This window comes from Xenopus laevis, chromosome 3L, assembly GCF_017654675.1.
Source record: "Xenopus laevis strain J_2021 chromosome 3L, Xenopus_laevis_v10.1, whole genome shotgun sequence".
Lineage (NCBI taxonomy): Eukaryota > Metazoa > Chordata > Amphibia > Anura > Pipidae > Xenopus > Xenopus laevis.
This window is the reverse complement of record NC_054375.1, coordinates 110,515,990-110,660,168: the sequence shown is the minus strand read 5'-3', so window position 1 is coordinate 110,660,168 and position 144,179 is coordinate 110,515,990. Positions and strand designations below refer to the sequence as shown.

The window sequence follows — 144,179 nt, the reverse complement described above, 5'->3', positions numbered from 1 at the left end:
GTACTAAATATTGTTATTCAGGCCTCAATAGATTGAATCATTATACAATGCACAGGGGATCAAAAATGCACAGTTTTGCTGATGTGAAATGTGGGAGTGTCCATGCTATTTTTAAGTGAAAATATGCAAACATTAAACCATGAAAACCTTCCCAAATTTAATTTTCACTCTTTAAGACAAAGATACATTTCACTTCTACGTTTTGCATATTATGACTAATTTCTTGAAGCTTAACATGCTCAAGCTCAAAAGGTGAATATTTAGCTGACTGTAGCATTTAATCTTAGACATTGCACTCCGCAACCGTCATGAATATTTAGACATAAACTGCAAACTGCAGCTCATTATGCACCAGATACAAACTTAGTACTATACATAAAGCTCATCGTACAACTTGAGGGGTAATTAACAAAGCATAATGCATTGTGCAAAATTTAAAAAAAAAGACTGCAATTTGATTTTTTTTTTGTGCACACAGAGTTATGCTGTTGCAGAATGGCCTCAGGCTTCAGAGTTTTGCTTCAGTTTCCCTTGAAAACAGAATTACCATAAAGAATAGATTTGTCCCTGAAAACAGTCTGCATATGGCTATTTCAGTTTGGTTTTGTTTGCCTTCTTTATCTGTAACCGCAAAAGAGCAAATATAGTTGAGAATGATGAGGTAACACCAAATAAACATTTCATATACTGACAATGTTTTTAACTATATTTGTAAAGGAATCTCATTCAGAGAATCATGAACAGTCCAAAGCAATGACCCCATATGCAATTACTAAAGCACTAAGGGTTGTAAACTACTGTACACCCAAGGGCCACTGAACTCCCTTCCTCAGCTCTGTATATCTGCACTGAAAAGTATAGCTTCCGCTTGGTTGCATGAAACATGGAGCCGAGTGGGGCTGGGCCTGATAAATGCATAAAGCAGGCATTTCCAGGACCATCTCTGCTCCTCTCTGTGTACCTGCACTCAAGTGGAAGATAAACAGAGCTGCAGAAGGGAGCAAATTTCGCTTATCTGAACCCAAAGAACAAAATGCATATTGAGAGCAGCAGAGCCAATGCTCCGGTACCCTTGCCCTTAGTGCTTATACATGAAGCATGATGAGAATCAAGCACCAGTTGCAGAGCTCAGCACTGACAGGCACAAGGCAACTCTGTCCTTAGGCAGATTATGAGGATTATTTATCAAATGTTGAATTTTAGAACTTTTTGAGGTGTTTTATACCTCGAATGAACTCATTATTCGAATGGTTTCTAATTTATTAAAAAACTTAAATGGACAAAAACTCAAAAATTAATTTGGGGTGAAAAACCTGAAAACACAAATTAATCAAGTTTTCCATGAAAAAAAACTCAAATCGCTCAAATTCAATCGATCGATCGAACCCCACCGAAAAAAACTCAAACATCATGAAGGTTGCAAGCATCTTCAAATGATTCAAGGGTTCCCTACCATTGACTACTACATTACGTTAACAGGTTTTAGATGGTGTATTTCCAGATTCAAGCTATTTCCAGCTTCGGGTTATAATAAATCTAAAAATTAGAGGTTTTCTTTTACCCTAAAATTTGAGTTTTAACTAAAAAATACCCTTGAAAACTTAAAATAAAATACAACTCGACCTTTGGTGATGGTGTTCCAACCAGTGGAGTTATTTGCTAATGTCACTTGCACACTCGTGTGTGACGTCAGGTGTTGTTAGGAATTTTGAAGGGTGGTGTTGACACATATGGAAAGGTTTGTTTGAGTTTTAACACTGATGAAGAGGGCATGAGGCCCTTAAATGGGTTTTTTTTCTGCACTCTGCAATTACAATTCTTGTCTACACCAACTGAGTTGTTAGTGTGAATCCTTTCACTGTATTCCCTAACTTTTCTTTCTGAATGGGCTGTATTCATGGGGGAAGCAGAGGCATTGAGAGCAGGGCAGGATGCAAATTGCAGAAAAAAGTCCACTTGTGGATGTAAATGAGCCTTATGGTATTAAGTCATACACCCAGAGTTGAGCGGTTTTGCCCAGACTGTGAATAATTACCCTTTTTGGAGCTGGTTACACACGTGGTTATACTTAAGACAATAACTTGTGAACTTGATGTGCTAGAGGTGCCTAAAGGAGACTGCAAGATGGACATGTTGGGGCACTATTAGAAGGTCTATCATTTCTACATCAGCTATGGACATGCTAATTGCATTGCAAGAACACTGTGTTGTAAACTTCAGGGCCATTGGACATTCTGCCAACCACTACAGTTGTTACACTAATCTTACTGCAGAAACATTTGGTAGAATTTACTAGTCAACTGTTAGGAAACAAGTCACCTAATTGGTTGCTTTGGGTTACTAGACCTTGGGTTACTAGGACTAACTTATTATCAGTTGTTTACTTGATCCAAGTGACCTGGATCACAGGGATCAGGGTCTATGGCATTTACATGGCTTGCTAAGATACAGCAAAGTAGGTCTGATCTGCACATCTTTTCCTACTTGTTGGATGATAATAATGGTTTTGAAAAGTATTTGCCTGTTAATAGCGGTGCCTAAACTAATCATTTGTTTGGGGCAACAAATACAGACCATTGCACAATTGTACAAAACTTTAGAGGGCAGGTGTAATATTTTCTGAATCAATGAACATTGTAAGTTGGTTTGTCCCGTGCTTATTTTTGTTAATAGTTGATCCTAAAGTAAATAGGAAAGTCTCAAATTAGGAGGTCAGATTTAAAGCCTGAAGCGAAACAAATCTTTGTATTCTTCTAAAGAATAGGAACTGTTTGAACAAAGGGGTGATCTCTGAAGCAGTGATCATTTACTAACCAATAAAAATTGCATTTATCTAGAAGAAGGCTGTTCAGCTGGAGGCATGTGGATTGCCTGCAACCCTCCAAAGAAGTTTTATTGCCCCAGCCCTGTCAAGGACTCTGCAGACTCTGTAGCTGTACATGTATGATATCATAGGGTTAATACAACCCAGCCTTTAAACACATGCCAGGTTTTGTAACTACACTGAAAAAGAGATCGCTGATCTAGACCATCTATTTTACTATAGCATAAAACATACATGTGGCAAGGTTTTTGCCATACTATAATACCCAAAAACACTGTATCCAAAGGGTTTGGATACAGTGTTTTTGGTTTTTGCACCTTGGGACTGAGGTGAACTGTGAGTGTTTTCTCCTTATTATTTCTTCTATTATATATTTTCGTATCTTTACTCATATAATATTTATTTGTTGAGTGGTACCATAGATACTTTTTGTTATGTGGCAGTAGCACAAACCAAAGTATTTTCATACTATAATACCCTCCAATTAAGCCCCTTTATTCCACTTTCTGATTCAAAGGGTTGTGCCAATATTTTTGCTGATCTATATGAGGGCTCTTCCATTTCCCGCAAAATAGGAAATGGAAGAGCCCTCATATATGAAGCAGAAACTAGAACAATATATGAAGCAGAAACTAGAACTTTTGTTGGAGCTCAAGAGGTATTAGTGGCACAGTGGGGTACTAATTGATTCACTATGTGTCTTATGCCTAAAATAATTTGGGCCTAGTAACTCCTAGTTGCACCACTGTACATAGAGTGGTGCAACTCAAAGTTACTGGACCCCAAAGCAAACAGAAAATCCATCTGTTGCTTGGAGGCCCAGGGGTGCCCAATCGGAGGTTTTGATCAATATATTGAAATATATATGATATAATTCAATGTTTTGTAGATGATATTGCTGCATGGCAAAAACTACTAATGTCACATTGTTCCCTAATTAAAGCTGTCTACAAGACTCTTCCTTCACTGTAATGTACTGCCATGGAAAAACCTACCCATCTCTGACACTTGCCATTAAGGAGATTGCCTTTGCCCTTACAGAATAGGTGGAGAATAATGAAGATGCAGCCATATATGAGCAACCATTCATATGCATTACCATATGGCAAATTTAAACTGTACTTTCTGGCCGTGTATCATGCACTTGTCGACATGTCGCACTAAAAGATGCAATTTATATACTTGACCTTCTGTGATCCAAAAAGATTAAGAGCGGCCTGTTAAAACTAAATCCTGACATGGCATACATGCTTAGATGATCTGGCAGCATGATCAAAACTAGCCAATGAAAAAATATGACCCTTTTACCCAGCTAAGTAGGACTTTGCTTCCCCTTCTTGTTTGCATAAAAGATTAGTTTTATTACTCTTTAGTAAATAAACTGGATTCTGTCTTTTCCTAATACAAAAGTTAGTGCTTTTTAACCCCACCCAACATTGAGTTACATATCAGGTAACAAGGAACAAAAAAGCTGTGACTGACCCAACTCACCACTGGTCAATACAAAATTGGGTCTGTGCACTTGTTTTCCACTCTAAAGCCCATGTCCCAAAACAACCACGTTTCTTAGTCCCACCCATGTCTTCTCCTATTTCAGACTGATGGGAAGGGATTTTTATTGTGCACATAGGGCTTTATCAGACACTAAATCCATACATCACTCTCTGCCTCTGTGCACCTAGGGTTGCCACATGGCTGGAATTAAAATGGCACCCGATCTCAATGTTATTAATTGGAAAAACAGATAAACATATATGGCTGGTATTTATTTATTTTGCAGAAATGGCAGCAACCCTATACTTATGCAGTAGTGCCTAACCACTTGTCCAGTTGTGTATGTCTGGTCCCAGCTATGGGTATAACTATAAGACTAAAGAAGACCCTGCAGTGGCTGGTGGCCCAAAAAGTAATAGGGTGTCTAAAGGGACACTAACTAACAGTTTCAATATATGTTTATGCAAAATTACTTATTTCTCTCATCATACACATGTAAATTCCTTTCTTCCATTTTAAACAAAAGATGTGTCACACATTCCTACTGTGTTTGTACGCCCCCTAGTGCCTATGAAGCAATGAGGAAAGGTGCTTCTTGTAACCCGATGTATATGTTCATTTATATAGTGCTACTGTGTGTATTCAGTCATGTACATTTTTACAATACAGGTAAAGTACAAACAGTGACATTACAACAAATAACAACAAATATGTAGTGAGGGCAGAGACACACCCTGCGATTCAGGGAGATTAGTCGTCCGGCTAGAATGTAAATCGCCGGCGGGATGGCTTCGTTTTCCGAAGTCATCCAAAGTTCCTTGTGAGGCAACTCTAGAACTAGAATGAAAATCGCCGGTGGGAAGGCAGGGGAGGCAGATTGGGGAGATAAGTCGCCCCCAGGATGAGGAGATTTGTCGCCGGGCGACCAATCTCCCCGAATCTCAGCATGTGTCTCTGCTCTGAACATGTTGCAGGGCAGGTATTGTGTATAACAGTCATGACTATGACTAAGGGAGTTTATTCCCGAAACGCGTAAGGCCATGTATCTCTGCAGAACCTTGCAATAAAAACCTGCTTTTACCCAGAGTGCCGTCCTCCTGTTAGTTTAGCATATGTTGGCAGTGGGGACGCTGTGGACTAAGCACCCGGGATACCCAGAGGAGCAGCCAAAGGGTGGTGAGTTCGGAGCGGTCCTAATTGGTTTTGATGATTAATTGTCAGTACTATTTGCGGGACTTGCCCAATAATGTTTCTACAGAAGGATGACTTCTTGGTCATAACGAAGAAGGAATTTTTGATGGGGATGAACAACTGGCAACTTGCACCCCATTTTCAAACTCAATTGTATCTGTTTCAATGCATCTGGTGTAATTGTGGAATATTCAATGCTGCACATGGTTGCAATGACATTTGAATTGTAGGTAAAAAAAAACTTGTGGTTAAAAAAACTGCCGACTTGCTGCTGTGCTGTGTATATAAGTAGTGCTATATAAATAAAACAATCATAAGTACATTCAAGCTTACTTATGGTCAGGGGCTATAATTTACTTGCATTCCTTATTGTAGTAAATGGGAAATCATAGGGCCTCATTTACAAAGTGCAGAATATAGCACAGAGAACAAGCAATGGGCACAAACCACAATTTTTTAACATTTGCACTAACCCACACCACGTTCACAAACTTTTGCAACCTGTGCTCCCACCATGAGTACAGCACTGCCTGCATTCGGCACTGTATCTATAAAGGGGGAGCTGGGGAGGCACATAACATTACAAATTTCAGAGACACATGTAGCACTGGAAGGCAGCGCCGTTTCTGACGCTCCTGCAATGCCGCCCCCCTCGCCGGCTTACCTGTCGGGAGGGGAAGCAGAAACACTATTGCGGAGAGCTCAATTGTGCTCTCTCGCAATAGTACAGCCGAATTTCCGGTTTAAAAAAAGGAAATTCGGCTCTTAAAGCTGCAGGAGCGGCTTTTTGCCGCCCCTGGAATCCTCTCTGGCACTGCCGCCTGAGGCGAGCAGCTCAGCTCGCCTAGTTGGCGGAGCGCACCTGCTGGAAGGGGCAGAATGCAGCAAGACCCTGGATGCAAACAGGGCTGGATTTACATAATGGGCACCCCTAGGTCCACTGCCATTCGTCCCCCCTGTTCCCTCCCCTTTATTTGTGCAAATTTTCATCATCTGGACCTGAACGATGGGGATTGGCGCATGAGAAATTTAAAAAATTATTGTATCTCCAGCATATCCCACTGTTTTTGAACCAATGTGGGTGTGGCTGGGCAGCATGCTGCCCCCCTAAAATCCTGCCGTCCTAGTCCCGGGCCTAGGTGGCCTTTCCACAAATCCGGGCCTGGATGCAAGTAAATATTGTGCCCCAAATATAGGGTATTTGCAAACGATAATAATTAATATAATAATAGTAAAAGTGGTAGAAAACTACATTAAAAGGAATGGGTTGTTGGTGAATGCTGAGAGTTGTATAGCCAGCCATGGGCTACTTTAAGTTCATCAATCACCATTCAGCTGTTTGTGACAAAGCTAAAAATAAGTTGTCTGGTTTTCTGGGGACTGTAGATTTATTTTAGCCTGGTACAAGTCATTCATGTATATTAGCCCATGTATTAATTATGTGTTATGACATTAGCTCTACGCTAGTTCTCAGCATCCAATCTATGGCTATCAGAGGAATTCTGGGGGTTTTAGTTCACCATCTGGAGGGCTGAAGGTTGCAAATCCTTCCGAAAACGAAGTCCAAAACCAACCCAGCCACAATAATAAACATTTGGCAACAGGTAAGTTTACTGATATTCCAACTAGGAGCATACCAGAATTTACCGTAACCAAAAAATATAAATTGATTACTAAAAAATTAATTGCTCAGAAGAATACAAGAATATAGAATATGTTTATACATGTTTAGCAGCACATACTCTGTAAACAAGACTGCTACAATTATTATGACCAGATAAGGGTATAGGTAATGAAGGAATACTGAGTTCTCCAGAAAAGTCATTGGTCTGGTCATCACCTAAGCCCTGACAGGAAGAAAAGATAGTTTAATCAAAAAAATAATAGTAAAGGTATGGAAACTAATATCCAAAATGCTTGGGACCTTGGGTTTTCTGGATAAGGGATCTTTTCGCAATTTGGATCTCCATACCTTAAAGGGATCCTGTCATCGGAAAACATGTTTTTTTGAAAACGCATCAGTTAATAGTGCTACTCCAGCAGAATTCTGCACTGAAATCCATTTCTCAAAAGAGCAAACAGATTTTTTTATATTCAATTTTGAAATCTGACATGGGGCTAGACATTTTGTCAATTTCCCAGCTGCACCTGGTCATGTGACTTGTGCCTGCACTTTAGGTGAGAAATGCTTTCTGGCAGGCTGCTGTTTTTCCTTCTCAATGTAACTGAATGTGTCTCAGTGGGACATGGGTTTTTACTATTGAGTGTTGTTCTTAGATCTACCAGGCAGCTGTTATCTTGTGTTAGGGAGCTGCTATCTGGTTAACTTCCCATTGTTCTTTTGTTTGGCTGCTGGGGGGGGAAAGGGAGGGGGTGATATCACTCCAACTTGCAGTACAGCAGTAAAGAGTGAGTGAAGTTTATCAGAGCACAAGTCACATGACTTGGGGCAGCTGGGAAATTGACAATATGTCTAGCCCCATGTCAGATTTCAAAATTGAATATAAAAAATCTGTTTGCTCTTTTGAGAAATGGATTTCAGTGCAGAATTCTGCTGGAGCAGCACTATTAACTGATTCCTTTTGAAAAAAATGTTTTTTCCCATGACAGTATCCCTTTAACTCAACTTAAAGCTAATGGAAATATTAAAAAGACCCAATAAGTTTGCCTCCAATAAAGATAAATTGTATTTTAGTTGGGATCAAGTGCAATGTTCTTTTTTATTAGATTGGCATCTATGGGAGATGGCATTCCTGTTAATTTGGATCCCATTTCTGTAGTATCAAAATAAAAGGTAACCTCATTTGGAGTTATTTTAGAGCTAGAGGCAGGTTCTGTGAGGCTTTTTGACTTGGGCTGGGACCATTCCCATAAATTCCTTATGTACCCTTAAGCAGTACACACAGCATGACCTAAATGTGTAATTTTTGTGCATATTCATTTAGTTAAGGAATATTTATGGATTTTGTTAATTCTTGCACTAAACTAGAAAAGGAAACAAATTTCACTTTCAATCTTACATGTATTGCACATATTATTCTTAGGGGCACATTTACTAAATTTACTAAGGGTTGAAGTGAATTTTCGAATTAAAAAACTTCGAATTTCAAAGTAATTTTTGGGTAATTCAACCATCGAATGGGCCAAATTTAAATAAAAAAAAACGTTTAAAAACGTTGACTTCGACACTTCACCATCTTAAACCTGCCGAATTGCTGTTTAGCCTATGGGGGAACCTCCTATAACCTATATGAGCCGTTGGCTAAGTTTTGAGAAGTCTAAGGTTTTTTGTAAAAACGATTAAATGGAACGATTCGAAGGATTTCATCGTGCGATCGAACGATTTTAATTTTAAGGAAAAAACCTTTGACTTCGACTATCATACTACACCTATTTGATAGTTGAATTTCGAAGTTTTTTCACTTCGAAATTTCAACCCTTGATAAATCTGCCCCTTATTGCTATTTTCCTCATAAGTGATATTTCCATAATTTGGTTCACAAAAGGATTGTTTTGCCACCAAAACAGGTCAAAGATATCTTAGTTGGCATCAAAAAGTACTGTTTTATTAGGAAATCATTTTAAAAAATGAGAATTATTTGCTTAAAATAATTAACATTTTTTAAAATGTTAATTATTTGCTTAAAATGGAGTCTATGGGAGATGGCCTTCCTGAAGCTTTCTGGATAACTGTACAGAGCTGATTATTTCCCTGTGAACAAATGGTCCTCTTTATGGGAGAGAGGGGAGTGCGTTTAGTTAAAAACAAAAATGAATTCAGTGCTTTATAATGGCAAAAAAATAAGGATAACTTCTGCACAAAAAGCAAAATAATTCAAAAATCACAAAGGATAAACAACGAAGAGCTGTCTCAGAATATCAGTCTCCATCATATTAAAAGTTAATTTTAAGGTGGCACCCCTGTGTGATCTTGTTATTCAGACAGAAAACACCAGAAGGGTCATTCATGACCCCAAGGGGGCACAATGGGCCCTCAGATCTGAGCCTCTGTTAGTCAATTCAGCCCTCCATGTGTATTAATAAATTGAACAAAATGTATATCACTAGACTAATACATAAACATAAATAAATAAAGTAACAAACACATTTAATATGTTATGGCCTAGAAGCCCAGGCTGATTATAAATTAGGGGGCATTTGGGGTAAACGCTTATTTGCTGCCCTTGATATTTTCGGCTATTATAGCAGTGTTTTCATATGTCTTTAAGCTTGCTATGATTTACTTTGAACAAATCATGGACCCTAAAGGTGAACTTAAACTGTACAACTGCTGCTTTTGTCAAATTGCACCCTTGAAACAGAATTCATTATTTGTTTTGAATATTGCTGTTCCACATGCCTTGTGGCTTGATTGCTTTCTCACTTTCTCATATCTCGTCAGGCAAGCAATCTGTGTGTGCTATCCAGTTACCCTTGGGGCTCTATGCCAGTGTTTCTAAGAATTTTTTATCTAAGGTTTGGCTACCCTTCTACATTGATGTTAAGGTGCCAGCCTTTTAAGTATATTGAACTGTTGCTCCCATGTTAACCCCAAGGATTGGCAGTAGTATTGCAAAGATTAGCAGAGGGACAAAGTTAGACATTAGGAATGACTACTGTAAGGAAAGTGATACTGTGGGAATAAAACAGACATCTGTATAATCCAGTCTGCCTCATGGTTCCTTACAAACAAGGCCCGGAGCCTGTTACACTCTTGCCTTAAACTGGCTTTTTCAGCAAGATTCTAACAGCAATAATTCATGCTTTCATCTAAGTATATCCAAAAGATTATCCATCTCAGCTATGAATAAAACATTTATTTATTCAATGTGCATAAACATAAAGAGAGAAACAAACACTGCAGAGAACTCTATGTAAATTGAAAGGATAATATATCAAAACCGAAAAATATACTGTTTCAAGAAGGCTAAACCAAAGGTTGTTTTGGCTGTATTTATCTAGGGCCTGGGATTTGTGTTTTTTAAATGACAAGACAAGACCCTAAAAACTTGGGGTTTGCATCTTAGGGTTTGCATCTTCTCCCTGTAGACAAACTCATGAATTGGCTTGGAGCATGGTGCACCTCCTATTCATATACACTTTTGGTGGTCAAATGATTACTCCTCGGTTTATGGTTACAGATTTGATATGTGACATTACTAAGGCTTATCATATAACCTAGGAATTGAATGGGCAATTTGAAGCATCCAAAGGAATCAGGGCTGCATTGGGAGGAGGGTACAAATTCTTCCCCTTTGCAGAGTTCAATACAAGTAGATGGCTATTAATAGTGCTGATGCTTGATGCTGAGTCCTTTAAAATGTTGCAGTTAAGGAGAACTAGCGAATGCCACTGCAAACCAACAGGAGGAACAATGTCTGTCTTTACGTTATGAAAAAAACAAATTTTTTTAGGGCACCCAGAGTCTACACAATGGACGCTCAGGTGCTGGGCTTCTTACAATGGTTGGAACATATTGTAGACATTGAAAACAAAAACACTAAACCATCATATAGGCATTTCTATTTAGCTTTGCAGTTATGTTTTCGCTTAATAAATGACCATAAATTCCAGTTGCTGCTGGGCAAGACAAGGGGACAATACATTTGTAAGTTTTTAACCACTTTAAACACGTTTTTACTAAAAATGTATTCCCATTGCGCCTTAAGCTATTTATTAAGAGAACCTAAAACCCATAGGATAAAACTATCAAGTGAGAGTTTGCTGAAATTTAACACATAGCACACTTGTTGACCTGATGGATAAAATTCACTTTAAAGGGGTTGTCCTCCTTTATTCTAACTTTAAGTATTGGCTAATTTTTAGCAATTTTTCAATTGGCCTTCACTATATCTTTTTGGGTGACTTTTGAGAAATGTTTTTTGTCCCTCTTTTTATTTCCAAAATGTTGGGAGGTATGATTTCATGGTTGTCTGGTGTGTAGTTTTGATGTGTAAATGCTGATGAGTGTGTATGCTGCTCATTCAGGCAATGGTATTTGAGACCATACAGTTGCACATTTCCTAGAAAACCTACACTGGGATATGATACTTATGCAGCTGCACTGTGAACTTTAAAAGAAGGTTAAGACATTGTCCATTAGGTGGCACTCCTGATTAACAGAATTTTTCCACTATTGCCTTCATTGAAAATGTTTATTTACAAAGAAGTTAAGTTTTGTGTACCGTGTTAGCCAGTTGAAATAGTTATTAGGTAAAATGTATGATATGATACATAACAAAAGTGGTGTAAAGGTGATAAGATGATAATCACAGCATGATTTCAGAACATTTCAGTTCCTTTTTCAAAGCTGATTACAAAGAAGCTTTGTGGACACACATATCTATATCTACATATATATATATATATCTATATATATATATATATATATCTATATATATATATATATATATATATATATATATATATAATTATACAGAAATTGTACATAAAAAAACAGTAAAACAAAAAGGAAAAACACATAAGCATAATTTGAATTGCAAGCAGTGAAATACAAATGGGGGGTGGGGGTTATGCAAAAGGGAATCCAGGCATCAAGATGTACAATACATTATATTTACTGTGGCACGTGGATATGTTCCATTGCTGCTGCATCCTGAAAGGGAACTTTTAATTTTAGGTCTAGAGGTTGTCTAACTGCCAGAAGAGATGGATCTGGAAATATGTTTCTCATCTTTTTGCAGTGTGCCCTGCAACTCCCTGGGAGTGAGGGCCTTTTGCTGTGGATTATAGGCTGTGACACGTGGTACCTAATTTGTCTCCCTTTTTTATTTTACTATAGAGATCAGTATCCTCTATAGATACTTTACTTTTGGAAAATTTGCATGTCTGCTCTTGCATTGTGCACTGGGCCCCCTAAAGATTTTTTGTTACACTGCTGCTGGTGACCTTGGTGATATGTTGTGGTGCATAATACTTGGGTTGTAGCCTCTGTTAAAGACTTTTATGCGGGTTCTGAGTTGCAGATCACTTTCTGAGATGTTAGAACAGATCCAGTTGTAGTGTAGGGCCTGGATATAGATGATGTAGTGATTAGTGTGGTACAGGTGGAAGCTGTTGTATATCAGGTATGGCAATTTGTCTATGGGTTTTTGATAATTTTTTATCTTTGATGTATTAGTTGTGTCTAGGAAGTGAATGTGGGTTGGTCTGAGTAATCTTATTTAAAGTTGATGGTGGGGTGAAGATTATTCAATAATTTGTGGAGTTCTTATAGAGTTAAATCAACAATCCTGTACAAGCAAAGAAATCCTAAGCATAACTTGAGCATCCAGGAAAGGAAGGCCATACAGTCCCTCAAGAACAACAAGGATATAAAAAACCAGCAGACAAAGGCGGCACAGTTGTTATAATTGATAACCCCAACCATTAAAGCCAATTAGACAGTAACCCCATAAGGACCTGTACCAAAGAACAAAGGATTCATAGCATCACAGACAAACCTAATAGACATTTGTGCCAGATACCAGTAAAATATGAACCTTATATATGTGTCCCAAGATTCATTTGTCTCCCTAGATTCATTCTATTATCTCTGGTATTGAAATTATAGAAAACATCAGGCTGAGTAGAACATATTCGATATCCTTAGGTAAGAAATACTGTAAGCTATTTATAGGACAACACTGATCTCCCAAACAAAGTACCAGACATAGGACCAGACATAGGGCACCATTTTGGCAATAATGGATGTGGAATCCCTGTTTAGTAACATACTCCACAAAAATGGGACAAAAGCTTCCAATCTATGTAGGTGGTAATGTACTGACCCAAACAAGAGGGGGGAAAGTATGTAACGTGAACCAGCAGCACACTATGTGAGTTATAGTTGTGCAAAAAATCTATTTATTTAGCCCAAAAACATACAAAAAGGGCAATGTTTCAGGTCGTCACAACCCTTTATCAAGCCTAATAATACCATATGCCAGACTCCCTTTAAAGTATTAGGGGGAGGTATGTACTCACACCCAACCGGGTGTACCTGTTGAAAAGCCATGTTGGGATGACATGATTGATCTGTGGTTTTTCTGAACAAATCTGTCTTTACCTTGGAGCCTGCGCTAGTCAGTTTAACATCAAGAAAACTTAGAGACATTTTGTCAAATGTACGTGTAAATTTCAATGTGTCTTCTATGTTGTTCAGGAAGTGATGGAATTTGGTCAAACTTTCTGACGTACCATTCCATAGGATCAACAGGTCGTCTATGTAGCGTATGTACAGAATACAGTGTTCTTGATATAATGAATTTTTATATACCAATGTCTCCTCACAAAATGCCATGTACAGATTGGTGTAAGTGGAAGCGACAGTTTCTCGCTGTTGAATATAATAATCATTGCCAAATAAAAAATAATTTTGATGTAGGACAATTTCTAATAAATCCAACATGAAGGTTTTTTGTAACATAAGACTTTTAAACCGGAATCGTGTGAGATGGGTGTGTAGAGGCTGGACACATCGAAGCTTACCAACAATATATTGTGTTCAGGAAGATGGAATGTGTTAAGGATATTCAATAAATGTCTAGTGTCCTTAACAAATGATTTCGTATTCTGTACAAGGGGTTGTAAAAGACGATCCAGAAAGATGGCCAAAGGACTTAATACTGAGTCAGTTCCCACAACTATTGGTCGCCCCAGGGGTCTTGCAAGATTTTTATGAATCTTGGGGAGTGTATATAATACTGGTGTGATAGTATCATCCTTAATTTTCAAGATCCTCATTCATTATGCCCTCATCTAAGCCACCATACACCTTATCCATGATGCACTGTTGTATTGAGAAATTAAAACGTAAGGCATTTTTTGGGCATGAATCCAATTTAAATCACAAAGAGAGATAATGCATGACAGAAAGAATTGCTGGATAATTAAAATATTGTAATTAAACCAGCAGATAAGGGTGGTGCATTGGTAGTCATGAATAAGGGATTCTATATTGATGAGATTCACTCGCAGGTGCAACAAACAGCTGTATACAAGAAAATGAATGCAAACCTCCTTATATCAATACAACAGTGTATCATGGATAAGGTGTATGGTGCCTTTGATGAAACTGGGTGGAATGATACAGCTCTTCGTAGCCAATCCTGGATGGGGCTTTCTGACTCTGTCAAAGACAGCCTGGTTAATTACCCTCCTTCATCCACTTTGGGTGACCTCATGAAGTTAGCCATTCAAATTGATAGGAGGCAAAGGGAAAGACCGGCTGAAGGCGGTACATATTTCCCTACTCAATGTAATACTGATGAATCACCAACTCCCACATTTCCTATTCCTCAGGTGGAATCCATGCAATTGTAGGCCACTCGTTTGTCCCCAGGAGGAGAGGGCCCAAAGGTGATCCCAGAGTCTGTGTGTATATTGTGGAGAGAAATATAATTTTTAGGGATGCACCGAATCCACTATTTGGAATTCAGCCGAATCCCCGAATCCTTCGTGAAAGATTCGGCCAATTACCGAACTGAATCCGAACCCTAATTTGCATATGTAAATTAGGGCTAGGAAAGGAAAAAGTGGAGAAAATTCTTCTTTTGTGACAAAAAATCATGTGATTTTCCTACCCGCCCCTAATTTACATATGCAAATTAGGATTCTGTTCGGCCAGGCACAAGGATTCGACCGAATCTGTATCCTGCTGAAAAAGGCCGAATCCTGGCCGAATCCCGAACCGAATCCTGGATTTGGTGCATCCCTAGTAATGTCCTTAAATATTGTCCTAAGAGGCCAGGAAGACTAAATGGAGAGGGGGAGCCCGGAGCTCCATTTGGGTCGAGAGATTTCCTCTCCCCAATTTGCCTCTAAAAACTTGGTACCTGTAGTTTTATCCTGGCCTGGTGTGATAAAAATACCTGTGCGGCAGGGTCGCCCGCCGCGCCATCGGCGAGGACGCCCGCCACATGCTCCAGCGCCGGCGCCATCTTTGATCCTTAGGGTGCGCGCCTCTTAAAGGTACAGGCACGCTGGCGCAAAATTTGAATGTATTTTAGGCCCATTCTGACTCCCAGCCAGTGTCCGTGATAGAATCTTGATTCTGGTGGTTCCTGAAGCCTTGTGCTGTCTGTTCCTGTGAAACTTATATCTGTTATTCTGGTTTTGATCCCTGCCTGTTCCTGACAATTCTGATAATCCGAATCCTGACTTTTGCCTGCATCTCGACTACTCTTTCTGCCTGACCCCATTTGTTTGATTACCCGGTTTTGACCCTTGCCTGCCTGACAATTCTTGATATCTGCCTGCCTCGACCCAGCCTGTTTGACGATTCCCTTGCCTGCTCCATTTGTACTGTGACCTTCGGCCCAAAAGACTCTGCTAACAGCCTTGTCCCTTTGCCAGCCAGAACATCTCGCCTTGTTCCCCTCGTTAAGTCCAGGTGGCACCCAAGTAAACTGAGGGATAATCCCGAAGCCCAACGGTGGTCACACTACTGGTGAAGCTGAGCCGAGACCAGGGTACTTGGCACCTGTTCTGGTATTGGGTACCGGTCGTGACACCTGGAGGTTTAGTTAAAATCTCAGCCTTGGTGGATTCTGGGGCTGGGGGAATTTCTTAGATGCTGCCTTCACAGAAAGGTACAATATTCCCCTTATTCCCCTTGCACCTCCTATGAGAGTTTCACCAATTGATATGAGCCCACTCTGGTCAGGTCTGGTAACCCAAAAATCCAGGGCATTGTCAATGTGTATTAACAATATGCATTGTGAGAAATTATCGTTTCACATTCTTGATGGTTCTTCATCTTCATTAATTCTGGGGTTACCCTGGTTACAGGAATACAATCCCCACATTGATTGGGTAACTGGGGAGGTTATTCAGTGGGGTTCCAAGTGTAAAGATTCTTGTCTAGTTTCTACTCAAATGGTGGCAGTTACTTCCCTAGAGGAACTCCCTTCTGTAACGCATCATTCAAAGACTCGTTCTGGGGTACATGGTCCCCTTTTGGCAGCTACGTCCACTCAAAAAAGAGCAGCCGATAGTCCTGTAGGAAGGAATCCAAATACCTGGGGCCCAGGTTTATTGGTCCATATCCTATTGTGGAGATTGTTAACCCTACCTCTGTCTGTCTCAAGCTGCCTGATATGTTTAAGTTAACTAACCTGTTTCATGTTTCCATGTTAAGACCTGCCGTACAGGTTCACCAGCAATCATGTCTCCACGGTTGGTAAAGGGTCATCCCGAATTTTTAGCCCAGAGACTCATTGAACTCTCGGCTTTTGAGGTTTCCTAACAGGTTTCCTAACAAGCCTGGGGGTTTAGTGGACTTAAGTGTATAGTAATGAGGATGATTATCAGAAACAATTCTGTGAAATGACAGCACGGTTTATGGAGAGAGGTTATCCACATAAGGTGCTTGAGAGGAATCAAGATAAGGTGCAGAGTAAAACTAGAGAGGAGCTATTATCTCCTGTTAAGAAGGATGTCTTTTGCAAGTAAATATTCCACAGCCAGTAGACATGAGGGAAATACTATTCATTGACACTGACATTATTTTGCAATCATGTCATCCCAACAGAATGGCTTTTCAACAGGTAACCCCTGTTAGCATATAAAAGCGGTAAAAATCTGAGGGATCAACTGGTGAAAGCTGACATTGGAGGTAAAACATTATCAAAACAGCACTTTCTACAAAACCCTAAATTTGGCACATTCCCAAGCTTACACTTTTTGAATTTTTCTGCAACTTTTGCATTACTTCATGTACTTTTTTTTATACTTATTTGCAGCATGGACTTTTGACCTTCAATGGACTTTTTCATGAATTTCCACATTTTGCGGACTGCAAATAAATTTGTGAAATTGCGTGGAATTTTTTTTGGCGAATTGTCGGTGGCGTCAAAATCGGCTTTTCGCTAATTTTTCGACCGTTTCGAGAATTTCACACGAAATTCGTGGCGAAACATGACAAATTCGCCCATCACTAGTTGTGAGGATATGAAATGTTACCCTTTTTGTATGTTTTTGGCCTAAATAAATAGATTTTTTGCAAAACTACAACTCACACGGTGTGCTGCTGGTCATTTCTTTTGATACAAAATTATGGCCCCGCGGCAGGCATGGGCTTTCCAGTACAGCACATGACACCACAATTTGGGCATTTTCTTGGGAGTTTGAGCTTTCCATACTTGTTTACAGTGATGCAAGATCGTGTCACTAAGAATTTCTTTCAGGGATCAGGGCGGCCTCATGCTGTTGCTATACTTTAGTTCCTAGCATCCATTAACCTTTCAACCTACTGTCTGGGAGTTGTAGTTAAACAACAGCTGGAGAGCCGCAGCCAGGTTTTATTATATATAATTGTGTTCCACACAGGCTCCTCCACTGTTAACTATTGCCCTGTCACTTTGTCACTGTTTTCAGAAGGTCTTGGCCACATGTTTGTGTTTTTTTGGTGCAGGTATGGGTTTAATCAGTTTAAGAGTGAACAATCTCTAAGCACAAGAAATGTAGTTAATCCATTACTAGATACTGGCGGTGTTTATTAAACTCAGCACTGTTAACACTGACTTCTGAAACAATATAGACTATCGACTATTTGTCTAACTTAATTTTTATACGATTACGGTCTGTATTATGGCCCGAGCATGGTGTGATTTGTTCTCTTTCCTACTTTATATTAATCTGAATGGTTGGTTGCAGGTAGGAAGATTGGCACAAACGATCATTTGTCCGACATAGGCTATAATCTGCACGTCTATGGCCATCTTAAGTAAGGTTTTGGGAGTTGTTCACAATGACATGGTTGGATGTAAAATACCTGTTGGAGAGGTGAGGGAGGGGTGAAAGCCCTGCTGTACCAGGGGAAAGAGGGAGGCCCCGCCCCTGCTAGAGGTGCTTTATTTCCAGGAGCAGCAGACAGAGAGCAGGTGCAGAGTGCTCCAGAGTGCAGCTCACACATGATCACCTTAATCTTCACCGCCCTACCTGGGCTGCTGCTACTCCCGATACTTATCAGCTTCATCTTCCCCTACATCTTCCAGGACATTGCCTGGTTCATCACAGCCGTGCGCTTTGGAATAAGGATCAGGCGCTCTGTTAGTAAAACCCCTGCACACACGGTGGTTGATATGTTCTTGGAGAAGGTGGAGAGGCACCCAGACAAGCCGTTTGTGCTGTTTGAGGAGGAGGTTTACACCTATTCACACATGGACAAGCTGAGTAACCAGGCAGCCAGGGCACTGCGCAAACATGCTGCAATCAAGTCAGGGGACTGCGTGGCAATCTTCATGGCCAATGCCCCGGCATACATCTGGATCTGGCTCGGGGTAGCCAAACTGGGCTGCTCCATAGCTTGTCTCAATAATAACATCAGGTCCCAGTCCTTCTTGCACTGCTTCAGATGCTCCAGGGCTAAAGTCATTTTAGCTGAACCAGGTGGGTGCTGCTTAGTCTGACAGTTGTTTATATTGTATCTGTACGTGAGACATGGACTTGTTACTGATACCTGTCAGACCCAGTGATACTGGCATACCTTCAGCTAGTATTGTGCCCTGGCATGGCATCATTGTCACTTCCATGACAGTAACTCACGTGTGTATTTCTTTTTTATTATCTTATCCTTTATTTGGCACCCTAGATTATCTGAATTTGGGTAACCTCATTTCTGCCAGCAGATAGTTTGCAGATCTTTCCATAATAATTGCAATTTGGAGGTTGTAATGCATTTGCTGATGACCTGCACAGAGTTACCTGTCCCTAATTAGTAATTTGTAAAAGGATCAGTAAGTGACATAGATAGATTTTTTTTTTTTGTATCAATAATTTTTAGCGGTTTTGTCACAATGTCCCGGGTTATACACAACTTTTCTCGATATAGAAGACAGAAATATATATATATTCATTACACGAGGTTGAGTCTATGCTGTGTGATCTTGTGATAATTTTGTGAAAAGTAACTGAGCTACATAAACATAGTTTTTTTGGGTTTTTTTTGCGGCAGTGTCCTTCTTCCAGGCAACCCCTGTCTACATGTCATTGTGTAGTTGGCTAACTTATTATTATATGTGATTGTGTACAATAAATTGCATACAGCTGGCCTTTATTTCTTCTCCGTTGAAGATCTGGGAGCCCTTATGTTGCTCAGACAAATTAATATGTACCATACACTAAATTTAAGGGTAAAGGGCAGCTAGAAAAAAAACACTAACTGATGTGCATAGAGGGGTGACAGATATCCTCCTAACAAAACATTCTCACAAGTGTTTTTGCACGGACATTAGCCTGAAAAGTTGCTTCATATAGCTACAGCTATTACACACTAAAACAGGGGTGCCCAAAAGTTAGATCGGGATCTACCAGTAGACCTTTAGCTGGTGATCAGTAGATCTCAAGAAACTTCCAACAAACAGCTTGTCTAAATCACGCTCCTGTTTCAAGCTTTTCATTAAGATATTTATTAGAGTTTATTTATTAAAGTTACATAAGTAATAGTTGTTAGTTAAACATAGCAATATACAGTTGCTCATGAATCAATATAATATTAAGTAATGTTTTGAATGGAACAGAATGCTAACAACGCCTTTATCGATATGGATAATAATGGGGCAACATCACTAATAGTAGACCCCACATTAGTAAAGTATGGCCACTCCTGCACTAAAAGTTTAGATCACAGGACCCTTTAATTCCACTGTTTCATTCTGCATATAATAGAAGTTGCAGACATCTGATTGGATGCGGGTTGCACAACTTTGTAGAAAATGGGACATTTATTACAAGATCTATAAAATATGTCTAGATTAGAAAGCTCAAAAAGAACAATAACAAATAGCACTGTCTTTGAAATTCATTCTGTTTGTATGATTACAACCCTTCCAGCAAAACATTACGAGGTAGCAAGCACCTGTCACTGTGGTGGTGGGAGCACCCCCTACCACATCCATTCAGGAGTACTAGCATGTGTTTCTAAGGCATACCTCTAGAGGGAACAATAGTGTGACAAGGATCAGAGCAAGCTAGAAGCAGGATTGGCATGTTCCTGCCACCCTTAATATTGCACCTGTCAATATGATGCGTATGTCCGCATTGGGAATTCTTTCATGATGTAACTGATTTCCCTTTTAACCATTCATATTGCTGTATAATGCTTGAATGTATGTATATTTTTATTTTATGGTGCTGCTTATGCACTCAGCACTGTACAGCAGAAAAATTCATTAATAAGAACAAACGGGTCAATACAATACAAGTAAACAAAATGTACAAGTAACATTAAATATTAAGTGCTAAGTGTTAATAAAGAGACAAAAGGATAGAGGGCCCTGTCCCATAGAGCTTAAAATCTAAGAAGGTGGCCAACTTATAGACACAAATAGGAGGATATAAAGTGCTGCAGTTTAGAGTGGTTGTCTCTGCATTATAAGTGCAGGAACTCTGATTTGTAAACATGAGAGTTTTATTAATAAAATAGCAGAATCAGACCAAGAGCCCAAAGCCATCTTATGCCAATTTCCCCCCCTCATCAACACCATTTGCCCACTTGTTTACCACCACTAACCCACCTGCTTGCAGCCTGCCCCCTCCCTTCATTTGCCTCCACTTGCCAGTTCACTACCAGCCCCCATCCCATTGCTACATACAGAGGGAGCAGGTGTGGAGGGAGCAGGTGGCAAGTGTGACTATTTTTTTTCTGAATAGTAGCCCCCACCAGTTCTACAGCAGATGCCTACCCCTATTTCCAGCCTTGTACAATATAATCACCGAATAACTGACAAGCCATATCAAGGCATATCTCTTTTTGGAAACTATTTACTACATGCTGATATGCAATCATATACCACATATTTTAAAATCTGCGTGGCACAAAAATAGCTTTATGTGGCAGTGAAAAAGAATCGCGCCAGGTAAATAATTTACATTGTGTACAGGCAATTTTAAGTAAATAGGTATTAAAATATTTTTTAACCTTGAGTCAAGCGTAAGATGAAAACACCCACTGCACAAAAGTGTAAAAACAAAATGAAGGAAGAGCCAGCTGGTTGGAAAAAATCTTGACACCCTTTGGACCTCTCTTTGCCAGAAGGCTTAGAGAGACCCCTTGTATCTTCACACTTTCTGCTTTACAAGGATTGGAGCGTCACTTTCTCCCAATCCCTATAGTCAATATATATAAATATAAACATTTCTTAGCATTAACTATAAGCTCGGGGTGCTGCACTGAAGTGAGGATATGCTGTGCTATAATAACAACCTGTTCCACTAGAAAACACATGCAGTCTAGCAAGGCCTGGGGCGAGCACCTGAGCTTTAAATGCAGATTAGGATCATAAACACCAATAGGTAGATGTAATAGAGTCTTCTCAGGTCTCAAAGTGAAAAACACTCACAAGTATAAGGAAGGGGTCCAGGTGCACCCCCCTGAACCTTCAGTTTAGGGAGTGGATAACCGTTTGTAGAAATTAAGCAGGCACTTCTAGGAACCAGTCTTCCAGACAGACTTTTCAATTAAAAGTATATTTTTATTGGAGAACACTAGGACACAGCCTAATGCATTTCGTATCAACAGGATAATTAATCATAAATGCAGTCTAGCTTTTGGCCAGAGGACCAAGGTAATTCTATCTTTTGACCAGAGGATCCCTCAAACTACTCTGAAGAGCAGATCCAAGCTGTCATCAGAAATCACAGGGCCCCGTACAACATTATCAGGATCCCCCATATTATCAGCCACCAGCAGTCTAGTGGGTTAAACTCAAAACAGGGTCCCTAACTTAACTGGATTAGCTGGGCCCCCTGCTGTCAGTGAGCTGCAGACTTGAAGGCAGGGCATGAGGTTGGGTGCCTGCATGTTATTCCCCTACTAACACACAACATTATTAAACTGAAAGTTATAAAGATGCCTTTACTGATTTATGACTCCAATATAAACAGTGTTCCTAAATATTAAAAAACAAATTGTGCAGGTTTTACATCCCGACTGATACAAGGGCATAGAGCATTTCAATTAATTTAACAAATATACACTGTACTGCAAAGGGAACATTGTGCACTGTAATCATTTGCAAAGAACTGCACAATAACTTGACACCTGCCTTGTCTTGCACAGCATGGAGTACCAAGTAATGCCCTGCAACCAATATATATGTTTAAGCACAAATACATTGAATATTGCTAATACTCAGCTCACTCCCTGAACAACATATGAATCTACATGCTAAATAAATGTTTAAGCATGTAAAGTGTAGAAATATCCATAGTACAAGCTGTCAGTTAGCTGCGCTATTCAAAAAAAAGGACTGGTACTCAAATGCCTGCTCTTTTTTTCCTGTAAAAAGTGTCTGTGAAATCACTGGCCATTGAAGTTTAAAGGGGAACTATCGCAAAAATGAAAATTTCATATAAGCTTATCATACTGAAATAAGAAACTTTCTAAATACAATTACATATTCTGCATAATTTCTGAAATAATCAAGTTTATCTTCACTATGCCTCTCTCAGCATCATATTCTCTTCAGGAGCTGAGTGTCAGATATTCATTGACAGTTAGATCCAATATACATTATAGGGGGCTTCCTTTACTAGTAGATGAATTAGAGCTCACTCAAATAATTGATTCCAGTACAAACAAAATCTAACAAAATAACTGCCCTCTGCACAAATCCTGCATGTAGAGAGACATGATGTCATTTTAATAGAGTGAGCTCTAATACATCTTCTAGGCAAAGAAGCCCCCCCCCATAACATATATTGGATCTAACTGTCAATGAATATCTGACACCCAACTCCTGCAAGAAAAGAAAATGAAGAGAAACAGATGCTGAGAGAGGGCACCACCCTAAGACCCAAAAACCCACGGGCCTGGGATGATTGTATTCCCTGTCCCCCCTGATGGCGGCCCTGGAGCAGATACACTTGATCTTAGCCAGAAGGCTGAAAAGTGATTTAAACGTTGTACCTGTGGATATTCCCATTAACTACTATGGAAAGGTATGTTCAGGAGCTTTGATACTCGCATGGAGCATGATGACCACATGTGCCATCACTCTTAAAGGGACACTAAAGCTTTACTGTACTGCTCAACCATGCTTTACTCAGTTGTTGTTGTACTACAAATATTATTTACACATATACACGTATTATTATAAACATATTTTAACATATAATAAAGGTTAAAGCATGCTGGGAGCTCTACGTTGTATTCTTAAAGCAATATTGCTCAATAAAACATGTCCCCAACTCTTCAGGGTCTATGCAAAGTATTTGTCCAATGAGAATTCCAGCTATCTGCATAAATCTGGCTCCATGGTCTTTGTTCCTGCAAATGGAAGCATTAAGCACAGTTTCCTAGCACTGAACAAGAGTATTCTTTATCTTTGCTTCCAGTGTCATATAATGAAGCCAATATGGCACAAAAATCACCATAAGATGACAACAAGATGCTTGACGTAGTGCTGGTAATCAGCATCCTCATTGGTTAATTGGCAGTTGTTTTCCATGTGTAAGTAAATCTTTTGTCAACTTCTATATAGAAATGGGGTACACAGTGGTTAGTACAAAGTAGTAGTAGCTCACGCACACCTGTTCTGTGTAGATAATTCCAATTTCCTTGGTGCACAGTGATAGAGGTAACCGGCAACCTCAAATCTGATACTAAGAAAAGGCACACTGGCACACAAGCTGTGAATGCAGGTGAACACCTTGCAAAGATTTATTACCGGAAGTGCAACGTTTCGGGGCAAGCCCCTTTGTCAAGCTTGTGTGCCAGTACACAGTGGTTAGGTTTAGTGTCCCTTTAAGCTGCATCTATAAATACTATTAGATTTAAATGAAAAGCAATTGCTTTAATGCCTTTTAAGATAACTGACTGCATCTGCAAGTTCATGAACACATGCACCTAGTTAATTCTAAACCAATGAAATATGCGCAAATGGATCAGAGTGTGCTTTATTTCTCTTAATCATTGCCACAACGACCTCACATATTCAGCTACATTTGTTTGTGCTATTTGAGACCTTTTGGATGGTGCAGCCCCATCTGTTCTAGAACAACATTTGAACATTTGAGTTAATAATCTGTATACACACTGCATTGCCAAAACTGCTAGACATTGGGACGGTGTCGGACTGGGACACCAGGGTCCACCCAAAAACCTTAGGCCAGGGGCCCACAAAAAAACCTTAGACCAGGGGCTCACTGTCAGTACTATTATTCTTACTCTCCTCACTCAGTTTCTTTTCTTTACAGGGGCATAACTACAGTAACTACATAGCTGCAGGGGGGGCCATGGGGTATAGGGAGCCCCATGAGACCCAAATAAAGAGCAATTTCAACATATACTGGTAAAGCAGGACAACCTCTGTATATGTTGGGGGCCCCAAAGTTAACTTTTCGTAGGGCCACGTAACATCTAGTTAAACCACTGTTTCTTTACATACTATAAACTATTATTCCATCTATTTAACCTCTTTGCTCTCATAGAAATAGGGAATGGCCATGAAATAGGCCAAATGTTTAGCAGCATGAGGGCCCACTTACACCTGGGCCCACTGGGAGTTTTCCTGGTATCCCAGTCCGACACTGGGGACACTCCTATCTCAGCAAACCAATTGGAGCTCACATTGTGCAAGGGGGCATTAACATGCTGAAATATAAAAGGCCTTTTCTAAACTGGGTAATCCAAGTCACACATCAAGCCTTTCCCATATTCACCACTATTTAAACTCTGAGTATAGTTTGCTTATAGTTTTCTGAACAAAAAACATGTTTTATGTGTGACATGGACTGCCCTGTTATATGGGATAGATTGTTTTCCTAATGTGCTGAGTGCAGCAGCATGCAAATACTCTGGTGCCACTGTGACGTATATGCCTTGGTCATTGTGGAGTATATTGCTGGGGCCATTGTGCCATGAAATACTGGGGTCACCGTGATATATATATTGCCGGATTTGCATTGGCATGAAATGCTGAGGTCATTGTAGTTTAAAATGCAGGGTAATGCTGCCATAAAACTGTGAGGGTCATTGTCTTAAATACCGGAGTTACTGTGCAATACATTGTTGTGGCCTTTGAGTTATGAAATGCTGCACATTTTTCAAAAGTAATGTTTTAGTGCACATTAGTTTAAAGGTTTGAAATCTTACAAGTGGATACACTGAAAATGCTGGTGCTGACACGCTGATTTATTTTACTTAAAGGAAAAGATCATTGGGGGTTCCAGAATGTAAGACATCCCCAGTGATTACAGGGACATCAACCAATCAAGAGAAAAGACAAAACCAAAAATTTTTCACTACTAACTAGAATTGATGTCACTGTGCACTCTCACTTTCTCCTAAAGCTGCTACCTGAGTGCCCTGAATCTAAGAAGAACCTTTAAAAAAAAACTTGGGATTGTGGTATGGCAACAGGAGACCGGGATAGGGGGCCAAAAATGGGTAACTCCAGACAAAATACAAGGAGTTGACAGCTACATGATGTTATAATTGCTTACAGGGCTGGAACTAAGGGTGGTCAGGGTAGACAGCTGCCTTTTGCGCAGCTGTTGGGGCAAAAAAAAAAACCTTTATTAAACTCCTCTCATGCCAGTTCTGGCTTGTTCTAAGTCATGGAAAGGGAGCACTAGCAGTCTACAGCAATGAGTAGGGAGAGGTGGTGGAAGGTTGCGGCTGGTGGGCAAAGGGCTAGTGAGAGCCGAGACAAGAGTACATGCCTTGGGTACAAATACCTCTTAGCCCGGCACATCTTTCCTGAGACCCCAGGCTGGTGCATCTGTAGGTACTACATAGGAACTCCACACCAGCATCTTTTTCTTACTGGGCCAGCACATGTGCATTAGTGAGTGCCATCCTTAGATGCAAAAAATCCATTATTAGATGCAAAAAAGCCAAACTTAGATGCATAAAGCCAACTTTTTACTCTGTTGTGAAGGAGTGGAAGTACTTTGGGCCAGTGCAGTTTTTAGGCCTGGGCTCTGGCTTTCAGGTAAGTGATTATAATTGCTGGGGGTCACCTAACATTTGGAACCCCCCCCCAGTGATGATACCTTTCCTTCTCCTTTATGCTGAACTATAACACTTTGAACTGCTTATTAGCACTGTAAATATGATTTGTTAGGCCAAATACACCAGAACTTTTTTGCATTAAATATATATATATATATATATATATATATATATATATATATATATATATATATATATATATATATATATATATATATATATATATATATATATATATATATATATATATATATGTATATATATATATATATATGTATATATATATATATATATATGTATATATATATATATATATATATATATATATATATATATATATATTTATTTGCAGTATTCGCTGTGTTAATATGAGAGGCAACAACCTCAGGATTTGGGACTAAGATCCTGTGTGATGCACAACACGGCCATTATACATTGTCAGCTGAGAGTGATGATTGCATGTTTTTTGCGGGGGGCACTACTAAAACAATGCATTAAAATACATTACACATTCCTCCTGGCAGTTCAGGTGCAATTTTTGCTCTCTCCTGAAAGGAGCACACTTATAGAATTACATAGAGAAGAGGCAGTAAGTGGAAAGATAGGCATCCCCTTGTAAGGTCTTTCATGATGCAAAATGAAAAGAGCACCAGGAGATGCCAAATGCTCTAAATCTCTGTACTTAATACCTGCATAGTGATGCACCTTTATCAGATGTGCAGCAAGCACAAGGGTGCAAATTGCAGATTCTCTACTCCAGGTCCTGGTGTAAGTGCTCAGTAAATTGCACTCTAGATGCAGTTTTTGCACCCATTAGTACAAATAGTGCTTGTGTCTGCTTTGGCATTGTGTTTGTACCTGTCTTTAGTTTAACCATTTCTTTCCTGTTCTGCAGAGCTAAAGGATGTGATAGAAGAGGTGATGCCAGAACTCAGGAAAGATAATGTCAAAGTGTTCTTTTTGACCAAGACAGTCATCAGTGAGGGAACAGAATCTTTCCTTGACAAAGTAAAAGCAGCATCAGACGAATCTGTGCCAAAATCGTTGCGGTCATTTGTGAGTGGGAAGTCCCTTGCCATGTATATTTATACTTCTGGAACTACAGGTAATTAAGTGCACATAGCTGGCAGCTAACACTACGTAAATCACAAAAGGTGATTATTTAAAGGAGTTGTTCACCTCTCAACACTTTTTTTCAGTTAATTTGTTTTCAGACAGTTCACCAGAAATAAAGACTTTTTTCAGTTATTTTCCATTTATGAATCGTTTTCTAATATTAAAGTTTAAAGTTTGATTTTTCACCATATCTCTTTCTAAAGCAGCTGTGGGGGGGGGGGGGTCGCTGACTCTGTAACTGTTCTAAATTGATACATTATTTGATGCATTAGCTGATACATTTGACCCTGCTGAGTCCCTGAGTCACATTAAAGTCAGTTTTATATTCAGCAGCTCTCCAGTTTCGGCGGGGGGTTCTTGTTAGCTATATAGGAAGCAGACCCTGCAGTCTAGGCCTCTCTGTTCCTCGGGCCCCCCTGCGACTGCTGGGTCTGCTTTCTCTATAGTTATGTCACTGGTTGCTAGAGTCCCCATTAAAGGGGTGGTTCACCTTTGAATTAACTTTTAGTATGGTATACTATAAGCAACTTTTCAACTGGTCTTCATTATTTATTTTATATAGTTTTTTAATTATTTGCCTTGTTCTTATGACTATTGCCAGCTTTCAAATGAGGGTCACTGACCCCATCTAAAAAACAAATCTCTGTAAAGGCTACACATTTATTGTTATTGCTACTGTCTATTACTCATCTTTCTAGTCAGGCCTCTCCTATTCATATACCAGTCTCTTATTGAAGTCAGTGCACGGTTGCTAGGGTAATTTGGATCCTAGCAAACAGATTGCTGAAACTACAAACTGGAGAGCTGCTGAACAAAAAGCTAAATAACTCAAAAACCACAAATAATAAAAAATGATACCCAATTGTAAATTGTATCACAATATCACTTTCTACATCATACTAAAAGTTAACTCAAAGGTGGACAGCCCCTTTCAATCCATGTATTGATATGATTAAGAATATAAATCATTTTTCCCTCTGGTGCCTGGGTTGCCAAATACTTTCATAACTACACAATACAGGCAAAGAAAAAAATGAAATGTTTCCCCCAAAAATAAGTGTTTTCTATGACTTTTTGTTCTATTCCAGAATTAATATCTAAATCAGTTTCACAAGTCATATTATTGCATACACAGGCCCTGACTGACATAACCATTACAATTCGTTTTTGCTTTTTTCATGCAAATGAACTGCAGTAAATAACCTTATGCTGAATTCCTCCCATCTTACTTTTATATTAACAGGACTTCCTAAGGCAGCTTTGATAAATCACTACCGTTTGTTGACTGCATGTGGCATGTTTGAAATCTGCAAAGTGAGGGCAAGGGATGTTGTGTATTCTCCCCTTCCGCTGTATCACAGCTCTGCCATGATGATTGGGGTTCATGGATGTATCTCTAAAGGTACATTTGTTTCCGTTCTATTAAGCTATTTCTTCTGTATCATAGTATATTTTTGGGCAAAATTCTGAGTTCATGGATGTTGCATTTAAATGTTGGAAGTGCAAGAGATCAGAGATTCTACAAGTGGCATTGAATTCCTATTATCCAAAGATTGTAGATTCTGTGGATAAAATGCCTTATCTCCTGGTCTATAAAGTGGCAGCATTCAGCCAAATTATATACAAGTAAGTTTAAATAAAGCATAGCGGTATATAGAAGCATGGTATTAGGGGTCATTTTACAAAGTGGAAGACAAATTGCAATTTGCAGCCTGCCTTACATGCTAGCTGAGTTAGTGTGAGCTCTGTTTCTGGACCACAGAGACCTGCTATCACCCCCCATGAATAGGGTACTGTATTTATGTGGAGTGAGCAAGGTGTAGCACATAGATATCTTCCCACTTGCTGCCTACCTGTCCTAAAAATTGAGTGTTGTTCTGACCCTATATATATTACCTGCCCTATCAGGCAGTAAGGATGCGAGTGTGCCCGCCAACTTCACTCTCTGCACTCAGGGGTGCTTCACCAATGAGGCAAGTTGAGGCTGTCGCCTCAGGCGGCAGCGCCCCACTAGGTACCAGGGGCAGCAAAAATGCTGCTCCTGGTACTTTAAGAGTGAATTTCCGGGGGAGGGGGGGCAGCAGCAACTGCTTCTGCCTCAGGCAGCGGAGGGGCCAGGATCGCCCCTGTCTGCACTTTGCTTTGGGGTTTTATCCAATGCAATGTGGAGAACACAGCCAGACCCTGGAGAGAAGTGGTCTCTGCATGAACACTAAGGGACATTCTCTTGCACTGTAGAACTAAAAAAAAAAATCAATGTCTGTACAAGAAGTCTCAGGTTCCAAACCTGAATTTCAAGGTTTACAGGACACTCTATGCTGTTACCCTGGATATAATCAGTACTGCTATACAATCAAAATAAACGTAATAAGACCTATGTATGAGATGTCTTTTAATCCAATTGATGCAGATTTCTAAGCAACAAGTATATTGTTTTGTAGCAGCTATTCATCATCATTTTCTAAAACCCCCCCCACACACACACACACACTGAACTTCCACCATTACAGGTGTGGGATTAGGCAGTTTTTCAGGTCCAGATAAATACATATAAGAGGAAAAAAAAAAAAAAAAAAATCACACGCCCACTAGCATTGCAGACCAAACAGGCAAGGATAATAAACCCAAACTCAGCCCCCTCTACATTCTTTAAACTGTTCAAAAATATACTTCTCTCCCTCCCTAGTGAAATCCCTGAAACATGGGGTTTGGTTTTTTTTTTCTATTACTTCATTTTAATCAGCTTGGGCTGCTGTAGAATTAATGTAATGATCTTGTTTGCAGCATTGATTCAGTACAGGTACTGATCTGTTATCTAGAGACCCGCTAAAAAAAGGCCCTTGTGTAAGGGCCGTTAAGAACAGCGCAAGCACGAACACTGGGCAGATTATACGGTGATAGTTTATGAAGCAATAACTTTTTCTCTTATCTGAGATTATAATTTTAAGCACTAGCCTAAGAACTTGGTGGCTGCTTATTGCAGTTGCCCAGAGAGACATGTGAGACAGATTCCAACAGCTTTTTTTTTTTTTCAATGCTCTTGGGGAGCAATAACTGCTGTAAGCTCCAGCAAGGTCTTAGTTTGTAGGTGATACAGACTATATGCAGTGGCACAGGAAGTGGGACGGACTGTGTAGAAGTGCAAGGAGTGTGTTTGGACATAAGTACTTTTAATGATTGCCATCAAATCATGCAACCACTGTGTCCATTTTTGCACAACCACAACTGCATTTGCAAAATAAGCCCTTTTATCATTTCATATTAAAAGATCATGAAGGTGAACCACCCCTTTCATGCAGTAGGTATAACCTTTAGGAAATTGCAGAGAAAAATGCATGTTAACACTTTTCACTTAATTCCTACGCTGCAGAGTGTTTGAGATATATTCTGTTGCTTGTGATGCAACACAATGTAGTGAACACTTTTGGGTTTTAAAAAACCTTGTATATGGCTTTGAATCCCTGGTAAAGGAGTATATTAGTAGTAGTGGTAAGTATATTTGAGTGTATTTTGAGTGTATTAGTAGAAGTATCCATTCTTAATGTCAGCTGCACCCACTTTGTGCAAAGTGACTCTCTGGGTTGTTCCAGGGCATACATTTGCAGTATACTCAGCCAACATATGTTTTACTGTATTTGTGTCAGGTGCAACATTGGTTTTGCGTCCAAAGTTTTCAGCCAGCCAGTTTTGGGATGACTGCAGAAAATACAATGTCACCGTTATACTGTACATCGGAGAAGTACTTCGCTATCTCTGCAATGTCCCCAAGGTATTGTGTCTTTGATTTGTTCTTATAATCAGTTCTCCAGTTCTCAGTAGCCTCCAACTTCCAAAACTAAAGAAAGAAAAGTACAATTTCAGTTCAATACAATGTGTAGCTCTGGTTAGGTTGAAATAGCATATTACAGAATAATATACAGTATGTATTAAGTGTGTCATGTGTTATCTGTTATTATTCCTTAATCAAAACCATACATTGGAAATTGAACTAGGTCATTCAAATTGATTCTTTTTTTTTCTTGGGTTAAGGAATTTATAAATAAAACTATAAATATGTAAGTAATTATAAGGGGAAAAAAATAACAATGTGTGAAACATCCAGTACAATTTAGTGAATATTTATAATAGTGACAGTTCCCACTGCTTAATTGATATATGAAGAGTTGACCGATTCACTGGTTTTTAAATTCAAATGTCAGGGCTGCATTCTATTGAAATGCTGACAACAAACTGACATACTGAAAGAACTGTGGCATCATTAGACAGAATATGTAGGGTTTCTAGTAGTCCCCAGTATTTCAGATGAACAGCTTTGCATTAATAGCAGCAAAGTAATTGCCTAATGGGTTAATTATTTAAACGGCTAAAACAACAGTCACACAGAAAAACATTTTCTACATGACCGTACTTATTATGCTTCTTATAAACATAGATTTCTCTATTACTAGTGTACTACTGTGGAAACCAAACTATAGATTTGCCAGATGTAGCATTGCAAAGTGATTATAATAAAAAAAAAAAAATTACCTGTTAAAACTGGTTAAGCTACATGTACAAAGAACAGCATATACAGTATAGCATTTTGTGTTCATACGGAAGAAGTGCTGGACCCAAAGTGATTCGTACCCTGGGAAACAAGTGACAAATGTCACTTTATCACTGCTGCAGAAAGTGTAGGTTTGTTTTAAACGGTGCGCTCAAAAACATAGTTTCTTTCTTACTCTCCAAGGGAATAAAATATTTTGTTGGGAAGTGCACAATGTTGGCTCTTCTGCAAACACAAGTCTACTTACTTATAAAACAAGATAGGAACAAAGGCACATTCTGCTCAATGCTTCTGTACCAAAATTCCAATTCCTTTTTATTAAAGGTGAAGGAAAGGTTATAACTAAGTAAACCTTATCAGAAAGGCCCACCTAAATATACCAGTAAACCCTCAATGTAGTGCTGCTCTGATTCCTCTGTCAAAAGAAACACAGCATTTCTTTCCTTCTATTGTGTACACATGGGCTTCTGTATCAGACTTCCTGCCTTCAGCTTAAACCTCCTTGCCCCGGGCGTGAGCATGCTCAGTTTGCTCCTCTTCCCCCCCCCCTTCTCTGCTGTAATCTGAGCCCAGAGCTATGAGTGAGCAGGGAGAGACTCAGGCCGGAAGTGATGTCACACCAAGCTAAAACTACAGCTGCTATTCTAAACAAACAGACAGCTTCTAGAGCTTTTTACTCAGGTATGATAAATCATTCTACAGAATAAATATAGCATTCTATCTTACAGCTAATCTATTGGCAATAAAATGCCTCTATAGCTTTCCTTCTCCTTTAAGGGATCTCACCTTAAAGGGATACTGTCATGGGAAAAAATTTTTTTTTCAAAATGAACCAGTTAATAGTGCTGCTCCAGCAGAATTCTGCACTGAAATCAATTTCTCAAAAGAGCAAACAGATTTTTTTATATTCAATTTTGAAATCTGACATGGGGCTAGACATATTGTCAATTTCCCAGCTGCCCCATGTGACTTGTGCTCTGATAAACTTCAATCACTCTTTACTGCTGTACTGAAAGTTAGAATAATATCACCCCCCTCCCTTTTCCCCCCCAGCAGCCAAACAAAAGAACAATGGGAAGGTAACCAGATAGCAGCCCCCTAACACAAGATAACAGCACCTGGTAGATCTAAGAACAACACTCAATAGTAAAAACCCATGTCCCACTGAGACACATTCAGTTACATTGAGAAGGAAAAACAGCAGCCTGCCAGAAAGCATTTCTCTCCTGAAGTGCAGGCACAAGTCACATGACCAGGGGCAGCTGGGAAATTGACAAAATGTCTAGCCCCATGTCAGATTTCAAAATTGAGTATAAAAAAATCTGTTTGCTCTTTTGAGAAATGGATTTCAGTGCAGAATTCTGCTGGAACAGCACTATTGACTGATTCATTTTGGAAAAAAATTTTTTCCCATGACAGTATCCCTTTAATAAAGAGGATTTCGAATTTTTGTGCAGAAGCATTGAGTAGAGTGTGCCTTTGTTCCTATCTTGTTTTAAAAGGGTTGTCTGTGTTTTTGTTCTTTTTTGTAGTTTTTTTGAATTATTTGTTTTCTTCTTTCTAGCTTTGAAATGGGGGTCACTGACCGTGGCAGTCAAAACCCTATTGCTCTGTGAGGCTACAATTTTATTTTTATTCTTAAACTGTATTACTTCTCTTTCTACTCAGGCATCTCATATTCTTATTCCGGTCTCTCATTCAAACCATTGCCTGGTTGCCAGGGTAAACGAGACCCTAGCAAACAGCTGCTGAAATACTGGAGAGCTGTTAAATGTTAACTTAACTTACAAAAACACATAAAATAAAAATGAAGATCAATTGCATATTTGTCTCGGAATATCAGTGTCTACATCATACTAAAAGTCCATTTAAAAGTTAACAACTCCTTCAGCAAGTGTCCCAACAATAGCACCCAACAATGTCGGTATGCAGTTTATTTTTATTTTTTATTTATGAGCCATTTGAACTAACAGGTTATATAATATAGGTTTGGTCTGCTTTTTCATATGAAATGTTTATGTCTGATACTTTTTTTTATTCTTCAGAGTGATGACGATGTTGCACATAATGTAAGGATGGCTATAGGAAATGGTCTCCGCACAGATGTATGGAGCGAGTTCCTTAGGAGATTTGGGGAAATCCACATCAATGAATTTTATGCATCCACGGAAGGAAATATAGCATTTATAAATTACAACAACACCGTTGGTTCAGTGGGAAGAGTCGGCAGATTTGATAAGGTACATTCAGTAACCAGGACTGTCATATAGTATACATCAATTGCTTACGAGCACTGTGTTGCCCCTAGTCATAATGTATAAACTATATTTTGTCTGCTTTTGAAAGTGGAATCTTGTTATTCAGTGTACAGTGCAAGTTACTCTTTTTCTCTCCCAAATAAAACATAGTTACCCCGTTTTTTTACCCAACCCTTTTTATAACTATTTGAACCAGTGCAATAACTGTTTGAACAAGTCAAAAACTGCCCACACTGGTCCCTACAACTGCCACATACAATTATAGGGTTCCTGATGCAGATAGTAAGTGTTAACCATTCTCAGCTTGTGCTTTGGTAATGAGAACATTTGTGGCTGGTTAGTTAAAGTTTCATTATATTACGGGACCTATTATTGTGATGTGCAAAACATTGGAGAAAAACATCATATGTGATGTCGCCCATAGCAACCAATCAGCAATTAGATTTCAACAGTCACGTACAAGTTGGAAAACAAAAGCAAAAATCTGATTGGTTGCTTTGGTGATGTTTTCTCCAATGTTTTACACTGCATGATAAATAGGCCCCTATGTGTACCACATTTTATGAAAAAGGCATCACTGATACAATGTGCTGTCAGCCAAAGTTTTATAATTATTGGTACACATAGGGGCCTATTTATCATGCTGTATAAAACATTGGAGGAAAACATCACCAATTATGTTGCCCATAGCAACCAATCGGATCTTTGCTTTTGTTTTCTAGCTTGTAAGTTGAAATCGAATTGCTTATTGGTGATTGTTAATTGTTGAGCTTGCACCCTCCTCTAATTGACTAGCTCATGAAATCACCTTAAGGACATGTGTTAGTATTTCAGTAGAAAATCAAATATGCTACTGCTTTTGTGGGTGCCACATATTTAAGAAAAGTTAGAAGGGGGACTTGGATATTAAAAACTGGAGTTACATGGGTATGGCAAAATGAATGTCAGAATACATATCTTAGATACATTACACTGACCTGGGGGTGGAGAATACTAAATTTTTCCGGTCACGTCTTACAATGCCTGCTCTGTGCCTCTTGAGCAAAGATTCAAAAACTGTAGTGGTTCTCCCTCCTTTCCAGTAATCGGTGAATTTTGAGGTTGCAAGCTGGCTAGTATTAAGGTGTATTAGATTTGTGTATGTAGATATAGTGCATGTGTTTCATTAACTGGCATATATTTATATTACATTATGTAACACTGCTTTATTTACAGATATTACACTCTTATGACTTTATTAAATATGATATAGAAAAGGATGAGCCTGTAAGGGATGCCATGGGCCGTTGCATGAAAGCACGCAAAGGTAGTGTGTCCGTTTTATCTTGCTTTATTTGTAATCGATAAATCCAGCAATGTATATGAAAAATTAGCCTTTAGTAATATATCACACAGGAAAATATGCAAAAACAAATCTAATTAAGGGGGTGACAAACAGCACCATTACTAAAATTAAGATTATTGGTGATTAAAAAGAATTAGTATGGGGTTCCAGGAACAGGAAGTATCACAATTCTTGTGTGTTGGAAGAGACCAAGACCAGTACAGCCAATTCGTGGGTTCAGACAAATGCCAGAGGGGCTGCTGTAAGATGCCATAGTCATTCTGTATATTCAATACATTATGAGATTGAAACACACATGGACTGTTGATAAATCCTTAGGATAGGATCAAAGAGTTTTGCAGGATAGGCAAAATGGATAAGAGAAGCCATTTTGTTTTTCAGGTATTTAAAGGGGTGGTACACCTTTAAGTAAAGTTTTAGTATGTTACAGAATAACCGATTATAAGCAACTTTTCAATTGGTCTTCATTATTTATTTTATCTTTTGCCTTCTTCTTCTGACTCTTTCCAGCTTTCAAATGGGGGTGACTGCCCCCATCTAAAAAAATAAATGCTCTGCAATTTATTGCTATTGAGACTTTTTTTTACTCATATTGCTATTCAGACCCTCCCCTAATTATATTCCAGTCTCTTTTTCAAATCAGTGCATGGTTGCTAGGGTAATTTGGAAATTGCAAACTGGGGAGCTCCTGAATAAATCACTCAAAAAACAAAAATAATAAAAAATTAAAACCAATTTCAAATTGTCTCAGAATATCACTCCCTACATCACACTAAAAGTTAACTCAAAAGTGTACAGCCCCTTTAAAGGAGAACTAAAGCTTAACTAAAGAAGTAGAAATGTTGTACATTATGTTTTGGGCTTCTGTACCAGCCCAAGGCAACCACAGCCCTTTAGCAGAGAAGATCAGTGTCTCCAAAGATGCCCCAGTAGCTCCCCTTCTTCTTTTCTGCTGATTCACTGCACATGATCTGTGCTGCACGACAGCACAGAAACCAGTGCAAATAGCATCAGAATTTAATAATCAGCCCTGTAACATCAGCTTATATGAGAGGCCAACCTCATTTCTGCTTGATAATTGGCTTCAACCCCTAAGCTTAGCTTCTCAACAGCTGCTCAGAGCCCACTGACGCAGACACTTTGCAAGATAGTGACTCCCTGTGACAACTTTGAATTCCTGGATCATTGCTGCTATTGAAAAGCTGAAACTTTAGGCTGGTGCAGTATATAAAATATGGTATTTTTAGCCATATTCACTTTTAGGGTTTACTTCTCCTTTAAGGGTACCATCCTGACCATTGCTTAGTATGTGACATAGGGCCAAGCTACATTTTATTTTTAGGCAGAGCTTTAAGTCTCTTATGTCAGAGGAATAGGAGGAAAGGGCTCTGCCAGGGATATGACTAAGGTAAATGGGACTTGCCCTGGGGACTCTAACTCAAGCATAGATAAAATACATACATTCCACATGTTGGGATATGCCCGTGGAATTCTGCATGGATGTATAATGGCCCATAAGCAATCAATTAGTCGGTAAATGTTTGAGGCTTCTGTTTAACAGATATTCTTATGTAATATTTACAGAGAAGAAATACAGTGTTGTCATATTATCATTTTCCAGGCCAACCGGGGCTTTTAATCTGTAAGATTAACTCAATGTCTCCATTTGATGGCTACGCTGGAGATGAACACAGCACAGAAAGGAAAATAATGAGAGATGTGTTCCGTAAAGGCGATGCCTATTTTAATTCTGGAGACCTATTAACAGTTGACCAGCAAAACTTTATCTATTTTCATGATCGAGTCGGAGACACTTTCAGGTGGGGCACCAAAGTATGCTAACCCTTTTTTTCTATTTTCCCATACAGAAATATAAGGAACAGAACACATACTGTAGCTCTATTCTTATTGAGTTTCTTTCTGTAAGTGTGTTTCTGGTTCTAATTGCAGTTTTCTCCATTGGTCAGTATGTCTCTCTGTCCCGTTGGTCTCCGTCTTTCTGATATTCTTTTAGTCATTTGGGCTGTCTCTACTCCACTGAACCTGTCTCCAATAAAAATCATACCTGTAAAGCAGTATATTAGCACTATTGGCAGCACTGATCTACCTCCTGATATTAGTTGCACATATATATCTTGAACAAATGGGCTAAGAGAACTTTACAGCTAATATGTACGTATTTATTTTTCAGGTGGAAAGGAGAAAATGTAGCAACAACAGAAGTTGCTGATATTCTGTGCATAGTGAATTTTATCCAAGAAGTTAATGTCTACGGTGTCTCTGTTCCAAGTATGGAATTACTTGCAAATGTCATACATTATAAATGTGGAATTCTCTTAGGGCAGTAGCACACCTAAAGTTTGACTTGCTGCCTTAAAAATAATATGGCTAGATATTCTGTATTTTATAGCCTTAAAAATAATATGGCTAGATAGTCTGTATTTTATAGCCTTAAAAATAATATGGCTAGATATTCTGTATTTTATAGACTTTAAAATAATATGGCTAGATATTCTGTATTTTATAGCCTTAAAAATAATATGGCTAGATATTCTTTATGTTATAGCATTAAAAATAATATGGCTAGATATTCTTTATTTTATAGCCTTTAAAATAATATGGCTAGATATTCTGTATTTTATAGCATTAAAAATAATATGGTTTGAGTATCAGTGGCACTGCACATGCTCAGTGTGCCGTCAAAACATTTACAGAAAGAGAAGTATCATCTGCAGGGATTCTAATGGGACCAGGACTCACAATAGGCCCTGACATTTCAAGAGGCCCAAACAGTCCAATAAATAGTGACTGTCTATGTCATGACATCTTACAGAAGCCCCTCTACAGAATCTACAGATTTTCAGTCCGATCCTGAACATCTGGCAGTTAAGCTAATGCTACAGGGCTGATTATCTATTCTGTAGCAGAATACACTGGTTTATGTGTCGTCATTTAATGAAAATCTGAACTATTGTATTTTGACTTTTTAGCAGAAAGGATGAGGGTGGGGGCTACTGATACCATTTTGGAGGCACTGCTCTTTACTTCTGTGGTGAAATTGGGGCTGGTACAGATCATTTTGTTGATCATAAAGGTTGCAGGACTACACATGGCACTCCATTGGCAGGAGACGCATATTTGTTTGATTAGGTGCAAGTAGTGGGGATCAAAATTTCTAGTGCGCTATAGCCCTTAGGCTAGGGCCATACCATATGGATCCGTATGGCTTGGCCCTAGCATTAGTTTCCTGAGACTATTTTGTGATCAGTGAATATTTTTAATCTTAGAAGATATGATAAAACTTTAATTAATAGGAATATGCAGTATCAGTAGTAAGGGAGGACGGCTATAATATAGTATAGGACCTAGAATGGCTGCTGTAGTAAAGATTATGGCATGTACTTTTTAAATACTTTTTTTGAATGAGTGTCTGATTTTTATATTTAGAGATGTTTGCACTGAGAGACAATGCAGTGTAGTAGATCTTTACCATCTGTTTCCTATGCTCAGCCTTGCTTTCCCCTGAGACTTAACTTTTCTTGCCATACATCTGACTGACAATCTCTTTTAATAGATCATGAAGGCCGAATTGGAATGGCGGCTCTGATATTGTTCGATGAGGAGGTATTTGATGGGAGAAAGTTATACGCACATGTCAGAGACTTCCTGCCAAACTATGCAAGGCCTCGCTTTATTAGGATCCAGGTATGACACATCCAACTCTTTCTGTCCAATTGTCCAATGTCCAATTCTAACTGGATTCCCTATTTTTATATATGTATTGTTGGAAGCAGCAACATATGGCCATTCAGCTAACTATGATTGCCAACATAAGCTCAGGTGCCTACAGCAGCATACTGACTGGTTCAAGTATACATTGAAAATGTATTCTGCCATATTTATATACAGTACAGGTATGGGGAAACATGTTATCTAAAAAGCTCCAAATTATAGAAAGGCCATCTTCCATAAAGTCAATTTTAAGCAAATAATTATAATTTTAAACATTATTTTCTTTTTCTCTGGAATAATAAAACAGTATCTTGATCCCAACTAAACTGTTCTTGATCCTAACTATGCTGCATTAATCCATATTGGTGGCAAAATAATCCTATTGGTTTTAATTAGTGTTTAAATGATTTTTGGCAGGGTTAAAGTATGATGATTCAAATTACAGAAAGATCCCTTATCCAGAAAACCCCAGGCATTGTGCATTAAAGATCCCATACCTGTACTGCACCTTAACTATGCATTCTTTAAACCTGGGTAAGATAATAATTAGCAATTTGCCAGCATGCATTTTGCCATTTAACTTTTGTTTATTCCTCCAAAGCATGCAAGTAAGGAATATAAAATAAGCACCTGCTGTGAAGCCACTGGGAGCAAGAGTAAAGGGGTGCTGAGCAACATGGTGCTTGCAGGCCACTGGTTGGGGATCACAGGATTGGAGAATGCATAGCAATAATGATTGTGTCTATGGGAAGAATGTAAAAACAGACATATCAGATGTCTGGCATTGCAAGTTTTTAAACCTGTTCTTGCTTGTAGTCTTTTGTTTAGTAAAAGTTGCACGCCTTTCTATTCCTGCATTTATGGCAGGGAAAACCTATACAGGTATGGGATTCATTATCCAGAAACCCATTATCCTGAAAGCAATGTGGAAAAAGTGTTTTATTGTGCTCAAAGACCAGGCAATGTTTTGGACCTTCTCTCGCCCTTTTCTTCTGGTGTCAGTATCTCTTGAAGTAGAAAATAGAGCTTAACTATGACTAGATAAATTAATATATATATATGTATATATATGTATATATATATATATATATATATATATAGATAGATAGATAGTTTAAACAAATGCTTTGGAGTAAGAATTACCAAAAGTCAAATATTTCTACTGTATCAATACATGTATACATTTACAGATACAATTTTGTCTTGAATGCAGAATTCCATGGATATCACAGGAACCTTTAAACAACGTAAGGTTGGGCTTGTAAAGGAAGGATTCGATCCAGCCATTATCTCTGACCCTCTCTATTTTCTGGATGAGCGAGAAAAAAAATATGTCCCCATGACTCAGACCATTTATGAAGATATAAAAATGAAAAGAATTAAACTGTAAGGTCCAATAATGTTGCTCTGGGCTAAATCACACACACACACAGCTTGTTTTTAGTTCAATTAAAAGATATTGTTAATATAAGTGTATGTTTGTCCTTTCTGAAGAGGGTTACTTAGTAACAACATCCATTCCTCAAGGGCACTATTTAAGGACCCATAGGGACCAATTTGTAAGGTCTGGTCCTCAACATGGGTAACTAAAATAAACAAGTTTAGCAGCATGTGTTGTAATATGGTTGCAATGCTCATTGCTGCTCATTTAGTGTAATTCTTGTAATACTTTACAAAATATGAGTATTGATGGAGAAAGAAGCATGTCTCTTGGGCTTAAATGTATTATGGGAACTTAGCTTGGGTTTATATTTATCATGGGAATGTATTCAAGCATGGGTGTAGCAATGGATGTATTTGTTATGGATACGAGCTATAAGACAGAAGGGGTCACAGCTCTTTATTGGGATAAGAACTACATGTAAAATTACTTCAACAACTTTGATTGGCTATGCTAAAAGGTGGCATAAATGCTCTACATTGGCACATTTTATACTGTATCCATAAATTAATTTGTGTACAAATACAGGTTTTTTACTTGAAGTGTAGGTTTTTGGGGTCAATGACCTTCACCTTCTACCTACTTGGTCTCCATCATGTCCTCTGTAACTCAATAGTGCAGGTGGACTGGGGTCTAAAGACGGTTTGTTCTAGCTTATAATGAAAGGGCACTGCTGCACCTTAACAGACAGCATTTTATTTGAAGGGAATGTTAACTTAAAAATAAAATTTTATATTAGAGCATATTACTATTGTTGAAAGCAATATATACCTCCCCCTTTCTATTCTCTGCCCTGGTGGTTCTGAACTGGTTCTGAAACAACATGGCAGAAGACATTCCTGCAAAGGAACATATGGTGCTGACTTCTGTTACATTGGTTCTAGAGACAGAACCAGCAGAGAAGTGAGGGAAAAACTGCTTTCAGCTACAATTTACATTTACCAATATCCATAAAACCACTGAAAAAGTTAATGAATATATACTGGTAAGTTGCTTAGAATTTAATTTTCTTTTATAAGGCAACAGTTCATTTTGGGTTTACAATCCCTGTAACTATTAAACCTTGCAAGACCCTTTTCCAGAATCCAGGAGTTTACTGAGTCATATCTACAACTGTGCTGTTTACAGGATGCCTATGTTGACCACTTGCACAGATTCATTTGCACTGCATGGAAATTTTTGCTAATAGCCACACAAGATCAGTGTCGTAATAATTATTAATAACGCGTCAAGCAGTCTGCAAAAAATCTTTTCTGGAGGGGCCTGGCGCACAAAGAAACTCCTACCAGGCCCTCCCTCCACCCACCTGCCTAATTATGTATAGTAGTCACTACATCAATCTTATGTTCTTCTGGCTCCCCTCTGGTTAAATGTCCAAAACACCTTTAAGTAGAAAGAAACTGCAAAATAGTGTAATAATGTCATGCCCCTGCTTTAAGGTAGAGCCGAAGGTGCAGTCATAAAGTGTTCACTATTATTTACACTACCTTGTGTGCTGGCCTCTATAGACTATAGACTATATAACTATAGAGTTATAAAGGTAATTTAAAAAAATATATCTATATTCAGCATTAGCTGTGAGTACTGCAGTATTTTTTCCCCCTGGAAAACGAAAGTTATCTTCAGACTTTTATATAGCAACAATTCCAATGTTGTTTCAAAATACTACATGATGGAAAAAGTTATGATCTACACATTTTTCCATTTAGAGCAGTGGTTGTCTGACTTTTCTGAATAAAACAGGAGTTCTTTTTAATGGATGCACCTAATCAAGGCAATGGTTTGGTATTTGACCTTTTTTTTTAGAATTTAAGGATTTGGCCAAATCAGAATCAAGTAGCCCGAAGTTGCAAACTTCGGGCGACTTCGGAAAACGCCTTCCCTCACTCTGCAACGGCTAAAATGAAAAAACGCTAACGTTATGAAAAAGTGCTAATCACGCAACATTCGGAAAACGAATAGCCGCGTGTGATTAGCGTTTGCGTTTTTTTCATTTTAGCCGGCGCAGAGTGAGGGAAGGCCTTTGGGGAGATTGGTCACCGCAAAAACGAGGCAATTAGTTGCCAGGTGAACAAATCTCCCCAAAACGCCCAGTGTGGCCTGACCCTAAAAGATATATTGGATCTAACTGTCAAACCCAATTCCTGCATGAAGAGAGAATAAAGAGAAACAAATGCTGAGAGAGGGATAGTAAAGATAAATTTGATTATTTATTTTCCCAATAGTTGTCCTTTAACAGCAGAATTTCCTGTTTTTTAACAGGAAATGCAGCTCTTTTAGTGTAGGAGAGATGGACACAATCATCCCCCATCTCACAAGCCAGAAACATAACAAGAGATAACAGATACATGAAAACACTGCTGCAGCAAGTGAAAGCCATAGAAGAACAGATGCAGTAAATGTAAAGTTTGGTGATACCTTTTTATTGGCTAACTGAATAAGTAACAACTGCAAGCTTTCGGAGCACACAGGCCCCTTTGTCAGATATTTTGCCTGTGTACTCAGTGAGTTAGCCAATAAAACTTATCACCAAACTTTACATTTTCTGAATTTTTTCAATGGCTAACACGCTACATCTTAAAACAATAGAAGAACAGAAGGAGATAAGTGAAACCAGTGAGCTGCTACCATATCTGTAAAGAATATATTCACCTCTCTTCGCCTATGTCTATGGAATAACTTTCTCCAATGTGCTACATTAGTATGTATTTTGGTAATGATTAAATGAGAAATTAGTTTGTGCTGAGTCTGAAGTCAATGTGAATTTATTTGGGTCACATTATAAATGCATAGAAAATGTACACATACGCATACCCCTATACACTTGTAGAATATTAAAAAACAAGGTTTATTCTCTAGTGAGCTCTCTAGATCCCACTGGAATTAATTTATTCTGAGCTTTTCTGAGCACATCGGGGACCCTTTCTTACTTATGCAAACATACACCTGTAAATGGTGCAATTATACACCCCAATTAAGGCACACCTATTATTAGCCCACTAAAGAAAATCACTGGGGAAATGATATGCTGAAGAAGCACTGGATTTAAAAATAAAAAATGCATCTGCAAGATTTGTTCTGTAATTACTAAACAGGTCTTACAAAACTCGGAGTTCAAGGTCAGTTTCATTGATTTCACGTTTTAGTCAATGCGGGTGTACCTATTGGTGTTACATATGTTGAATTTGGTGTGGAAAGAGTTAATAGGTGGGGGTCTAGGAAAGAGCTGTTAAGGTCAAACCTTCGAGTACAAAAGGGATGTCAGCTGCAGGAGGATTGCATGCAAGAGAACAGACTAAGTGTAGGGGCACTGGAACAAGGTAGAGCAAGCGCACACCCACGGCAACCTCCTGGAGATAACAGCCTGGTGCTCAGTAGTAGAGGATGCGGCAACCTCCAATTGAGTCAAGGAACAAAGATACCGGCACACAAGGCTTACTTGCAGGGAAACCCTTGCTTTAATTCAAAATGCGGATGTGCAACGTTTTCAGGGACACGCCCCTTTCTCAAGCGACTAATCGCCTCGTCTTTGCGGCGACCAATCTCCCCGAACGCCTTCCCTCTGTCTTGCACCGGCTGTAATGTAAAGTTGCCTGCGGCATGGGACACGTGGCGCTTAGTATTCCGAAGTCGCCAGAAGTTTCCTCGTGAAGCAAGACAGAGGGAAGTCGTTAGGGAAAATTGGTCGCCGCAAAGACGAGGCGATTAGTCGCCAGTCGACTAAATCTCCCCGAATCGCCCAGTGTGCCCCTACCCTATCATTAACTAATTCTGTAAGTTTTTAATCCATAATTAAAGGATCTGTTTATCTATATGGTAGAACAGAACAAAGAGAGACCCCTGTTTCTACGCCTGTTCTCTTGCAGTCCAAAAAATCATACAAATCTTCGATAGTTTCTTTGCTTAAGAGAACCATTGTATAGAGTGATGTAATTAAATGTTCTCTTTAATAATATAGCACTAATGTATTTTATAGAGCTTTACAATTGTGCTGGAATCAAATGCTATTCATATGATGCAAAGGTAGAAATGAAGTACTGAACAACAATTGGCTGAAACTTTGGACAGATTCCTTGGACTATCTAACATGAGAAGTACCAGATTTAGCCTTCTAAGCTAGCACTTTACACACACTGTTCAACAAGCACCAATAACCAGTGCTGTATCTGGGTGCAGTCAACTTGCTTAAAAGCATAAGATACCCACAGAGTAGCATCAGTCAGAACCTCAGATGGACCTGTCAGTATTAAATCTTACACAGCAATTTTAATAACATATGTAAACTGTACAGTGAAATATCATTCAATGCTTAACACTCTATGATCATATCATGAAATACAAAGCAAAACAAACCAACACCAACCAACGTATACTTGTTCCTGCAGCTGAGGTCAGTGGTCTGGAGCTTGTGATCTTCAAGAGCACTCATGTGACATTTTAACACTAGCAAGAGGACTATCCATGGTAAGCAAACAAGGGGCTCACCTGCCGGCTTTGGAAGTTCCATTGCTAGGGTCACAGTCGCTTGTGGTGGTCTCTTGGATCACATCCAGTCAGAAATCTAGTGCTGCCACCTGTTAAGGTCATACCTTTGAGTACAAGGGGATGTCAGCTGCAGGAGGATTGCATGCAAGAGAACAGATTAGACACAGGGGTCTCTCTTTGTTCTGTTCTACCATATAGATGAGCAGCTGACATGTCACCAATACATTGTGTAACCTGGAATATGTTTGTTTTTTCTTTGTTTTTGTTGGGTGAAAACCTAAAACTTCAATAAAAAAAGAATTAAAAAAAAAAGTAACATATAGTATGGCGAAGACAACATAGAGTGAATTTTTGCAATCAGTCTGAATTTTTGTAGTTGTGGAATTATGTGCATGTTCTGTTCTGCCAATCTCAGCTGTGGAATTTACACTGTCCTATTAGCAGCCCTCGAAAAGAAAGCTAATCAAAAATAAGAATAACCGCAAAAAATTAAGTTGCTCATTTAATACTTTTTTTTTTTTTTTACAACCGGATGACATTAGTGGTTGCTAATAAATCAAAAGCTACACAAAATAAATAATTAAGATCCATATAAAAGCTATTTAGAATCAGGGGCATAACTACAGAGGAAGCAGACCCTTCTGTGGATGCCCAGGAGGTATAGGGGCCCCATGAAGCCCTAATTCATACACAATTTCAATGTTAAAACAAGTCAACCTTTAGAACCATAGGATAGGGTGGTAGGTAGGTTTTTTTAGTTATGGGGTTGAATTCTCCTTTAAAGGAACGCCATCAATTGATGCCAGTGTGCATTGCATGGTAATAGAGTTCAGCTCAGGTGTTTATTCTTTTTTAAAGCCTCTTCTGAATAGAAAAGTAAAATGAGCCTGGCAATGTTACATTATCCCCTCACTGATCACATACAATCATCTCTTGAATAAGATAAGACTTGGTAACAAGTATGGATATACATACATATTAACTTTTATTGAATCTTATATGCCAACGCACAGTAAGAAAACAGATTGCATATGAAATCATTGATCCCCCAAAATGTGCAAGTAAATGCCATTGGAGCATTGCATGCAAAGGGCCAATATCAACCAAAATGAAGTGTCATTAAATTCAAATATAATGTATAATTCCTATCTGACTATCTTTGACTGCAACAGCTAAAAAGAGGCACAATTGGCTTTTTCTGTGCTTTTGTTTGACTTTCAAGAATTTAGAAGACCAGGAATATTTTGCTTGTGTGAACAATATGGCACTTCAGGATAAAAAGAACTGCATGAAAAAAAAATACTTCTCTTTCAGCTTAATGCAATATATTCTAAATGACAATATATTATATTTGAATGTATAGAAATTCTTCTAATGGTACTGGTCCTTTGAATTAGGGAGCCTTCAAAAATCTAACCTTACAATCAACAATCAGCTCTGCAGTACATCTAAACTGAGTTTATTAAAGTTATCTTAATATTTTTTTAAACAAATGCCTCTAAGGGGCAGCAAGGAAATTGAAGGCCACACTGAATTCGGAATTCTGGAAAGCTCGGGACACTGTAGAACTTGATTAACTTTCTAAAAGCATTTTTTTCTAGAATCATCACCTTTCCTGGGATGTTGGAAACTATGCTGTCTTCTTTCTGAGGTTCCCCTCGTGGCACCAGCTTCTCAGCATTATGTACTGGGACACTGTTGCAGCTAAAGGAGCGGACAGTTTTCTTCTCTTGCACTGAGCAATACTTGTATAGGAAAGATGCCCTCCTGTGCTTGCTCGCTACCGGCTCATTTTCTGGAAAGCAGTCATCAAAAGGATCTAGGTCATCATCAGAGATTGATTCTACCCAGTCTTTATCTTGGAGGGCCCCATGTTTTGGCTGGTCACTGATCTTCTGGAAAACATTTTCCTTGTCATCATATTTGGTGTTGAATGTGTTGAGTGTATTTTTGTAGTCGCTAGGGGTAGGGCAGCTAGAGATAACAGGCCCATGGTGCAGGTTGGTGACATTGATGGCACTCTGCCGAATCAGGCTCCAGTCCCTCAAAATATCTTCCCTAGTTGTGAACTGAGATGTGACGGTGAATCGTATAATAAGCTTATCATTGATAGTGGCTGGTACAAGGTACATTTTTCCAGACTCGGTCAGCTCTGCCAAGACTTCCTCTGTCAAAAAATTCGGACCCTGGTTTAAAGAAAGTTAACAAACGTTCAGATATTTAGTAACAGTTACAGCCAGATGAACATAAACATGACACATGCAGTAATGTGTAGTTTGTCCAGCTCAAACATAAATGTTTTTGGATTATGTGGGTTACTAAACATGTAGTAAACATAGCACCTTGCAGAGGAAGCAGACACTGCGGCTGTAGGGGGGAACAAGAGGTATAGGGGCCCCATGAGGCCCTAATTCATATACAGTTTCATTAAATGATGGTAAAATAGGTCAACCTCTAGTCATTTTTGAGGCCTGAAAAATAATTTGCTGTGGGGCCCAGTAATCTAGTTACGCCACTGATATCTTGTATTACATTGTCCACATTATGCATATGTAATAAAAGGCACTAAGTTGGCTCAGCAATTACAATAACATGTTTGTCTTTTAACAGGTAAGCAGTACATGCTTCCTGATGATTGGTTGCTATGGGTTATTGCTCCTGGGCAAACTTGGTGCCTTTTACTATATAACCCCGTAAGGCTTTTAGCCACATTGGTGCAACTGTTGAAGGAGACTATCAATTCCGAACTTGGGTAAATATTTCAAGATGGCTATGTTCTTCATTTAAGTAGGGTGGCGACTAAGTAGATAAATGTTCTGAATTTCCAGGACACACAAGTCACAATCTACATTATTTCACGGCACAGGTACGGGATCCGTTATTCGGAAACCCATTATCCAATAAGCTTCGCATAATGGGAGGGCCATCTCCTACAGACTCAATTTTAATGAATTAAGTAAATTTTTAAAAATTATTTCCTTCTCCTCTATAATAAAATAATAGAACTTGGTACTTGATTCTAACAAAGATATAATTAATCTTTATTGGAGGCAAAACAATCCTATTGGGTTTCATTAATGGTTAAATAATTTTTTAGCAAACTTAAGGTATGGTGATCCAAATTACTGAAAGATCCTTATACAGATATGATGTGTCCTTAGCAGTTTGGATAATAGGCTTCATACCTGTATTAGGAAAATTGCACCCATAATTAGATGCAACTGTCTGGGTTCTAAAGTGTGTGTTTTTTTATTTATAATATGCTGTATATGAAGTATGTATAAATATAAGGTTGCACAGCACCGTGGTAAAGCATTTATAGTTTATTGAAGACTTACATAAGAGCATTAAGATCAGTACTATGGCAAAAGATCATGATATTAGGGTATTATTATTATTAGATTCTGAAGATGAAGATGAAATGCAAGAACACACCTCACCTTTAATCGGAAAACAACTAGTCCAAGGTGCCGTTTTGCAGGTACTTCAAACATGTGGTCGTTAGTCACCATCAACTCGAAATATTTAGCTAGCTCTGCCCCCTGTAAACAGAAAGATGGTTTTATTCATGCTAGAATCCACTACAACAATTTAAAGCTCATTGGGGGTCATTTATCAACACTGGGCAAATTTAGACAGTTTATCCATGGCAACCAATCAAATTGTTGCATTCATGGTTCTAACTGTAGCTGTCACTGATTGGTTGTTATGGCTTTCTGCCTATGGACAATTTTGCCCAATGTTGATAAATGACCCCCAGTGTGTGGTTGTATATTATTACTGTAAGAACTGGATGTTCCGCCTAATGCAGGGCATACATAGAAAGGTCTTTGTCCAGTTTAGCTACTGATACACAGACAAAAGCATATAATAGTATGTCCTCTAGATGTGGTCTGTTAGGTCAAATTATATGGAAAACCTTACTAATATTAACTTTGAATCCAACTGGTGAGTGAATGTTTAAAGTCGACTTTATTAATTATGTGCAATATATATATATATATATATATATATATATATATATATATATATATATATATATATATATATATATATTGTTCTTCACCTTTTAATGCAACACTAATGTAATTTAACTACAAATCCTAATTTGCCCTTTACTTTCCTTCTGCTGTATTTGTGTATTTCCTTTAACTGCTCTAAATATATATATATATATATATATATATATATATATATATATATATATATATATATAAAAACTATATCAACAAGAAGGGAATCAAAGCAAATGGAACAATCAAAATGCACCCACTTATGGTTGTCATTTCAGCCATAGAAGTATACATATACGTGATTCTAGAAGCACTTACATTGTGGGCTGGCTTTATTACAGAATAAAATAGCATCTCCTTTCATCTTCTCCTTAGTAAGAGGTAAGTACACTGAATCTCTTCTGCCTTCAGAGACTGCCAGCCTCATTTGCTGTATTATTATTTACTTTGCAGAAACCCCCCATGATATATTGCTTATATTACTTTGCTAAGGAGTTTTGTAGATTATGCTTTGTACATGGTGCTGGTCTGATAAAATATATTTGCTTACTTAAGCGCCAGGGGGACTGGTCCCTTTTTTTGCAGGATTTCCCTGTTTGTATGAGGTTTTCAATTTACTGGGAAATCCTTAAAACATGAGCAACTATTGCAAGGCATCTATTACTGCAGTTTGCTCAGGCATAAATATAGCAACCTACACTTACATGTCTGATGTGCGCCTGCAGATTTTTCACTCCAAAGGACCGAATGACAAACCAGAGCTTTAATGAGCGAAACCGTCGGCTCAGGGGAATCTGCCAGTGCTGTGGTTGGGAAAGAGGCCAAAAATATAGTGTTGTTTAGTGAGTATTATTATGTGTCAGGGTTACTTTCACTATAGCATATTACTTTCATTGAAACTTACCATAAAGTCAGTAGCAGCCCCTGTGTTTGCATGCCTGAGGTAAATAGGGTTGACGCTGAAAGTTTGCTGTAATTTGTATTTATCTTTCACCCTATTGAGATTTAAATATATAAAAATTAAATCAGTTATAGCAAGCACTTTGCTTGCCTCCTTATTAAAGTGGACCTGTCACCCAGACACAAAAATCTGTATAATAAAAGTCCTTTTCAAATTAAACATGAAATCCAATTTCTATTTTTTATTAAAGCATTCATAGCTGTTGTAAGCTCATTTAAATACCCTGGACATAGAGGTGGGGCAGACAATTACTTTCACTTTCCATTCAGCACTTCTCAGATGTCACTGCTCTCCACATATTCCCCCGTTCTCTTTACCATTTAATTGTGAAGCCAGTGCAATGGGATGGACATCGGGTCCCCCTTCTGGTGCACAAACAAGATTCTGAGATGGTGCAAGGCTTGCCTTAATAAGTGTGCACAAAATGGCCCCTGCCTGCTTGCTATAATTATGAAATCCCAGACTGAAGGAAGCAAGATTCAAATAATTTATATAGAGTAATTAAAGTTTATTTTACTTGACTAATGTGATAAAATAGGATTTTGAATAATTTTTTTGGGTGACGGGTCCCCTTTAAGGTGGCCATAAACTATAATATCTGCTGGTTTGGTGAGGTTGCCAAACGAGGGGATATTTCCCTGACATGCTCATCTAAGCTGGATGATATTGGGCCATACCTTCGGATGACAACAATGGGTATACGAGTGGTCAGAGCAACGGGACAGTCAAACCTGCCAGATCAACATCTGCCCCATTTTAGGCCAGATATCGGTCGGGTAGGCCCGGCAGAGATCCCCATATACAGGCAGATAGTGTGATGTGCCTGAATCTGTAGATTAAATCTGCCTGTGTATGACCAACTTTACAATAGAAACTATGGGGTAAATTTATCAAAGAGTGAAGTTCCGCCACTAGAGTGAAATTCCGCAGCTCACAATTCATTTCTATAGGATTTTGAAAGGCATATTTATCAATGGGTGAAAGTGAAAGTTCACCCTTTGATAAATACGCCTATAAAAATCCCATAGAAATGAATGGAGAGTGGCGGAATTTCACTCTAGTGGCGGAACTTCACTATTAACTTCACTCTTTGATAAATATACCCCCATGTGTGAGTTTTCCTGTCTGAGCAGACCTGGAGACAGAGTGGCTTTGCTTTATCTGGAAGGGGAATATCCTTGGTTAGGTGACAGGTGATTACTGCTTTTAGATGGTTCCCACCATGTCTTACTTTACCAAATGACCCAGCCCATGTTTCATAGGAATAGTTCAGAACAAGGGTCAGTCTCATGGCTCTCCCCACTCTACTGATGGAGAACACATTAAAGCATGAAGAGACACACAAAAGAAAATATCCTCTATGGAAGTACCCTTCATATTCTCTCTCTTTTCTTCTCTATTTTGCATTTATGATCCTATGCTGTGATGATGTGCATATTATCCATAGCCTTACAGTCTGAGATCCACTGAGAAAACAAAGATATAACTGGACAGGGAAAATATTTGCTACTTTCACCTGTGTTCACCCTTATGTCTCCCCATGGTTAATGTTTTGGAATGAGTTATATAGTACACATTTAAATATGTTGCCCTTACATTAAATCCAAGGTCAGTGCAAATGTTTCCCATTCTGTCATGGGCCTGTACATTCAATGTTACATCTAACACTGGTTACTGGGACTCACCAGAAAGCAGTGCAGTCAAAATGAACCATCATCCACTTGGATGGATTGAATGTAAAGGAATCAGCATAGTCTACTCCAGTCATCAATGTCCTGAATTCTGGGCACAAGAAGGCAGTGCCTGCATAAGCTGCATCAATGTGCAGCCACAGCTTTTCTTTGGCACCTGGACAAATGAAGCTGAACTTAGCACAAGGAAAAGAAAACATATCAGCGCTGCAACACAATATGTGACTGGTCAACTTACAAACTGGCCCCAGTTCTGCCAGGTTATCAAATGCACAGACGCCAGTTGTACCCAAGGTGGCACATACCTAAAATGAAAAGCAGATTTGTGAAAAAAAAAGGTGTTTGTCATAATTGTTTCTGACTTTAAGAAGCAGGACAGTGAAAAATGTACTTCTCCTAAGGAACTTTGAATAATGTTTGTTGGTTGTCACAGTTATATTGTAATTGCCATCATATTTAATTTATTGGTTAAATAAATCATACCTACCTACTCTTAGGCTAAGCATGGAAAGGGGAAACACATATGGAGCTGTCCTTGACGTGCCACAGAATAGGACAAAATTGCATCCTTTAAAGCAGTGGTCCCCAACCAGTAGCTCGCGAGCAACATGTTGCTCTCCAACCCCTTGGATGTTGCTCCCAATGGCCTCAAAGCAGGAGCTTATTTTTGAATTCCAGGCTTTGAGGCAAGTTTTGGTTGTATAAAAACCAGGTGTACTGCCAAACAGACTCTCCTGTAGGCTGCCAGTCCATATAGGGGCTACCAAACAGCCAATCAAATGCCTTATTTGACATCCCCGTGGACTTTCTCATGCTTGTGTTGCTCTCCAACTCTTTTTACATTTAAATGTGGCTCGCGAGTAAAAAAGGTTGGGGACCCCTGCTTTAAAGTATTATACCAAGTATTAATTCCAGTGGTGCTGTAAAGGCATCTAACTCTTACTTGAAACTATTATATTTACTTGAAATATATCTAGTGTAATTTACTTGAAATATATCTGCCTGAAATAATCTCACATTTCTTTTATGGGATTCCCCTGTGCCCTCAAAAAAGGTCAACACGAGGATGAAGAGGGGGTACTTTATTCACTATATAATTTTGTTTACATTAATGAGTGCCTCTTCTTTAAGGATATGAAAACCCTGAAAACAATTAAATGTAAAATTACTCAGAGTGTTATTCTAACCTCTTTTGCAATTTACATTATTTTCTTCTAGATTTCAAGACATTAGCAAATATTTTAGCTGCTGCTATCATGAAATTGAAACAACACTGCCATCTGCTGGTCAGTTTTACAATGGGAAAAACATTTCAGGAGAGGCAGAGGGAATTCAGATGACTTTTCTCTGGTCTCTCCTGAATTTATGAGGGGCTTCTAGATCTTAATTCTCAAATGTAAATGAAAGTGTAACTATCCTACTCACAAAGACAGGGACAAGCCCACAATTTCTGTCTTCTTCCACTGCAGCTTTCAAAGTATCCCCACGAAGACAAAAATTTTCATCCACTGGCAAAAATCGAACTTTCACTAGAGAAATCAAACCAGCCTTTTCCACGGATGAATGAGCCTAAAATGTAACACAAAGAAGGGATTAATTGAACAGTTGTTATCTGACGTTTTCACTACCAGACTATCTCATTCTAACCTGTGTTTGGCCATGTTATCTTAGAGAGTCAAGACATATATAAGCGGAAGCCCCATTCAAATGTAAATAACATTGGGGAGCAACACATAAAAAAAGTCCCCAGGGATAACAAATAAAGGCTGTAATTGGCTATTTAGTAGCTCCTATATGGACTGACAGCCTACATGAGGCTCTATTTAGCAGTACACCGGGTTTTTGTGCAACCAAAAGTTGCCTCTAAAGGTGGCCATAGACGCAAAGATCTGATCGTACGAATCAAGGATTCGAACAATTTTCGGACCGTGTGTGGAGAGTCCTGACATTTTTCGTCTGACGGAGATCGGTCGTTTGGTAGATTGGACAGGTTAAAAGATTTCTGTCGGCTGCGGGTAATATCTCTGCATGTATTGCAGATCGGACGATTTTCAGAGGGAGACTGTCACTCGCTTTGGTCGGACATACCTTTCGCATGATTGCTGTCAGGGGCAGATCATCGGCTGATCTGTTCTTTTGTACTTTATTGGAATGGTTTGTGGCAGGTCGGGAGATGGGAAAGTCCGATCGTACGATCGGATCTTTGCGTCTATGGCCAGCTTAAGCCAGGAATTCAAAAATAAGCACCTCCTTTGAGGTCACTGAGAGCAAAATTCAAGCGGCTGGAGAGTAACAATTTGCCACTGATTGGGATCACTGGAGTAGAGTATGAAGAGAAGGTCTGCTTCCATCCGTTTCAATCTAAACCCTTGAAATAAACCTGTGTATTCATTTATAATTATACATGAGCACTAATATATCATGTTTCTTGTGCAGTACTTTATATTCAATAATGTCAAACATACAGACACTTTCTGGCATTATTTGAAAACATTCCATTATAAGGATACATCAGCCAGCAGATACTTTAGCAGTGATATTCCCTATTTGTTAGATCTAGAATCATGGCATGATACCTTATTACTTAAAAAGTTCCAATTTCTTACCCTTTACACCATATGCCAGAGTGTGTCCAACATTATTGCCAATATGTGGCCAAATAGTCCCCATCAGCACGTAGCAGATTATCGGCCATGGAAGAGAAGCATACATCTACACTACTCCTCAGTCTGCCCAATTAAACCATTCATCAATCTGCCTATGAGTGGCCAGATATATATCTCTAAACTTTATGGATCCCAAAGATTTACAAGGCAATCTCTAGCCGTTCTTTCTAGAGATTTGTATGTATCCCATCATGAATCTAATTCCCAGTATGAACCCTACCTGGTTGGAAGCGTATGCAATAAGTCTAGAATTCAGATAGGAATCATCTGAATCTGGTTCAGAGGTTTTCATTTCCAGAATCTTGTTCTTCCTTGCAGCCAGCAGAGCTATTAAGGTTGATTCACTCACCGTACTCTGAAAAGCGACACATTATATACATTAATAAACATAAACTGTGTGCAGATAGAGGATCCAAAAATGTATATTGTCTTTAATTATAAGGTCCCAACAAGAGTCTGTCCCCTCCCCAAAAAATGTTTACATATTTTAATCCCATTTTAAATAGTAAATTTATGTTAATCTTCATCTGCCTTTATTGTTAGCGTATATCTAATATAGGAGCATAGGTAAGTGTACATGAATTATGCAGTATGTGTGTATCACTGGTTCCTCCTTATTGGTCAGATTCACATAATCCCTCATGTAAATAGCATGTTTCCCTGTATATATTATGTATTATGTATATATTATGTATATATATTATGTATATACAGGTATATCTGATACATTATCCGGAAACTTGTTATCCAGAAAGCTCCAAATTACGGGAAGGCCATCTCCCATTCACTCAATTTTAAAAATGATTTCCTTTTTCTCTATAATAATAAAACAGTACCATGTACTTGGTCCAAACTAAGATATAATTAATCCTTATTGGCTTTAAACAAACCTATTGGGTTTATTTAATGTTTAAATGATTTTTAATAGACTTAAGGTTTGAAGATCCAAATTACAAAAAGTTCCCTTATCCGGAAAACTCCATAATACTGACTGTAATACTTTAAAACAGGCTTAGCAAGAACACAGACTGCTTACCTGGAGTACACCTCCTCCTTTGCTGTTTGGATAATGATGGAGAAAATGGCAAGGGAGACCAAGCATTTTAGCCAACCAGTCCATCACATTTATTTCCAGCTCAGTGCATGCTGGACTGGAAGCCTAACCATCAAAAATAAGGTATGATTAGACTCCTGAACATCTTCTCTACCCTGCCTCATGTTCTAGTAAAAAGATAGCTAGAATATCATCCATAAACTATCGCAAATCATAATGTATAAGTGAATCCGTAACAAAACCACTCTCCTTTAGGAAATGTTAACCATTTGTGTAAGGCAAAAATACCTAATTGACTATTTTAAAAAAGAGAACTGGGTATAACACAGAATGCCTGGATGAAGCAAGTAACATGGCAGTACCCACCTTTATGTATAATTGCAAATACACAGATAACATGTTATGTTAATGTAAAAATCAGTATAGGAAAAAGCCCTTGTTGATAACAGAGTATATTTTAATATTGGAAGTTTTTAAAGCACCCACTTACCCATGTAAATCCTAAGCAGTTTATTGCATCAGCAAGCATGTCACCTAGCAGCGATGGCCACGATGTCAGGGCAGGAAAGTAGGCATGCATGTGAGGACTCTGCCAATGGACCATCTGTAACAGAAATTGCACTTAGTAAATCCCTATGGATCTGCTAAAACTTACGAGTCAGTAAGTCTCTTATACAGTTCAATTCATCTAGATTGCAAAATATTTTGATGAGGTTTAAAAGACATTTGAGCACAAACGGGACTGGTAATATAAACCCACTTTGACCCTTGGGTCCCAGTCGAAGCATTGTTTTTGTACGCTATGTTAGATAGATTAGTATAAACCATATCATTAAGGCACAGTGTATAAATACCCCCTTTATCTTTTAGCTACAACTATATATATATATATTTATATATATATATATATATATATATATATATACCTTTACAGCTTTAGAAATCCTGGGAGACTCTCAAAACCATTTGGCAAGACTGGCTACCCTGATCTGTGATTGTCTGCTTTATTTCACATGCAAAGGAATTGGAAATCTGGAGAGCATTTATAACAGACATGGACACTTCTACAGGAGACAATAAAAAAGAGAGGATTGTGCTGTATGATGTTACCCCTGGCATTATGATGTCTTCAATATCCCTGAAGATTCTCTCCCAGCTTTCAGATTCCACTGGAGCGCTGTCTGGCAGCAGAGTCCTCATATAGCCTGGTTGCACGTCAGGATTCACTCGCCTCTCTCTTACTGTGCTCAGATACTGACAGATATAATCCACCAATTCTTTACCTGTGATGCATCAATAATTCTATTGGCAGTGTTGCTGCACAAACAATAGCCACATATTTAATTCTCTCATCCTATTTTGGTACCCACTCTTCATAAAGGTAAGTTAATTAAATACAGAAATTAATATTAAAATAGTATTAATGATTGTTCCTGTAAAAAGTCTTCAATCACTGCTATTACTGCTATAAACAAGCTTGTGGATTAAGAGGAAATACTTCGTTGGATTACTGCTTGCAACAGGTTGTAGGACAAGCAGTATTCTATTTTCTACATGTAAAGTAATACAGCTATGGATCCTGTTATCCAGAATCCAGATAAGGGATCTTCTGACAATTTGATACTTCATACCTTAAGTCTGCTAAAAATCATTTAAATATTAAATCAACCCAATAGGCTGGGTTTGCCACCAATAAGGATTAATTATATCTTAGTTGGGATCAAGTACAAGGTACTGTTTTATTACTACAGAGGCAATGAAAATCAATTTTAAAAATTTGGATTATTTGGACAAAATTGAGTCTATGGGAGGCGGTCACTTCGTTATTCAGAACCTTCTGGATAACCGGTGTCTGGATAACAGATCCCATACCTGTAGTACTGTTTAGGTACTGTTTTGTTATTACAGATAAAAGATAAAAATTGGTTTTAAAATTTTGAATTATTTAATTAAAATGGAGTCTATGGGTGAGGACCTAATTCGGAGCTTTCTGGATAACGGGTTTCCGGATAATGGATCCTATGCGTATAGTACCATTTGCCCCAGGTAATACTGTACCTCTCTTTCTGTACTCCTCTGGTTCCATTAGTGAGGATTTCTTGGATGGCAGGAGCTGAAATGTGATGGTCAGGTGGTTGTGTATCTGATCCTGCCTCTCATCTCTGCTTTTATAGCCCTGTTATCTCACAGTCATACGTAATTTACATGTTTTTCTTTCCCTTACATTAGTTTATCTTATCCCATTTATTTCAGATCTCCATCATATCAAGACAGAATAAAAGAAAAGCTTGAGTACTGTTTGCTTTGCTGGTTACCTTTGATGTCTTCAGCTTTATCTACAGGGCCAGTTCAATTCCCTTCTATTTCATAAGATGCTCGGAGGGCTCATTTTGACCCATTCACTGCTGGAGATACAAGCAGGGTAATTCTAAAGTACTCTCAGCTTGGATGTTGTGAATGGTGTTGGCTACAATTGCAACAATATAGCGATTCTAATAGAACAGATGTAACACTATATTACTAGAATATCCTATGACACAAGCAAGATTTGCAATCTGTTACTGGATGATGGTTCTATATTCACCATATGGAGTTCCATTCCATAAAGGCAAATGTGGTTACTATACACCCTACTTTAATATAGTTATATAGTTAAATCAGGTTGGAAAAAGACCAAAGTCCATCAAGTTCAACCCCTCCAAATGAAAATTCAGCATCCATACACACACTGACCCCTCCATACCTTCACATAAACTATATATACCCATATCTATACTAACTATAGAGTTTAGTATCACAATAGCCTTTGATATTATGTCTGTCCAAGAAATCTTCCAAGCCACTGTTAAAGGCATTAACTGAATCAGCCATCACAACATCACCCGGCAGTGCATTCCACAACCTCACTGTCCTGACTGTGAAGCACCCCCTACATTGTTTCAAATGAAAGTTCTTTTCTTCTAGTCTGAAGGGGTGGCCTCTGGTACGGTGATCCTCTTTATGGGTAAATAGGTCCCCTGCTATTTGTCTATTATGTCGTTGTAAGGAAGTTACCTGGTGGTCTAGTGGGCAGCGGGGTCCAGCGCCGCGTCCCTGGCATGGACGCCCGCTGCTGCGCTGCTCCATTCCTGGTTCCATTTCTTAAAGGCGTAGGAGCGCTGGCGTGATGACGCCAGTGCGCATTGGCGCGAAATTCAAACAGTTAAAAGGGGAATTTGTTAGGTTCTATTAGCAAGTTCCTGGGTGTTATCCTGAATGATTCTTGATTATTCTACTGTGTTTGACCCTTGCCTGCCTGCTTACTGCTCTGACCTCTCCAATCCTGACCTTGCCTGTCTGTGACTACGTTGATCTCTCCAATCCTGAACCTTTGCCTGTCCTCTGACTATTCTACTATCTCTAATCCTGATTCAGGCCAGTCTGACTATTCTAACTGCTTGTGCTGGCCCGGCCTGCTTGTTCCTGGTGGTGTTCTTCCTTCCAATATCCTGGTGAGACGATCGTGCCCCTTTGCTAGTCCAGAACCGTTAGCTTTGCTCCTCTCTCTGTTTAGACCTGGCGGCATCCAATTAGCCGAGGGCTCCTCCCGAAGTGAAAGGCGTGGTTAAAGGCAGAAGTGCGAGCCAAGACCAGGGAGCTTAGCTTGGGTTCTGGATATAGGGTGCCGAAGGTGACAGTACAACAGGCCCATGAGACGGAAGAAAATGGAAGAAGCTCCCGCTATTCCGCAAACCACTGAACTGCTGTATTCGAACCTCCTCCAGAGCCTTGATGAACAAGAGGGAAAACAGAACTTTATTATTTAAGGTCTGCTGTCTCTTTCTCAGAGGTTGGATGCACAGCAATCTGAGATTCCTGAGGGGTCTGTTCCCTCAGTTACTCGGGGTAATAAAGGTTTTTCCCATGACCCAAAAATTCCCTTTCCTGATAAGTTTAGTGGGGATAGGAGTAAATTTTTTGTTTTTCAAGAGGCAAGTAAGTTATACCTCAGTTTTTTCCTTCACAACTTCCCTTCTGGTGAGGATGAAGTAAGGTTCGTTATGACCTTACTACAAGGTGACCCACAAGTCTGGGCACTGTCCGTTTATCCCTAGAAGCATTTTTTGCTACCATGGCCATGTTATGCGATGACCCGGATCATGCTAGCTCTGCCGATTCCGCTATTCGTAAACTCCGTCAAGGGAAAAGAGTTATTGAGGAGTATTGTACAGAATTCCGCTGCTGGTCAGTTGAGACAGGGTGGAATGATACAGCTCTTCGTAGTCAATTCCGGGTGGGTCTTTCTAGCTCTGTCAAAAATAGCCTGGTTAATTACCCTCCTTCATCCACTTTGGATGACCTCATGAAGTTAGCCATCCAAATTGATAGGAGGCAGAGGGAAAGACGAGCTGAGGGGGATACAGATTTCCCTACTATATGTAATGACGAGTCACCAACTCCCTCGTTTCCTAACCCTCAGGGGGAACCAATGCAATTGGGGGCTACACGCTTGTCTCCCGAGGAAAGGTCCCGTAGGCGATCCCTGGGTCTATGCATGTATTGTGGGGATAAGGGGCATTTCCTTAAAAATTTTCCCAAGAGGCCTTGAAATTCTCAAAACCTATGTGGAGAAGGGAAGCTCCATTTGGGTAGAGAGAATTCCTCTCCCCAATTTGCCTCTAAAAACTTAGTACCTGTAGTTTTGTCCTGGCCTGGGGGTTCAGTTACAGTTTCGGCCTTGGTGGATTCTGGGGCTGGTGGAAATTTTTTAGATGCTGCCTTCGCAGAAAGGTATAATATTCCGCTTGTTACCCTCACGTCTAGTGGGCAGCGGGGTCCAGCGGCCCCTCCTAGAGGGGGGTACTGTAAGGAAGTCACCTGGTGGTCTAGTGGGCAGCGGGGTCCAGCGATGCGTCCCTGGCGTGGACGCCCGCTGCTGCGCTGCTCCCTTCCTGGTTCCGGGTTCCCCTATGGTGCGCGTCCGTTTCTTAGCGTGATGACACCAGCGAGCAGTGGCGCGAAATTTTAACAGTTAAAAGGGGAATTCAGTATTCAGCAAATTGCCCATTGTTAGGTTCTATTAGCAAATTCCTGGGTGTTATCCTGAATGATTCCTGATTATTCTACTGTGTTTGACCCTTGCCTGACCTTGCCTGTCTGTGACTATTTTGATCTCTCCAATCCTGAACCTTTGCCTGTCCTCCGACTATTCTACGATATCTAATCCTGATTCCGGCCTGTCTGACTATTCTAACTGCTTGTGCTGGCCCGGCTTGCTTGTTCCTGGTGGTGTTTTTCCTTCCAGTATCCTGGTGAGACGATTGTGCCCCTTTGCTAGTCCAGAACCGTTAGCTTTGATCCTCTCTCTGTTAAGACCTGGCGGCATCCAATTAGCCAAAGGCTCCTCACGAGGTGAAAGACGGCGGTTAAAGGCAGAAGTGAGAGCCGAGACCAGGGAGTTTAGCTTGGGTTCTACATATAGGGTGCCGAACGTGACAGTCCTCTAATGTACTTGTAAAGTGTAATCATGTCCCCTCTAAAGCGCCTTTTTCCAGAGAAAACCCCAACCTTGACAGTCTACCCTTATAAGTTAAATCTTCCATCCCATTAACAAGTTTGGTTGCACGTCTCTGCACTTTCTACAGCTCATTTATATCCTTCTTAAAGGAGAAGGAAAGGCTATGTACACTTGTGGGTGCCAAATGTTAGGCACCCCCAAGTAATTGTATTGACTTACCTGAAACCCCGGGCCAGTGCTCCTATCAGCAGAAAACTGCACCAGACCAGGGTTCTTCCAGCAAACACCATGGAGCGATCCTCTTCCGTCTTCATTCTTTCTTCGCGCGGCTGCTCATGCACAGTAGAACAAAAAGCCAAACTTTAATTAAAAAGTCAGCTATTTAGTTCTACTGCGCATGCGTTTGCCCCGGGAATTTTGTAGAAATAAGACAACGAAAGTGGATTGCCCCGTGGTGCTCACTGGTATAACCCTGGGCCGGTGCAGTTTTCTGCTGATAGGAGCATCCCCAAGTGCACCAAGCCAGTCCTTTAAGGACTGGACCCCAAAACTGCACCTCATACTCTAGGTGAGGCCTTACCAGGGACCTACTGTATAATGAGGCATTTCTCAACATTGAACCTCATTTTCCAGTTTGCTGGATTACATAATTACTGTACAAGTGAAAGAAAGACTACTTATATCTTTATATAGTGTCACTGTAGATTTATTATCTGTTATCGTACATAAGTATTCATTTAATTTATCATTATTCTGACTACTAATATCTTTATATAGTGTCACTGTAGATTTATTTTCCGTTATCGTACATATGTATTCATTTAATTTATCATGTATTCATTCATTTCTGTGTTTTAATAGTGTTAATACATTTGCTCCATGCTGTTCCTTAAAGTATGCTGATCCAAACAGAAACATCCCTTATCTGGAAAACCCAAGTCCCGAGCATTCTGGACAACAGGTCCCATACCTGTACTGGTAAATTTGTAATACAGACCCTAGCTAGTGAATTACTAACTCCAGGAGGCAACCCTAGCTGCAAGTGACACACAGTATAGTCAATATACAATATAAAATCAATACAAAACTGATTATATGACAGATTTATCCTTACTTTCTGCTAATATTCTGATTATTTTGTATAACTCCTACGCTTAGTTTCAATACACAAGTCCAAAGCATTCTGAGCATGTGCAGTGCCACTGACATTCAGAAGATGGTCTAATAAGTTAAGAAAATATGGAGCTGCTGTGGACAACATTGAAAGGCATGGACCATTACCGTTATAGGGCAGTTGAACTTCTCACTGGTTACAGTAAGTTCAGTACAGAGACTATAGCATATATGGCCATATTGTGCCCAAATGTTAGGCACCCCTAAGTGATTGTATATACTTACCTAAAACCCTGGCCCGGTGCTCCTATCTGCAGAAAACTGCACCAGCCCAGGGTTCTTCCAGCGAGCACCACGGAGCGATCCTTTTACATCTTCTTCTTGCGGCTACGCATGTGCAGTAGAGCGAAAGGCCGAACTTTAACTAAAACGTCGGCTATTTCATTCTACTGCGCATTAGTCTGCCTCGGGAAATTTGAAGAAAGAAGAAGCCGGAAGAGGATCGCTCCGTGTTGCTCAGTGGAATAACCCCGGACCGGTGCAGTTTTCTGCTGATAGGAGCACTGGCCCGGGGTTTCAGGTAAGTATATACAATCACTTGGGGTGCCTAACATTTGGCACCCCCAAGTGGAAGAAGACTTTCCTTCTCATTTAAGACCATTAAAGGGTTTATTTACCTTTGAGTTAATTTTAATATGATTTAGAGAGTTATATTCTAAGACAATTTGCAATTGGTTTTAATTTTTCATTATTTGTGTTTTTTGAGTTATTTAGCTTTTTATTTAGCAACTCAAAGGTTTGCCAATTCAGCAATCTGGTTTCTAGTGTCCAACTTAACCCAGCAACCATGCATTGAATTGAACAAGAGACTAGAATATGAACAGGAGAGGCCTGAATAGAAAGGTGAGTAATAAAAAGTAGCAATAACAATAAATTTGTAACTAAGTTAAATTGAACCATCCCATTTTAGAAAATAAAAAACAAACAAACATGCTTTTTTACTATTTTCTGTGAGTAGCCACATTTTTTGTAAATGGACATTTTTTGCCTGGAAAAATAAACAAAGTTTGCTATGAAAACATACTACTATTACGGGGGAAGGGATGGGGGGAACCAATCCACTAACTTTTTCATTTTTCATTTACACTTTTCTGTTTGCTGTGGTATAGTCCATAGACTCAGTTTTGCTTGTTTTGCCATAAATATGTATTTTCACCTGTTTATTTAGCATCATAAAGGAGGTGTTAAAGAGAAAAAAGCAAATCAGTCCAAAATAAAGAACTTCTTGTTTAAATAGGATGCTTTGAGGAACTACTACGTTTCCATAAAGATCCCCTATTGCAAACTGTTTCATAAGTTTTGGTTTTGTATCCTCCATCAGTCCTACAATAAATCCTACAATAAAGCACCTCTGAAGAGCAGTGAAGGATTTCAAGAAGCAAACTGGTGAAATGGATGAATGACGCCAGAAACAACAGGAGCTTTTCACTTGGAAGGGCACCTAATAGTGTCTCCCCCAAGTGGCACCTATATTGTTTAGAAGCCTCAGCATGTGTTTTGTTTTGGTGGGGGAGGGGGGCACCAGTTGGGACCTTCACTAGTCTACTTTTTGTAGATCCTATTCAACCTTAAGCTGGCCATAGACGCAAAGATCTGATCGTACGAATCGAGGATTCATACGATTTTCGGACCGTGTGTGGAGAGTTAAAAGATTTGTAGGCTGCCGATAATATCTCTGCATGTATTGCCGATCGTACGATTTTCAGAGGGACATTGTCACTAGCTTAGGTCGGACATAACTATCTTACGATTGCTGTCAGGGGCAGAACATCGGCTGATCTGTTCTTTTGTACATAATTTGATCTGAATGGTTAGTGGCAGGTCGGGAGATGGGAAAGTCCGATCGTACAATGATTCATACGATCGGATCTTTGCGTCTATGGCCAGTGTAAGTTTAGCATTTGTAGACCCCATTCAACCTCTGGATAGCATTTGTACATATGGGGCAAGATCACATCAGTATATTTTCAAGAGTGGAATGCAAAATGGGGGGTCACCCTTGTGTGGCTATTTTTATTTTATTTGGGTATATTTCAGGGATGCACCAAATCTAGGATTTGGCCTTTTTCAGCAGGTTTTGGGTTCGGACAAATTCAAGTGCATGGCCGAACCATGACTTTTTGGTGCGCTGGTGGTTCTCTTTACCCCTTCCTTTACCTATTTTGCACATGCAAATTAAGGTTCGTATACGGTATTTGGCTGAATCCCAAAATAGTGGATTCTGTGCATCCCTAGTATATACAGGTATGGGATCCATTGTCTGGAAAGGAACAGAAAAACAGGTACCATCAAATGCGGGCGATGTTCAACTATAACTCACCCCTTGTTGCAGTGTCAGGTGCATGCTGCTGGTCCCCCTGCCAGGGACCCACGTATAACTCTAAGAAATACATGCTGCAGCACTCCGAATCCTGTGAAAAGTGATTTATTGTGCCAACAAACTAGGTTTTGTTGGCACAATAAATCACTTTTCACAGGATTCGGAGTGCTGCAGCGTGTATTTCTTGGAGAAAAACAGGTACCGGCACTCGTGCCAATTTCAAACCGGGGACAAGCCCCTTACGTGTTTATTTTGCGTCACAACGTTTCGGGGGCATTCCCCCTTCGTCAGGTATGCCGGTACCTGTTTTTCTGTTCCTGTCAGTTATGGGGAAGTGCCGACTTCCCATGGTCTGTGCACCGGGTTTATACTACTTTGAAGGGCTCGGGTGTGCATGTGTTTCTCTTGCTACAGATCCATTATCTGGAAGCCCGTTATCCAGAAAGTTCAGAATTACGGGATGGCCTTCTCCCATAGACTCCATTTTATACAAATGAACCAAATTTTTAAAAATAATTTCCTTTTACCCTGTAATAATAAAATAGTACCTTGAACGTGATCCAAACTGAGATATAATTAATCATTATTGGAAGCAAAACCAGCCTGTTGGGTTTACTTGATTTGTAAACGATTTTTTAGTAGATTTAAGGTATGAAGATCCAAATTACAGAAAGATCCATTATCCGGAAAGCACCAGGTCCCAAGCATTCTGGATAACAGGTACCATACCTGTATATATATATATATATATATATATATATTTTTTTTTTTTTTTAAATGTTATAGACATAATGAATGTAATCAGGTATAAGTCACTTTTTTCCACATAAGAAATGATATGGAAACAGTAACACTGAGTGGAGTGCTTAATGGGTAAATCCAAAATGTGAAATCAGTACAGACAGATATACACAATAAAGTGGCATTTGCACATTTTATAAAGGGTTCGAAAAACAGTGCTTACTGCCGCACAATATTTACTTACATCTTAGTAACTGGCACTTTATCTTTATGTCATTTGCAGCAAGGGGCAAAGATCGTGGGAAAAAACAGATTGGTGTGGATATAATGTGAGCTGCAGGAAGCTAGTGACAGATATCTGACTCTATCAATGGCATTACTCTGTTAATGTTTATGAAAACTACAACAAAAAATGGTTAAAGCAAATGAGCAGAAATTGAGCAATGCAGCAAAACAGCTAATACATAAAAATTCATATGCAATTGAAAAAATAAACCATGACATCATTGCGTTTCTCACTTTATTTTCAATGCCAAGCCAGCTAAACTGTATGTTAATGCTATGTATGTATGTATGCATGCAGGGAAGTCCCCTTATGGCTTCTATGAGTTACACAGGGAGGCAAATGTATTCATTTCTTAATCGTTTTTTTAAACTTGAATTCAGAAAAAAATGCAATTAAGCGTAGTTGAGTTATTTTTGCTCTTGCGATTTTTCTTCTCAATTGCTAGCATATTTACAAAAGAACTCCGATCAAAAACTCAATCACATAAATGCCATTTTTTCTGTTCACTTTTACAAACTTGATTGTAATAAATAGACTCGAAAACCACTGTGTCTGACCCTTGCTCCATTCATGGTAAGGGTTGTCTGAGAGAGAGAGGGTGTAATGTTGTTCTGCCCAAGAGCAGCAGTTACATGAGATTCCTCCTTGCAATGGGTGATCTGTATGAAACATATTGTGCTTAGTATCTATGACTCTTTGTTGTGATTATGCTGCATTTAACTATCTTCAAAACATTCCATATGTCTCCTTGAGTACCTATCACATATTTTTCGATACATATTGGAACTTTGTTGGGAAGTTTGGATCCTCCAGGCCTTCACAGTTTTATTGACATCTCTATGACTTTCAGACTTTATGGTTGATCATTCAGAAGGTACACAGATAAGTTGGCCTTACATGAGCTGAGCATTTGCTGCCAACTTGGCCAATCCCATCAAGTTAAAAGATATGAAGATCCGCGCTCAGCCTAATAATAACGTTTTGTAACAAATGCGTCAATCCTCTCAGAAGGATGTACCACTCAGAAGGATGTACCTCTCAGAAGGATGTACCAATCATCCAGGAATATCCAATGAGGGAGAGGAGAGCACTCAGAGCAGATCAACTGCTAGTGTTTATTTTTATTCATGCTGCTCGACACGACATGTTTCGGGCTAATAGTGCCCTTTCTCAAGTTTACTGGCCTGTGTATTTGGTCCAAGCATTACGATATCTATCACGCACGTTTAAAAATCCTATCGGGCAAGGACTGCATTGGGCTGTCTGTATGGTCCCCTCCTGAGGTGTTGCGTAGAGCCCGATTATGAGCAGTTTATTGGACTAGGGCCCAAATGATCAATTACCGTATATACTCGAGTATAAGCCGAGTTTTTCAGCACCAAAAATGTGCTGAAAAACTGTACCTCGGCTTATACTCGGGTCAGTACGCAAAACCGAAAGGCTGCGCTTCAGGAGAACAAATGGTGTGTGAATGGAGCAATATGGAGGCTTTAAATGAGACGGAAAGGCTGGAGACACTTGGGGGTGCCAAACGTTAGGCACCCCCAAGTGATTGTAGCGATTTACTATAGGAGTGAGCAGCACGGAGAAAGTTACCGGTACTTCCGTCTTCACGCAGCTGCGCATGCGCATTAGAACGAAAAGCCGAACTTTAACTGTAAAGTCGGCTTTTTTGTTCAAATGCGCATGCGCCAGTACAGGGAAATGCGCAGCTGCGCGAAGACAGAAGTACCGTAGCTTTCTCCGTGGTGCTCACTCCTATAGGTCCTGGGGTTTTGGTAAGTCGCTACAATCACTTGGGGGTGCCTAACGTTTGGCACCCCCAAGTGTCTCCAGCCGTTCCTTCTCATTTAAAGCCTCCATTTTGTGTTACCATGCCTACAGTAATGACTGCTGCCCCTGTATGTCGCTACAATCACTTGGGGGTGCCTAACGTTTGGCACCCTCAAGTGTCTCCAGCCGTTCCTTCTCATTTAAAGCCTCCATTTTGTGTTAGGAGCTGTGTACCATGCCTACAGTAATGACTGCTGATCCTGTATGTCGCTACAATCACTTGGGGATGCCTAACGTTTGGCACCCCCAAGTGTTTCCAGCCTTTCTTTCTCCTTGAAAGCCTCCATTTTTTGTTAGGAGCCATGTACCATGCCTAATTACTGCTGCCCCTGTATGGCACACACTATCTCTTCACTGATGGATATACATAGCTAGACTGAGGCACCATAAATATGTGTTATGTGTGTGTACAAGAGACTTCAACCAATTCTCCATTGCTGACAAACTGCCTTGGCTTAGACTTGTGAAATGTACCAGTTTTCTTTAACCCACTCACCCTCGGCTTATACTCGAGTCAATACATTTTCCCAGTTTTCGTAGGTAAAATTAGGTACCTCGGCTTATACTCGGGTCGGCTTATACTCGAGTATATACGGTAGCCTTAATCAGCTCATCACATCAGTGTCCAAATTGGCCAAAATCCGTTTGTTGAGACAAAACAAGCCAATCTTTATGTATATAGCCAGCTTTACAGGAGAACACCAGCGATTCCTGAAAAAATCCCGGAGTGTGCTGCTGTAGCATTTGGTGTGAGCTGGCAACGTTCTTCTTAGTGACGGACTCGGGGCGGCAGCACCCGAGTCACAACGCCGACTTGGTAAGACCTGCATTTATCATGTTTTTCTGTGCTAAGAAGGGAAGCCCGTGTAGAGCCTTTATTTAAATTATAAGTGCAGGGTCCGGGGCTAGAAACACCCCGACCACTTGCCTTTAATGGTAAGCGATTCGCAGGGATGCACATTGGTATATACTTAAACGTGTGAACAAGCATTTAGTCTGCACAGCCAAGTCGGATTATCCATGATAAATAGTCTTGGCGCTGGAAACATTTATTTGTTTATGGATTTGGTTGAACACCAGCTTCAGCACTCGCTGTCTTCCGATGTACAGAGATTTGGTTATGAAAATAGCCATCTGGCAAAGCCATTATGGTGCTACAGTGTCTTTTTATTTCAGAACACCACACACACTATGGGGTATATTTATCAAAGAGTGAAGTTAGAGATCACTACAGTCCACTAGAGTGAAATCCCGCTTCTCCCCATTCATTTCTATGGGATTTTTAAAGGTGTATTTATCAAAGGGTGAAAGTGAAAGTTCACCTTTTGGTAAATAAGCCTTTAAAAAATCCATAGAAATTAATAGAGAGATGGTATTTCACACTAGCAGACTATGGTGATTTCTTACTTCACTCTTTGATAAATATACCCCTATGTCTTGCACACTCAAGAAATCTGGTGTACTGGATTCATTTGACAAACGATTTACAGTTGCAGAAGGAACAGACAACAGGAAGGGGGGGGGGTTTCTAAAACACAGGTCAAATCTGTTCCTGGACAATAAACCATGGCATCCAATGACATGTTTGCTTTTATTGTTCTTCGTGCAGCTGGCTGGAAAAAAAAAGCTAATCACTGATTGGTTCTTATGGGTTACTGCCCAGTTGCAAATTTGCCCAGTATTTATAAATGAGCCCCACTATCTACAGTCTATACTATCCAAGATCTTGCTATTGGCCTATCCAAATCTATCCATACATTTAGCTAAATTAACATCAATTTCACAGAATGATATAAGCACGGATTCATCAGCAGCCTGCAAAGAGGCCAGACTTGATGCCGCCCCTTACTACCCTGCGTCTATGAGTGTGACGACAGCTCTCCTATATGAATGGGAGCTCCTGAATTTTTTTATATTTAATTTCTCTCATGACACATTCTACGTTTGCACCCCTGTACTTGTTGGTTTTCTTTAAATGAGGATTTTTTTTTTTTTAAACACAAGATTAGCCCTTAAAGCAGGCATGTCAAACTCAAATGGCATGTTCCGAGTTATAATTTTTGCACAATTTACATAACCCCTCATGTGTAGTCAGAACTACACCCTTGATTGCTCAAGAAAATAAAAAAACAATTTTTGAGAGAAAAGTGTAACAAGTTGGAGGCTACAGGGGCCCTGGAGGAAGGAGAACCATGTGGGAACCAATACACCAGTTTGAATGCCTGCTATTATGGTTACATTAGTGACATGCAGTACAATTTAAAAGAAGCATCATGGGAATTGCATATAGCATTTACCATCTGTAGCTACACGGGAAAGAACCATGTAGATATTCATATCAGACGGCTAAAACAACAATAACAATTTTGATATTTAAAAATGAACTTGCTAGATGGTGAATAGAATAATAATAGATTAAAGGAGAATGAAACCCTAAAAATAAATAGTGCTAAAAATGCCATGTTTTATATTCTGAACTTATTGCACCAGCCTAAATCTTCAACTTCTCAATAGCAGCAATGATCCAGGACTTCAAACTTGTCACAGGGGGTCACCATCTTGGAAAGTGTCTGCGACACTCACATGCTCAGTGGGCTCTGAGCAGGGCCGCTTCTGCCATGAGGCAAGGTGAGACGCTTGCCTCAGATGGCAGCAAGCGGCCAGTTACAAGGGGCGGCAAAAAGCCACCTCTTGAAACTTTAAGAGCTGAACTTTCGGCTTTTAACCCGGAAATTCGGCTCCGCTAGTGCAGAGAGCACCATTGTGCATAAAGCACTAGCGATATTGCCCCCTTAGACCTGCTCCGACGCTAATTTTTAAGAATGGAGCAGGAGAGGAGGGGGGCGGCATCTGGGCTGCTGCCTCAGGCGACAGCAGCCCCAGAATCGGCGCTGGCTCTGAGCAGCTGTTGAGAAGCTAAGCTTAGGGGTTGTCACAAAATTATCAAGCAGAAAAAGGTTGGCCTGTCATATAAGCTGATTATTAAATTCTGATGCTAATTGCACTGGTTTCTGTACTGTCATGTAATAATTTTCCATATTAATTACTAATCAGCCTCATACTGTGACATTTATATTCTATGTGTACTGTATATTTTGAGTCGGTGCCTAAACTCAGTAAGTGACAGCAGAACAGAGCATGTGCAGTGAATCAGCAGTAAAGAAGATGGAGAGCTACTGGGGCATCTTTGGAAACACAGGTCTTTACTGCTAAAGGGCTGTGGTTGCCTTTGGCTGGTACAGAAACCCAAAACATAATGTACAGCATTTCTATCTTACTTCTTTAGTTTAACTTTCCTTGTCCTTTAAAGGACAAGGATATTTGAGCATGTGCAGTGGCAGCACAGCAATTTTACTTGCCGTTGCCCTTCAAGATGACAATTAATGTAAAAACTACCCTCCCTTATAGCATCCTATAATCATACATGCAGTATGCATTCATCGCTTCAATACCAGAGGTCCCAGTGTTTTATATGAACTACAGGAATATCCAGTGATGTGCCAAAGGAATACAGTAACACCCTAAAAGCCAAGTATGCATACTCACAAATGCATGGGTGGATAAATATTTTATTTAAGGATATATAAAAATCATTTTTACTGACGAATACGTGTATGTGCATCCAAATACTTCTCTGCATACATTGTCTCAGTTTGACATGACAACCTCGTGTCTTCTCAAATAAATCACTGGGAAAATCCCTGTGAAAACAGACACCTTCCTTAATATGCTGTGACCCTGCAACATGAAAAACGCATCTTATTGTAGAGCAGTGATCCCCAACCAGTAGCTCGTGAGCAACATGTTGCTCTCCAACCCCTTGGATGTTGCTCCCAGTGGCCTCAAGGCAGGAGCTTATTTTTGAATTCCAGGCTTGAGCAAGTTCTGGCTGCATAAAAACCAGGTGCACTGCCAAACAGAGCCTCAGTGTAGGTTGAGAATCCACATAGGGGCTAGCAAATGGCCAATCACAGCCCTTATTTGACACCCCAAGAAGATTTTTCTTGCTAGTGTTGCTCCCCAACTCCTTTTACTGCTGAATGTTGCTCATGGGTTCAAAAAGGTTGGGGATCCCTGTTGTAGAGGATTGAAGTTAAGTAACAGCTGAGAATGTCACTTCTGCCATCAGGAGTCAAGCCAAGTGCAATTTGTGGGACATGGGATTTACAGTAGTTGGCCAGTATTTTTCATTGGGGGTCCATTCTTCTTAGTTGGCAGGGCTAATAACCCACTAAATAAGGTCCCTGTGACAACTGATGGCAGCCTTGTGGCTTTGTATTTCCTGCTATCCCACACTTCCTGCAATCCCTTTATATACAATTACTTGTTTATAATACACAAAAGCCATGAATATCTTGTAAATTATATCCTTATAAACCGTGACTAGTGATGTCATCAGTTATAAACGGTGAGTAGTGATGTAATGTTTGTCACATATCTCACTAAATCTTGTGTATTATAATAAATAATGTTGGAAAATATGAGGATATTAGAAGTAACCTCGGAGTTCTATGACCTGTATGGTCACGGAACTCCTCGGTGACTTAGAATATCTTTATATTTTACAATAGGGGGTACTTTATTTACTATATAAATCACCCAGAAAATAAAATGAAAAGTAATAAAACATGGAACGGACAACAGCACATGCCTTTATAGGAAATGGTTAAGGCACACAGATTTAGGACTGTAAACTCCCTTTTACTTAAGGTATTTCTCTGTATACAGGACAACTGGTTTAACAAAATATAAAAGCTTATTCCAGTACAATATAAAAGAGATCAATGGTCAGTAAAACAGTGGCACATCTCTGGAGTTCCTGAGGATGCGCTTTATTTTATTCTCATATAAATATTTGGTCATATCATAAGAGTTTGCCGAAGAACAAGTAGACTCCGGGTTTCTCAGGCATGGGCTGCTGTACCCTGCGATTCATGAAGAATCTCTTTAGTCTGCAATTTGTGTTTTATACATAAAACTCAAGTGCAAAACACATTGGTTTTCCAAACAGTGTAATCTTTTTCTTTACTTCAACACGTTATTTTTTTTTTTTTATAAATCAAAAAAACAAAATTGAAAGGTAAAAGGGAGAAAAAGTAGCTGGTTGCATAATGGGTTTTAACAGAAATGTAACAATTCTGAAGGCATAGTTTCAGCTCCGCGCCAGTTACAGAGCTGTCGTCTTTAGACTCTGCGGTCTTCCTCAGATTCTGAGCACATACACTTGCTCCAAAGGGGAAACACCATACAATTAATAGAAACAATGACATTTTGCCTATTAAAAAGTGGTCATTTGTAACTTTTCAGTGTGCATTAATTGAAAACGTTCAGTGTGTTTTAAAGTTGTTAGTAAATGTAGTTGCTATTGAAACAGAATCCTCCTGTCCCTTGCTTTTTACACTGCAATGCTGCTTCTGACAGCAGGCTCCACTGAACCAATGTAGCAAGAGTCGACTCTTTTGGGTCTGTGGTTATCAGGAGGAATACAATGCATTGTGGGAATAGGATGGAGGCAATAATAATCAGAACACTACTTCCTGCTTTGCAGCTCTCTTGGTTTCCACTGATTGGTTACCAGGCTGTAACCAATCAGTGACTTGAGGTCATAATGGTTTGCTTTTGAATCTGAGCTGCATGCTGAGGATCAATAGAAAACTCACTAACAATTATGTCCCATGTGGCCCCCCTTAAAGTAGCGGACTAACTCCGAGTTAGATAGCTGAAAAACAGGAAGTAGTGTCCTGGCTATTATGTTACACATCCATTTAGCCTTTATACATTACATTTTTGGCTAACTATATTAAAAACATTTATTTATTTTGCACAGCCTATTTGCCCAGTTTATATTTTACGCTGAACCGTTCCTTTAAATTCCCTGACAGTTTTAAGACATGTACTGTATACTACCAAGTAGCTTTGAATTGCAGTTTCTTACCTAGTTCCACTTTTAGGGTAAGCTCAGGACAGATGTACCACCTCTTATTTAAACAGTTACCAAGGATAGAGGAGTAACAAAAGGTTAGCATCCATTATTGACAGACAGTGGGATCCGGTAACATTATTTTGCCATTTTATCAGTTCTGTAATTGGAAGGATGTGACATGAAAAACAAACCGGACTACTGGGTTAACTTTCAATGTGTGTGTATATTTGAGGGTTGTGCATTGTTGAAGGATAACCAAGGCTTACGTATGCAGTTAGAATATACAAAACCATGCAGCGTATGTACAAAAAGTTCTCTCTCTTTTTCTTTAAAAAATATTAGCTTCATATACAAGTTAATCTACCTGGATGTTCTGGAAATAAGATATAAAATTTTTTGCTTACTTGGGAGAAAAAAAAAAAGTTTTCAAATAGAGACAAATTGAAAAGCTGTACAGCGATTTCCACTAGGAGACATCAATGTCAAAGGCCCTGTTGATCTGATTGTAGAAAGCATTGCGGTCTGAGAAACGGGTGCACGTGGTTTACCAAAACAGCTTTGGCAAGTTTGCCATGTCAAATTTATCTCTACTAAAAACAGATTGGAAAAGAAAAATCACCTAGAATGTTATTTCTGCATCTTTCAGAAAATCAGCATCAACTTAAATGCCAACAATTAAAAAAAAAAAAGGGGGGGGGGGATCCAGAGTATATACAGTATTTCCATTTTAAATACTTCTCACAAAGAGGGGCTATGGTAACACCAGCATTTGTATAATTCATGGACATATAAAAGTCTGAGGTTCTCTCAGGGGCTGGGTTGTGTTTCCATCTGTAGCCATACAGTGCATAGCTTGTCTTCTTTTCAAATGAAAACGAGTGAGTCCATGCTGGGTAGATACTTAAACTACTTCTTTGTTAGTCTGCAATCTGGTCATAGCTTCTAGCTTCTGTCTGTAGGCATCTGCTTCTTGTTCCTTCTTTAGAAGCTGCTGCCTGTACTTCTGGGCTTCCCGGTTGGCGTCATCAAGTTGCTTCTGAAGTGTTTCTCTTTCCTGCACACAAAAGGTAGAATACAGGATTCCTGCATTAGCTGCCCTCTATGTATTCCCTGAGAAAACTGATGTGGCGATCGTCAGACAGACTTAAAAGCATGCGGTATGAATCAAGATTGTCTTAAAATCATTGGTCGTTGTGCTTCGATGGACTGGGCTGGTCCCTGAGCTCTAAGTCACACCATTGTGGCTACTCTGTACTGGACCTATCCAGTTTACAAAGTGGAGTCTGCCTACATATCTAAATATCCTATGAACACTTACTTCACTTTGCCATTATTATTCTTTATTTGCAAAGTATATAAAAATAGATTTTTATTATAAATAAGAGTGAATACATTAAGCCTTGCTCATTGAGATGCTCCATTTTAAATCATAGATTCGCTCTGCACATTACTTTGGTGTGAAATAGCACAAAATCATGGCTCTTGGAGGCTGCTAAACCATGGCTACATCTTTAATGCTCACATTGCTACTTCTTTAGACCTCAACAGAACACAACAGAGCAGTGTAGACTGCGACAAATGAATAACAAATAGAATTCTAAGCAGAAATTTAAAAAAAGACCATGCATAAAAAAATAAATGGCAACAAACTTGGTGTTTGAAACATAAAAAAAATTAATTATAAACCAAAAATGGAGAGAGAGAAAAAAAAAATCACAAATATAGATTTGAAAAGATTTTGGAGATTCTCTCAGAAATATAAAATAAAAATACATTTGTTTTTTATTTTTTCTAAAAATTCTGTAGTTGTACCTGAGAGAACTCTTGAGTATTCACAATATAGTATTCTGATCCAGAAGTTTCTGGAATCTGGCAGATTAAACAAGAGTTACAAATGAACCCACATCAAAACAGAGTAAATCCCAACATTTATCCATAAAAGGTGCTGATGTTAAGTGCAGAAGACCGCTGATGTTATCAAATCGCTAATCTTGGAATTTCTACAAACATGGCAACATTTTTTTTTGCATGTATGGCACAATGGGATATCAGAAGCCAACCCTATTCTACCCAATATTCAGTTAGGGAAATATATGTAGGATATATAGAAACATGTATAATGTATATGTAAGGGTTGCGTTACTGTGACTGTAAACATGTTTGCCTTACTTTGAAATTGAGTCACAGTTGACAACTTGAGATCAGCATCAATTAATTAAACCTCTATTATTTAAACATTCTTCCAAAAATTGTTAACATAAAAGAGCTCAGAAGCAGATAAATTGATATTCACGTAAACAATATTATTGAAATAAGATTTTTTTTCCTTCTGTAAATCTTCCACCAAAATGTATCTCATGTTTGGGCCTATTTAATCAATGATTATGATGCTTTCTCTCCTCCTGGAGCACCTTTTCACCCTAAAACAATTTATTCAACTAAAATAAAATGTGGCATGTTTAGCATGAACCATGTGGTTGGTGGTCAATTAGTTTTCTTTTAATTAGAGTTATTAAAATCTTTCCTACTGACATTGGATAAAGACAGGAACTCAATTGGAAATAGTCCTAAAGGATTAAAAGGACTAGTTCCGCTGGAATGTTTTTTATTTAGGTCAATGCAATGGTTATATTTGTTGATACAAGCTGTAATAACAACTAGTAAAGATGCATGCATCCATTCAATATACTGATTCACAATGCTGTGTACTCCCAAATGCAGTGCGTTATTTTGTTTGGGGGAAAACACGGTGCATTTTCTATAAAAAAACGACTGATTAACCAGAAAAAACAGCAGCAGAATACTATTTAATATAATAATAATATAGATTAGTGGGACCCTATTTGTAAAGCTATGCTCTCGGATATCCCAGAGGCAATAAAAAAAAATAGATCACAATAAACCCACCACAATAAGGCACCGAGTGTGAGGATAGATGACCACTCATTAACAACTCTAAGGGGGTTATTTATCAAAGGTTGAATTTAAGAGTTTAGGTGAGTTTAATTTTACTCTAATAAACTCGATTGTACTCACAACTCAAATGGTAGCTTATTTATGAAAAAACTTGAACGAATGTTACCGTCCAAAAAACCTGAATCGAATTTGAACGCAATGTGACGGTTAGAAAGGCTATGGACTTCTTCAAATAGGTCAGGGGACCTCTGCCATTGACTTCTACATGAACTCGGCAGGTTTTAGATGGCCTATCTAATTTAAGTTACTTCCAGGGTAAGGGGATGATAAATCTTGGATACAAATTCCGAATTCAAGTTGGTGGTTTTAAACTCGAAATTGTGAGTTTTGACCAACAAACCAACTCGTAAATTCGAATTTACCATTCAAACCTTAGTAAATCTACACCTAAAGCAAGTCTTTTCAGAGATATGTATAGGTTTTGACACATCACAGTATTGGAACCTAATTACGGTTAAGCATTTTATTGTAAAAGGTATGGGATATATTATTCTGAAACCGGTTATCCAAACAGCTCTAAATTATAGAATTATCATTTCCCATAGAGTCCTATTTGACCAAGTGGTTTGATCTTCAGAGTAAACTAAGCTAGCATAACTCTGTAATGATGGTAAAACTGTCCTGGGTTTATTATTACTCTGTAAATATTTTTGTAGCAATAAGGCATAGTACTCCAAATAACAAAAAAAACCCAGGTCCCAAGCAATAGATAACATATCCCATACCTGTATATGGAGATATCAGTTGAGATAAGCTTTCAGGGATGTGCCTAGTGACGTACCATTGGCTTACCTGCTGGCCTTTCTAATCTTTGCCAACACGGTCAGACTAGCAACACTACCAAAGTGCCGGCAGGTGCCGAGAGGCTCTTTCCTTGCTGTTGGAAATTGGCCTAAAAATTTAGCCTAAAAAAACCCTCTTGTTCATGGATAGTATGGGATAAAAACACATATTCACTCCTCTGTACATCATACATTCAGTGCTAAATATTTGTAATTAAAAAAAAATAATATAACACATTAGCTTACTCAAGAAACGATAAAGTGTGTACACAAACCACTTCCTCTGGAGCCTGCAACTCTATTAGTTTAAGGCCTTAGTAGACACTAAACATTTAGAGTGCTCTCCAGTTTTGAGCACCGCACTATATTCCAGGTGCTTTTTTCGAGTACAATTTCAAATGAGCTTTAATTCTTAAGACAGGTGTGACAGATCATTCCAATAAAAGAGGTGGTGCAAATATTATAGGGAACACCCAAAGTGCTGATAATGTAAAATAACTGCACACCTGGGATAGCTGAAGGCACTTGATATCACATCATGTAAATGGGAAAAATCAGATTCAAATCATTGATTATGTATATTCATTAGGTATCGCTCTTCCACATACTGCACAATAAAGAGGAACACATTATCAGACCATAAAGAAGAATAATGAGCTTTATAGATTACTCAGAAGGTTAATTCATTTTAATGGATCAATAAACTTTAAAACTGTATTGTTTGATTAGCGTAATATGGGGGAAAACATGATAGGCATATGGGCTGATTTAGAATAGATCAAACTGGGGGAAATATGAAAGATTACCAGCAGTTCTATCTATTTTAAGATTTAGCAAAATGTAGCCGATGCCTAGGATAATTAAGCAGAAGGTATTACACTGCTTTGTGAAACACCATTTTGCTCTTTGGGTACCATTCTGTACAGGCCCAGATTGGCAATCTATGGGTTCTGGCAAATGGCAGAAGGGCTGCTGGAATATGCCAGAGACAGTCACTATTTATTGGGCTGGTGGGGGAAGTTTGGGCCTCTGTGTGGGCTGTTTGGGCCTCTGTATTCTTGAAATAGTGCCTATTTTGATTCTTAGTTCAGACCTTATTCCAGAACAGAAAATAATAGCTGTATGCAATCACCCATCCAAATCCTTATTCCCTGATGACACGGAGGAAGAAAGGATTCAGACAATTATTTATATATAATTTGCAACAGGGTAGACAACATGGTGAACCTGGGGGGCAGGGAGAATTAATAGAAGATTAAAAAAAAATGGGGGATTACAAAGTATCATAAAAACATGTCTCTAATCTACCAATGCCAAACTAGGTTTCCAATACTTACTATACTAGTTCCTGTACGGTTAATTCCTAATAGTCTTTTGTTTGAAATAGTCAAACTATAACTTGGATATAAAACCTTGTTAGATAGAATGACTATCCAAGTACTGACCAATACACATATCAGGGTGGAAGTCATAATCCACATGATTCTATGGGGGTTATTTACGAAGACATTTTTCCCATTTGTTTTTAATAGAACCTAACGCCCACGCATTTAACTAATTTATCCAAAAAAAAAAAAAAGAGGAAAAGTCACAAAGTCTTAATTCGAATTGTATGACTTTTACGAATTTTACGCCTTTTTCGAGTTGTAGCCCAAAAACCTTGACTTGTATGAAAACCAGCACAGATGACAATGTCAACAAACATCTTCAAATTGTAAAAGGGACATCTTCCATTGACTTCTACATGACCTTGACAGGTTTTAGCTTGACTATTTTCAGATTTAGACTTTTAGCAGCTTTGGAGTATAATAAATCTCTAAAAATTCGAGGTTTTTTTCCTTTAAAAATTTGAGTTTTTCCCCATTTAAAAACGCGACCAGAAAAAAAAACGAGGTTTAACAAATAAGCCCCTACAACTGGTATTCATTTGCTGCATCCTGTTCAGAAGTACACAAAAAAAATGAGCACTCATTTAGAAAACTGCAGAAAGAAGGAAAGAAGACTGGATTTAAGAAATAATATTTACCGTACCTCAATTTCTCCAGATTCAACCCGATTTTCAATGATCTCAATGCACTGCCTTTTAGTGGGAGGCTCTTCGCTGATTACAGTTTCTTCAGCAATGTCTGTCGCTGGTACGGTCAGCACTAAAACACATGTATATATTCAATATCATATGCAAGTGGTTTTTGAAAAGTTGTAGGTAAATAAATTACATCTAATGGAACATTCAAAGTGTTTACAAAACTAGATGAACCAAAGCAGTAAACTAGATTGAGTTAATCCCTATAAATCTATAAAATGGACACACATACACTGTATTAAAGTAGTAAGTATGTCCACTGCCTTGTAGCATAATAGGCATTAACAAAAAAAAAAAACATACCTGTTCCATTTCTAACCCTTCTTCTACTTCTCTGGTCTATTACACATTCCACCTGAAACTTTTGCCAAGGCCACATTGTGAAGGATTGCACTTCTAAAGTGCAGGAATAACATTTTGGTATACTTAACATAACATGAGGGTACTTTTTTAGGGTCTTATCTTACCACTATACAATCTAACCCATGGTAATTGATTGGTTCATTTCATACAATTGGACCACTGCATAAGGTCAGATGCTATGACACTATCCCTTTGTAAATACTATAGAATAACCCATCAGTTTGTAGAAACTGACCTTTATTAGCACACAACTCACCTTGCTGACCATCTGGCATTGTTACAATAATTGGCTGACCCATGCCACTGTTTGGAATCGCAGACTGGAGACTGCCAAGATGAATGCCATCTGTAACTATTGTAATGACTTGTTGGCCTCCTGAGCTAACAACTTGTTGGATTGCTCCATCTACTGATTCAGCAGTCACCACTTCTTCTGTGGCCACTACTGTAAATTAAAAGATAAAGCAGATGTTTCAGCATTGCCAAAAGTACTTATCGATAGATCAGTTACTGCTCCAGCAGAGCTTACAATCTAAGGCCTCTATCACTTTTACACACACAAAGGTCACTCTTATCAGGAGCCAGTTAGCCTTCCCGCATATTGTTGCAGTGCAGGAGGGAAGACACACATGCAGGTATCTGTCTGGAATTGAACCGGAGAACCCTAAACTGCAAGGCAACAATACTCACCACTGCACCATGATGTTGCCCAGAACAACCGTGTTTTATTTTTCGCCATGAGGAATATGCAAGATTTGCAAAGATATATAATGAAGTGATTCCTTATGGATTACATTTAACAAAAAAGGCATACCCCTATGCAACATACACAGCTTTCCTTTTTTATATTTTCATATAAATACACAGTATGCACATCCATGATTTCAGATATTAGCGGATATAACTTGGTGGTACATGTAAAACAACTTTAAAAAAAAAAATGTCTTTATTAAACATACCTGAAAGCAAGCAGACAATTTGAGCTGCAATTTCAGTCACAAATTGGAGTTATTCAAACCTGGTCAATAAGATCTGTTCTTTGATTTTTTTTAAAGATTTTGTGAATAAAAGTGGAAGCTTTTCTATCTATGCAGTAAATGTAAAGTCAGAATCTTTGCGTCACGACTAAGACTTTAGATCTGACATATTTTGACAATGGTGCAGTCTTTCATCTCTATAATTAATGATACCATTATTTTCAATTGCGGAATCCACTTTCTTCCTCTGGAGAAAGATTACCAGTTAGACGTCACTACCCGGAAGGAAAAGAAATTTGTCCTCAAGTTCATAGTACTGAAATAATGCACAAATTGTGCTGCACAATCATATGCTAATGTAAAAGCAGAAGAGAGTAAAAGCAAACATGCAAAGCTTTGATTTTTACATTTCACAGCTAGGTGCAATAGTGACTAAGAGACAGAAATATATAGATACATTTTTTTTAGCATCTAATAATTGTATTTGTACACAGACAAGCAGATTTTGCACGGGTAAAACTATTTCTAACATCTGTATGTAATCGATTTTCAGATTAAAATCTGCATGTGTGGTCACACCTAAACCTGGGTTAATTGTAAATGCCTAAACTTCACGTTTGCCTAGGAATACATCAGAGCAATGTAGTCATCCATGCTGGTTGTTCTTCTGCTTGGCATATGTGGCCAGTTCAACACTGTGTAAATTCTTTATTGCCCCCAGGAGGGGCCACAAAGCAGTGAATGAGGCCAGAAAGGAGGCCAGTTTGGATGAAATGTTGGGTGACTACATCTGCATATTCCCGGAACTATTGCAGGTGACCAACAGGACAAAATATTCACAAATGTTCATCATTTGCCCTTGACCAAACGCTGAACTATTTATGAAGGTAGCGACCCGAAAAAAATTATTATTTGTGAAAATTATTAATGGAAATTAATATATAAGCCAAAAACATCTTGATCTTCCTCCCCCTTTAATATATCAATGGTAAGAATGGACGATTGTGTCCTTTTCATGCACTTTGAACACTGTGCACTGCATTCTAAATGAGGTCTATGATCCAATAAGAGATCATAGACATAAAGGGGGTGAAATTTACTAAAACAAAAGAAACTTTGAATCACAGTTTTTTTAATGATTTGATAAAAATAATGTTAAGAATTGTGTTCCTGAGAATGACACATTATGTATCTATGCAGAATACCTTAACAATGGAGAAGGAATCAAGCATATCAAGAAGTCAGATATAATCCAGTGTAGAAAAATACATGTTTAAACAATTAGGGTTTAAAATGGAATCACCTTTAAAGGAATTGTTCAGTATAAAAATAAAAACTAGGTAAAATAAAAAAATGTTTCTAATATAATTAGTTAGCCAAACATGTACTGTATAAAGGCTGGAGTGACTGGATGTCTGGACAGGAGCTCTCTTGGTTTCCACTGACTGTTTATAAGATACTTGAAGTACAGCACCGGCCGTATTGTGAATAAAAAGCCTTTATTAGATATACATGGCAACAATCTGGATACAGCGACGTTTCAGGCCCTCTTTGGTCCTTTCTCAAGCTGACTGTCCACTGACTGGTTACCCTGGTAAATTTGAAGTAACCAATCAGTGACTTGAGGGGGGGCACATGGGCCATAACTGTTTTTGAATGTGAGCTGAATGCGGTGTATCAATTGCAAACTCACTGAACGGTTATGTCCCATGTGGCCCCCCTTCAAGTTGCTGACTAACTCAGAGTTGTAGAGCTGAAAAGCAGGAAGTAGTGTTCTGGCTATTATGTTATACATCCAGTCACTCCAGCCTTTATACATTACATTTTTGGCTAACTAACTAACCAACATTTTTTTTTATTTTGCACAGACTATCTATTTATCCAGTTTTTATTTTTACACTGAACTACGTGTGGCATGATTATTTAAAAATCGTATTATTTAAATAATCCAGGGCAAGGACATGCTTTGGATTACTGGCCCAAAGCAGTAAGAATGTTCAGAAGCTCTGGTGTAAAGTATACATTACAGAAGAAACTCCTGCACACCATTACCTTGATTTACATGATTAATATACTAAAAATAGGCACAATCACATTACTCTCATTATATTTGTCTGGCATGAAAACTACCTAGTCGTGTTTTCTCTACATTTAGGGGCAGATTTATCAAGGGTTGAAGTGAATTTGAGGGAATTTTCGAAGTCCAAAAATTCGAAAATCGAAGTAATTTTTTGGATACTTTGACCATCGAATAGGATACTACGACTTTGAATTTACTTCGAATTCAAAGTAAAATAGTTTGAATATTCGATAATTGAAGTACTGTCTCTTTAAAAAAAACTTCGACTTCAATACTTCGCCAAATTAAACCTGCCGAAGTGCTACGTTAGCCTATGTGGACCTTCTACAACCATTTTCTAAGTCTTCTAAGTTCGATCGAATGATTTTACTTTGATCGTTCAATGGGCAAATTCGGCGAAAAATACTTCGACATTCGAATTCAAAGTATTTTAATTTGATGATCGAATTTCGAAGTATTTTACACTTCGAAATTCGTCCCTTGATAAATCTGACCCTTATAGTCAAATAATCATAACTAACCTGGTGTTTCAGAAGAATTGGACAGAGGAGCAGAAGCCTCGGCTAAAGCAGCTAATGTAGCTAAAACAGATGTTGATGAATTGCCAAACTGAACAGTTGATGATACACCGTTGTCATCTACAAAAAAAACAAAGCCATAATGTTGTACAAATGCAAGAGATAAATGAACTAGAGATTGTCCCTTAGAAAAAAGCTATTCTTGTACAGTGCCTTGCAAAATTATTCAGATCCTTGATCAAATCTTTACATTACTGCATAAATTATACTAACTATTTTGTTCACAAAAAGTGAAGTTTGGGCAAAAGGCCAAAAGAACAAAAATATGAATGTCCTATAATGAGCCAATGTCCAGATGTCTCCCCAATACTGAATCTGAGGCACAATTACAAAGTTCAGGTGCATAATTGGTCAATGGTTTAAATACTTTTTGCTATTTTTTTTTGTAGTTACCTACATGGTGAGTATGACAAGTCCCAGGTGTAAAGTGCAATTATAATATATTTAAACTGATTTACAAAGCAGTAACTTTACAAAACATTGCACAGTAATAATTTTTAAAAATCTAAAATAAATATTTAGACAGTTTGCTAGATGCACAGCATTATTCAGTGGCAGGTGAAATAAGATCATTTTATATGCTAAATAAACCATTTCACATCATATAAAAATATTTACATCTAATATTATTATACATATAATTATAAAGCAACACACTACAACTATTTGCAGAAAATATATTAAAGCGATACGGAAATCAGAAAATATATATTTTTTTTTTATTATCCATCATAACATTGTCTTTGAATGCTATTTATAATTTTTCCATAAAAGTATTTGCCTGATGCTTTTACATTACCTTTCTTACTACCCTGTTCCTCTATGAGGGGGCTGCCATATTTGTGCAGCAGTAGTCTGTTAGCATTAGAAACTCTTAGAAACTGAAAGGCTGAGATGGGACAGTCAGGTTGGCAAAAGTCAGGTTTAGGAACATGAAGTAATAATTACGTACAAAAGCAGAACTATCAGCGAAAAACGATCAACATGACCTATGGGTAACTTTTAATGTAGATTAATATTTTGAAAAGAAAATTTTTAGTTGCAGTATCACTTTAAAGGGACTCTGCCATGATTTTTATGGTGTTGTTTTATTTCTAAATTACACGCTTTACACTCCAAATAATTCACTCTACCATGTAAAACGTAATTTCTAACCCAACAAGTGTATTTTTTTTATTGTAATAGGCAGCCACCTCAGGTAATTATGCCTGGTCATGTGATTTCAGAAAGAGCCAGAGCTGCACTGTGGAACTGCTTTCTGGCAGGCTATTGTTTCTCCTACTCAATGTACCTGAAGGTATGGGACATAGATTTTTACTATCGAGTGCTGTTCGTATATCTACTAGGGAGCAGTTATCTGGTTACCTTCAAATTATTCTGCTGATGCAGAGCACAAGTCACATAACTGGAGGCACCTGGGAGACTGACATTATGTCTAGGCCAATGTCAGATTTGAAAATTAAATATTGAAAAATCTGTTTGTGCTTATGAAAAAAGTGTATTTCAGTACAGAATTCTGCTGGAGCAGCACTATTAACTGATGTGTTTTGAAAAAAACATTTTCCATAACAGTATCACAAAGTCATGTGAATTTCTGATAATCTATTACAAACTACAAGGCTAGTACCCCACCAGATGATTCTAATTATGTCCCAATTATATCCATGTTTTTCTGTTTAGACATAATAGTATTAAGGATGGATATTGAAATAGGATTTGTGGTCCTGCTCTCTTTCTAGAATGATGTGACTGTAAGCTGAACAATAACAAGCCAAAATGAGCAGGTACATTTTCATTTTAGTGGTTTCTAATTCAATTAAATTAGGAAGAAGAAAACACAATACCCACAGTATATTTTGAAGGCTGCATGCATACTTTTTGCACCTTACCAGTTAGGTTCACTACTCCTCCAGGTCCAATAAAGAATTGTGGTGTAGCTGTATGTATCGTCACAGTGTCTGGACTTTCTGGATTTGTATTAATTTGGTTCTGCATTGCAATCTACATAAATTCGAAAAGTCAAATTATGAACAAAACCAAAATTAAGATACATACATAGATGGCAACAGTTACACTTTAAAGTATTATATATTGAAATTTATTCTCAGGCTTCAAATGGTTTAATCTGTAAACATGTAAATATTACCACAGGTAGTTTAATGAAGAACATGTAAATATGCCTATATAAACAGTGACAGTGATAAACACTTGATTCATAGTTGACCTCCCCAGTCCTCTCTATCCCACTTTACTAATCTGTGTTGACCACTTACACAGTTTCAAGCAGAGAAAGGCAGGGTTGGGGGGGGGGGGGGGGGGCAAAGTCATAACTGGATGAAAGCAAGATTTATATAGGTATTCCATGCCCAAAACCTTTATTATCTTTCCCATCAATATACATCTTCATGCAAATAATGTCAACATTTTCCCTGGATCCTGAGGATTTCTAAGTCCTACTGTAAATAAAAGTAGAGCAGGGAGCTATCAGGGAAATCAACATGCCAGCTATATGAGCCAGAAGTGGCGGATCAACAAGGTTCAGAAATTTTTAATTAAAATTATATCACATGATACATAGTCCCACACCCTGCCCTAGCGCCTAAACGAGGTACCCACATCCCCTCGCATTGTTGGTAAATCACAAAAAATCCACCAGGAAACCCATTCAGACAAAGCATGCAGCAGACCTGTCTTAAAGGAATAGTTCAGCGTGAAAATAAAAACTGTGTAAATAGATAGGCTGTGCAAAATAAAAAATGTTTCTAATATAGTTAGTTAGCCAAAAATGTAATGTATAAAGACAGGAGTGACTGGATGTGTAACATAATAGCCTGAACACTACTTCCTGCTTTTCAGCTCTATAACTCTGAGCTAGTCAGCGACTTGAAGGGGGGCCACATGGGACATACATGTTCAGTGAGTTTGCAATTGATCCTCAGCATGCAGCTCAGATTCAAAAGCAACAGATATGACCCATGTGGCCCCCCTTCAAGTCTCTGATTGGTAACTAGGGTAACCAGTCAGTAGAAACCAAGAGAGTTGAAAAGCAGGAAGTTGGGCTATGTTCTGTTATGTTAGACATCCAGTCACTCCAGCCTTTATACATTACATTTTTGGCTAACTAACTATATTAGAAAATGTTTTTATTTTGCACAGCCTATCTATTTACCCAGTTTTTATTTTTACAGTGAACAATTCCTTTAACCACCAAAATGCACTTAATGGAGGAAATTAAAATTACCTGAAGAATTTCAGCAAGGTCCTCATTTCCATTATCTACTGAGATGTCAAAAGCAGTTTTACAAAACTTGCTTTGGCTATGTACATCTGCACCATATTTTATTAAGAGTTCAACGACTTCTTGGTGATTGTGTTCTGTGGCCCAGTGAAGAGCAGTCATTTTTAGCATGTCTTTGGCATTAATATCAGCACCATGCTATAGGGATAGAAAATGGAATTCATTTAAAACCGATAAAATATTTGTCATGCTAATTTTTACCTGTTTTTTTACAGTGTGATATCTTAATCCAGACATTCTGATTCCCCTTAGTATTAAATTAATCTAAGTGGCTTGCTTGTTTAGCTTGTCTTGATTGTAGCAAGGCAGTTCTTGTATGTGTGGGATATATATATATATATATATATATATATATATAAAATATATAGATATGATAAGGGTTATTTAATAGCAATGCAAATTGTTGCTATGGTTCAGTAACTAGGGAGACATTGTACCTTTTTTCAACACAAGCCCTACTGAAGCATACGCTAGTTATGAAACGGTTAGTGAGTAATTCTACTAAATTGTGACTGGAAGAATTTCCTCTATCTACTCACCTTAATTAAAACTTCTACAATGTTTGCATGCCCCTCAGATGCAGCCATATGAAGAGGAGTCCTGTCAACTTTTGTACGGGCATCTCTACTGACACCTGCCCGAATTAAAACCTCCGTTGTTGAGTAGTGTCCATACTGTGCTGTTAGATGCACTGGCGAAGTTCCTAGCTGTAATCAAAAGAATGAGAGCATATTCATTAGGAAAAAATATATTGTTCAATTTCATACAAATATGTTGGTAATATTCACTCTATTGCCATGTAATGCAACTACAAAATGTATATGGAGCCGCATACACTCTATTAATGCAGTTGGGGAGCTTACTCCATTCATTGCTTCTCCAAAAAGATTATATTGTTGGTAAAGCAATAAATGGGGTAAGCTCCCCAACTATAAATAGAGTGTGTGCGGCTCCATATGAATTTTGCAGCTACTACGGGACCAAGCCAGCACCAGCAGTACAGAGTGAGAGAACATGTGTGCGGCAGAACTATAACACATGTAATGCAACTAAACACTAGGAAATGAAAATACCCTACATGCATGTTAGCAAAGATCTGTCATTTCATTTCCAAGTGCAACACAAAAAAAAAGTTATTAAAAAAGAGAACAGAGGGGGGGGGGAATACAGGGAAAAAAACAAAGAGAAAGGAAATACAGAAAGTGCACATGTGATTGTGGGATGTTTTATCCTAATGATTCCCATGTTATAAATATTTGGTTCCCCCAAATGAGAAAAGGGTAAGGCTGATAAGAAAAAAAGGATTGAATGGAAGGAAAATCTACGTCCCCCTCTTTGTGCTTTCCCTATGTGGAATTTCCTACAGAAAGCAGATGTACTGATAATTTCTCATTTCTGTCATCATCATGGTGTCAACTTTCTTTTTATAAACCTGAGCCACATGTGCTAGCTGGAAAAGTATACATGACATTTTTTTGGGTAACTGAAGAATGATCTCACCAGGGACACCAATGGATCCAATTAGTTCTCTGGTTGAGCTCTCTGTATGTGACGAGAGGCAGGTGTAGGTTGTGTAGACGAGCAGCTGAGCTCCAACGAGAAGAAAGAGTAGGAGCAGTATCCTGGAGGTGTCTTGCCCAGATAGGGACCCAGAGGAAGAGGAGCTAGGATAGATAGGTCCTAGTTCCCCCCATGCAAGGAGGACCCTGGTGCTGAACGTTATGGTATCCCTGACTCAAGGAGGAAGCAGGGTGTGTAGGCAACTTGTGGGGCCCATTAATCTGGGAATCTGAGTTCTGGCTACACTTTATGGGGAAGAGTGTGTGTGCAAGTAGCACTGTGGAAGATGTGATCAATAAATAAACATTCTTGAGTTTTACGTTTATTGGCTTCTAATGGTTTACTACAATCCATTAGAGTTGTTACGGTGGTCCACCTGAGAGTTGGACATGGTACAAGAAAAGAAAAAATGTGTGTAGAACATATACATCCACTGCCCACTGTGTCTGCCTGCCTTCATCCTAGAAAAAAAACTTTATTACTTGACAACAAATAATTACCCAATCTGTGGTAAAAGGAGCTCCTTTTGCCATTAATATACGAACTTCATCATCTTGGCCTGCTCGTGCTGCTTCTAAAAGCTTCTTTCCCAAATCAACCAAGGACATCTTTAAAAAAAATAAATAAAAAAAAGGTAAATGTATTTATGTAGTTATTTGAGCTAAAAAGAATGATTCAATCAAGTTCATGCCAAAAATGTTATCTTTATAAACAGTGTATAAGCGTCATAAAGTACGAAGGTGTTAAAATGCAATGCAATGCTGCTTTTTATACAATACCAATACATATGTTAAAGGACAGCCAATGTAAAAATACATTCTTTATAATTGACTGAAAACAATGTATGATTGCTTTTCTTAATGGTGAGAACAGAGGGAAGGGATATAATTCTGTTTTGCACATGAATAGGGTAGCGGTTACTAATGAAGCGGAGCGGTGTAACCTTCCCATGCACTTATCCAAGGTTAAAATGCCCTTAAATGTGTCATATCTACGGCTAGTTCATCTCCTCTTCATAATAAAATAATGTTATTCAAAGATAAAATCATAGACCATTAATCTCAATGTGGCAACATTCTTCAGCATTTAACAGCATTAAATAAGGCAAATTTGGCTTGTATTCTGCTAGGACCAATGTCCAGCATTCATTGGGTTAATTACAAATGTACATTAATGATCTCACACCATTTTCACTTGCCCTATCCTGCAGAGGGGCAATAAAAAGCTGCCCAGAGCAGGGAGAGACTCAGGCAGGAAGTGATGTCACACCATGTTAATACTGCAGCTCCTATCCTAAACAAACAGAGTTTCTAGAGCTTTTTACTCAGGTATGGTAAAACATTCTACAGAATAAATATAGCATTCTAGCTTGCACTATTGCAGCTAATCTATTGGCAATAAAATGCCTCCGTAGCTTTCCTTCTCCTTTAAAAGGAGATGGTAATAGAATAACAGGGTAATAACAAGAAGGTATATGGTAGATTAAATAAAATATGGGAGTCACCAATGAACCCTGTTGAGGGGAGAGCAGTGGAAAATTAAATTAAATAAATAAAAAGCCCTTCTTAAAAGCAGTGTCACAAAGGGCAATCAAAATGCAGGATACATGCCATGGATCACTTCTCATTGTGGCTGTGGGAAGCAGAGAAGGTTGCTGGGAGCTTCATGTCAGTGGAGTGCAATCTGCAGCTATATCTTCTATCTGCACTAAATTGAATAACACGGTGTTCACATAAATCTGAGAAGTTACTTTCCACATAAACGAAATTCCTACTTTTGTTTAAATAAAGTATGGTGGGCTTAAGGGGGTGAAGATTTTGCCTTCTACAAGTGCCAGTATTTGCATGGACTGAGTGAAAGCAAAACTTGATTTGTGAAATCCAATAAGCTTAATCCCATACAATTCTGTGCTCCAAGACTGTGCTAAAAACCAGGAATGCCAACTCCTTTCAATACATATTTAAACATGTGGTGCAAAAATGACTTTTTAAAACTATGGCTGATGAGAAGAAATCATCCAACAGCAACACAATAAAAATGGACAGATGAATTTAATTACCGCCTAACAGACACAGGAGGAAGGCAAACCATAACTTGAACAGCTTCCCATCTAAATCATGATAGACTCAAAGATGAAAAGCAGCTCATTATACAGAGGCTGCTCAGTAGACTGCTAATTTGTATTGCTTGTGCTATAAGTACAGGAAGAACGTGACTCTTCTTTCAGATTTTGTTAAAGAAATAAAAAAACAACCTACATATTTACTATAAGCACCAGGTATGTTCAGAGGGAGTATTAATAAAGCCTTACCCCAGTGGCAATCATTCATGATATGTGTTATTAGCTCTAGCCCAAAAGGGACCAGCCCAACAGTTTGAGAACTGCTGATTTATGCTAATTTACATGTTGTGTTTTTCTAAACTTGCTGAGAAAATGCCAATTTTGCCAGCACCTAATGCCATCGACATTAATGCACACATTATTGTTTGCTGGGTCTCCTCACCAATGGTCATATTCAGGATTTATTCACAGGTGCCTGGGGGTGGGCAAGTGGAATTTTTGTTCTATATAGGCCCCCTAAATCTACCCTTTTTACATTTGTTACATTTGAAACGTGTTGGTGTGACAGTGAGAATGTATTCAAGCTGTATTAAAAACAACAGACCAGGTGGGGTTTTATGTACATAACAAACACAACAAAAAACCCACAGCTGGACATATCAGAGATATACAGTAGCAATCTCAACAAAATGAAAGCCAGAAATTCTGCTTCAAAGAAAACTTTTTTTGATTTTTTTTTTTTTTATATCTACAGGCTTGAAATAAAATCTCCGTCAAATAAACAGATGTCAACCTGGCCTATTTATTGCCAAACCTAGGTCATGTTATGCCTAAAACAGGGATATTTTCAGGCGGGTGTTATGCCTTCTTAAACGGGGCAATAACAGTTATTTGGGTAATGTGTGTTTGAATTAGAAACACTACTACAGTTTATTTAAATATTCTAAACATATTTCAGAAACTTTCTGAGCTGAAGCACGGTCAGTTACAATAGTTATTGCAGTGATCATTCATTTACAAAGTCACTTTGCCTAAATATTCAAATCATATGATCTGCATGCCAAGATATCGGCTTCTAATGCTTCACCATTTAAGAACTGCTGACTAAATCATTTTTTTTCTGGTATGTGACTTACAAACCTCCTTCTTCACGGATAAAACCTGAGATGTTTTACAAAGATTCCAGACAGACATTATAAAAGCAGATAGACCAGCTTTCCTGCATTACACTTGTGCAATTGTAAAGTGGTAAATCCGCACATGAATATTAAATAAGAAACAAATACAGGACGTATAAGGGCCCACTACATTTGCACTGCTTACTGCTTAGTGGCATTGTGATGCCTAAATGTCCAGGGAACACTGTTGGGGATTTAATAAACAGGTCAGTAAAAAGCAAAGCTGTGCCTCTAGCTGAATGTAGGCAGCTAAAATTTGCTAGTGACAGACTCACCAGGCTGTTCTTGGTACTGGTGGTAATGAGTACATTAGCTTTGGCTGGGTTAAGCTCAGAGTATGGCATCCCTGTGAACTGTTGATTTCTCTCTTGACTATTCTACAGGTAATATCACCAGGCCTGGACTGGCAAATGCTAAAGGGCTGTGAGATGCCATAGACAGTCACTATATAGTGGGTTGGTGGAGGCCACTCTGCACTTGAAATGCCAATCAATTGAATCAAAGTCCGGACCTGATCATCACTACTGCTTATAAAGGCAAGATAAAACATTTTTTTGTTACAGATGAACCTTCTATACAGATGCTTAAAGGAACAGTAACACCAAAAAAATGTGTGTTTTATAGGAATGACAGTATAAAGTACTGTTGCCGTGCACAGGTAAAACTGGTATTTTGCTTTAGAAACACAACTATAGTTTATATAAACAAAGTGCCGTGTAGCCATGGGGGCAGCCATTCAAGCACAGGATACACAGTAGATAACAGATAAATTCTGAAGAATACCGCAGAGCTTTTCTGTTATCTGCTAAATATCCTGTGCCTTTTCTCCTTTTTCACTGTGGAATGGCTGCCCCCATTGTTTATATATACAATTGTAGAGTTTCTGAAGAAAATACACCAGTTTTTTCTTCAGGGCAACAGTACATTTTATGTTCATTTCTTTAAAACACTAATTTTTTGGTGTTACTGTTCCTTTAACTGCAAGGCAGTGGCCCCCTGCTGGCACAGTCCCTAAGGACACTCTGCAGTCACATAGACAATGAAATTGGCTGCTACCAGTAAACAAAACTGCAAACCAATCATTTGCAATAGCGGTGATATTTATAATGTGCTCAAACATGTTCAATGACAAACATTGAATGAGAAATTAAGCATACGTGCCATATGTTTAGAGGGTTTTTAAACATGTGTACAGCCTAGGACCCCTTGACTTTAAATGATTTCAGACCTAATATGCCCTCCAATGAGCAGCTAAGCATTTAAGTGTGCCTCGCAGGGCAGGTATATTATTGCATGAATGGAATTATTTCTGCAGACCTGCAGCCTCCAGATACTCCCTGATCTATCATTGGGTGTCAGTCAGGGTTGCCAGGTTGGCAAAGTGGGCTACTAAATTAAAAGACAGGCGGGATTTAAACGTACAAACTAGCCAAGGTATGGATTTAAGCCCTAATGTGCCAAGCCTTTGTCTCCCAGTGCATGTTGGGTAATGTAGTTTTTGTTTAACAATTTGCTGTATTTAACGTAAGACTACAATACCCAGCATGCAATGGGACTGACTTGTGTAGAAGCCGGGAGTTACCAGATTTTGGACTCTGTACCCAGGGCCGCCATTAGAAATCACAGGGCCCAGACAAAAACATTTTTGGGGCATCTTGGGCCTCGCCCACTCCACGCCACAGTTAAAAGACCACATAGACATCAGCGCTAAAAAAAGAGAACCCTCCCCCTACACACAAGTTATAAAAAGCTATTGATGGTCAGGGCCCCCTTTTAAGTTAAAAAAATTGTGGTGCCAGGGCCCCCCCTAAAAGTTTTTTTAAAAAAATTGGCAACCAGGGCCCCCCTATAAGTAAAGAAAAAAAAATAGGCACCAGGGCCCCCCTTACAAGTAAAAAAATTGGAGCGCAAGGAATATTTTTTTTAAAAAAAAAAACATTGGTGGCAGGGACCAGGAGATTAAACAAAAAAAAAACACACATTGGTGTTCCGTAGAATTGAACTTGTGGCTTCAGGACTTCAACTTCGCCTCCTATCGTGACTTTGGGTCTTTTCGAAGCTTTGGGACTTCTGCTTTTTGGCACTTCCGCATTTCGGCTGTTCGAGACTTCTAAAGGGCTTTGGCACTGTCAAGGGGGGCTCTTTCGAAAGGTTCAGCACTGCCGGGCCCCCCTTCAGGCCCGGGCCCAGTACACTTGTACCCCCTGTGCCCCCCCTGATGGTGGCCCTGTCCGTACCCCATTCTCCCTTCACTCTTAAGCTTTCTTGTATTTTCCAGTGACTTTCCCCAATTTCAGACTATTTTGGGGCAAAAATCTGCTGGCCACCAAAATGTCTAGAGGTTGACTTGTTTTACCAATATTTATTGAAATTGTATATGTATTAGAGCCTCATGGGGCCCCTATACCTCGTGAGCCCCCCTTTGTAGTTACTCCCTGGTGACGGGGCAAATCTGCCCCATTTTGCCTCATGGAATAATGTGAATCAATGAAATAATGTGACTCTTTTTTTCACTGCACATATTGTATTTTTTGGGCTACTTTTCAAGTTCCTCTTGGGCTCTTGGCTAGTTTTGGGCTGGTTTTGAAAATTAGATCTGCCAACCGTGTCAGTGTGTGCTGGGAGATGAAGTAGAATAGCAACTAAAGGGAGCCGACTGCGCAAGTATTAATAATAAATTTCCAGCTAGCCAGCCAGAGCCTCGTGTAAAGCGCTGCTAGCATACATCCAGGCCGATGCGTGAGGTAACAAAACACTTCAAACCTCATTATAAGGATTATCGTGACGATGATAACAAGTAATAAGCCAATTTATTAGTAATAAACAAAATATGCCATTAGCCGAGAATACGCTTGGCCGGTTTCATTTCCCGCCCAGTCGAAACCGCGGCCTTCAATGGCGCCTGTAGATGGTCAGACATAAGCCCTTCCCGCCTTTACAATTCCATGCGCCTCGGGACCCCCAGAGCCCAGTAAGCCCCTGGCACAGCCCGGGATCCCCGGAAACCCGCCGGCTTTAACGCAATAAACAGGAAATCGTTCGGATGATCTGGGTTCCGGGGGAAGTTGAATTATTTTTTACCACAGAAGAGATCAACTTCCACATCCGGTAGGGCCCGACACCAAACACTGACCTGGAAAAGATTCGGTAACCTGACAGAAACGTCTCCCAGCACTGCTTAAGCTTACCGTGTCCGTCGTATTGGTACCGTATCGGCCGCCCTGCGCTCCTCTGCTGGGGAGCTTTCCTTTCAAACCAAGCCGGTTTTACTTCAAACGCCTTCTCATCGGCGCCGAAAATCCCTGCAGAAAAAGTCCCCGCGTTTAGCGCGGAGGTGCACTATTTTTGTGTGCGCGCATAGCATTGGTTTCGTGTTTGGGAGGGTGGCACAGAGGCCTTTGCATTCGTGTTTTAATTTCAAATACATGCTTTTAATGCCTAGACGTTAACCTGATTCAAATGTGTTCTCGGTTTATTAAACATTTGTTCATAATCGTTTTTCTGATTACAGGAAGGAAAGTAGGTTCTGGCGGAGGGATACAATGTACAAGGCGACGACGCAGCTAGGTGGCGCATGCGCTGAGAGGAATCGAACTAGCGGCTTTTCAAGGAACTGTGGCTTCTTGAGGAGCTGCGAGTTCTGTTATCACGTGACACGCGGGAAACGGTTGGTTGGTTGCGGCTTTTCGACTTGTCTTCAGCTTGTAACTGGAGACGTTGCCACAACCTCTTGATGCTAGGCGTCAGTTGTTTTATTTAATTGTTCTGTCTATACGAGCATACATGGTTAAGCAGCGAACTGTGTTAGACAGCCACACTAAGTGATACTGACACTAAGAAATGAATTTTAGCATATGAATGTACATTAAATGTTACCTATAGGTCACGTTGGTCGTTTTTTGCTGAAAGGTTTGTTTTTGTATATAATTGTTAGTTGAAGTTCCTAAGCCTGACTCTCTGACACTCTGACTTTGCCAACCTGACTGTCCCATCTCAGCCTGTTAGTTACAGTTTTTAATGCTAACGGACTCCTGCTGCACAAATATGGCAGCCCCCTCATACAGGAACATGGGGGATCAGACCGGTAATGTAAAAGCTTCATGCAAATATTTATGGCAAAGTTAGAAGTAGCTTGCAAAGCCAATATTATAATATATAATAATTATTAAAAAAAGTTTAATTTCAGGTGTTAGTATCTCTTTAAGAGGGATGGGACATAAATGTTCAGTTTGTTTGTAATTAGTCCTTAAAGCAGGTCATATTCAAAAGCAAACAGTAATAACCCATGTGCCCTCCCTCAAGTTACTGCCTGGTAACCAATCAGTGGAAACCAAAAGAGCTGCAATGCAGGAAGTTCTGTTATGTTAGACTTCTGACTCATAGATTTGTGGTAGTTCCAGAGCTGTGGAGTTGGAGTCGCAAAATTGTTCCAACTTTAAATGCAAGCACTGAAAATAAATCGGATTTAAGAGCTTCTGTGAAGGAGGATAGGGCAGAAGCAATTCTGTTTCTAAGAACAATACTTTAGATAATTCGGGATTGTATTTAACAGCTATTCTACCGCTATATGCCAACTGCAATTAATCTACAAGTTGTTTTTGGTTTATGTAATTGAACTTAGATTCTGGTATAGAATTACCAAATTATGTGGTTTATATATTTGAGCTTTGGCAGTGATAAAATGCCATGTATGTTGTGCACTTAACTTCTTTCAGTTAATTTGGAAAATACATTTGTATATTAAAGGAGCAGTAACACCATAAATTAAAGCATTTGAAGTAATATACTGTTGGCATGGCAAAATCTGTGTGTTTGCTTCAGAAAGACTACTATCATTTATATAAATAAGCTGTTGTGTAGCCATTCAAGCCAAGGAGAAAGGCACAGGTTAAATAGAAGATAACAAATAAGCCCTGTCCAATACAATGGTCTTTTATCAGTTATCTGCTATGTATTTTTTTCCTACCTTGAATGGCTTCCCCCTGTGGCTACACAGCAGCTTGATTATATAAACTGTACTAGTATTTCTGCAGCAAACACACAGCTTTTACCAGTGCTGAGCAGCAGTACTTTATATTTTAATAACTTTGTTACACTTTCAATTTTTGGTGTTACTGTTCCTTTAAAAACAGGAGTTAGAGGTACCAAAAACTGAGGTGTTGGGATCAAAGAATTTATGTACCGACTCCACAGCCCTGGGTAGTTCCCGGTATTGCCCTTTGCACCACCTCGTTTAAATGGAATTGTGGTGTGAAATTAAATAGATGAATATTTCACTTATTGCTTTTCAGTAATCTTTAAAATGGTTATTTAACTGCTAGTCACTCCAGCATGAACCTCAGATGGATTCTTATTAGCACATCATTATGTTACATTGACAGTGTTAATGTCACTCTTTTGCTAGCTTTAGGAAGTGTACCATTCATGTCAAACTGTTGTGGCACTCCCTTCAGAGTGTTAGTGTATTGACCCGTGGCACCACTGCTTGTCCCTCTTGTCAGCTTCCACTTACAGCCATTAAAATCATAGTATAAGAAACGTGTTTCACTGTAATTGTCTTTCTCTACTGCCACACTAGGTTACAGCTTACCGGGCTTTTCTATAAATCCTGGCTTGTTTATGTACTGGTAGACTTATGACAGCAGTCCTGTCATAAGTCTACCAGTACATAACTCCAATGTCTAAAACAGGAATCTATAATTTTCCAAGCCAATATTTAGTCAAAGGGTTTTGACTAAAGTGATGTATAACAGTTTGCACAATGAACACAAAGGTCATGGTACACAACTTTGCAATATCCATTTTTCAGTGCTACTTACGCACCTACAAACAGAAGATTAAATTATGGTGGCCTGTTAAAACTAAATCTGTCGCACATTCTCACAGCTGCTATTTTTTTGTTATTTGTTTATTATATGTTGTTCATTTATACTGCAGGAAAACATCTACTTTGCAACTCTGCAACATACCGTCATCTTGTGGAGAATTAAAGGGGGACCCAAACATAAATATCTGTATAATAAAAGTTCTATTCATATTACACATGTTTTGTTTTAATAAAGCACCCATACCCGTTATAAAGGTATTTAAAAATCTTAGCTGTCAGTCATATATTACTTGCCCCTCCTCTGTGCCATAGGCATAGAGGCAGCGCAGGCAATTACTTTTTACTTTCCATTCTGTACTTCCAAGATGTCATTTTATGGTGTTAGGTTTGACAAACATCATAGAAAACTATTTTGCATTATTCTTGGAGTGACCGGTCCACTTTAATTCCAGTAAATGTACTTGTCCCATACGGCACCAACACACAGACAGCAGGTATTTTGGGCAAAATTATTGCCCGTTCCCCAATATGCATTTGCCAATGGTAACGAATGATAAAAGAAAGCGGCCCATGATGTTGCTCAGCACAAAAAAATGATGAACTGCTGAAGTAATTGCAGGCTCCAGGGGATCATATAAAGATAGGAAACCTGCGATGTTACATATACAGTAGAACCCCCATTTTATGTTTTTCAGAGGACCAGAAATAAATGGTGTAAAGTCCAGGGGAAATTTGCCACTGGTCCCTGCATCAGAACCACAAAAATGGATCAGAATGGATGACTGCAAATATTCGTCTGACTCAATAGTGTTATTCACCGTTCCGATCTACCTACAGCATTGATGTGACAGGTGGTAAATACTGTCACAAAGCAACAAATGTCAGGTACATGACCGCCCATGTTTATATGTCCTATATACAGTATTGGCATGAATAAAATGTACTGATATGTGGGCATGGGTTTTCTCTGTTGGAGGACAATGACAGTCAAAATACCTGTGTGCCATAACCCTCAGACATTTTGTACGTTTATTTGAGCCTGTTGATTCTGACCAATATCTATGTAATATTGATATTGGTTGGTGTAATGATAGGGCATGTTGGAAAACTTACCTACTGATGCATGAAGGCCACTATAGTTGCTACAGTTTGTTTTCATACACCCTAGAACAGGGGTAGGCAACCCGCGGCTCCGGAGCCTCATGCGGATCTTCATCCTGCTTGCTGCTGCTCGATCTTGCTGCTTTGCCTGTCACGTCGTCTATACAGCCCTAACACCTGCTGGTGGCTTCTGACTGCACACTCAGGAAGCCGCCAGCAAGTGCGAGGGCTGTATAGACGTCCCAGGAGTGACAGGCAAGACCGAGCCGCAGCACGATGATTCATCATGGTCCTTACCGCAGTCACACACTCAAGACAAAAGAGGGAAGATCAGCATGGAGGTTCAAAAAACAGTAGTCACCTTAAATAGATGAGAACACTAGCATTTAATCTAGTCTATTCAGTGTTTAATTTATTTCAAAGTAGGCCTACACACTGCACTTCTGTTTGTTGTATTCAGGGGCACTCCACCAATGAGGCGAGTTGAGCCACTTGCCTCAGGCGGCAGCGCCCCCCTGGTTGCCATGGGCGGCAAAATTTGCTCTCCTGGTAACTAAGTGCCGAATTTCCGGTTTTCAACCCAGAAATTTATCTCTTCTAGTGCAGAGAGCCCAATTGCGCACTAGCGACGTGCAGCGCCCCCCACCCCCTCCGGCGCTAAAAAGGTGAGCACCGTGAGGAGGGGTGGGGCGGCAACGGAAGGCCGTCTCAGGCTGCATAAAGGCAAGGATCGGTGCTGGTTGTATTCTGTTGTTGTAACAGTTGAAATTAAAAAAGGTTAAAACTTTTAAAAGTTTACAAACTGTGTTATGTTTTGCGGCTCCAAACTATTTTTCTTTAGTGGAAGAGGGAGCAAAGTGGCTCTTTTGTTAGTAAAGTTTGCTGACCTGTGCCCTAGAATAAAGATTTTCATACTAGATGGAGACATCTTCATCGTGCACTAATTCTGCAATTGAGAACATAAGTCAGCTGCTGGGTCACAAAATGCATGATTTACCAGATTAGACGACCAGATACCAAAGAAGATTTAACTGGCAACCACCCCATGAAGCAGTGCAGGGAGCAAACAACAAAGAACATATCTGATATTTGGGTGTAATTGCATAACGTGTTGGAATCCACAGGAGAAACCACTCTACTTCAATTTCTTTGATTTTAAGAACACTTAAAATGAACAAAATGGAGAGAGGCCTATCAAACAAAACAATACACAACGTGTTTTTTATGAATATATCAATATTTACACCCATCTGTTGTACAGTGCTGCAGAATATGTTGGAAATATAAAAATGTATGTTAATGATGCTGTGTTCTGTCTTCTCATATGGTATCTGTACATATGACCCATGGACAAGTGTATGGTCACCCCAAATGTCTAGCAGAGCAACTACCACAAGGAAACTATGGAATTGGTTCATAGGGAGTGCACATGTATATGTTTATTACATCCAACAAAATACAGTCACAAAAGAGTATATATATTATTGGCACATCCCTCATGATTGGAATGAAAACTTTTATTGATTTAAAACTGGCTAATAATGACAGCACCAAATTAGCATCATTTGGATGACTATAATCACTTTCAAATAAGGGTTCTTTGATTCCAAAAAGAAGAATGTGAGGATCTCCAATAATCAAGAGCTAAATATTTTTTACCTCTTATATTCCCTTATATTCTTTCATTCCCTCTTATAGCAAGCACCGTTTCAGTGTGTTACGTAGGATGCCAGTCCTACATGGAGCTGATCATCTGGCCATACAAAGTGACTGGTAGTGTGTTCATTATTGAACCACAGCACATTGGCTTTGGGATCATTACAGATAGATCCACAACTATATTGGGGGTTTTGTTTTACACCAATTGGGATCGTAAGAAACCTCTCAGAGTTTTATCTACCTGTTGTCACTACACATCTCATCTCAAAAATAAGGGTTACAGTGGGAACTTAAAGTTTCATGTGGCTAATGCAACTACCATAGGGAGTAGTGGGCCTATTACCACTTGTACTTAGCTCTGCACACTAACCCTGCAGGGTAAAGCTACAACTTACCAACAGTGGACAATATATTGTGATAGTAAGAAAACCACAGAAACAAAATGAACAAGGTGTCAGCATGCAAAAGGCAGTTGCAAAGGGACCAAGTCCCTTGTGTTTATTGTGTCAGATGCTCAAACATTGTTTTCAGAGAGTGACACTTCTTCACATGATCATTTGTATCATTACTGTAACTGACAAAATGCAGATATTTTGAAGACAGAGCTCTCAACCTCCAAAAGCTTGAGTTTGGGGATTTGTGTCTCACGCAGCAATACATTTCTGGGTTTGTAATGTCAGGTCCGAAACTTCTCCTGAAGCTAATGTAACCGTGACTGCTCCTAGTAAAGTGCTACCGTAAATTTTCCGACATGGAACTGGAAGTAACATCATGCACACGTGCACAACCCGTCATGAAGCGACAGATTCCATGCAGCACATCGCTCTGCTGACGTCACTGCACACATCAGATTTTTGTCCAAAACTCGTGGCAAATCACCAGAAATCTGCAGAATGCTTAGGAGTGATGGCCAGGGTTGCCATCTGGCCGGTATTTTACCGGCCTGGCCGGTAAAAATGATGGTTGATCCCAATGTTATTAATAGGGGAAAAAATAAATATATAGAAAGACCGGTATTTTTTTTCCAGAAAAGGTGGCAACCCTAGTGATGGGAGACCTGGGGACAGTGGTGTAACTACAGAGGAAGCAAAACCCTGTGGTTGCAGGGGGCCCAGGAGGTTTAAGGGCCCCCATGAGGTCCAAATAATGAGTCATTTCACTATCCACTGGTAGAACAGGACAACCTCTGGAAATGTTTAGGGCCCTAAAATAAATTTGCTGTGGGGCCCAGTAACATATAGTTATACCACTGCCTGGGGACACAGCTGAAAATATGGCAACTCCCCAAAAATAGGGGGACTGACAGCTGGGCATAATGTTCAGTAAACTAGCATAAAACATGACGAAAAAGGTGATAATTTCACTTGGACCTAGTTTGCACAAACTTTCCTCGGGGTCAATTTGGGAGAAAAGGCTGTGATGGCAGCAGATACTGTAATCAGCAAATTTGTTTTCTTTTATTGCGCTCTAACAAAAGGAAGAGTAGTCGCGAACAGCGCAGAAACAGACAGAAGCCCAGAATTACGCCGACATTTCACTCCCACTAGGCGGATATGTAAAGTTGTGCACGTCTGTGCGCTTCCGTATTGTGGTGACGCCAGTCTCGTGTGATGAGACTTGTGCATTGGGATTGGTGGCACCCTAGCACTTCACAAGTCTGCTGCTCACTGACAGCGGTGGGCCCGATAATCCAAGTAAGTGCAGTACAGCCGGGCCCACCTGAAGACCCAAAACCCAGCGAGCCCGGGACGACTGCCCCCGCCCCGGATGTCCGCCCTGATACAGTCATCCTGTTGTTCAGGTGATGGGGGCATGTCAATGACGTGTTTTTGTTTTTCCTGTAGGAAGTTTTTGTGTTTTCATTGGGAAGTACCGACCATATAGGTACGTGCACCTGATTCTCTGCAGTATTATCTGTGAGCCGTAAAGCGACTGCTCTTATTGGAAACAGTAGGAGACAGTGAGCAGCGATAACAGCACTCCTATAGGCGTTTGTGATAAGCCATTTACTAAGGGCTAGTGTAATGACGTCATTGCACACTTTCATGATATCACCATTATATTACAGCTTTCCCAGCTTCAAATTGATGATGTTGTTTTGGTGCAGAGGCGCACGTAGTGATTCCAGGCATTTATTATCCTGTCACACAGAAGGACCAATGACAACAGGCGCCTGTCATTCCCAAGTGATTCCCAGCTGTATAATATGGCCACCAGGACGCCTGGAGTCATTGTGTATCCCATTGGCCTAAAGGTGGCCATAGAAGCAAAGATCCACTCGTTTGGCGACATCGCCAAACGAGCCAATCTTTCCCCGATATGCCACTAACGGGCATGGCTATATCGGGGGTAATCTGAATGTTGATTTTGTCGGTCGGGACAAAATCAAACCTGTTCGATCGACCAAACGACCAATCTCCGCCGGACGAAAAATGTCGGGACTCTCCATACACTGTCTGAATTGAGGATTTGTACGATAGGATCTTTGCGTCTATGGCCACCTTTATACTCAAGTTATCTGTTTGTTTGCCTCAGTTAAGCATTTATAACTGTGGGCAGCAGGGTTGCCAGGTCTAATTGTCAAAAACAGCCAAAGTCGGCTACAAAACCAGCCCACAACTAGCCAAGAGGCACTTCAAAAGTAGCCAAAAAATAGCACAATATGTGCAGTGAAAAAAGGCTAAAAAATAAATGGACATACTCTATGTGTAAATGCAACTTTTTAAAATTTTCACTTTTTTCCGTGAAGCAAAATGGGACACAGTCACCTGTCACCAAGGGCATTATTACAGAGCAGGGCCCAGGAAGTATAGGGGCCCCATGAGGCCCTAATACATATACAATTTCAATAACTATTAGCAAAACAGGTCAACCTCTAGACATTTGGTGGCCAGTAGATTTTTGCCCCAAAATTGTCTGAAATTAAGGAAAGTAACCAGAAAACATGAGAATGCCTAAGAGGGACAGGAGACTGGGGTACTGAGCCTAAAATCTTGTAACTCCCAACTTCTTCACAAGTCAGTCCCATTGCATGCTGGGTATTGTAGTCTTGCATTAAACTTGGCAGTTACCAAATTGTTAAACAAAACTATATTACCCAACATGCATTGGGAGATGCAGGCTCTGCCCATTAGGGCAAGAAAAAACTTTGGCTGGTTTCCAAACAACAAACCAGTCAAAGGCTCAAAAAGTAGCCCAAATCCGTACCTTGGCTAGTTGGTACTTTCAAACCTGCCTGGGCTTTAAATTAGTATTCCAATTTGACTGGAAAACCACCAACCTGGCAACCCTGGTGGGCAGCAGTGAAACAAATGTTACTAAATAAATGTAATAATTCAGGCCCACTACTGCCCTGTTTGTGCTCTAACTAATGGGATCTCAGCTAATGGGATGGACCATCAGGCCATTGCCATTTGCTCCACTTGCTGCTGTATCATCATGTGTGTTTTTTTATTTCTTTACATCTGTGACTTTGGATGTTTAATGCTGCAAGTGTTTTAAGCTTCCCCCCCATAACTGGGTAAAAAGATGGATTGCTAACTGGGGAACATACAGTAGATCTCGATTGATAATTTGACAAATGAAGCTGCAGCTCCAGATGAGGTGTCATTGTAAAAACATCCCCAGCATACACAAAGTGCTACTGCCACATTGGTGCAGAGTTTGGGGGTTCCTATCATAATTTACTAGTGCTTTTTTCACAGTGCTGCCCCATTTATACGCATACTTAAAGTTGTTTATCTCTCCAGAAAAGGCAAATATTTATTGCCAGCAAGACTCTTGTTTTACATTAGATATGAAAAGTTAAGCTCTACTCATGCTAAACTATTTCAAATACAATGGTGGTATCTGTAGTCCAAATGTGGGCCTTCCAACCATATTGGACCCAATATGGCTGCTTGCCTTGCTCAAAAATACCTTTTTGCTGTCAACTTTATTAATTTCAGAAGCAAATACACAATTTATGTAAGTGTAGCGTAACAGGACACCGTATTTAAGTAAATATGAAGCCTTTTATATTTGTTTGATCTTACAGGCTCATCTAAACTAATACATCGATAAAAAAATGAAAATTTACAGTTCAAGTGAAGTTGGTCTTTCTTACTGAATAACAAAAAAGGTTGTAGCTAGCAAAAAAGGCAAAGTAAAGGTGGCCATACACGCTACAACATTCCCTACGACCATGAAAAGAAAGATCTTTCGTCCACTTTACTAACATGAAGAGCTGAATCCTCAGAGATGCAGGTAAAAACAAAAAGAATCCCCCAGATTGTTAAGACGACCAATATCCAAGGCTTTTTACCGTTATAGGACCCCTTGTCTCCCACCACACCTGCACAGATTGTCATACGAAAGATCTTTCATAAGATAAATATTGGTAAGTGTATGGCCACCTTATATCTTAGTTGAGAGAATTGGCTTTTGGATTGTTGAATGAACTGACTTCATTGATATTGTCAGTGGTGGGTTAATGCTAATTCAAGTCACATGTATCCTTCAGCTGGTGAGCTCAGTAGTGACGCACATTGCTCCTTCAGTTTCAAATATGCTGAGTTAAGAGTGGCACTTCTGCTGTACAGTGAGTAACTCCTCCTCTTTCAAGAAAACTCTCAATTGGCTGCTGATAATACTGTTTATTTGTAGATCTAATAGTGTTGAACCACACTGACAAAACCTTAAAAACTGTAGATGGGCTATGTTAGTGGCTGTCTGTCCATTTTAATTACACAAATAATCCGCTTTGATCAGTTTTTCTCGATGGGTGTTTGGCTTTTGTCCACAGTTATTGCAGTCCTCTTTGCATGTAAAACCCATAATATCTGTTGAATCCCAGTTTGGAGAAGTCCATGTGTGTAGCCAAATTTGTCTGATATGCAGCTTTCCATCTGTCCTAACAAATGGATAATGGTGTTTATGACCTGCTTATGCAGATTTATGTAGAAATATTTTATTTTGTATTGATACAGTTTTCTTTTATAAATGTTGATCAGCAAGATGTCTTTCTCAGTTAGTTGTGAGCAGAAATAGGTTTGATAGAAATGTAACTTTACCAGTAATCACAATTTTTTAAATCTACAATTCTGTCTGGATCTCAGAATCCTAATGGTTGTCCAATGGTGTGATTGTTTGCTAATAGAATGGATGGAAATATGAGGTTTGGAGCAGCTACCGGGATAGCGAGTGTCCTTGTGCTTCAGGGTTCTTTGAGCAATGGCACTTCTGTTGTATTATCTGTTACTTTTAAAGTTATTTGCACTGTCTGTGTGGGTTGAACATAAGTGAAAGAGCTAACGTGTTGCCAAATTGCACAATTTGAACAGACGGCAGATTATTTCTGCCTTTTTCTTTTATGTATTTTGTATTATTTGCCCCTAATGTAGACCGCAAACGTGTAGGGCCTATGCTTTTGGGGCCATTCTTCTAACTACTTTCTTTTGATGAAATAAAATGAACTTGTTTTATTTTTGAGTGTGCAATCGTCGCTTTTGTTGGAATGTGCCAAATTGCACAATGTCTCGAGAGGTATGTGTTTAAATATAAAAATGGAAAAACCTTTTACATTTGTTTTGCAGGTCTTTATTTTGTTTAGCCCTACAGTTGTTCGCCTATAATGCCTGTAAATGTTTCATAAAGGAACACTGTAACATCAGGAAACCAGTTTATTGATAAGAGAGGAGAATTTGCAGCTCGTCATGCCTACAGTGTCAGCACTTCCCAAAGAACTGTATCTCTCTAGCTCTCTATCAGATCTTAAAAAGAAAGCTGAAGTCAAACCTGACAAGACTAGCACAAAAAGGTATGCAATCTTTCATTTTTATTTGCATAACAATGTCTCAGAATTCTTACTTAATTCCTTGTTAGTCTTAATGCAATAATACTGTGTATTTTGTTCCTATATTTAAAGGAATAATGCATCCTATTTGTCCTATAAACCCAATATATTAAGGCCCCCATACATGGCAGATATAAGATGCTGACAGATTAAGTGCCCAGTTTATGGAGCACTCCAACAGGCTTCCCCAATCGATCTGGCCGAAAGTCTTTGATGCGGTCTTCGATTCGACTGCCCTTTTCTCCTTGTTATGATCCGATTGTTGTGCGATTGGATCATCCCCGATATCGGGAAGAGATCCACTCATTTGGCAACCTCACCTTACAAGCGGATCTCCATATGTATGACCAGCTTTAGGGTTTACTTTATATCTACTTCAAGCTAAAAGTATTGACTTGGGTTATTCTGCATTGAGAATTTCATAATCTCTTATGTGGATTTCAACGAAAACAGCTATGATTTCTCTTTTAAACTCTCAACTAACTAATGAAATATTATTAAGTGCTGTAATGTATGAATGATGGCTTGAATTTAGTATTTTTTGATGGGCACATACCCTTATTTTAATAAAAATTGCATAGAAATCTCATCATATTTTGTCATCCAAACTCATAACTGGCCTATATACTTTTTTGCTGTGCATAATTTAAGTAAATTTTTCTTGGAAATGTTTGATTATTAATTAATTTTTTTGGACTGGGTCATTCCCATTTTTTATGTAGGGCTAGTCAACATGTTTATATGGCATGAGCTACATATATAATATATAAGTGTACCATATGAGGGCATAGTTTGAATGCTCAAGTTACCCTTTTTTATTTATTACTGCTAAGAACTCTGAGAATAAGGTTGTCTGTATATAATTTTTCTTTGCAATAATTAAAATATAAATATAGAGAAGGAATATTTAGCACACAGAATATGTTTTTCTATCAAACATCTTTTTTTAATGGAATATGAATTGAGTAGTGCACTTTGTATTGGGATACTTTAAAATACTTTAAAGAGTTTGTTAATATTCAAATTAAGAAGAGAGTGATATTCTGAGACAGTTTACAACTGGTTTTCATTCTTATAATTTATTATTTAGCTTTTTATTCAGCAGCTCTCCAGTTTTATGTTTCAGCAATCTGGTCCAAATTACCTTAGAAACCTGCATTGATCTGAACTAGAGACCGGAATATGAATAGGAGAGGGCTTAAATAAAAAGATGAGTAGTAAAAAGTAAATAACAATACATTTGTAGTCTTACAGAGCATTTGTTTTTAGTTGGGGCCAGTGATGGGGTCAGTGACCTCTGCTTGAAAGCTGGAGTCAGAAGAAGAAGGCAAATAATTCAAAAACGATAAAAATGAAGGCCAATTGAAAAGATGCTTAGAATTAGCCATTCTATAACATACTGAAAGTTAACTTAATAGTAAACCACCCCTTTATGTTTCTTGAAAAAAAAGTGTACAACACTATTTTTAAAGTATAATAAAGCGTGTAATTGTTTGATTCCTGTAATGCCTGTATTTTCTCTCTAAAGCTATGTTTCCTCTGCTTGTAAAATATTTCAAAAAGCAGAAGAGTGCAGACTGGAAGGAGATGAAGAAAAAGCCTACGTCTTGTATATGAAATATTTATTTGTATTTGAACTGCTTAAAAAAAGATCAGATTTCAAGCAAAACCAGGTAGTGTCCATTTTAATTCATATGACAGTAAATGTTATGCTTAAGAAACACCACTGCTGTGTCCACTAAGAATGCACCAACCACCTCATTTCGATTTGGCCAAGTCCCAAGCCAAATCTATACCTAGCATGAATACTCAAATTTGATATAAAGCAAGGAATTGCATAATTTAGTTTAAAAATGGCAAAATTAGATGCTCAGATCTTTAAAGGGACATGCTTTTGTGTTCAACCAAATTGAGTCCCAACCAAAAACTGTTTGGTTTTCAAATGATTCTTATATTTGGTGCTTGCCTTCAATGTATTTTTAGTCATTTGCATTATAAAATGCCTCTAAACCTTTGTTTTTAATGCCATTTTTATTTTCAAATAGAAATATTTATATGCAGGAGTGTATTTAGCCTCTGTGTCTTCCAGATATAGTCTTCCCAATGCTGCTGCTCCCCTGCTCTTACCTTTTAAGCATTGGATTGGTTGCGCAACTTTTGTCCAACTATTGCCTGTATGTTAACGTAGTTTTGCTGGCAGTGGTTCTGAATCTCATTGAGCCACCCATAGGCTGTATTAGGTTGATGCCAGTCGTCCTGTTTGACCACCACCATATTGGATCCCAACCCAGCATTGTCCCAACAGAATTTTCCAGCTTTCCTAAAATATATCGGACTGAGCCTTGATAAGATATCTGTCAGGTAGATTATCATTTTGCCTCATAAACTCTCATCTTACTCAAGAAGATTTGTCCAAATACCAAAAGTTATTCAAACCGTATTTTCCAAATTAAACCTTGAGAAAAATGTACTTATTTGCCTTCAGCACAAATATTACATTAAATTATTAAGGGTTCATGTATTTGGCATTGGAAGGATTTGGTGCATTTCTAATTAGAATTAACTTCTTGAAGTTGTTTTACATAAATGGTTTGTTTCAATTATAGGACTATTATAAGTCCTTACTTGGTCCTTCCACTATCTTAAAGTCTGTTGAAGAAGCTGAAAAACTCTCAGAAAGCCTTAAAAATAGGTAAGTAATAAAGTCTTTAGTTTGCTAATGAAAATTTATTTTTTCAAATTTTGTTGCTGTTACTAAAGCTGCAGGCTTGTATAAGTATAAGTATAAAGGTACTTTCTCTGCCTCACTTACCCACAAATAGGTTAGCATATACGGGCACAAAACACTTCCTCATTGCATTGCCATTGGCACCCCAACAGGAAAATTTTATTTTTTTCGAGTGTTTTTGGTTCATAGGAGTTCCCTATGTACTTCCCAATGTTCTATATACAACATTATTTGTTATTTTCAGGCATAAGCAAAACATTCTCGTTTTGCTGCACCTGATCATAATAAATAATTAGAATTGGTGATGTGCATATTATTTAGCTAAAATACATCCTTGCCATTTGGTAGATTGTGTTGACTCCAGGTATTTTTAAATCTACTCTGAATCTCATTATCTGTCACTTTCTGTGTTACACTTGGGGTGCTAACTAGTGTTCATGGGCTTTAAAGGGGACCTGTCATTTTAAGAAATAATTCCTAATCTTAATTTATGATGTTAGTCAAGCAAAATACATTTCACTTACACTATAAAAAATAAATTAATTTTGAAGATGCTAACTCTGCACCATTCCAAAATCTTGTTTATGTGTCCATGATGGGGCACCTGATACCCATGTCTATACACTCAATACATAATTAGATGGTCAGGAGGGTGGGGGAATTCGAGGAGTGCAGTGAAATCTAGGAAGTACAGAATGGAAAGTGAAAGTAATTTCCTGCCCCGTCCCTAAGGCATAGAGGAGGGGGCAGGTAATATATGATTGACAGCTGAAAATTTAGAAGAGCTTATAACTGGAATGGATGTTTTAATAAAAATAATTTGGGTTTTTATGTTTAATTTGAAAAGGACTTTTATTATACAGCTTTTTATTTCTGGGTGACAGGTCCACTTTAAATAGCTGGGTCAGATTCATGAATGCCCATCAACAATGTCATTGCATTAGTACATGTTTAGCACTCTTAACAACATGTATAAAAATGGAAACTGGCTGCCAACTAGGTGATTTTGTCCAAACTGGTGGCACCCTGTTTTTATGCATTCTGCTGAGCACAGCTCAGGCAAACTTTCTATGTTTGGCCTTTTTATTATTAGTAAGTTGTTTTGTTTTTTTTTTGTTTTTTTGATACCTAAGTAATTGTATATTTACACAGATATGAAGAAGCTGAAGTACGAAAAAAATTAGAGGAAAGGGAAAGGCAAGAAGACCTGAAGAAAAAGCAGGGAAAACTATTTCCCAAAGACTTTCCTGAAGATGTACCCAGTCAGCTTAATACAAATGCGACGGTAAAACTTCCATAGTTTTAGTTGTACATTTCATATTACAAATTTACAACAAAACTCTCAAAACTGGCCTCCTAATATTCAGGCCAGTTCAGTGATGTATGGGATTATTGGTCATTCTGGAGCTACAACTGGCATCTTGTGCCAATCACTCAGATCAGTTTAATTAAGCATCCAAGTGCATGGCCAAAATGCAATAATATTCGACTGTCACAGCCTACTTCACTTCCAAATTCATCCCTACATGGAAATTACTGACCAACTTGATGTATTTTATCGATAGTAACTGCAATTGACTGCTGTTATTGACTTTATTTCTTCTGAGGGCAAATCCTGGTCACAGACATACATAGTCTTATAGAAACCCTTCTCTAGTTTGTGCTACAACATTTTCCTTTGTAATTTCATAGGTGAATGGGGGGGGAAATGAAGTTTTGTCAAAGGAGCCAGAACCTGCAAAAGGTAATCTTTGTTGTTTTCTACATTAAACTTACAGATAGATACGTTTGTCATTTGTTATCAATATGATTACAATGTAATTAAATACTTACAGTGTATGTGGAACTGACTTGTCTTAGGTTGTTACAGTACTTATTTCAGGTTCAATTCCCAATAGCAAAAATTTGGATCTGTTTACTACAAATTAAAAACAAACATCCGGTTGCTTTTTATGAGTAACCGTAAGTTCATTGATAATTATGGAGCCCCATACTATAAAGTTAGCAGGGCTGCCCCCCCATAGGGCCCCAATTATTAGCCAATTGTGAAGACTGGAAATCAAACTTTACCAAAGCAGCAGAAGCATGAGACCTTACAAGGTATGAGGTGCATATTGGCTGTTAAACCCATGCGCTCTTTTTTAGACATGCAAAGTTTTACTTTCATTTTGCATGCTTCTGTTTATTCAGAGCAAAAAGGTTACTTTTTTAGTTTTTTGTTTTTAAAACATTTTTTAGAGGCTTAAGGGGGCAAATGGGCTTGCTTCTTTTTTCTGGGGGCCTTTCTGTGTAGTCTTCCTACATAGGCTCTCTACCTGTGCTTTATCTATTTATAATTTATTTATATTTAATTTATTTATTGTATTCAAAACAGGTAAATGTAAAATCAGGGAAATGAAATCCATATGTGTGGGACTACGAAAAAAAACTGTAAAATAAGAGAAAACTTAAATTAATGACATAGAAATGTAAAATTAAGATTTTACTGTGTGTGTATTTTAAATTATATTTCATATGTTGTACTTTATACTTCGTATAACTGAATTTTATTGATTGCTTTCTTTTGTCTGCGCTCCATGTTTAGCTTTACAGTCCGTAGTGCTATAGAAAAGTATGCGTGTTTAGCATGGGATAAATTTTTGTACAAATGAAAACAATATCTGAACCTGTGCATTATGTCTCACATATCAGTTAAGTACCCCCAAGTGTGGTGTGGAGAAATGATTAAAGTGTGTCATATCTTTTTAAAGAGACACCAGAAATGATACCTTTTTCTACATCTATAATAGCATTGTATTTGATTTATCATTTTTATAATTAGAAGTATTTGCTCAATGCTTTTACATTATCTGATCCCCTATATTTGTGCATCAGTAGTCCGTTAACATTAAAAGCTGACAGGTTGAGAAGGGACAGTCAGGTTGGCAAAACAGTCAGGTTAAGTAACTTCAAGTAACAATTACTTACAAAGGCATACCTCAGTGAAAAATGTTATCAACATGAACTATAGGTAACTTTTAAAGTACATTAATATTTGAAGAGTTTGTTTTGTGTCAGTATCACTCTAAGGAGAATAAAGGTTGAAAGAATTAAAATTTCATGTTTTGCTTGTAAACATTTCTATGTTTTTACCCTACCCCATGTGTTTACAGTGCCTCTTGGAGCTATTACAGCTGAAAAACTTTTTGAGATGACAAATGATTATAATATCAGTATAATTATAATGGATGTTCGGAATACAAAGGATTTTGAGGAGTCTCATATTCGGACTTCCATAAGTGTGCCACAGGAGGCCATAACCCCAGGGTATTATTTTAATAACATTGATAACTTTTTGGGGGGAGGTGGTTACCTTACCCATGCTCATTTTTTTTTTGTTTGTTTTGCTCAGATTCACCTCAAGCAAGATTGAACTGAATCTCCCTGATGAATCTATAGAAATGTGGAATAAAAGAGGTCACGTCGATTACATTATATTGCTTGATTGGTTCAGCTCTGTGAATGACTTAAAAATTGGCACAACGCTTCAGAGCTTAAAAGATGCTCTTTGTAAGGTGAGGAAAAATGTAGCAATTACCAGGCTGCAAGAAACTACTGAGTAGCATATCCCATTGCTAATTAAGTTCGGCTGAATCTTAAGTCGAATATTCGGTATTCAAGCAAATCAAAATATTATGGCTTTTGGTATCATTGATTTTTCTTAAGATGAGTATACATAAGCAGATATATCATAATATTCAAACTTTTAATTTTTATTAATCTGTTATTTCTATACAACACATTTCCACAAAGCGTTACATAGTCACACATTCTACAGAATATATGCATTACCTTAGCATTGTAGAATATTCTTAGAAAGCAGAAAATACATACAGATGCAACAAAATGTATTTACAAGTGGATTTTTTTGCCAGTTTCACATATGATCTTGCTCTGATTTGACAGTGGGAAACAAAAATAATCCTACGGAGTGAACCTTTGGTTTTGGACGGTGGTTATGAAAATTGGCTTCTTTGTTATCCCATGTTCACAACAAATGGGAAAGTGACTGTGCCTAGAAAAAGAAAACATGAGTCTGTATCTTTGTCATGTAAGTTGATCTGCCATTTACAAACAAGATGCATCAAAGTTGCCATATTATACTTTTTCCTATCTGCAAATTGGTATTATGTGTAGCTATGTACTTAATCCAATATTAAGTTCGGGATTCAGACAAATCCAAGTACTTTTCAGCAAGACTTGGATTCAGTTGAATCAACGTGCCTGGCTGAACCAAAGATTCAGTATTCGACAGGTGCATCTCTACTAATGAGCAAAATAATGTGATTATTAAAGGGGACCCGTCACCAAAAAAAATTATTCAAAATCCTATTTTATCAGATTAGTCAAGGAAAATGAACTTTAATTACACTATATAAATTATTTGAATCTTGTTTCCTTCAGTCTGAGATTTCAAAATTATAGCAAGCAGGCAGCAGCCATTTTGTGGACACTGTTATTAAGACAAGCCTTGCATCATCTCAGAATTTTTTTAGTGCACCAGAATGGGGGACCTGATGTCCATCCCCATGCCCTGGCTACACAATTATATGGTAAAGAGAAGTGGGGGAATGTGTGGGGAGCAGTGACATCTAAGAAGTGCTGAATTGAAAGTGAAAGTAATTGTCTGCCCCGCCTCTATGCCACGGGCATAGAGGAGGGGCAGACAATATTTGATTGACAGCTGAGATGTTTAAATGAGCTTACAACAGCTATGAATGCTTAAATAAAAAATAGAAATTGGATTTCATGTTTAATTTGAAAATAACTTTTATTATACAGATTTTTGTGTCTGGGTGACAGGTCCACTTTAAAGTAATGAAATATCATGTACTGTTGCCTTGCACTGATCTGTTTGCTTCAGAAACACTACTACAGTTCTTATAAACAAGATGCTTTGTAGCAATGGTGGAAATTGAAAAAAAAAAAGCTATATGGCACAGGTTAAATAGTGGATAACATATAACACTATTATGTTCTACAAAGCTTATCTGCTATCTGCTGTGTAACTTGAGCCTTTTCTCCTTTGAATGGCTGCCCACTTTGCTACACAGCAGCTTATTTATAGAAACAAAAGTAGTGTTTCTGAAGCAAACACAGTAGTTTTAGCAGTGCAGGGCAACACTGCATTATATTTATATTACTTTAAAACACTTTCATTTTTTGATGTTACTGTTCCTTTAAAGGAGGTCTCTCTGATCTGCCAAACGACACCATAGTCAACCCATAGTACTGGCCTATTTGCCATAATAAAATGCAGAGCAGTACAGCTGGGTTGGCAGGCACCATCTCTGACCACTTGAACTTTTCCAGGAAAAAGAAATTAGAGCAGGAACATGTGCAATTGAAATCTGAAGCAGATCGGGTTCAACTGCACATGTCCCAGGCTGCCAGATAGCTGGGAGAAAGATGGCAAGTGGCAAGAGATGGCTGCTTCAATACCACTGCGCTACTCTGCAGTATTGGGGTTACGAATGTAATACTGTAAGGTCTCTGAAATGGGGCCTCTTTATGTAACAAGGTTTCCTTTTCCTTTAAAGGGGATGTCCTAAGACTTTTTTGCTTAAAATTAACTATTTAATCTGTTGCATATGCGCACCTGATGCAAAGCACAAGAAGAAATTATAATGAGCCACAAGTTGAAAAGAAAAGTTTTCACTATCATTTGCTTTTTACATTAACCAAGTGTTCTCAAATAATGTAAAGTGTGAACCCCCCCCCTGTGATTATAATCACTAATACCTTGGGCCTGTGCTCCATTTTCAGGGAAGAACAGTAGGACATCTGGAATCTTATCGCTTTTGAAATAGATGCAAAACCGAGTTCCCCATGTTTTTGGGTTATGACAATTTTTAAATAATAGTTTGCATGATTCCAAAAATTCACTAGTCATGGGAAGCAATTTGAATTTTTTCTGTATTTTATCATGCTTTGGCATAAAGGGGTGCAATGTGGTGAATCTGATTACTTAAGTGCTAAAATATACTGCAGAAATGCATGTGGAATGGAATATTATTGTATGCTAATAAAATCCAGGAAACATGCACACAAACAAATTTTTTTCATCATCTTTAGTGGACTTCAATTATCCATCTCTAGAAGAACCAACAGCTCCACCATCTGTTGCCAAAGAAGAGCTACCCTCTGTACCCATCAAAGTAAGCAGCAATGAGGATGTTATAAATGCAGTTAAAACACAAAAAACAGAGGAACCTGTCCATGTAATACAAAAAGATGACCCTGTACCTGAAGTTCATACAGATTCTGTGAACGTCTGTCACCCACAGATTACTGCAAAAGTTATTCCACAAGTAGGTATTTTTCAGTGTAATGTACATTATTGTTGGTCTCAGCTTTCCATCTATGCATTTACATTAGTAGTATGCTATAACCAAACACATTGGGTCATTGCAAATCATCAACCAGAAAATGAGGTTCAAATGTCATAGAAGCTGATGCTACAGGACTGATTATTACATTTTGGTAAAAATTGTTGCCATGTTATGGGAATCTGAATGATTTACTAATCAGCCTTGTACCATGACTTCTGTATTCTATATAAAGAATAAGTAAACCTTAATGGAAATCATTTAAACTTACTCACTGTGCTTTTGTCAATACTTTTGTAATTTACATTAATTGTTTTAGTTTCAGAGCTATTTAAGTTTTTATTAACTGCCAAAATAATGAATTTTGTAATATCAGCACCACATGCTGGTCAGTTCATGTAACTGTATAGTCAAAAATACCTTTAGATGGAAAGCAGTTCTTGTGTTGCCTTGCTCAGGAAAGACGAAAGGGCATCTGAGGCATCTCCTTCCAGAGCAATATCAGAAAAGTTCTCTCTTTTCCTTCTGATCCTATATCTTTTCTTATCTTTTTTTCTTTTCTCTAAAGGTGGCCATACACGGAGAGATCCGCTCGTTTGGCGGTGTCACCAAACTAGCGGATCTTTCCCCGATATGCCCACCTTGAGGTGGGCAATATCCGGCTGATCCGATCGTGGGCCCTAGGGCCCAACGATCGGATCCTAACGAATAGATGCGGCCGCGATCCGACGGGATTTTTCGCCCCATCCGATCGAGATCTGGATCGGGGAAGCCCGTTGGGGGCCCCATACACAGGCCAATAAGCTGCCGACACGGTCTGTCGGCCCCGTTTATCGGCCCGTGTATGGCCACCTTAACTGTCCAGTTGCAGGAACTAATCAGCAGATGGCACTTTTGTTATAAGATTCAATTTATTGGCAATTAATACCTTATAACTCTGAAACTGAGAAAAAAATAATCTATAACTATGTTCCATGCTTAGAAAAGCACCCTGGGCAATTTTACATTAAAACATAATGTGCAACATTTCTAGCCTACTTTATTTATCTTTAATACTTGAACCTCTGTACACCAAGTGAGTTGTCATATTGTACAGATTAAAGGAGCCATCTTTGATTAGTGGAGGCTAGTCTCCTCATGCTTTCCAGAAGCACACCATGCCATTATTGTGCCCTTGTAAAGCAGAATCCAGATCATGAGGTATGCACAGTGGTGACTTTCAGCTGCAAGACGTTAAAGCTACTTGTGTCAGTGGTTGGGTGTAGGCCTAGCAGTGTTAGGATTTATTTCTAGCTCTCTTTCCTATAACCGTAACTAATTGTCACTGGGTTCCTCACTTGTAGTCAGCCAGAAGCTGGGCAAAAAAGCTTGGCAGTGTAGTAAAGGTGTGTGTATTTTTTTAGCGTAAGGAAGCATGAAAAATAAACAGAGGGAAGTGCAGGTATGCATTTAGGGGTAAATAAGCATGGAAGGGGGAACTGAGGCAAGATGGATGCTGATGGTTGTTAGTGTGTACTATTAAAGAAATGTGTGTTTTAATTTCAATGCGTTTGTTTGCTTAGTAAGGGGAGGGATTCACTACAGCCAAGATAGCATGTTCTTAGTAGTATGTTAGTTAACAAAGTTAGTTAAGTATTTATTAGATTTGGGTCACTGTATTAATGGTGTATTAAGATATTATGTTGATATACGCTCTTTCATAAAAGGCGGACATACATTGTAAATTTTACTTGTTGAGATATATTCCTGTTTTCATATGCTTTAAGGTGACAATTTTGTATTTTGCTTTTGGGTGAGCTATGCAGTCTCTCGAACAGATTTTTGCTGTAGCATCATTCATGAAATATTTGATCTATTTAAATATATCCATTAGATTGATCGGACAAAGAAACCCTCAGTAACAGTTACTGAAAGCACCACAAAATTTAAACCTGAAGCCAAAGAAAAACAGGCAATGCTAAATGGAAAGCCTATCCCAGACCGTTCCACGAAACCATCACTAGACTCCAAATCTGTTAAAGCTGAGATCCATGTTCAGTTTGATAAAAACATAAAGGAAAAGAGTGTGGAAAGCAAAGGGAAAGTAATAGTGAATGCAGAAGACAAGGCGGATAACACCTGTGCACATGAAGATAAAGAGAACACAAAGAGGAATGATGAGAAAGAATATGAAATGAGAGAATTACACAAAAAGGAGGAGATTGAAAAGAAACATCCATTTGCTGCTGGAAAAGAACCCTCTGAACCAAAAAGGCTGGATAGTGATAAACCATCCCCTGATGATAGAAAGAAAAATGTCAATTCTTCTGTTCCTCCTGAAGGGGTGAGTTTATACAGTAACATACTTGACCTATTTTATAGAAATGAGCACAGAAAACATTTGATCCCAAAGAAAACATTTACAAGAAGCTTGCTATTCTTTACAGAGAAATTTCTGCAACGTTCACAGACCTTTAGGTTTGTAAACTTAGGCATTATAGAGGACAGTATTAATTAGGGATGCACCGAATCCACTATTTTGGATTCGTCCGAACCCCCGAATCCTTCACAAAAGATTCGGCCGAATACCGAACCAAATCCGAACCCTAATTTGCATATGTAAATTAGGGGTGGGAAGGGGAAAACATTTTTTACTTCCTTGTTTTGTGACAAAACGTCACGCAATTTCCCGCCCCTAATTTGCATATGCAAATTAGGATTCGGTTCGGCCAGGCAGAAGGATTCGGCCGAATCCGAATCCTGCTGAAAAAGGCCGAATCCTGGATTCGGTGCATCCCTAGTATTAATTGGCATTGTTGTAATATAGGAGAAAGCATTTATTTGCTCCTTCTTGCGCTACATGCTGAATTGTAGTACTGCAAAGGCCAACTGTTTTTTTCCCAGGTTATCGCATACATTAAAATAATTCTCTGGGCGCTGATTATCATGACAAACCCTATAGAAATGTGGAGCAATGTGATTACTCTGCCGTAGCTTTCTATGCAAAGTATTCTAATGGCAGTAGGTGTACAAGTGGCTTTCCCTATCCTTATTTCCATCTATCCCATGCTTTTAAAACATTATTTACACAAAAAGGTGTGCTTTTTTTCTTCCCTCTACCTTTAAGACGTAGAACCAATACTATTAGAAGTAATAATATCCGGTGCCATGTAATAAAAGGCATTACGTATGCCCAGGAGCACTATCCAATAGCAACCCATCAGCAGGTAGCATGTACTGGTCACCTATTTAAAATAAAATATCTTGCTGGTTACTATGGGTAAATGCCCCTGGGCAAACCGAGTGCATTTTATTACATATGGAGGTATGTGTGTTTGAGGGTGCCTAACTGTGAAACAGCCTTCAGTAGCATCTACAAGTTCTCTGAATTAAGACTACCCCAGATTCACTAACCAGCATTAGTTTTTACTTAAAGGGTGAAGCTGGGTTACTTCGTGTTTGGTTTGTGATGTATATGTACATAATTGTTCTCAATAAATTTAGTAATACTTTTTATTATGAATACAATGGTAATCTAAACTGTTTCACTGAAACTTAGTGCTACTGTTGCTAGATGCTGAATTAAGGACATTAATGTTATAAAGCTCGCAATAATAACACATTACTTCACTTTACAGCCTCCGGCAAACAGAGAAGAAGATAAATCTGATGTGACTGTGAAAGACAGCTGTGAAGAAGACAGACCGAAAGTAAGAATTTTGCATATTGATTTCTGCAAATTATGTACGGTATATATATATATTAGAAACTGTAACTGTGTACATACAGTATCTGTAACACACTGGTCGGCAAACAAGTGGGTTCACAAACTAGATGTCATTTTTATAGGGATGCATCTATTATTTTTGGATTAATCCAACTGACAAATCTGCCACATAAGTTTTGGATGAATATGCAACTTAATTTGCATATTCAGATTTCAAAAAAATGCATCAATGATAAACAACAAATTGTGACACTTTGAATTCAAACCCTGCAAAATGTTCTAGAATCGTATTGATTCTTGCATTCATTAAAAAAAATTATATAAATGACTTTTAATTAGTTTTTTTAATGGAAAAACCACATGCTTCACAACTGTGACATGGAGTCCACAAGTTGTTATCCCAAAAATACATTACAAAACTACATTCAAACTTCAGCACTCCACTGTAACCTTTGTTATACTGTATGTTATTTTAACACCACTGTTTGTTATACATGAATGCAAAGTTCTGATGCTATATAAATGAGGATAATGATAACTTTTGTAATTTACTTTCACTTTCTTTTTTTGTTTTGATGTTTCTGATACATTTGCATTTTACACTGCTAATACCAAGATTTTTGCTGTTTCTGAAAATCAGTGCCAGTGACCCTAACTGACTGTGCACTACCTACATAGTCTGTTAACCACAGGCATTCTGACACTGAAAGAGATCTGTTGAACCAAAAGTCAGGTATTGGCAGTTTCAAATGCAAATATTTCAGAAACCTCTAATGAATGTAAATTGCAAAAGTGAGTATTGTGACATGCTATTTTGAGTTAGGCGTTTGATGGTGTGGATGTAACACAGGTAAATGTTTGTTAGAGTTAAGATTTAAATATATAAAAATTACTACAGACAAAAACTACTTTGAAATATAAATTCAATAGTTTTCCCTGACCATATGTAAGATAAAATGGTTTGTGAATGAGGAAAAAGGGATTTCACGTTTATTCAACTTTCTTAGTAAGATTTTAACTTGTGTCGCGACTTACTTGTACATATTTAATTGCTCATACGTGTTTTTCTTGTATTAATACCTACATTGAACTGTAATTAATTTTCTAGCGGGAGCCTTTAGTTCGAGCAAGAAGTGAGGAGATGGGTAGAAGTGTTCCAGGAATGCCAGAAGGTTGGGTGAAGGTAAAGCTGCATCATTTCATGCTATTATGTCATCATAATATATAAACAATTGTCATACTTTACCATTTTTATCTATTTTGGCAATTCTCTGAGCAATATAATATATACTGACCAGCTTATTGAGACAGCTATTTTGACATGCTGCAGCAAGCATCTAATTTGTTCCTAGCCAACATGTATTTTTCCCTTTAGTTCCTTGAACCCATAACTGGAACCTACCGATATTATCATTCACCAACACACACGGTTCATATGTATCCTCCTGAAATGGCTTCTTCCTCCACCCATTCAACCACTCCAGCTCAAAAAGCCAAGATACAGGCTCACACGGACACTGACAGGGAGCAGACCAAATTAAAACGATCTTACTCATCACCTGATTTAGCGCAAGCCATAAAGGACGAAGACAAGAAAAAACCAACGCCTCATATTAACCGAGAAAACAAGTAAGCCAGTCTTTCAGTCCTGATTTTTATTTTAAATTTTATATTTATGTAGTATTATGTTGTAACCAGCCCTTGTAAAGGGAGTATCAAAGTTTCATTTTTATACACAGTTTTTATACATTATATGTATAAAACCTCTCATCCCAAAGCCAAAAATGAGAACTACATAATTTTAATATATAATGTTGGCCTGCTTTTTGCTACTTAAACAGCCTTTGCTCTCTAATCTTCTCGGAAGACGTTCCACTAAACAGTGACACATTGTTGGTGGGATTTGCATCTATTCCTGCATGTTTGGGTACTGATGTTGGCCGATCGTCCTGGCTCCCATCTGGTTTATCCCACACATGTTAAGCTGGTTTGAAGTCAGTCAGGTCTCGGTGCAAGACAATCAGTTCTCACCAATTTCTGACTAATCAATTCTGTATGGATCATACTTTGTGGCATGAGTAGTTTTCTGTTTTAGCAGGATAATTACCCTGTGTACAAAGTAGGAAGCACAGATTTGTGAAAAATGCTATGCTGTGTGTATTAGAGGTGTTCATACACCTTCGGCTATATGGTATTTTTCTAAATAAACGATTAGCTTAAAAGTTTATGGGGCTTATTTATAAACACTGGGCAAAATTGGTCATGGGCAGTAACCCATAGCAACCAATCAGTGACTGTCTTTTTTTTCTGCCAGCTGCAGGTTGAACAATGAAAGCAAATATTTGATTAGTTGCCAGGTGCAAATTTGCCCAGTGTTTATAAATGAGCCCCAATGTTTGATAACAAATTCTGCAGAATGTGTCTGCCAAAAATGCCCCCCCCCTTAATTTATTCTGTTGAAAGAGCTCTGCAACATACTTTTAATTCTTAAGGTGATGGAACCTACTTTAAAAAAATTATAGAAGCCAAATCTAATTTAGTATGAGAAATTAGCACCTCGGCCTTGGGCACTTTGTTTAGTTATGCACCTTCACTAGCCAGTCCGTTTGAGTTTTATAGCCAGCTGCTCTTACAGTTTCCTTTTTGATTTACATAATATTTCAATTAAACCAATCTTTTACAGACCATCGATAGTCAATACCAAAGCTGAAATCACAAAGCTACCAGCATCTAAGATCCGAAGTCTTAATCCTGTGTTTGGTGGTGCTGGTCCAGCTCTAACTGGACTCAGGAACCTTGGAAATACTTGTTATATGAATTCTATCTTACAGTGTCTTTGCAACACTCCACATTTAGCAGAGTACTTCAACAAAAATTGTTACCAAGCAGACATCAACAGGTACGTTGCTGAGAACCTTAAACTACGAACCAATGCTCTTGTCCTGTCTTCCATTGAGGAGGGAAATTAATAATTAAGTGGAATGGGATCTTTTGGGTTCTGTAAGCCACTGTCTGTCTATGTTACATCCTTATTTTAACCATTTATCATGAGTAAAATAAGAAAAGAAAAATACATATGAGTGTGCTATTACAGAAGTATCACATTTTAAACGTTTATGCAAATTATTAATACGATTTGACAAGTAGAAATGTAATTAAAGGGATGGTTCACCTTTAAGTTAATGTTTAGTATGTTACAGAATGACCAATTCTAAGCAACGTTTCAATTGATCTTCATTTATTTTTTTTTTAACAATTCGTTTAATTGAATTTCAAATCTACACATTTGCATTGTATCATTGACACGTTTCATGTTACGCGTTGTACATGGAGTAAAATAATATGGGATATTATCAAATAAACATTAACTGAATAACAACTTTGCAGCGTCATCATTTCCATAATCTATATGCATTCATTATTTCTTTTTCATAGTTGTTTTTTAATTATTTGCCTTCTTCTGACTCTTTCCAGCTTTCAGATGAGGGTCACTGACCCCATCTAAAGAAAAAATGTTCTGTAAGGCTACAAATGTATTGTTATTGCTACTTTTTCTTAATCCTCTTTTATTCAGTCCCTGTCATGTTCCAGTCTCTTATTCATATCAGCGCATAGTTGCTAGAGTAGTTTGGACCCTAGCAACTAGATTGTTGACATTGTGTTTGCACTGCTAAATAAAGAAAGCACCTGCCTCTGAAGCTGTTTATTCCACTCATCTCTTACCCAGAGCTGCTGAAAAAGAAGCTAAGTAACTCAAAAACTACAAATAATAAAAATGAAAACTAATTGCAAATTTTCTCAGAATATCACTCTGTACATTATACTAAAAATTAACTTGAAGGTGAACAACCACTTTAAGAACACTATAGACTTTGTATAGGAAGGGCTTAACATATTTCTGATATAAAATTATTTTTATATATGGGTGTGGGTGCTGCTGACTATTTTGGATTGGCTGAGGTAATCTTCATAGTCTGCAATGTACTACCAGCCAAACCCATTACTTCTTTTTGTTTTAGATGTCTATACATGTATTTCTTTTTCTCCAGATCAAATCTGTTGGGGCATAAGGGTGAAGTGGCTGAGGAGTTTGGCTGCATTATGAAAGCTTTATGGACCGGTCAGTACAAATGTATCAGTCCAAAGGACTTTAAGATAACAATTGGAAAAATTAATGAGCAGTTTGCTGGATACAGCCATCAAGATTCCCAGGAATTGCTGCTGTTTTTAATGGATGGGTTGCATGAAGATCTCAATAAGGTATGTTTCTATTGGTTGTATCTGTGTAACCACTTTAATACAGAAATCAAATGTTTTATGCATTTAGTGAGGAAAAGTATCAAAAGGTTTGACAGTTGCTAGTGCTCTTATATCAACTACTCACGGCAAGAATTGTCATATTGGTTGGTATAGGTCTCTACACCCGGACAAATATAGTGTATTTTATCACATATGGGGGATAGTGATTTAAAGGGCAAAGTAGCTTACAGCAAGGGATGCACCGAATCCAGGATTCGGATTCGGCCGAATCCTTCTGCCCGGCCGAACCAAATCCGAATACTAATTTGGATATGCAAAAGGAGGGGTGTGGAGGGAAGTCACGTGACTTTTTGTCACAAAACAAAAGTAAAAAATTTTTCCCCTTCCCATCCTTAATTTGCATATACAAATTAGGATTCAGTTCGGCCAAATCTTACGTGAAGGATCCGGGGGTTCGGAACCAAAATAGTGGATTCGGTGCATCCCTACTTACAACAAAGATATGTTCTGTGCAGTCTAACACTGTCATAACTTGCAGGTACTTTACATCTATGATCTTCCGTTTTTTGTTTTTTTTTGACAGTCCTGGCTTTGTTAGTATGCACTGAGAGATGGCAACTTTATGACTTAGAATTTCTTTTCTAAAACCATTACTACCTAAGTGACATGTAATGTAGTAATTTTAATGTTTTTGTTAAACTTATTTTCTTTTTATTTCTTGTTTTATGTGACCTTTGATGACCTTGTAGAGAGTAAGTAAAGTGTTTGTCTTTCGTTGTGTGAAATAGTGTTTGTTTTTTTTTTTATTTCAAATAATAGTGCACCTGTCACCTTACACATTAGCAGCAAATCACTATTTGAAAACACATATCTACTTAACAGCACAGATTTTTGTTGTGCTTGAAAAATCATGATATTCATTTTCTTAGTGTTTCCATGAGCCTTAGCCTACAAATTTTACAAGTTTACTAAGCAATACGCTATCCTGTGATTAGCAGTAGCTGTAGTTGAATCCACATCACCATTCCGAAATGCAGCTGTATGGCCAAGTTTGGGTATTTCTGTACCAGCAAGGAATAAGCTTTATGTGCCATGAGCCTTACAAATCTATAATTCACATATCTGCCTGCTTATATCATAGTCTTGTATTTCTTTATTAACAGTTATAAACTGAATGGCCGGCTACTCTTACATAAATTGCCCCACGCTGTTACCTTTTATCTTGTTTTACACGTATACCCTCTCCCTTTCGAATGTAAGCCTTTGTGTGCAATTTTTGCATTACTTACTGTATCTTTACTGACTAACGTGAGTTGTCTTATGTTGGTTTTATATGTATACACTTATGTGCTTCAGAATATAATTGGGCTTTATAAATCAATGTAATAATTAAAATAGTTTGAAAAGGCTTATTTTTATTAATAGTGACATTATATTATATTATGTGATATTTCAAATGGTTCAGTAGTTAAAGGAACAGTAACACCAAATATTGAAAGTGTTTTAAAGTAATTAAAATTTCATGTACTGTTGCCCTGCACTGGTAAAGCTAGTCTGTTTGCTTTAGAAACACGACTATAGTTCATATAAACAAGCTGCTGTATAGCAATGGGGGTAGCCATTTAGGTTGAAAAAAGGAGACAATGAGCAGGTTAAATAGTAGAAAGTTATCAGTAGAGGCTGCCCAGATAAATTTGAGAAAGTCTGGGGTGTATGGGCTGATATGACTTGATGCAAACACACCCCAGGAATCTAGTTAGCAAAATGACCTACATATCTGGGAACAGTTGCTAATGCAAACTCACACGGCCTTAATCACCCCCCCCCCCACACACACGCACCCCTGTTTGAGTTATGAAAAATAAAAAAGAAGGATTTGCTCTTCATTTGTGGAAACTATTGATTCAAAGATGGCTCTCCTGTTGGTGAAGGGTCGTGCAATCCATGTGAACAATTAATGTACACTCTGAATATTATTGTAAAACTATCCTTTATTTCTGTATGTTGAAGATGCAACCAATAAATAAAAAAACTTGAAAAAAAAAAAAATTGTAGAAAGTTCCCATTGTATTCTACAGAGCTTAACTTAACTGTTATGTAAACCTGGGCCTTACTCCTTTGAATGGCTGCCCCCTATCTCAACTCATTTATATAAACTATAGTAGTCTTTATGAAACCAAGCGCAACAGTACATTAGAAATTAATTACTTTAAAAAACTTTCATTGTTTTTAACAGAAGTGACTCAGGGAGAATATGTTTTAAAGAGATGGTACTCCTAGCTGGGGAAGAGCATATACTCTTCTTGACAGGGTAAATGGCATTGTACAAAGAGCTGACAGTCTATTTTACAGATGGAAGGTGTCAATGGAAGAGAGGGCACTCATTTTAAGGGTAATGTGATAGAGGGAGGAATTTTATGGCTCTGGCCTTTGGACATGTTAAATTGTGCCTGCATTCAGGTGCGTTGCAACCACATATGGCAATTCTGCACGTTCACATATTCTGGTATCTGAGGGCCTAAAGAAAGAGAGTAAACTTTGGACAAACACTGTCCCTTAGTCTGCAGCATTGAGGAGTGTCAAGATTAGTGCATCAGATGCAGATATGCTTATATAATGTATCTACAACCAGGCTAAAGTCCCTGGCTGTCCTGGAATTCATGCCTGCATTAACCACTCATGAAGATGTGCTATAGTTATGGTACATTCTGCAGGGCACACTTGAGATTGGAATTCATTTAAAGAGCCAATTTCCCATAAAAAATACTTTTAGTATGATGTAGACAGCAGTGTTCTAAAACTTTTTTTTTGTGCCTGTTTTATTTGGTGTGCCTCTTCCTAGCATGAAAATGTGGAATGTTTGTTTTACTAGATCAATACTAATAAATATTGTTTTTTTTATTGTCAATAATAGTTGTTATGACTTCTCTTTCTATTCACGCTTCTTCTACTTATCTTTTACTCTGCTTGGTTTCCTAGTTAAGTCTACTGTAATCACTAGTCTTCTTTAGTCCTGTGTTCTGGATTTGTAATATGTAATACCAGCCCATGCAGAGATTGGGAGGCATATTAGCTTCACATCTTTGTTTTTCATGTCAAACATTTGTAAATATGTTTATGTAATGCACAGAATATGCTCTTGTTTCTGCCCAAAACCTCAACTACCTGCTGTTATGGGGGATGTACTTTGTTCTTCTTGAGTTTCTCGTTTTCTGTTCCTTCGTTTACTTCTCTATATTGAACTATTCATTAAACATACATTTAATATGGACTTGTACAGATGTGCCTTATAGATCATGTTCTTGTGATTATACATTCCTGACCTAGTGTGTCATCTAGTAGTGATCTGTCCCACATGTACAAATGAATTCTATATAAAGGTCACTGGATTGCTCAGTCCTGTATGGTTTGATATATTTTATTTGTTTGCACTCCTGGAGAATTGTGGTTCCAAGGACACCCACATCATTTACCAACCAAGAGACAAACACCACACCTCAATCATGGATCCAGATTCTAACGTCCTTACCCTTGATTGTGTGTAATATAAATAGAAAAGGCATAAACTACAGTATCCCAGCACTGGAGCGTTTTTAATCGAGCATTAATGTACCTTAATAATACATAACAAAAGAATGTTAAGGTTAAAATACATATGTAACTCTCAGACTTGTCATCCCAGGCTGTAGTCATTGCTCTCTGCTTTGTGATATATGGAATTGTAAGGCTGTTGGCTACGCAAGTACTGGTATGAGACCTGTTATCCAGAATGCTTGGGACCTGGAGATTTCTGGATAAAGGATCGTTCTGTAATTTAGATCTTCATACCTTTAGTCTACAAGAAAATCATTAAATAAACCCAATAGGCGGATTTTGCCTCCAATAAGGATTAATCATATCTTAGTTTGGCTCAAGTACAAGGTCATTTTTATAATTACAGAGAAAAAGGAAAATATTTTTAAAAATGTGGATTATTTGATTATAGTGGAGTCTATGGGAAACGGCTTTCTGTAATTCAGAGCTTTTTGGATAATGTTTTTTTTTGTCAGATCCTATAGTCTGGTTAGAAATCATTTCCCAGTATAGCTGGTTTGCAAAAGCTGTATATATCATCATCCTGACATAGCTCTTAAAAGACCCACAGAGCTGATGCTGAGCGTTTAGTTAGAATCCCTGCCATAAAACAGGTGTTTTATTGGCAAAAATATAGTATAGTACAGTACAGGAAATGCCCATCATTTTTTTCTTAGATTGCTATACAGGTATGGGATTCGTTATCCAGAAAGCTCCGATTTACACAAAGGCCATCCATAGACTCCATTATAATCAAATAATCCAAGATTTTTAAAATGATTTCATTTTCTCTGTAATAATAAAACAGTACCTTGTACTTGATCCAAACTAAGATATAATTAATCCTTATTGGAAGCAAAACAAGCCTGTTGGGCTTATTTAATGTTTAGTAGACTTAAGACATGAAGATCCAAATTACGGAAAGACCCCTTATGCGGAAACCCCCAGATCCCGAGCATTCTCGATAACAGATCCCACACCTGTACAGTACTTAATAACCCTTAAAACTGTCATTCATTCTTGCCCTATAGCATTCTCCTATACATCGTTCATTTCATTGTTATTTTTGGGGTTGTTTGTTTCAGTCACATTTGCTCAATTTGCCTACTTTTTTCAATTTAAGGCAGTTCAAGACACATTGGACAGAGAAAAGATTAGTCCACTGACTTCAACTCTCTCTTATGTATTCACCGATAGGAACAGCATCAGCCTATCAGCATTCACAGGACAGATTTTGGTGCACAGATACAGAAGTATACATTTTGTATGCAGGTGCAGAAACCAGCTAGTATGCCTCTAGCCTTAGCTTCAAAAAAGTATTCTTCTGCACTATGAAAGCATTTCAGCTTCCCGCAACACTTAATGTCATTTGAAAGCAACCCATATTGACAAGTATTTGTTTGGGTTAACTGCAGAACTTATCTGAAATACTTCCTATAAAGATAAAACGTAGAAGGATTTTTTCCATTTGAATCCATGAATAATCCAATTTGTCTCTTTATTTCAAGGCGGACAATCGGAAAAGGCAAAAAGAAGAGAACAATGACCATTTAAGTGACTCCCAAGCTGCAGATTCTGCATGGTACAAACACAAGCAACTCAATGAATCAATCATTGTTTCACTTTTCCAAGGCCAGTTTAAATCAACTGTGCAGTGTCTAACATGCCAGAAAAAATCCAGAACATTTGAGGCATTCATGTATTTATCTCTACCACTTCCATCAACAAGCAAATGTTCTCTTAAGGTAACTGATCTGGTTTTTATATGTAACTGATTTAAAAGAGAGCGTACCCTATCCAAGTGATAAAGAGCAACAGTTGTGCATGCTACACAGTGCACCGTCCCAACACCTTTATTCACCACTATATGCAGAACAATCTAGACTGTAACTGTACATTTAATGATATTGAAACAAGGTGTCTAAAGGTTCGCTAAAAAAAATTGGTATAGCGAAATAAACATTCTTTTACCTGTTGTACCTTGGGGATTCAGGGATCACTAACTAGAGTTAAATGTGGCCAACTCCAGCCCTTTCTGATGTAGTTTAAAACATCTCCTAAACTAGACTCCACTATCTCTTGTGAGGCAGAAACCGTCCCTGTAAGACCCATCATAAAGGGTTCTAGGTAAGGTCCATCCAAAATCTGGCCTTGTCTCTTGTGTTGCTTGTTGGAAATGCTACGTCATCATTTTTTCCTTTTGTGGAGTAAAATTTCCCTGGAGTTCGATGCTCTAATTCATTTCGTTATGGTAATACAGGTTATTAATTAACCTTATACTTTTCATTTCTTCGACCTTCTGGGGTGCAGGTAAGAATGACTTAAATTCTGACAGCGATAAGCCTCAAAGGCGATTTTTTTTTTTTTTGGAAGACTTCTTCAAACTCATAAGGAAGGGACCGCAAACTGTGCTCCATCGATGCATTGACTTTTCTCAAATATTTTTCCTTTTTCAAAAAAAAAAAAAAAGCCAAGGTCCTTCACAAGACATAGAACTTTGTTTCTAATGGAGAAATTTGTCTAGCACAAAGGACTTTGGAGAGGGGGGTCAAGAGGGTCCAGACTGGCCTCTGTGTGTAACTTTGGTCGCCTGTTATGCATTTGGCATTCTGCAGAAAGTTTGTTTCCACTTCACAAGAAAATAATTTGGAGCATATTTGTGCCATAATGTTGTATGCTGAACAGTTAATTTGCCAACTGCCTCAGTCCTCCCAGGACCTGCCAGATTGCAGCTCATTCTGCTTAGGATGAAGAAGCCTCTTGGTTAGGCCAAGGAGGAGCTTTGGTGAGCCTTTTGTGCAGGGCCACACAACATCGTAGATATTGAGGTGCTAACGTCAGCTAATGTTGAAGTGTTTTCTAATGGTTAATTTGCATTACACATGCACTTTTTCGTCCCCTTTCCTCTGACAGAGAAATGGGGGTTTGTATTTAGCATAAAATGCAGGTTCCCTAATTTTTCCCTAGTATTTTAATTAATGCATCTGTTGTGTTGCTGTTATGTTATTGTTCATTCTTTACCGAGCCAGGCTTCACCCATTGCCATTCGCATCCCACTCAAGGATTTTTGGTGGGGGTTGGGCCAATTCAGGTTTATTATGCCATGTTCCTGTGAAAGTGAATTGGGCAACCACTGGACTTCAGGAAAAGGGAGTTTGTAACAAAAAAGTCCAAATTTTTTTATAACACTGTTGCCAAGGGATACCATTTACAGTGCATCACATCTTAACTGGACAAGCTTACAATAACGCAGGTTAATTACCTGGGCGTCCTCCACCCTCCCGAACTTTACAATTAGGAACATTGTGAATGTGTCTATTTGCTGTACCTTGTTCTGAAAATCACAGTAGCACAGCAGAGATGGTGAGCACCATCTTGCACCACTTCAGGTTTTCTTTTTTTCCAGTCTTCTGTGTATGTGCAGCTGATGCCAGTTTAGACCTGGCTTTGACTGCACATACAGTGGTGTGAAAAACTATTTGCCCCCTTCCTGATTTCTTATTCTTTTGCATGTTTGTCACACAAAATGTTTCTGATCATCAAACACATTTAACTATTAGTCAAAGATAACACAAGTAAACACAAAATGCAGTTTTTAAATGAGGGTTTTTATTATTTAGGGAGAAAAGAAATCCAAACCTGTGTGAAAAAGTAATTGCCCCCTGAACCTAATAACTGGTTGGGCCACCCTTAGCAGCAATAACTGCAATCAAGCGTTTGCGATAACTTGCAACGAGTCTTTTACAGCGCTCTAGAGGAATTTTGGCCCACTCATCTTTGCAGAATTGTTGTAATTCAGCTTTATTTGAGGGTTTTCTAGCATGAACCGCCTTTTTAAGGTCATGCCACAACATCTCAATAGGATTCAGGTCAGGACTTTGACTAGGCCACTCCAAAGTCTTCATTTTGTTTTTCTTCAGCCATTCAGAGGTGGATTTGCTGGTGTGTTTTGGGTCATTGTCCTGCTGCAGCACCCAAGATCGCTTCAGCTTGAGTTGACGAACAGATGGCCGGACATTCTCCTTCAGGATTTTTTGGTAGACAGTAGAATTCATGGTTCCATCTATCACAGCAAGTCTTCCAGGTCCTGAAGCAGCAAAACAACCCCAGACCATCACACTACCACCACCATATTTTACTGTTGGTATGATGTTCTTTTTCTGAAATGCTGTGTTACTTTTACGCCAGATGTAACGGGACGCGCACCTTCCAAAAAGTTCAACTTTTGTCTCGTCGGTCCACAAGGTATTTTCCCAAAAGTCTTGGCAATCATTGAGATGTTTTTTAGCAAAATTGAGACGAGCCTTAATGTTCTTTTTGCTTAAAAGTGGTTTGCGCCTTGGAAATCTGCCATGCAGGCCGTTTTTGCCCAGTCTCTTTCTTATGGTGGAGTCGTGAACACTGACCTTAATTGAGGCAAGTGAGGCCTGCAGTTCTTTAGATGTTGTCCTGGGGTCTTTTGTGGCCTCTCGGATCAGTTGTCTCTACGCTCTTGGGGTAATTTTGGTCGGCCGGCCACTCCTGGGAAGGTTCACCACTGTTCCATGTTTTTGCCATTTGTGGATAATGGCTCTCACTGTGGTTCGCTGGAGTCCCAAAGCTTTAGAAATGGCTTAATAACCTTTGAAATTGAACTCAGGTGTGATAAACCACAGTTAAGTTATTTTTTAACAAGGGGGGCAATCACTTTTTCACACAGGCCCATGTAGATTTGGAGTTTTTTTCTCCCTTAATAACGTAAACCTTCATTTAAAAACTGCATTTTGTGTTCAATTATGTTATCTTTGACTAATAGTTAACAGTTTTTGATGAGCAGAAACATTTAAGTGTGACAAACATGCAAAAGAATAAGAAATCAGGAAGGGGGCAAATAGTTTTTCACACCACTGTATATAGGGTTGGTGATTGCAGAAAACGGAAGCTGAAGTGGCCCAAGAAGGCACCCACCAAGTATTCTGGGTTTAGGTCACCTTTAAGGCCTTCTATCAATTAAGGATTTCTTATAATCAAATAAGGTAAAAATACACTATGGGGCTGATTGTTCACATTTGAACCGCAATTGAGCAATTTGAATTGTTTGTACAAAACGTCACAAATTTGAATTATAGTTTCAAAAACTAGAATGACTGGTAAGCCCAAAAAACTTTAAAAACTCTAATGTAAAACTTTGGCAGTTAAAAGCTTTTATTCTATCAAGTTTTTTAAATTTGAGTTTTTAATAAATAGGAAACTGTTTGAGTTTTCTAAAATTTCATGCTTAAATTTTGATAAACATGCCTTTCCATGTACAGGGAATATTTTATTTGTATTATTATGAACAAACTATCCATTTTTTATGTTGTTTACAGGATTGCATTAAAGCATTTGCCAAGGAAGAGAAACTCACAGATAGTAATAGATTTGATTGCAGTAACTGTAAAACTCAGAGGGTTGCTACGAAAAAAATAGAAATTTGGAAGCTTCCGCCAATTCTTCTAGTGCACTTAAAACGGTAAATCTTTGCGATTTCTTGGACAAACTATACTTGTTGATTTGCTGTTGCAACAAACACCGTTTAAAGTAGGGATGCACCGAATCCACTATTTTGGATTCGGCCGAATACCGAACCAAATCCGAACCCTAATTTGCATAGGCACATTAGGGGTGGGAAGGGGAAAAAATTGACTTCCTTGTTTTGTGATGAAAAGTCACGCGATTTCCCTCCGCACCCCTAATTTGCATATGCAACCAAATTAGGATTTGGTTCGGCCAGACAGAAGGATTTGGCCGAATCCTGCTGAAAAAGGCCGAATCCCGAACCGAATCCTAGATTCAGCCGTTAAAAAAACCCTACCCTACATAGACCCCCCTCCCTCCTCCCCCCAGTGTTACCCTAACCTTTTACTTACCCCTCAGTGAAGATTCAAGCATCGGAGTTCACGGGCGCCATCTTCAGCCGCTTTGGTAATCTTCAGACTGAAACCGTCGCTTCTGCAATTTTCGTGAGTTTCAGAGCATGTACAGTTGTCACGAAACAGAAAATTGCTCCGATTGTGCACGCCACCCGGTCTCGTTCCGAAGAGAAGAAGATGGCGTCCGTGAACTCCGATGCCTGAATCTGCACCGATAGGGAAGTAAAAAGTTAGGGGCAATTGCCCGGGGTAACATTTAGGCTGGGGGGAGGAGGGAGGGGGGGTCTATGTAGGGTAGAGTCCTGCAGCGGGTTGGTTACCCGCAAAAACCTGCGGTACCCTGCGGGTTGCCGGTAGAATTTTTGGGAGCGGCTATAGACGCGGTTCTTCGGGTTTGCGGGTCGCGGTTCGGGACGCAGATCTTCCCAATAGCGAGTTTTACTCTTTTTTTTCTGATCACGCCTACTTTCAATGATGTCCCTTCCGGTTTAAGACAGCACTTGGTGCCACTTCTGGTTTACAATGACTGCACTTCCTGTTTCTTGATGGTCAGCAGGTCGGGTTGTGGACAAGGTACTTGCGTGTTGGGTAGTGGGTCCAAGCGGGTAAGTATGCGGGTCCGGGTGTGGTTTTCGGGTTGTGGGTCGGTTATAACAAATTGGTTCTGCGTAGGACTCTAGGGTAGGGGTAGGGTTTTTTAACGTTAGGGTCAAATTCTCCTTTAAACAAGTTCCTTCTCCAATGTTCTAATATATAATTTCTTGTTTTGTCTTTGTTGCCAAAAGCTTTTCATTTGAAGGAAGGTGGAGGCAGAAACTCCAAGCTTATGTTGATTTTCCCTTGGAAAGCTTAGACCTTTCACCATACGTCATTGGCCCAAAGAGTTCAAAAAAATACAATTTATTTGGAGTATCGGTGAGTAACATTACTGGGCTTTGCAAGACCGTTCACCATTTCAGTAGCATTTAATAATATGAAAATGAATCTGTTTGATATGTATGTCATTTGCTATTTAAGGACCTATCATGGAAACTTTTTAAAATGATCTCCCCTTTTGTTCACTCAGTTATGATTTTATTAAAGGGCACCAATCATGACCAAAATCATTTACTAAGCAAATACACTATGTGAAGGTTCAAGAAATCCGATTCTTAAAACAGAATTTTTGTATAATGTAAATGATCAGCTCACTATTCCTTCTGCAAGATCTCCCCTATCTCCCCTGCAGTTCTAGCTGAGGCAGCCATCTTGGATTTCACTGGCTCCTCCTACCTATATCTTCCCAGCCAACTGCAGCTCTCAAATCTCGCACATGCTCAGTTGAAATTCCTTGTTGTTATCAACCCTTCTAAGCTATTTTCAAATCAGCCAAACCTCTGTGTTAGCTGCTGTTCAGTAGTGCTGCCACCTGCTGGAAGTTAGTGTGTGCCCTTCATTTGCATAATAACATCACCAGCAGGGGACAAGATAGGCCGGGAAATCTCCTGATACTTCTAGTGGAGGAGTTTACTAAAACAAGGCATTCTGGGTAGAATACTCAAAGCAGTGTTACAATGAACATGCTCCTGAAATTTTCATATTATAGTCTCTGTTATAGTCTCAGTATGGCCTCCCTCAGTGAAAGAACCCATTTGACAAAGTAAGAGATTTTTTTAAAACCTGCAGTTTTTCAAAAAACTATATATGTGGTTTGATTAAACGTGTTTAGCTTGTACTGGTCAGATTGTTAATATGTGTTTGATTTTGGCTGTGATAGGTGCCCTTTAAAAAAAAATTGCATAGACTGAAATATTTATGACATATAAGATTTCTCAAACTGAGAGGAAACCATGATGGGCTGCCCCTGACTCCCAGAGACTACTTCTACATCGTACCCATATTAGGAGTAATTTAAGCCCTCTCTTACCATCTAACATTTTGAAGCGACAGGAAAATCACTGGCCACCATGGAAAGTAAATGGACTTTAAGTTCCATAATCCATCACTTCAACATGAAACAAGGCAAGGAGGGATTGGTGAAAGGCTTCTGTATTTACAATCGACCTTGAAGCCTCTAATTCTCCCATCTGGGGAATGTACTACCTTTCATTTATCTACTGTACTCTTACTACTTTTTTACCACTTATCTGCTCTAAATTGTATAATCTCTAGTACCTAAGTGCCTGCCCTGCAAATTTTACATTTCTGTTTTATGGGGATAGCACAGACTGCGGCGTCCAGGGCCCACAGGAAGTGTGACTTTAAGGGCCCTCCTCCCAGAGCCCAACCTTCCACCCCCACCCCACGCACAGTGGCACTTGCCTCCTACTTATTTTAGATCTGTAATCTGGTCCAGCCGGGGGAGAGGAGAGGGGATGGTCCTGGCAGGAGAAGTGGGCCTGGGTCAGCGGGGACCATGGGGTTCGGTTCCCGGGGTCCCGCCAGCCCAGTCGGACACTATGTATATCTACAAAGTTTGTAATGCAAATAGGGATGTACCTGAGCAGGGCTGATATGACTGTAATCTGAAAATACATTTCTTTCTCAGAATCACTACGGAGGTTTGGATGGTGGACACTATACAGCTTATTGCAAGAATGCACTGAAACAGCGATGGTTTAAATTTGATGACCATGACGTTTCCGACATATCTGTATCATCTGTGAAGACTTCAGCAGCTTATATGCTCTTTTACACCTCCTTGGATCTCCGGGGCCTTGAGATTTCAGCTTAACAACACATCTGTCTTGGAAAGCCAGCACTTGGGGGGGATCGCTACATGATTAATATATTTAGACGTCTGGCAAAAAAAGATGCGTTCTAGCCAACAAATCAATAGTAACAATTACAAATTGCACACATTTGAAATATAACCGTGTATACTTAAATCTATCCAGCAAATAGATACATTTGCCTTGACCATGTCTGTATTAAATATATTTAGCTTTTCCTCTCCTCCAGTAGTGATCATTTCTCCCCCATTTTAATCTGAGCTTCCCTACTGTGAAATAGAGCAAATGTGAGTGGAGTTGGCATGTATTAGATTACAGTGACTGCACATTACACAGTATTGCAGTGTATATAACAAAACCGTGTGTCTGCCTTTATACAAAAGGATGCCTCCTACCTTCTGAGCTCAGTCTTCAAATATCCATCCGATATATCAAACCAGACAGCCCCTTTATAGATGGGGCGTCACTCTAGGAAGCTTAAAATATCTCGCTGTAGGCACATCCATTTGGAGAACCGAAGTTTGCTATGCCTTTTAAATTCTGTTTATCTGAAATTGACTTGGCAAATATAAATAGAGAGGCTTTATTCCCATATTTCAGTTCTTTATTTTGTAAATTTATCTTTTGCTAATTTGTGCACTTTTTTTCTCTAGAAATAAATTTTATCAAACAAGTTTCCTTTGTTGTTTCACTTTTTCCCCAAGACACATAGATTTAGAAATGATTTTACATGTAACTGAATCACAAATGTGGTTGGATTCCTATCGGAGATGCAGTGCTGTTTATGAAAGAAATCACTAGTTGACAGTTTGAAGGTATCCTTGTATGCGCAATTTCCCGATGTGAGCTAATCTTTTTATCTGGGGAGACCTATTTTGTGCAAATGGGTGTTTGGCTAGAGTAGCAGTTCTTTATAATGATGCAAAAAGGGGGTTGCAATCATGATTTTTATTAGTTGTATACAGCTATGGGATCCGTTATAAACAAATAATCCTAGTTTTTAAAAATAATTTCCTTTTTCTCTGTGATAACAGTAACTTGTACTTGATACTAATATATAATTAATCCTTATTAAAAGCAGAACCAGTTTATTGAATTTAATGTTTGCATGATTTTCTAGCAGGTATGATGATCCAAATTAAGATCCATTATCCGGAAAACCCCATGTCCCGAGCATTCTGGAGAACAGGTCCCATACCTGTATTACCAAAACAGGGTTTCTCCTAAATGTCTCCTGGGAGCACGTTTAGCAATGTAAATTATTTCTAACTATTTTGATCTCTACAGTGCAAAAATGTTCTCCAGCCTTCAGGAAACTTGGTTCTTGGAAGGGTAAGGCTGGGGGCCACACCAAACAGAATCCCCTCCCTGTACCCAGAACTTATCTCCACTCGGGAGCAGGGAGATGCGGCAGATTCTTGGCCTGAATTTATCTGCAAGCTGAGAAGCACATGGTGTGGCCCTAGCCTATGGGCACAGCAGGAGATTAGTTGCCCACTTTAAATACTGTATCTTCTGCAAGTGACTACACCCAGTGGGAAAGTATTGACAGGAGATTAAAGTGAATTGCCAGTGGTAAACATATGCAGTGCTATGGGTTTCTAAAGTTACTTAAGAAGGAATACGTTTTAACACTGGCAATTCACTTTATTGCCACATTTACAGGACATTAGTCACCCATACAAGAGGAGGTTTATTGCGGTTGACTCACCTCCGGTGTGCTGTGGCCCTGTGGGGGGTCATTGGTGTCTGTAATCATTGCCTCATTGTATTTAGTGTGTTTGGGTCTAAAATTTCCAATTGTAATGTATTTGCGCTGTCCCTACACTCTTACTCTATTTTAAGTGCAACTTCTGTTGCCCCTCACTGTATAATATATTTATGATCTAGTTCACAGAAGTCAATGTACCATTATTTAAAAGTGCATATTATATCTATGTATCCTTTACTGTTTAAGATTATTTAGGCTAATGGCACATGGCAGTTTTTCCACAGTGGATTTTAGCTGGCGGAGAAATGCCTGAAGGCAGACCCTACACTTCTTATTGCAGCTCAACAGACCTGGGTAAAAAAAAAAAAAAAGCTGAGAGCAGCCAATCCAATGCACTTGTGTCCTGGCCCAAACAGTTCAGGCAGCTGAATCCTTTAACTGAGGTGTAAGGGCACTGTTTATTGATAGGCTGCTGGGGGAGAAAGGGTGGACAGTGAAGTCACTCCATCTTGCAGTAAAGACAGACAAGTTGATCACAGCACAAGTCACATGGCTGAGGAATGGATACCTGGGAACCAACATGTCTAGCCCCCTGTCAGATTTCAAACAAATTAGAAGAAAAAAAAAAAAATCGTGTGCAGCATTTTAACAGATGAGTTTTTCAAAACTATGGCTTCCCATGAAATAATTATTTAAGCAACTTTTGTAGACCTCTGTATCCACTCCAATGTGTTCCACTTCCCACCTGCCTTTGGCCAAGATTTCATTTACCGATTTCTTTTTCTGAACTTGTGAAGGGCAGCTGCACACCCTACTCGTCTAGTCTTTTCCGGATCCACAGCAGCTAGGCCATAGCAACTAGGCCATAGCAACACCCACTTTTAAATCAGTCTAACCCCAGCAGGTCCCACCCCTTGCACCATTGTCCAGCCAGTATTTCCCAGCACAAGGTGGCAAACCTTGCCGTGACACAGTATGTCAGTATGCATGGTTATGGACAAACAGACGTACCATAAGTGGGAAAAAGATTTATTGGAAATTTTTTACAGAAACTGGTGAATTACAGCAGAAAGGAACAGATTCTAATATTGGTCATGGGTTCCTCTATCTTTTAAGAAAACCAGTCATTAGCAGAGCCTGCTCCAGACTGTAATCCACTCAGATCCTCACTCTTCCCCTCATGGGGCACCTCACTGGATGGAGCATGTCTTCTTGTTCCTAGTTGCTTTCTCTGCACTTTTGCCTTGCTTCATTTTCATCACTATTTCCACAATCTACAAACATAAAACATCAAAAATTTAGGCCACTTTCCTGCATACATGTCTGACTGAGTGTTTGTCCAGATGTGTTAATACTCCCAATTGTTTTGAGTCTCCCAGTATTAGAGCCCCCTCTCCTGGCAACCGCAGTATCCTGCTTCCTACACCTGCAGTCACATTAACCCCACTATTAGAAAAGTGCTCCAGATTTACATCCTATAATAACATACCTATTAATACTTACTACATGAATACAGTAAGAGCACAGATAGAGGAAGGTTATTATAAGTGGTGCAAATGTTCCACCCTGCAGACTTACATCTTCACCATAAGGAAATCCACCACATTCCAGTTTCGAGAAGATCAGATCCCCATTTACTGTGATTTCAAAGCTCCCTGAAGAAGAAAAGATTAATTTCTAGTTTAGTTTTAGCATCTGAACAAAAGTGAATATGTGTGAATACAATTTTGTTTTAGGCTAGGGTAAGTATGTGTTTTATTTTTGTTTCCCCTCCATGGTTTTAATATTGTGCCCTTTAGAGTCCATACACAACTATTGGCAGGGCACAAACGCTACATCAAATTGAAAATTTGGCACATAGGCAGAGCACAGTACAGTACTGACACAAGAGGGACCTGGACAAGTGATTCAGTACAGGGTTTCCTCATGCTTCTGCCTTGAGACTCCTACATGATGCAGAAGATAGAAGTTATCCATGCCCCAACCATGGAGCTGTGGGCTTGTTTTGGACTTTGCAATCTCTTAGAGAATGCAGCCTTGCACAGTAGGGCAAAATAGAACAAGTTTCCCCAGCATTAAAAAAAAATTAAAAAAAGGAAGTATGAGGACTATGGTCAGTTACTTACCAGTTCTTCCTACACCACCGGTGATCACCGCTTCAGGCACATGCTTCTTGAGTTCAGATGCAAGCTCCTGATAACAGGCCCCATACCCTCACCTTCCACTGAAAGATACAAAAATAAACACCAGGTTGACTTTAGTGTTCTGTTTCTACTGAATCACTAGCAAGAAGTGAGTGTCTTTAATCAATGATTTTTTTTCTCTATGGTTCTATTATTTCTGCTCAGGATTCTTCTTAGAGCCTCTAAAGAATTACACAAAACTGCACATGCACATCATGGGCAACTTGTCTGACCAGAAAGCTGCAGCATAAAGGCACTCTTAGTTTCATTTCAGAACTTGTCTCCCAAAAAATGTATAGAGCTTGTAAAAAGGGCTGTGTACATTAAAGCTTGCTATCTAGAAGGAGAAAGGGCATGAGACGCTAGATGCAGGGTTGGGCAAGATCAGGAGTCAATAAGTCAAAGATGTGCCAAAAAGTAAGACGAAGTTGGACTAGATCAGGATCCCCAACATTTTTAACCAGTGAGCCACAAATGTAAATTAAAGTTAAAGAGCAACACAAGTATGCTAAAAGTTCCTATGTGGACTGGAGCCTACAGTACACCTGGTTTTTATACAACCAAAACTTGCCTCCAATTCTGGAATTCAAAAAAAAAATAAAAAAATTGTTATATATATAAAAAATACTAATATATATATATATATATATATATATATTAGTATTTTTTTTTTTTAAAGAAAGGAAGATAATGTAAAGGATAAATGGTTGAGAAAACATCAGATGGAATGTGAAAATGAATTCCAGAGAAGGGTAGAACGCTAAAAGTCCTGAGTGAGTGAGAAGTGGTAAGAAGTTGAGGAGCATAAGAGCATATAGCATGTAAGGGGAGAGAGCTTTGGAGGACAGGGTCAGAATTTAATTAAAGATAATCAGTGGGTTTAAAGTTATTTCCAAGGGTAGGACTACAAGTATGATTTCGTCGCGATCCGAGGAGCTGTGACAAATCGCATGCAATGGAAATAAGGTAAGAGATAGAAATATCGGATGAAGTCGCAGCGCTGATCCGACGCGACACAACTGTCAGATGCAGACGCAGCGTCTGCATCCGACAGTCGTGTCGGATCAACGTTGCGACTTCATCCGACACGCCGAAAACATCCGTGTAGTCCTACCCTAAGGGTGAAGACATACTGGGGGTCATTTATCAACACTGGGCAAATTTGCACATGGGCAGTAAACCACGGCAACCAATCAAATTGCTGCAATTATTGTTCTACTTGCAGCTGGCTTTAAAAAGCTAATCACTGATTGGTTGCTAAAGGTAACTGCCCATGGGCAAATTTGCCCAGTGTTGATAAATGAGCCCCATTGAGTTACTAGTAGCAGCTACTAGGCACAGCTACAAAATAGACTATAGTTATAATAATTGGCTTTGTCAAGACACTGCATGTGGTTTAGCAGCATTGTCTATGGCAGGGTATTTTTTATGCCATTTTGTAGTCACAAGAAGATGCTACTAGTAGCTCTGTGTCTCTTCACCCTGTTATTAGTATTGAAAGTAGTACCTGTCTACAATGGTACAGAATTCCCACAAAACTCCAAAATATTTCCAGATGTTTGTTGGAGATGTAACCAAGAGAAAGGGACAATCACTCACGTGGAACTGACCTAAGATATAACCATTCTAATCGGCAACCAAACATATACTACCTAAATTTACCGACTTGACTATAACCGACTCAGCATACTTTTTTTTGTTTTGTTTACATAATCTCATGTCTACAGCACAATACAAATGATCAAGCATTTCAACCATGATTAATGTAGCAAAAGCATTAATACCCAGATACTAGAGATCAGAAAGAATCCCCTCAATAAAAGAATGGGCTCTTAAGGTACAGGAACTTTATCTATTTAAATGCCTAAAAGCCTACAAAGGGCAATGAACCCAGAAGAATAGACTCAAAATAGCGGCAGCGTACGCATTGTTTGGTCGCTGCAAAAAGCTGTGCGTAAACGAGTGTCACCGCGGTTGCCAGACAGGAGGACCTGAGGCGGTAGCCCTCAGGGTCTGGAGGGGGGCCCTGAGGCAGAAGCGCGGAAGAAATCCAGGTGGCAGATCTGGGCCGGCGGGGCCCACTAGAGCTTTTTCCTTATAATGGTTTCCTTTTTTTATTTTCATTATGTAAAAAAAAAAAAAAAAAAAAGGTTTTGGGTGGAGCTCATCTCAATGAATAATCAGCATGACTCGCAGTGAATTTCTTTGTCAATAGACAGAACGTAACTTCCTATACTGTTCGCATTTCAGGTGAATAAAACACCTCTTCGGTAACTGTGCTGTGCTCTTAAAGGGGTTGTTCAACTTTAAAATAACTTTTAGTATGATGTAGAGAGGGACTGCTTGAATATACAAAAACACACATCCAGCGCTATATCAGGGATTTCCTCAATTAATCTAAAATTCGTAACATCAGTTCCCGGTATTCTCTTGACTATTGTTCTGACTCGTTCAAAGTTTTCGCTTTGTGGCCCGGGTGCCTTCAGCCCCGGACCTTACGCTATGTTACTGGAGTGGTATCAACTCCCCACGCACCCGCAAGGTAATCTTATATAAATTCTTACCCGAACTGTGTTGTGACTCAGGTGCTGCCGCCCTGACTGCGTCACTAAGGGAAACGTATTCACAGCATGCAACTATTGATTATGCGGTGCATTCAGGAGCCCTCTCTAAAACAGAATCGCTCACTTTCAATTCATGGATAAAACAGGTTTTCTTTATTTAAACATCTCGGTACACCAAAATCACAGCACCATGATGGTGCTGTGATTTTGGTGTACCAAGATGTTTAAATAAAGAAAACCTGTTTTATCCATGAATTAAATAAAGAAAACCAGTTTTATCCGTGAATTGAAAGCGAGCGATTCTATTTTCGAGAGGGCTCCTGAGTGCGCCGCCTAATCGATAGATGCATGATGTAGAGAGGGATATTCTGAGAAAATTTGCAATTGGTTTTCCTTTTTTATCATTTAAGGTTTTTGAGTTATTCAGCTTTTTATTCGGCAGCTGTTCAATTTGCATTTTAAGATGGTTGCTAAGGTCCAAATTACCCTAGCAACCATGCCTTGATTTGAATAAGACTGGAATATGACAAGAAAGAGTAATTAAAAAAAGTAGCAATAACAATAAAGGTGTAGCCTTACATAAGTTTTTTAGATGGAGTCAGTGACCCCCATTTGAAAGCTGCAAAGAGTCAAAAGAAAGAGGCAAATAATTATAAAGCTAAAAAAAATATATATAATGAAAACCAATTGAAAAATTGCTTAGAATTGGCTGTTCTATAACAATAAGAGTTACCGTAAAGGTGAACTACCCCTTTAAAGAATCTCCAACCCAGGGGGTGTAAGAAATGCCCAAATAATCTCTCTTTAACCCCTGTCTCCCCAGCATTTTAATAGAATATGGTTACATGATCAATTTCCATAGAGTAAGAGGGCACAAATGTTAATGAAATCCCCCTTAAGATTATACATAGTATCGGGCAGAATGCCTGTGCAACACAACGGTAAGAGCAAGAGGGCATATTTACCAGTACTCGACATGGATCTTCATGGTACCAGACTCCTTCTGCATTGCGCTTCGGCTCTCTAATATTGCAGGACTGAAGGGCAGGCTCCCTTTTAAAGGTGCGGGGAAGCGGCGGAAGCCGACGGCGAAATGTGCAGAGTCACGCTGATATCAAACACAGCTGAGCGTTGCCATCACGTGACTGTAGTACAGTAACAGTGATTAGTAAGAGAGCGGGCGAGGCTGCTAGTTGTGCTCTATCCAGGAAGCCACACACTGGCAACTGTTTCACTGGGGTTTTTTTTTTTTTACTACACATGGTAAATTGGGGTTTACAGTTTTTGTACAATTTGCATTTTTTGTTGGAAAGAAAGCACAGTGATAGATTTCATGTTCAGGACCAGTTACACCTGGATATTATTGGCTGGCAGCTTTCTCAGCTCTAAGTGCCACTTAAAAGACAAGAGAGCAGCACAGGGGAAAAGTTATTCATCCAAAATTGAAAAAGCCAGCTATAAAGTTTTCATTATAATGGTTCATTTGTGGTTAAATCGGGGTAAGGCCATTTCACTCACTGGCCCTTATCTGGCCTCCCAAGCTAACTGCCACCCCCAGTCATGAACTCATTGTCAGGCACTTTTGACTAATAAGATTGTGCAAACATCTTCCAAGGTAGAAAGAGAGAATGTGCAGCAAAGGTGTGGTCTAATTGCAGATATTTAAAGCTGAAATACCAGAGCCACAGTGCTGGCACATTATGTAATGCAAGTGTAAATCTAGTGTAGTATTAGTCTGTTTACTCACTATATTTACACTGTTTCCTGAGGGTGAGACAGGACCATTTTCTGAATTTAACAGACTGAAAGGTGTTCTAAACTGTGGCGTAACTAAGAAGCGTCAGGCCCCACTGCAAAGAAATCATAGAAGAGGCCTATCATGCACAGGACCCCCACTACTAAACATAAGTCTGCCTGACAGCTCCTCTCACTCACTCCCTCTACACTTGCACAGCATTAAGTAGGAGAGCGGCTGGAAGAGCATTTAATCAAACAATTATAGAGAGAGCAGACCCCACAGTCTGCTTGTTCTATAGATACGTCAGTGGTACCAAAGGATAACTATAATCTAGTAGTTTACATTAATGCAGAATAATAAGCATTACTGTGTACTATATCTATATAATACACAAGAGCCATGAATATCCTGTAAATTATATCCTTATAAACGTGACTAGTGATGTCATCAGTTATAACAGTGAGTTCTGATGTAATTTTTGTCACATGACTCACTAAAACTTGTGTATTATAATAAATAAAGTACCCCTTGTTGGAAAATATGAGGATATTAGAAGTAACCTCGGAGTTCCATGACCTGTATAAAATTTATATGGTCATGGAATTCCTCGGTGACTTATAATATCCTTATATTTTACAATAGGGGGTACTTTATTCACTATATATCCCATCAGGGTACATGCCCATGGGTGTTTTGCACTGCACCTGCTGCCCTCCCCAAGGCACTTTAGGAAACATGCACTAATATAAGGTATACATAGAGATTCTAGAGTCTTTTATTTTTAACAGGGAGCCTAATGTATCTTCAAATTGTTGTTTATTATATAAATGGGCCACATTA

At 38.7% G+C, this 144,179-nt stretch overlaps 5 protein-coding genes and 1 long non-coding RNA gene across 15 annotated transcripts; 3 read left to right on the top strand and 3 right to left on the bottom strand.

Moving 5' to 3' along the window:
• The first annotated feature begins 18,322 nt into the window (after positions 1-18,322).
• Positions 18,323-40,931, top strand: slc27a2.L (solute carrier family 27 (fatty acid transporter), member 2 L homeolog). Its single transcript, XM_018253128.2, has 10 exons — positions 18,323-18,901; positions 27,364-27,573; positions 28,828-28,986; positions 31,229-31,353; positions 34,176-34,370; positions 35,604-35,694; positions 37,355-37,553; positions 37,925-38,022; positions 39,308-39,438; positions 40,679-40,931. Exons 1-10 carry the CDS (start codon positions 18,424-18,426, stop codon positions 40,853-40,855), a joined length of 1,863 nt encoding a protein of 620 aa, XP_018108617.1. The 5' UTR covers positions 18,323-18,423; the 3' UTR covers positions 40,856-40,931.
• Positions 40,932-46,359: 5,428 nt separating this feature from the next.
• LOC108711413 (histidine decarboxylase-like) lies at positions 46,360-58,462 on the bottom strand. The gene is made up of 12 exons (XM_041586797.1): positions 57,835-58,462; positions 56,887-57,059; positions 56,267-56,380; positions 55,759-55,881; positions 54,943-55,077; positions 53,482-53,625; positions 52,295-52,361; positions 52,051-52,213; positions 50,309-50,399; positions 50,109-50,207; positions 48,832-48,933; positions 46,360-47,577 (listed from the first exon to the last, which is right to left on the bottom strand). Exons 1-12 carry the CDS (start codon positions 57,860-57,862, stop codon positions 46,876-46,878), a joined length of 1,941 nt encoding a protein of 646 aa, XP_041442731.1. The 5' UTR covers positions 57,863-58,462; the 3' UTR covers positions 46,360-46,875.
• Positions 58,463-73,752: 15,290 nt separating this feature from the next.
• Positions 73,753-95,014, bottom strand: LOC108711410 (GA-binding protein subunit beta-1). 3 transcript variants are annotated; one of them, XR_001934897.2, is made up of 11 exons: positions 94,675-95,014; positions 88,747-88,854; positions 87,226-87,393; positions 86,630-86,824; positions 85,278-85,389; positions 83,332-83,448; positions 80,010-80,198; positions 79,339-79,454; positions 77,814-77,914; positions 75,362-75,418; positions 74,525-74,603 (listed from the first exon to the last, which is right to left on the bottom strand). XR_001934897.2 is itself a non-coding variant. In XM_018253126.1 (10 exons), exons 2-10 carry the CDS (start codon positions 88,852-88,854, stop codon positions 74,451-74,453), a joined length of 1,215 nt encoding a protein of 404 aa, XP_018108615.1. In that variant the 5' UTR covers positions 94,675-95,014; the 3' UTR covers positions 73,753-74,450. The 3 variants fall into 3 exon arrangements, 2 of the variants coding, with proteins under 2 accessions (XP_018108615.1, XP_018108616.1); XM_018253126.1 differs by lacking the exon at positions 77,814-77,914 and having other exon boundaries at positions 73,753-74,603; XM_018253127.1 differs by lacking the exons at positions 75,362-75,418; positions 77,814-77,914 and having other exon boundaries at positions 73,753-74,603.
• LOC108711412 lies at positions 94,113-95,372 on the top strand. The gene is made up of 2 exons (XR_001934898.2): positions 94,113-94,633; positions 94,998-95,372. It is a non-coding gene; the product is annotated as an uncharacterized LOC108711412 (long non-coding RNA).
• A 5,765-nt stretch (positions 95,373-101,137) lies between these two features.
• Positions 101,138-135,816, top strand: usp8.L (ubiquitin specific peptidase 8 L homeolog). Of its 8 annotated transcripts, none has more exons than XM_018250717.1 (22): positions 101,138-101,874; positions 104,110-104,318; positions 105,647-105,870; positions 107,435-107,579; positions 108,513-108,598; positions 109,787-109,919; positions 110,327-110,378; positions 111,787-111,940; positions 112,026-112,188; positions 112,580-112,724; positions 114,749-114,984; positions 116,876-117,325; positions 118,620-118,691; positions 119,817-119,891; positions 120,084-120,337; positions 121,392-121,607; positions 122,758-122,968; positions 123,718-123,720; positions 128,050-128,286; positions 131,890-132,032; positions 133,218-133,347; positions 134,960-135,816. In XM_018250717.1, the coding sequence occupies exons 3-22, from the start codon at positions 105,767-105,769 to the stop codon at positions 135,143-135,145; spliced, it is 3,195 nt and encodes a 1,064-aa protein (XP_018106206.1). In that variant the 5' UTR covers positions 101,138-101,874; positions 104,110-104,318; positions 105,647-105,766; the 3' UTR covers positions 135,146-135,816.
• A 2,051-nt stretch (positions 135,817-137,867) lies between these two features.
• selenow2.L (selenoprotein W 2 L homeolog) lies at positions 137,868-142,753 on the bottom strand. The gene is made up of 4 exons (NM_001354763.1): positions 142,567-142,753; positions 138,981-139,078; positions 138,433-138,509; positions 137,868-138,128 (listed from the first exon to the last, which is right to left on the bottom strand). Exons 1-4 carry the CDS (start codon positions 142,608-142,610, stop codon positions 138,045-138,047), a joined length of 303 nt encoding a protein of 100 aa, NP_001341692.1. The 5' UTR covers positions 142,611-142,753; the 3' UTR covers positions 137,868-138,044.
• Positions 142,754-144,179: the final 1,426 nt, after the last annotated feature.

Excerpts from the sequence above, each read along its gene's own strand:
- slc27a2.L (XM_018253128.2), top strand. The coding sequence starts at position 18,424 with ATGATCACCTTAATCTTCACCGCCCTACCTGGGCTGCTGCTACTCCCG. Across the intron at positions 31,354-34,175 it reads ATCTCTGCAATGTCCCCAAG|AGTGATGACGATGTTGCACA; the intron begins GTATTGTGTCTT and ends TTTATTCTTCAG. Across the intron at positions 39,439-40,678 it reads CTCGCTTTATTAGGATCCAG|AATTCCATGGATATCACAGG; the intron begins GTATGACACATC and ends TCTTGAATGCAG.
- usp8.L (XM_018250719.1), top strand. The coding sequence starts at position 105,767 with ATGCCTACAGTGTCAGCACTTCCCAAAGAACTGTATCTCTCTAGCTCT. Across the intron at positions 107,580-108,512 it reads CAGATTTCAAGCAAAACCAG|GACTATTATAAGTCCTTACT; the intron begins GTAGTGTCCATT and ends TTTCAATTATAG. Across the intron at positions 109,920-110,326 it reads AGCTTAATACAAATGCGACG|GTGAATGGGGGGGGAAATGA; the intron begins GTAAAACTTCCA and ends GTAATTTCATAG.
- LOC108711413 (XM_041586797.1), bottom strand. The coding sequence starts at position 57,862 with ATGGAACCAGAGGAGTACAGAAAGAGAG. Across the intron at positions 56,381-56,886 it reads AAGACATCATAATGCCAGGG|ATGGTCCATTGGCAGAGTCC; the intron begins GTAACATCATAC and ends TTTCTGTTACAG. Across the intron at positions 52,362-53,481 it reads GTGGGCTTGTCCCTGTCTTT|GTATGTGCCACCTTGGGTAC; the intron begins GTGAGTAGGATA and ends TTTTCATTTTAG.
- LOC108711410 (XM_018253126.1), bottom strand. The coding sequence starts at position 88,854 with ATGTCCTTGGTTGATTTGGGAAAGAAGCTTTTAGAAGCAGCACGAGCA. Across the intron at positions 83,449-85,277 it reads AGGAGTAGTGAACCTAACTG|ATGACAACGGTGTATCATCA; the intron begins GTAAGGTGCAAA and ends TTTTTTTTGTAG. Across the intron at positions 74,604-75,361 it reads ATACTCAAGAGTTCTCTCAG|GAAAGAGAAACACTTCAGAA; the intron begins GTACAACTACAG and ends TTTTGTGTGCAG.